Source organism: Brassica napus, chromosome A5 (genome assembly GCF_020379485.1).
Source record: "Brassica napus cultivar Da-Ae chromosome A5, Da-Ae, whole genome shotgun sequence".
Taxonomy (NCBI): domain Eukaryota; kingdom Viridiplantae; phylum Streptophyta; class Magnoliopsida; order Brassicales; family Brassicaceae; genus Brassica; species Brassica napus.
The window spans coordinates 7,002,789-7,115,781 of NC_063438.1; the positions used below are offsets into that span (position 1 = coordinate 7,002,789).

General features: G+C 34.5%; 12 protein-coding genes, 1 long non-coding RNA gene and 1 pseudogene across 20 annotated transcripts; 9 read left to right on the top strand and 5 right to left on the bottom strand.

Annotated features, from left to right (window-relative positions):
* Positions 1–1,635: 1,635 nt before the first annotated feature.
* LOC106451340 (acetolactate synthase small subunit 2, chloroplastic) lies at positions 1,636–5,952 on the bottom strand. 2 transcript variants are annotated; one of them, XM_022719321.2, is made up of 12 exons: positions 5,624–5,919; positions 5,304–5,517; positions 5,111–5,194; positions 4,965–5,033; positions 4,382–4,465; positions 4,045–4,197; positions 3,583–3,669; positions 3,118–3,222; positions 2,923–3,045; positions 2,653–2,805; positions 2,360–2,425; positions 1,636–1,956 (listed from the first exon to the last, which is right to left on the bottom strand). In XM_022719321.2, exons 1-12 carry the CDS (start codon positions 5,809–5,811, stop codon positions 1,867–1,869), a joined length of 1,416 nt encoding a protein of 471 aa, XP_022575042.2. In that variant the 5' UTR covers positions 5,812–5,919; the 3' UTR covers positions 1,636–1,866. The 2 variants fall into 2 exon arrangements, with proteins under 2 accessions (XP_022575042.2, XP_048636756.1); XM_048780799.1 differs by lacking the exon at positions 1,636–1,956 and having other exon boundaries at positions 2,297–2,425; positions 5,624–5,952.
* A 1,993-nt stretch (positions 5,953–7,945) lies between these two features.
* Positions 7,946–10,784, bottom strand: LOC106451338 (UDP-glycosyltransferase 74C1). The gene is made up of 3 exons (XM_013893258.3): positions 10,424–10,784; positions 9,500–9,860; positions 7,946–8,925 (listed from the first exon to the last, which is right to left on the bottom strand). Exons 1-3 carry the CDS (start codon positions 10,705–10,707, stop codon positions 8,200–8,202), a joined length of 1,371 nt encoding a protein of 456 aa, XP_013748712.2. The 5' UTR covers positions 10,708–10,784; the 3' UTR covers positions 7,946–8,199.
* Positions 10,785–12,369: 1,585 nt separating this feature from the next.
* On the bottom strand, positions 12,370–16,269 carry LOC106451337 (probable E3 ubiquitin-protein ligase ARI11). The gene is made up of 2 exons (XM_013893256.3): positions 14,464–16,269; positions 12,370–14,018 (listed from the first exon to the last, which is right to left on the bottom strand). Exons 1-2 carry the CDS (start codon positions 15,682–15,684, stop codon positions 13,707–13,709), a joined length of 1,533 nt encoding a protein of 510 aa, XP_013748710.2. The 5' UTR covers positions 15,685–16,269; the 3' UTR covers positions 12,370–13,706.
* A 909-nt stretch (positions 16,270–17,178) lies between these two features.
* Positions 17,179–21,053, top strand: LOC106451343 (eEF1A lysine and N-terminal methyltransferase). The gene is made up of 16 exons (XM_013893263.3): positions 17,179–17,635; positions 17,727–17,828; positions 17,909–17,975; positions 18,041–18,213; positions 18,284–18,532; positions 18,640–18,723; positions 18,813–18,860; positions 18,947–19,011; positions 19,114–19,162; positions 19,290–19,539; positions 19,619–19,743; positions 19,821–19,901; positions 19,979–20,053; positions 20,152–20,321; positions 20,408–20,558; positions 20,665–21,053. Exons 1-16 carry the CDS (start codon positions 17,252–17,254, stop codon positions 20,866–20,868), a joined length of 2,277 nt encoding a protein of 758 aa, XP_013748717.2. The 5' UTR covers positions 17,179–17,251; the 3' UTR covers positions 20,869–21,053.
* Positions 21,054–22,953: 1,900 nt separating this feature from the next.
* On the top strand, positions 22,954–24,910 carry LOC106454840 (transcription factor bHLH153-like). 2 transcript variants are annotated; one of them, XM_013896930.3, is made up of 6 exons: positions 22,954–23,222; positions 23,988–24,103; positions 24,200–24,265; positions 24,342–24,407; positions 24,489–24,533; positions 24,630–24,910. In XM_013896930.3, exons 2-6 carry the CDS (start codon positions 24,017–24,019, stop codon positions 24,753–24,755), a joined length of 390 nt encoding a protein of 129 aa, XP_013752384.1. In that variant the 5' UTR covers positions 22,954–23,222; positions 23,988–24,016; the 3' UTR covers positions 24,756–24,910. The 2 variants fall into 2 exon arrangements, with proteins under 2 accessions (XP_013752384.1, XP_048636757.1); XM_048780800.1 differs by having other exon boundaries at positions 22,972–23,222; positions 24,342–24,533.
* A 278-nt stretch (positions 24,911–25,188) lies between these two features.
* Positions 25,189–26,210, top strand: LOC106454841 (protein FAM136A-like). Its single transcript, XM_013896931.3, has 3 exons — positions 25,189–25,404; positions 25,657–25,794; positions 25,871–26,210. Exons 1-3 carry the CDS (start codon positions 25,270–25,272, stop codon positions 26,051–26,053), a joined length of 456 nt encoding a protein of 151 aa, XP_013752385.2. The 5' UTR covers positions 25,189–25,269; the 3' UTR covers positions 26,054–26,210.
* An 11,525-nt stretch (positions 26,211–37,735) lies between these two features.
* Positions 37,736–43,285, top strand: LOC106454842 (B3 domain-containing protein At2g31720). Of its 4 annotated transcripts, none has more exons than XM_048780802.1 (4): positions 41,733–41,820; positions 41,899–42,015; positions 42,764–42,983; positions 43,021–43,285. In XM_048780802.1, the coding sequence occupies exons 2-4, from the start codon at positions 41,916–41,918 to the stop codon at positions 43,121–43,123; spliced, it is 423 nt and encodes a 140-aa protein (XP_048636759.1). In that variant the 5' UTR covers positions 41,733–41,820; positions 41,899–41,915; the 3' UTR covers positions 43,124–43,285. The 4 variants fall into 4 exon arrangements, with proteins under 4 accessions (XP_048636758.1, XP_048636759.1, XP_048636760.1 ...); XM_013896932.3 differs by having other exon boundaries at positions 41,758–41,820; positions 41,913–42,015; XM_048780801.1 differs by lacking the exon at positions 43,021–43,285 and having other exon boundaries at positions 37,736–41,820; positions 41,913–42,015; positions 42,764–42,890.
* Positions 43,286–53,649: 10,364 nt separating this feature from the next.
* On the top strand, positions 53,650–54,488 carry LOC111216006. Its single transcript, XR_002664715.2, has 2 exons — positions 53,650–53,799; positions 53,878–54,488. It is a non-coding gene; the product is annotated as an uncharacterized LOC111216006 (long non-coding RNA).
* A 682-nt stretch (positions 54,489–55,170) lies between these two features.
* LOC106451344 lies at positions 55,171–57,502 on the top strand (annotated as a pseudogene).
* Positions 57,503–66,429: 8,927 nt separating this feature from the next.
* Positions 66,430–68,851, top strand: LOC106454843 (ras-related protein RABA5d). Its single transcript, XM_013896934.3, has 2 exons — positions 66,430–67,212; positions 68,195–68,851. Exons 1-2 carry the CDS (start codon positions 66,879–66,881, stop codon positions 68,518–68,520), a joined length of 660 nt encoding a protein of 219 aa, XP_013752388.1. The 5' UTR covers positions 66,430–66,878; the 3' UTR covers positions 68,521–68,851.
* LOC106451345 (importin beta-like SAD2) lies at positions 68,730–75,851 on the bottom strand. Its single transcript, XM_022719322.2, has 22 exons — positions 75,567–75,851; positions 75,327–75,462; positions 75,170–75,257; positions 74,780–74,929; positions 74,276–74,438; positions 73,935–74,119; positions 73,681–73,854; positions 73,199–73,344; positions 72,998–73,121; positions 72,735–72,915; positions 72,290–72,449; positions 72,136–72,177; positions 71,929–72,047; positions 71,636–71,834; positions 71,216–71,347; positions 71,018–71,121; positions 70,578–70,757; positions 70,211–70,350; positions 69,951–70,090; positions 69,709–69,869; positions 69,482–69,611; positions 68,730–69,382 (listed from the first exon to the last, which is right to left on the bottom strand). Exons 1-22 carry the CDS (start codon positions 75,657–75,659, stop codon positions 69,207–69,209), a joined length of 3,123 nt encoding a protein of 1,040 aa, XP_022575043.2. The 5' UTR covers positions 75,660–75,851; the 3' UTR covers positions 68,730–69,206.
* Positions 75,852–78,276: 2,425 nt separating this feature from the next.
* LOC106453598 (mitogen-activated protein kinase kinase kinase 20-like) lies at positions 78,277–80,251 on the top strand. Its single transcript, XM_013895830.2, has 2 exons — positions 78,277–78,296; positions 78,575–80,251. Exons 1-2 carry the CDS (start codon positions 78,277–78,279, stop codon positions 79,680–79,682), a joined length of 1,128 nt encoding a protein of 375 aa, XP_013751284.2. The 3' UTR covers positions 79,683–80,251.
* A 286-nt stretch (positions 80,252–80,537) lies between these two features.
* On the top strand, positions 80,538–82,732 carry LOC106419611 (mitogen-activated protein kinase kinase kinase 20-like). Its single transcript, XM_013860424.3, has one exon. It carries the CDS (start codon positions 81,385–81,387, stop codon positions 82,219–82,221), a length of 837 nt encoding a protein of 278 aa, XP_013715878.3. The 5' UTR covers positions 80,538–81,384; the 3' UTR covers positions 82,222–82,732.
* A 76-nt stretch (positions 82,733–82,808) lies between these two features.
* LOC106392395 (tRNA(His) guanylyltransferase 1-like) lies at positions 82,809–92,229 on the bottom strand. Of its 3 annotated transcripts, XM_048780805.1 has the most exons (13): positions 91,618–92,229; positions 91,239–91,370; positions 91,108–91,152; positions 90,817–90,986; positions 90,611–90,696; positions 90,417–90,524; positions 89,755–90,011; positions 89,399–89,530; positions 83,996–84,040; positions 83,729–83,898; positions 83,551–83,636; positions 83,363–83,470; positions 82,809–83,068 (listed from the first exon to the last, which is right to left on the bottom strand). In XM_048780805.1, exons 5-13 carry the CDS (start codon positions 90,659–90,661, stop codon positions 82,931–82,933), a joined length of 1,095 nt encoding a protein of 364 aa, XP_048636762.1. In that variant the 5' UTR covers positions 90,662–90,696; positions 90,817–90,986; positions 91,108–91,152; positions 91,239–91,370; positions 91,618–92,229; the 3' UTR covers positions 82,809–82,930. The 3 variants fall into 3 exon arrangements, with proteins under 3 accessions (XP_048636762.1, XP_048636763.1, XP_048636761.1); XM_048780806.1 differs by lacking the exon at positions 91,618–92,229 and having other exon boundaries at positions 90,790–90,986; positions 91,239–91,585; XM_048780804.1 differs by lacking the exon at positions 91,618–92,229 and having other exon boundaries at positions 91,239–91,584.
* Positions 92,230–112,993: the final 20,764 nt, after the last annotated feature.

The window sequence follows — 112,993 nt, forward strand, 5'->3', positions numbered from 1 at the left end:
CCACTTTACCCATATTAGTAGATTCAGAATCTACTCCCATTATAGCACTTATTATGGAGTTTCCTTCATCAATCATTACCAAACACTAAGGTTTGTGAAACTTTAGTTGTTGATCCCTTAACCACATCATTTAACCCTTGCGTATTTGAGAGTTCTTCTCGGTTTGAAGTGTTAGGTGATGTAAATGAAGTTGTGACAGAGCCATTTAGCTCGTTTAGCTTGACAAGAGGTGCGAGAGAGACGAAACTTCCTATCAAATACCAAAATATAGAATGGAAGACTATTCAAAAGAGAGAGAAACGTGGTCGTTGTAGCTGTGGTTCTTATCGCTAGATATTGTCTTTCATTGTTTTATTGGTTATTCTAATCTTTATCTTTATTGTTTCATAGGTTGGGATTCAATGATTCATGAAGCTTGTTTCATGCAAACTTTATCTTATCTTGTAATAGTTTATGTTTTTTTAATTTGAAAGCCTTTAATTTGTTCAAAAAAATCTATTTAGAGAAGTGGATAAAAAGGGCATGAGTTGTATGGACCTTTTGGACGTTAAAGTGATTGAATTACTTTTGTCACGATTTCGAAAACCAGTGAATTTGAGGATATTGTTGTCCCCGTCCAGGTGCAGTGGGCGACAATTTTTCCCCAACAAAAACAGAGCAAATCCAAATTATTTGATATTCAGTTTGTGCAAACGTTTTTTGTTTTGACCAATTGTATAAAAAAATTTGGTAAACCAAATTTGTATTAAGCTTCTATAATTAAAAAAGAGTAGTCACACGAATATACAATCTTTTTTTCTTTAGTTTTTAGAAATTAGAGGGGATAATATAGATTGTTATATACTTTTGAATTGTTGATGTGTAGGAGAGCTGCAGAGGATTACTAGCATACTATAGTTACATGAGGATTACTAGCATACCATAGTTACAGGATTTGTGAGTAATCTTGACAACCTACACTTGAAAACAACTACAACATAATAAGTATGTTTGGTTCACCATATTAATAAGAAGTTTTATATTAACATATTCTAATAGGGATGAGTGCATAGTCACGTAGGTGGAACAACGGCTGACAAAATGTTGACCGGTAGAAATTATCCGTTAGTGGAACATGCACGTAAATTTCAAAGGGATAGGGATAGAGACGGACATTTTTAGGTATAGTTTGGTTCAGTCAGCGCTTACTTAGTTTGACTTTGCTTCTTCAGAGCATCTCCAAAGGCACTCTATTTTTTCCTCTATAGTTTACACTAAAATAGAGTAACTCTATTATAGAGTTAAATTTGCTCCAATGGTTCACTCTATAATAGAGTTATTCTATAATAGAGTGAAATATAGAGTAATCCTATTTTTTTACTCCAAATATAGAGTGAAAAAACAAAAATACTCTATATTTCACTCTATTATAAAGTAACTCTATTATAGAGTGAACCATTGGAGCAAATTCAACTCTATAATAGAGTTACTCTATTTTAGAGTGAAATATAGAGGAAATTATAGAGTGTGATTGGAGATGGTCTCAGATTTTAACAAAGTCGGTCCATTTGTGCTCTAGATCTTTAATCTTTTTGTGTTCAGAAAAATAGTCTTTAGTCTTTTATAGATAAATCACATACCTATTGGGAGAAAGAAGACGAGCGAATATTGACACTTATTTCTCAAAGTAGATGAACTGAAAATGAAAGTCACTAAAATCCAAAATCTTCTAATTATAAAATAAACGAAGCACCAAACATATCTACAGTCTCTTTAGCTCGATCTTTGGGTTGGCTCATAAAACTAGTAGTGTAACTTTTATATTCAGAAGTCTTTTTTTTTATGTTCCATGGATACAGCTTTGTATCTAACTCTGCGATTGGATTATTAACTTGATAAAGGGAAGGAGTATCCACGAAGATAATTAGAGTCCACTCCAGATTCACGAGCCAATGCCACACGCCCGGTTCTTGCTACCTGTGATTCATTGTACATGAGAGAGAGAGAGAGAGAGATCAACACGAGGCAATTAAAGTAGCAATGACTGTTAAACTGATTCTTGTTCTAAGCACAACCAAATGAGGTAGATTACAACCGAACATGGTCCAGCTTCGGTTATCCATTTTACAAGACTTAGATTTCACTCCTCTGTTTCTAAGACAACAAACTGTTAAATGTTTCAACTTTATCCGAACAACTGAGTCAGCCTTCAACTTACAGCTCCGGATTTGATCTAGTACTACTATTAACTACTGCCAGTTTTCATTTGGATTTGTGGTTCAGAGACCATGCGAAGGATAACAACATCGATGGATCTAGTTAACGCTGAAACTTACAAGTTATAACATTGACTAAGAGAGAAATAGATTGCAAAACTAACCTCGCATATACCGTAAGGCTCCAACAACCTTTGCAATGCCACCATCTTGTCAAGATCACCAGTAAGCTATATCCACCACAAACAAATATCAGCAGCAAACCCAAAAAAAAAAACTAAGGGAGGAAGGGCTTAAAGATGGAAATTCTAAGTCTGCTTCATATATTTTGTCAAACAAGTTAAAATAGACATATGGAAAGATGTGAAACTTTTTAGATATCCATTGGTGTGATCTCTCATCTGATCTGCAACTACACATTAAACAGAAATCTAGTTTAAAGAGAAATGTATTTTACCTGCAAAGTAATTGTATGATCGGATACGTCAACAGTTTTTGCCCTGAAAACACTAGCAATGTCCAGGACATCTCTTCTTGCAGCAGCGTTCACAGCAATCTTAATCAGCATCAGTTCTCTCTCAGCAAATGGCAAATGAGTAAGATCACGCACCTGCAGTAAAATCCCCACAAAATTTAATAAATTCTTTGCTTTGGATAGTTATTGTACAGCATGCTCAGGATTCTGTTCACATTATGCTTGTACAAAATCAGGAACAATTGATTATACCTCATGCACATCTACGAGTTTATAAAGTTGCTGCACCAATTTGCTGACTGATTCATCTGTTGCAGGAACAACTGTTGTAATGCGTGAAATGCCCTCTGTTTCAGCATGTCCTACAGCCAAGCTCTAGACCAAAAAGAGGATCGGTCAGTGTTAAGTAAATTTCAAGAGTATGTGTAGGAGAGATAAGGACTATGCCTGAATATTGTATCCCCTTCGAGCGAAAACACCAGTTACAAGATTAAGGACTCCTGGAACATCGTTTACAAGCAAAGACAGAGTGTGTGACCGTAGTCCACTCGTCTGAAAGATGAGAAAAGAAGAATTATTATACAAGAAACAAAAATAACCTAGTTACACTGCCATCTACGCAAGTAAATAGAAACAATCTCTACAACCATCTTACATACTCCATGTATTTATGTAAGTAAATTGATCACACCTAACCATGTCTGCCTTAAAACATTGAAAATGACTCATTCATACGAAATTAATAGTAAGGATTGTTCAAACTCAAGAGTTCTAGACAACCTGGTCCTGTACTGCAAACCACATTCTTAACCCGCTACCATTTATGTTATATACATATATTTAGTAACATGGCGTGTATACCTATGGCAGTGTCTATAGAATCAATATAAATCTAGCAACAAACTCACTTACATCTTCGTCCGTGAGAAGTCCCCAGTGAGCGTCAAGGACATGATGTACCATTACGTCAGAAGTTGGCTCAACGGGATAAACATCTCCCTACACTTAAAAGAAAGACAACTATTAACACTGGAGGATTCTTGAAGGGCAATTTAATTTAGTTACGGCTACAAAAAAAAAAAAGCGATTGACTTGCAAGCCTGAGGAATTATTCTCCTTTGAGAGAAGCGCATTAGTTTGTTCTTTTTCAGCTGTATTTAAGCATATTTAGATCTGCAGACCATCAAATATTTTGCAATACTCCATTGCAGTGCCAAACAATCGTAGGCAGCCACCACAAAGGGGGGAAAAAAATAACTGCCCTCAATAGTTCCGTTGAACTTCATAAAAATGTCAAATCTAACCATACTCTGAAAGAAAAGTTAGGAGCGCCAAGCTCAAATTAAGCAATCTAAGTAGGAGAGAATCACGCACCCCTGCTGGTTTTTCATTTGGAGGGAGCACATCTCCTTTTTTGCTACCTCGAAGAACATTAACAGGTGCTTGCTCCTTGAGATCTGGATAGGACGCTGCTGAAAATCTCCAAAATGGAGCAGTAGCACCCATCTTTTCCCTTCTCAGTGCTATCTGTTATATAAAAAAAATTGTCATTCCATATTTCTTATATAAAGTGAAAGTACACAAGATCTGTCTTTATGACCAATGTCCACTGAAAGATGTAATTATTACATACATCCAGTAGAAAGCACAAACCGGATAATAATATGATATTCAGAAGCCTTATAGTCTAGTTACCCCAAAAATTCACTACCTTTCCCGTCCTGACAATCTCTCTGATCTGAAACTTCTTCAAATTTCTTTCCACAGCAATCATTTTCCCAGGATCTCCAGTTACCTGCACGATAGGATAAGAAATTAAGAGTGAAAATAAACTAAAATACGTAAATTACAGAAGGAGGTCACTACGGGCCGACTACAAGAAATTTTTTTGTATCCCACTCCCTCATAATCAAGGTAAAGAACAACATGTGTATGGTCTTGGTCTTTCTTCTCTAACAATCATAAGCAACACTTAGCACTCCCACAGAAATCAGAACAGACAATACAATTTAGAATTCAGATTAGTATCAAAATATGCTCAAATGAATATATTAAAGGAGACACACCATAAGTTTCTAACAAACCTAAATACACAAAACATAAATTGAATCTCTGTTCGGAAACAAAAGCCTGCATGTGGATTATCATAAGTTCAAAAAAAAAAGCAGCATAGATCAAATGATACACTAGAAGAAAAAAGATTTGTCTTCCAATAATTAGTAAGAGGATGAAAACAGATCCCAAAATCCATAGGCCCTAGTGTGAAACAAAGCACAAATCATAAGAAGACGTACCTCAATAGTCAATGCATGCTCCGAAATATCCACAACTCTTGCTCTGAATGTGTTAACTAGCCACATGATCTGTAAACTCATAGAAAATAAAAATCCACCTTTACACTGAACCAAAATCAACCAGCAAGTACACAGTAAACTCTAACCTCTGCCCTGGATTCCGGATGTGCATTCACTTTCACAAGCATCAGCTCACGCTCCACTTGCGGCTCACTCGAGATATCTTCCACCTACTTACCAATTCAAAGTCAATTAAGTATTTTGGAGATGCATGCAAAAATCGAAACTTTATAATGCAAAAACTGATGAGTGTGATCTAGAAGAAGAAAAAGTAACAACCTTTAGGACATTAACGAGCTTCTGGAGCTGCTCGATGACCTGCTGAAGAACCCTCTCCGTACCAGAGACAACAATAGTGAACAGAGCCTTGTCTCTATTCAAACCAACAGCAAGACTCTGGATATTGTACCCTCTCCTCGCAAAGACTCCTGCGATCCTATTAATCATCCCGCTTTCATCTCCAACGAACACTGAGATCGTGTGCTTCCTCACCCTGTTTCCAAAACCCACACAACACGGTTAAAGGTAAAAAGACAATATCACGTTACAAAAGACTTGTAATAAAAAGTTTTAATTAATGTAATGAATATCCACACTACTTCGAATTTGGAGTTGCGGAGGAAGAAGCGTCAGAGACGTTCCCGTTGACGCATTGAACGAGACTCTTTGTTCTCTTGCACATTTCATTGCCACGCGTCGTCGAGGGGAAGAGAGGGGGAGAAGGATCGGTGCATGCCGATCTCGAGGAGAAGAGAGAGAGGGAGGAGGTTGAGGAAACTGACGCCATTTGAAGAGAAGAGAAGAGAGACGAGGATTTGCTTACTGAAGACGAGAGGAGATTTGTAACTGAGACAGAATCATACCGTACGAGAAGGTTTTCGAGTGGGCGTCTGTCTATTCGTGGGTCATACATGAACGCTAAGTGGGCTTTAAAGCCCAAAAGGGCTGACGTGTCAACCTTATCTAAATGTTGAGAATATTCATTGATAGTTTTGGTAATTATGAGAAGTTTAGGTTTATTACAGTAAAAACTCTATAAGTTTATTATGGGGACTATATTATTTTATTAATTTATAGAGTTATTAGTTTATAAAAAAAACTTTTAGATTTATTATCTTAAAATGTATTTTTATAAAATAAAAAATATTGGTACATTAACAAAATTTTTAAAATGCGACTGTCATTTTTATTATGGTTTCAATTGGTGATCACATTTTATGAACAAAATAATGGTGAAATATTTAGGGAAATTGCTACAAATAGCATATTCATAGTACCATTTTTCATGTTTACACTAACCACTTTTACCTTCACTTTTAATAAAGGGTAAAAGACAATTATACCCTTAGAGTTAATTAATCTAGACTTAGGGTTTAGAGTTCAGGGGTAGGGTAGGGTTTTTGGAATGTGAAATTTAGGATTCTAATAAATATATAAATAAATACTTTAAAATATATATAAAATATTTTTAAAAAATAGTTTCAAACATAATTTTCATTTTTCAAAAAGAAATTTGAAAAAAAAATAATAATTTCAAAAAGAAAAAATTATTAAAAGTTCAAATTTGAAAAAGTATAATTCGAAAACATAAAAAAAAAATTACTTTTATTTTTTTATTTAAATAATAATTTATTATATATATAAATAACAAAGGCATAAGAGTCTTTTACCACTTAATGAAGAAAATATTTTTGAAAATGTCTCTTTAGTGGTGGTAAAAATGAAAAATAGTATCATGAAAGCGGGTAAACATGTAATTTTTCCAAATTTTTATTTTTCAATTTTTATACCAATCATGTTTAATTTTTTGTCAAATTACAGACACATGGGTCCCACTCTATTTTCCTCATCTCCTCAAGGATGAAAAAAATATGAAGAAAAAATTCTTCTTCCAATTTCGATGGGAATCAATTTGAACATAAATTTTTATATTTCTATTTTTTCATTTCCTTAATTGAATTTTTGTTCTTTATTTTATTTATTTTTCTATTCAATTAAACGGTCACCAATTGAAGCCTATATGATTTGGTGCATATAAAATATGTTTTATAGAATTTAAAAGTGGTTTTAGATATTTATTTAACAAAAATCATCAAAATATAATGAAATATTATGAAAATATAAAGATAATTCTATTTTGAATATAAAATAAATAATACAATGGTTTGTTTGTATTAATATAAAATGTACATATATTTAAATTACAAATTTATAATTTTAATGAGACTATATATTTATATGAAACAAAAATTTAAAATTATTATCACATTATCTTGTCGATTTATGTTATATTTTGAACACTAACTTGGGACCGATACCGTGTTTATTATTATAGAGTATATGAGATAGATAGCCAGGTAGGTAATGTACAAATTACACAAATTAAGCATTCGTGAAGGTGCTGCTCCTCTACATTTCTTTATGGATGTATCTGGTCTGGGTTGTAATTCACTCACTCCTTTAAGATGATCGTCTCACTGAATCATGATCTTAATGATTCTTCAGATGATTGAAAGAGTACAACATTCCATCCTAGTCATTATCAAACCGCACCCTTTTGTAATAAGTAATTGCCTTTTTTTTCTTTGTTCAAATGGCTTGTAATAAGATATGTACAGTAAACAAATATTTTTTTATCAATAATCTCAGACCAATGATCAATTGAATATTGATTAATACATAGTTGATCAAACACTGCTTAGCTAATGTATTTGAAAGGAAGAAGACCCCTTCCAAGAGGAGTAAAGTGTAGTCATCATTTGCTTGGTCCTTGATGATTCTTTAATTACCCAACCTCTTTCAACATATAATTTATTTTAAACAGATTGATTGAGGAGTGCTGGGATGCGGAAGCTGCTGTTAGGCCCACAATTTCTGACATCGTAGTTCGAGTGGACCGGATCTTTGTACACTGATCAAAATAAGGATGGTGGAAAGATACATTCAAGTTTCCTTGGTAAAAAGGCTGTCTCTTAACAATTCTTTATCACAATGTTTCTTATAATATGTAACTGACTAGAGACCAGCTCTCACATATAATATGAGTTTGTTTCTTAACTAAATAAAATGCTTTCTCAAGACATAGTACAAGAGACGAGGAGAACTTAATTTAACTCAGACAAATAAGTCACTATTACCACTCTGACAACACTCAGATCATCTCAGTTTCAAATTTTCAAGTCATCATAGCAACAAATTCATCAATTTTCTTGTCCGAACTACCTCCTTCTGAGATAGCCTCACGTGCCAACACCTTTAAATTCTCAACATTCTTCCTCATCACTTTCCCTTTCTCTCCTTCCATAACCTCAACAACGCATCTTGTAATCTCCTCCTTACTCACAAACCCTTCTTCATCAGTCTTAACTCTAACCCCAATTTTCCACACATCCTCTATAAACTTAGCGTTCGTTGGCTGATCCGTCCACTGAGGCATCCCTACCAATGGAACTCCTAAGCATAACGCCTCCAATGTTGAGTTCCATCCACAGTGTGTCACGAAACATCCTATTGAGTCATGTGCTAAAACCTCTAGCTGAGGAACCCACTTAGCCACTAGTCCAATGTCTTTCTCCATAGCTTCTTCCACAAAACCAGACGGTAACTTGCTTCTCTCAGAATCTCGAGCAGACCACAAGAAACTGTATCCGGTTTGTTTAATCGCCATTGCCGTTTCTTTCATCTGCTTCTCACTCAAAGCCACCAATGTCCCAAAGGCCACGTAAACCACCGACTTTGCTGGTTTATTCGCCAGCCAACTCAAAACAGACTCGTCAGGCTCAGTCTTGCTATCCCCTAGTTCGTAATCTTTGTCTTCCGGCAACCGGTTATCCAAGAACTTGGACGGAACCACCGGTCCAATGTTCTTCACCGGCCACTGGCCATCCATCCATTTCACTACCTGAGAAGTAAAAGACAAAGGTACACTTCTCAAAACTTACATATATGAAACCAAAAAAAAAAACTAAATAAAGGCTTTAAATGGTGACCAAGAGAAAAGAGAGAATAATAAATTATTTTTCATTCTTCAAAATTTAAACCATATATAAATAATACATTCTACTTATGATTTTTCATATGTTTTAGGGAATTATAGAACAAACGTATTCTTCATCAAAATTGAGAAATAATAATAAGTAAGATTTTATACTTTATTACTCAAAAATGAAGATTCTATACCTTTTCAATTTATTTATTTCCTTTTCAATTTACTAAATAAAGGCTTAGAATGGTGACCAACAGAATGAGAGAATAATAAATTATTTTCATTCTTCAAGATTTAAACCATATGTAAATAATACATTTTACAGATGATTTTTCCATATGTTTTTAATAGAGCAAGTATTCTTCATCAAATTTGAGAAATAATAATAAGATTTTATACCTTATTTCTCAAAAAAAAAAAAGATTGTATACCTTTTCAGTCATGTTATTTTGTTCCTTTTCAATACAGAGCTTAAGTTGTATAACCTTACCTTAGGTTCAAGTTGATCAAAAGTGTTGCAAAGAATGCAATCAGCGCGCCGCAAGTTAGAGAACTGGCTAACCACAACTTTGAATATCAGAGGGTAAGACCCCTTCTCGCAAGCGAAAGAAGGCAGATCATTTTGGCTTAACAATGGAAAACCCGGAAACGATGCAAGTATTGGGTCCTCGTGCCTATCATCAGGAACATCGTAGGTGCCTTCGTTGATGTGGTAGTAAATAAGACTAGCCAACCATGGTTGAGTAAAATAGGCCACTACGTATAGACCCAAGTCCTTGGCTACGTCCAGTGCAAAGGGCATGAATGGATCATAGATCAGAGCTTTTGGAGGGTTGCCCGATAACTTCTGCCTGCACAAATACATAAACGACACTAGTGTTGAATAACATTTTTCATGTAACAATCATAGAAACGCTGACGAATGGTTTTAATTTACATAACATCTTCTTTTTCAATGACTGTGGGCAGCCATGATTGCCCTATGATGAATATATTAATCTCTAAGTTGGTTATATCATATAAAGATCGGCTGTTTACATTCTTGGATTAACAAATAATGTTTCAGAATATCAAAAGTTCTTCGTTTAACAACTCAGTAAAGTCTGTAACCATAAGAAGTTGGTTTTATAGTAGATTAATAATGTTTTATTTAATTTATATTTATAATAATTTATAATACATTAGCGAAGTTACTTGAAAACGTAAAAAAAGCTTTGAGTGATGAAAAGTTTTGTGAGAACATTATTATGTGTTGGAGGGAGAGAAGATGAAGAGGATAAAGGATAAGTGTTATGTCTGGATAAAGGATAAGATGTTACCATTAGTTTTAGGTGACTTCAACGAAGTTGTTGACCAGTTAAAAAAGAGCAAGCAAACTTTCAAAATCTGCCAAAAGAAAGAGAACACTTTGTACCTGGAGATGAAATTGGTGAGGCTACGAGCAGTAGACTCATTAAAACGTGGAGGGTCTTTGATCTTGGCGTGTGGGTGTTCGTGTGGAAAGAAACCGTCGTGGATGGTGTGGACGGTGATGGAGTAGTCCTCAGAGGTGTACGGTTCACGGTGGATGTTGGAGGCAATGATCAGTGAGACGGTGAGTCCCTTTTTGGATAAGCGTTTGCCGAGTTGGATCATTGGATTAATGTGGCCTTGTAACGGATATGGGAAAAACAGTACGTGACCTTTTGCTTCACCCATATCTTTTTGTGTGTTTTTGTTTAAAACTTAAGAAACAGCAAGTGGGTATGTGTTCTAATTCTACTCTCTCCTATGTGGGTATTATAGTATTTATATGCAGCCGTGTCTCGTTATTTACAATGTTTGGTGAACTCATAAAAGTTATTGAATTTTGAATTTGAGCATCAAAATACTTAAATTTAACATAAATTGGTTTGATTTAAGTATTTGAATAGAAAATCAATATTTATTTTGAGTATTTTTGGTATTTTGAAGATTGTTTAATTATTTTAGATATTTACTTTTCACTGTTTGTATATATTTTCAAATATTTTGGATAACATCCAAATATTTTATATATTTTGGATATTTTTATGGATATTAACTTTCAAATTTGCTAATATATTCAACTATATAAATCTGATTCTGATATATTCGAATACTCTAAGAATTTTGATTCGGATCGGATTCGGTTCTCGTTCTCTAAATACCAAAATTTTGAATCTATTCGAATATTTAATCAGTTTCGGTTTAGGCTTGGTACTATTTTTCGGATCAGATTTGGTTCGATTTTTCCAGTTCGGATTTTTTGGCCAGCCCTAGAATTTTTCAGTATATCTTTACTTCCTTTTATTTTATTATTTTTTATTTAAAATGGCCGAGTGTAAATTTTGAAGGATCTTTCATTATATATGCATTATAAGAGTATTACTCTTTTTCTTGGAGAGTTGATTTCTCAGAAATGTATTCGGTTAAAATCAATCTGGTATGAAGTTTACAGAGTGACATGCAAGCTCCATAGAGATGGTAAAAAAGTTTGTCGATAAGCTAAGCTTGTATTAAAAACGTGTGGAAGGAAATTAGGTGGGTGGGTACCACAAAAAATACTATTATTTCCATCAGTTTCTCTCTTTTTTGTGTATCGCGTATTATCTTGATATTATTATAATATTAGTGATGATTAGTTCGACAGTGGCTTTAAAAATTTAGCTGTATATGTTTACCTGTAGATAAATCGGTTGTAGCTGTAAAGTTATTACTGTAGATTTTTTCTGCAGAGACTTTTGCTATAGTTAAATTTGTTGTAGCTATAAGTTGTAGGCTGTAGATATTTTAAAATAAAATATATGAAATATGTGTTGTATATATAAAATTATTATTTTATATCAATTAAAATAATTTATATTAATATTTTTTTAAATAAATTATCAAAATTTATTGTAATTTAAAATGTGATATGTAAATAATATTTATATTATTTAAATATCTTAATAATTTTAAAACACTCAAATTCAAAATTAAAATATTTATAAAAGTTTTTATTATGATTATATAATTTATTTGATATTACAGATTTTTTTTTCATTTACAGATTCTACAACCTATAAAAAGAAGATGTATAGTTTTTGCCTAAAATACATAAAAAAAAGTTTTGCTTTTTTTTTTTTGCTGTACCTTTAAAAATAAAGCTAAAGCATGATTGGTAAAACTAAATAAAAACTTGATGTATTTTAAAAGTTACCACATGATTGGTAAAATTTAGTGATTTAAAAATAAATAAAGTTAAAGTAGGGAGATAAAGTCCAACCAATCACCCCCATTATGTATTTATTTTTAAAAGACTTCAAAAAGCTATGGCCAGAATAGAGCTGGACACGGATCAGATATCCGGATTTTTAAAGGTATTTGTGATTTGCTTCGTATGTTACGGATATCTAACTTTTTGATTTTCTTTGCTTCGAAAAAATACGGATATCCATAAAAACAGATATCCGAAAAAATATATATTTACGGATATTTACGGATATTTACGGATATTTACGGATACTTACGGATATCTCATCCGCTTTGATTAATACAAATAATCTAAAAAATTCAATACAAATTTATTTTTTAATATATTTTTTGCATGATATATAAAAGAAAAACTAAAAGAAATAGTGAAACTACATATTTTTTAAATTTTAAACTTAGTTAACAATTATAATAACACAAAACTTAAGAAAAAAGTTATAATTGTTTTATAATTTTTTTCTCTTTTTTTTCATGTAATACTTTGTATAAGTAATAATGTAAATAAAATTTGTCAAATCATATGTTATAATAATTATTATGTAAACTTATACATTTAAAACATTAAGTATAATCAAGATGTACATGTATTTATATATTTCTGGATCGAAGCAGATATCCGCTTTCCAAAATTTTGATATTTGTGATTTGCTTTGATTTTAACGGATACTGATTTTTAGTATTTGCTTTACTTCGGAAGTCTACGAATATTCAAAAATTTCAGATCGAATCGAAACAAATAACAATTGAATCAAATTTAACGGATAAAATGTCCAGTCCTAGATCAGAAAGTTATGGACAAACAAGAAGAAGAATAAGATATGTAATGTTTAGTTTTATGTTTTTTATCAAAAAAAAAAATATGTTCTATGGATTCGTATGTTCTCTCTATTGCAATAGAACCGTGCTGCTGCGTATACTGTTTTCTAGTGCTTTCATTTCTAGCCGCGAGATTATATGTTTCCACATCGGAAAGACCATCATTCTCCTAGGCTTTGACTATATTTTGGAAGTAGGTTTTGATGACTTTAGTCAAATCTGTTGAACGAGAAAACTAAAGTAAAAAACAAGTATTGGATCTTTAAGTTCTCTGAGTTCCAATACTACTCTTCTTTGCTTGACAAGATTTTCTAGGCAGAGGACCTTTCCAAAGTGAAAACAGAAATGATTTTAGTGTTCTCTAAAATCTTACCCGAGGCAAAAGCAGACTTCAAACCTCAAAATAACAGTACAATTTCGTTTATGCTAATGAATAATTAGAAAAAAGGTTTAATACTGTTACAAACTCTAAAGCCCTTGGCAGGAAAAACATAAAAACAGAGAGTATTTTCCAGTTGTTTTGCATTCTTTTAGTAACTGAAACAGAGAACTTTCAATTCCCACTTGGATCTTCCTCTTACCGTTATCACCAACTTTTGTCTTTTGATATCAAATTTGGAGATCGGTTTTTATTTGCTATCATCAACAGCTACATCAGCAAGATCATTTTCTAAAGCTTTCACTAGATTTTCGAAGTAGGTTTTGGTTACTTTAGTCAAACCAATTAGTTTCTTGCGGAAATCATCGAAATCTGTAGATGGATCGTCAGTTTCATCAACAAAGTGTTGCAGCTCCTCCTCTGCACAATGATGAAGCCTCTCCAAACCAACTTCAGCCTCCCCTTGCAAATACTCAAAAAACTGTTTCTTGGTTCGTTCCTCCCGAGGAATGTAGTATCCATATGCATATGTCCATTTCAACACCCTCCTACACTCGATGATCTGCAGTCGTAAAATCAAACATATGAAAGACATTGATCTGTTAATGAAAAATATTGTAACAATAGTCTACTTAATAACTCCTATAATGATCCTTTTTTCCCAGTCTCTTACCAATAACTCTCTTTTAATTTTAGTAATTCATCTGCTTTCACAAGATTTATAAAAATATATTTGTGAAGCCAGTCTTTTTTTTATAATCCGGGATATTCGGCGGACCTAGATATAACTGACTAATCTCATAGATCTGGTAGGTTTCAAACCCGGGGTGCTTAGCACATGTACAAGTTCGCCGTACCATGCTTGGGTGGTTTCTGAAAACCAATTGTTAATCAAAATATATCATGTCTTATTCTATTCCAACATTCCATTCTACATAACTTCTTTTTTACGCTACCCAGTGTTATCAGTGGAAGTCATAGTTACTTGAATACATGTGTCCACTTACCTGAAGCCATGCATCTACGGTGAATTGGAGCTGAGTTTGTGAGAAGCATTGTTTGACACTAAGCTTCTCAAGCTGCACCGCTTGCAATTCCTTCAAATCTTCCATTGCATTTAGCCTAGAAGATTGATTGTTTGCCCATCTTACATAATAATGCATGTATCTGTCGATTGTCCTTTTCACCCTTTTCGCCCTTTTTCTCTTAATTTTTGTTTCATCATCACCCTCAAACTTGTGGCATGTGTGGCCACCATCATATGGACAAAGACAAATCCAACAAAAGCTATGATTACAAATTGAGCAGGTCATACGGTTACATCCCTGGTTCTTCTCGATATGACAGTTGCAGTTTGGACAAAGCTTCGTATTCGCAAGTATCCAAGTCGTGTTTTTGGATTCATTATCCTTGGTATTTTTAGTAATCCATTTTGACACCATGTCGCAATTCACAGGACGGTGAGCATCTTCACTACAATTCCAGCAAAAGTCATAAGAACATAAACAAGTAACATCATAATTTTCAGTTCCATTCCTGGTTCCAAAATCAACCGCGTATACGCATCCAGGTGATGGACACCATTTAATATTGTTTCTTCCCTCTTTGACATAAGATCTAAGAAAATATCTCCAGTACTTCTCCTTATCTTCTTCTATTGTTATCAACTTATCGATCATATCTTGACCAACCACAGCATAACAAGAAGGCTCAGGACATTTAATCATCAAACATCCCGGACCATTGTTGATTTTCTCAGTTATGTAACTGGTCCAACAAGTCTTGCAATAAGGGTGACCACAGGAAACCGTTGCGATTTCCTCGCGAAGATATGATTCAAAGCAAATTCCACATCCAATGTTCACGTCTTGGTCATTGAGATCTACCATATGCTCCTTCAACATACCAACGGTTTTACGAACTCTCTCTTCGCTAGTAAACCATTCATCTTCGACTTTACTAGAACTCCACTGATAGTGAAGAAGCAGAATGATTGCTTCGACTTGGTTTATTGAGAGAACCGTAGAAATTTGTTTGATGTCGGTCTTTTGATGCTCACGGATGTCTTCTTCTTTGAGAACTATGTAACTTATCTGATCTCGCTTCGATGTGGAATCATTGTGCATATCTTCTTCCATTCCATAATCGGCTTCGGATGTGTGGTCAATGTATAAGTTTTCTTCGCCTGATTCAATATTAAGCATGCCATCATCATCCGAATAATCCATGATCAATCAAAAGCTACTACTCCTAAAAATTTTCTCTTTCTCTTTTTTTTTGGAGGGGATAGGCTCAAAGAAATGCACTCTTGTAATAATTTTGTTGTTTTATAAGCTTTCGTATCCACAAAATTTGCAGAAAGAAAACTCATGATTTGTTTCTATTAAAAAATTAAGTTTTTAGTCTCCTTCCTTTGCTATAAAGATTTTTTTCTTAAAATGCGACAAAGTCAAAAAACATAGTGATACGCAAAGTTTTTGCAAATCCCTCGCTGATTTGCGCCGAGGATTTTTTTTTTCCTTTCAAATTTACGCGTGAATTGCAAAGGATACAAAGTCATCTGATATACTGCGGTCTAGAAGTGAAATTTTTGTTTTTGCTAAAAACTAAGTTGGAGGATTTGGACCTCGCTCATACGTGTTCTATATTATGTCTTGACCAGTAAAGCTATAAAATATATTCGTCATATTTGCCTCTAAATATAGTGTTGGCCGTCCCCGAACCAAATGCCTCATCAGCTTTTTTTTTTTGAGTCGGCCTTGATAGTATCTATCCAAGATGATTTATGAAGATTTATGCCTTACAGTTTTGTTTACATTTAATCAAGTTTTTCCAATCAATATGCATTAATAAATAAATATAAGTTATATTATTGGATTTGAATCTAAACTTTTTAATGTAAAAACGAAATGAATCTTTCAATTCTATTCATGTCAAACTCATGAGTAAATAACTCACGGGTCCGATTGAAAGATAATATAACCCATTCTTAGGGGACGACTGGTTTTCCCGCTACCACCCGCAAACGCAGCTTTTGCGGTTGGTAGCGGTTTGCAACAATCACTCAAATCGTTCTAAACCGCTTCAAACCGCTCCGAATCTCATAAATTCAAAAGCTGGCTCCAACTAGCGTTTGCGGTTGCGGGCGGTTGCGGGAGGGTAAAATTTTTTTCTTTTATTAAAAACAACATATATACAAAAGTAAAAATATTTAATAAAAAATTTAAAATTGAAATTATCAAAATATTAAAATATATCTATTATATTTTAATTAATATTATAAAATTTTATAATAAAATTTTTTTTAATAAATTTTCAAAAATTAAAATTATAACTTTTAAATATAAATTTTAAATTTATTATAATTTTATGATTTTTGATATTTTTATAATTATATTAAATGTAAATATTTTTTTATTTATTATTTGACTGTTATCGCGTAGCTAACCAGTCATAAGTCACCCGTAAACACACCAATTTTTAACCGTAATACCAATCATACAAATCTCTTAAAACCGCTAGAAACCGCAACCGCCCGCATTCACAAACTCTCTCAACCGCAACTACAACCACTGCGTTTGAACCAGTAACACCCTTAAACGTTCACGGTGGGTATAGCAAAATTAATTAAAGCCCAAGTTTTGGTTACTTTTCCGGTTCGGTTTGATTGATTCCTTAACCAAAAAGCTAAACCGTATCCCAGCTCCGCCACTGCGGTCAGGATTGCGGTCAGCGAGATAGACAGACAGACCCATTCGAGTAGGAACTAGGGTTTAGGGAGATTCAATCGCAGCCATGGGGAAGAAGAAAGGCGCCAGCAAAGCAGACGCAGCTGATGACTTCCTGCAAACCCTCGAAGACTTCACCAGCAAAGAGAATTGGGACAAGTTCTTCACTCTCCGAGGCAGCGACGACTCCTTCGAGTGGTACGCTGAGTGGCCTCAGCTCCGCGACTCGCTTCTGCCTCTCCTCCAAGACTCTTCGTCCTCTTCTGGGTCGCTTCAGATTCTGGTTCCGGGATGCGGAAACTCCCGCCTCTCCGAGCATTTGTACGACGCGGGGCTCCGTGACGTCACCAATGTGGACTTCTCCAAGGTTGTTATCTCCGATATGCTTCGCCGGAACATAAGGAGTAGGCCTGAGATGCGGTGGAGAGTTATGGACATTACAAAGATGCAGGTTTTGTGTGCTCTGTGTTGTATAGCTTCTCGTTGTTGTTGTTGTCTCTCATTAAAGCAAGCTTTTTTTTTTTGGCTTCTTGATTGCGTAGTTGGGTGATGAGTGTTTTGATACGGTGCTGGATAAAGGTGCTCTTGATGCTTTAATGGAGCCTGAAGTTGGTACGAAGCTAGGGAGTCAATACTTATCAGAGGTGTGTGTGGTTTAGTTCTTCTTATAGTTTTTTTCATCAAAGCAATTGAAAGTTGTGTGCTTTTATACATCTTTTCTCAGGCTAAGCGTGTTCTGAAACCTGGGGGCAAGTTTATCTGTTTAACGTTGGCAGAGTCTCATGTATTAGGTAATTGCACTAGACCCATTAGGTGAACTGTTTCTTGGGAATTGAAATTCTTAGTGTTTCTGCAGCGTTGCTTTTCTCAAGCTTTCGTTTTGGTTGGAAGATGACTGTTCACTCAATCTCTCAAAAACGATCCAGTCTTAAGACGTTTATGGTGGTGGCTGAGAAAGAAAAGTCCATTGTGTTGCATGAGATAACCTCTTCTTTCGATCTTTTATCTCTTGGCCGCAATGATGCTCAGGTAATACTTTTATGGAAACTTACCTTTGCTCTGCCCCAATGTAATACATGGTTTTGAATTATTATTCCAGGGTTCTGGTATGTGTGAAGCCCTTGAAAGTGAGAACCAGATACGTAGAGACTGCAACAATGGATCAGACGTGTTGTACTCTCATGAAGATTTGAAACTTGGTGTTAAAGGAGATTTAGCAGAGCTTACTGGAGGTCGTCGTGTTAAATTTTCTTTAGGAAGCAATTTCAGTTATAGGGCCGTGCTTCTTGATGCTCAGAAGCAGACCGAGCCGTTCGTGTATCATTGTGGTGTTTTCCTTGTCCCTAAGGTAACTTTTTGTCAACTTCATGAGTCTCTCTACAAGCTAAATTTGCAGAAACTTATATTAGTATAATTTCGTTTGAAATACTAAAAGGTGTGTTGAAAATTTTTCAGACTCGTGCTCATGAGTGGCTGTTCTGTTCAGAGGAAGGACAGTGGCAGGTTGTTGAGAGTTCTAGGGCCGCTCGTCTCATAATGGTAAAGCTCTATCTGATTAAGCCTATCTCGGTGATCTATACTAATATTCGGTTTGAGTATCTGACAAGATATTAATTTCATTGTGTAAGGTTTATCTGGATAGTAGTCATAATGGCGTCAGCATGGAGGATATCCAGGTACAATCTGCATACAAAGTTGCCTGATGCTTTATGTTATTTACTGACTTGGTTGATTATATATATTGTAATTTTTTTCCACTCAGAATGATTTATCTCCCATGGTGACACAACTAGCTCCTAGAAACGATGATGAAGCAGCTCGCATTCCGTATGTTCATTTTTCTTATTTCTGAATTTCAAAATCTCTCTCATATCATTCCCCTCAGTATCTTCTGTACTATTATTTGTTGAAATGAATTTGGTCCTGCAGGTATATGATGGCAAGTGATGGGATCAAAAAGCGTACTACTGTCCACGAGGTGTTATTTAACAATATATCACTTTAAAAGCTTCCATTTTAGTTTTGACAAAATTTGAATGAATTTCTGCTAGTTGGTATCTGGATCTTAGTTTTTGTTTCTTACAATTCTATCTGGGTTTATATAGGTGACGTCTTCCTTGACTGGGGAAGTTGTCGTTGAAGATGTGGTTTATGAAAGCACTCCTAGTAATACCGGAGGCTTATCTCCTTCTGCTGATTTGGCATTTAGACGTCTTGTATTCAAAAGAACCGAGTATTTAATACAGTCTGAAGCCTTGCTTGTAGAGGATGGCGAGGTTGTTGATCAATCTCAGACAGAGAAAACTAAAAATGCTTCCCAATCAAAACGGAAGGGAAATAAAAAACGAAACCAAGGTAAAAAAAGTCTCTACGTAATTATTGTGATACAGAACATTTCATGCTTTTTTTTTTTTAATGCTTGTACCCATTTCAGAAACGAGCGGACCCATTATGAAGGTCTCTCATGATTATTTGGCTAGCTCTTACCACGCTGGAATTATTTCTGGATTCACACTGGTATCTTCCTATCTGAAGAAGGCTGAATCGAGTGGAAATATGGTAAGCATTATTCACTTTGGCCACCTTGTTTTAGATCCTTAAGTGTACTGACCCTGCAATGTTATGATACTTTTCAGGTTAAGACTGTTATAATTGGTCTTGGAGCTGGGTTACTTCCCATGTTCCTCCATGGATGCTTGCCATTTTTCAGTATCGAGGTAATTTCTTTTTAAAAAGGGTTAATCACGTTGAGTATTTTCGTTTGCCACTTACGTGATGGTATCTCGTTTAATAGGCTGTTGAACTTGACCCGGTAATGCTTAGCGTTGGCAAGGATTACTTTTGTTTCACACAAACTGATCGCTTGAAGGTAAAATCCCTTTTCTTTTTATACAAAAGTTCCAATTTTGTTATCATATTTTAATTCAATTTATCATCATTCAACTTTTTCGCCCATTTTTATAATAGGTGCATATTGCTGATGGGATCAAATACATTAGAGACATAACAAACTCTGAATCTTCTTCCGAGAAAACGTCGGATGCTGTCTCTAAAACAGAGTCGGCTAGTTCCAATAATGCGGAAGGCAGCACTTGTCCTGACATCTTGATTATAGATGTTGATTCAGCAGATTCAAGGTATGCACTAAGGCCAACTACTATTACATTTCTATGACTTCTTGCATTGATCTTACCGTTTTTTCATGTTTGCTTTCTGTCTGTAGCGGTGGATTAACCTGTCCTGCATCTGAGTTTATTGAAGAGACATTTCTTCTCTCAGTTAAGCGTGCTCTCCCTCAGCATGGTCTTTTTGTAGTGAATTTGGTCTCCAGGTCACAATCTGTCAAAGATATGGTCGTATCAAGAATGAAAAAGGTAAAAACCAAGTGTGATTCGATCCTTGTGAATCTGCTGTTACGCTAGTAGTTGGTTTTGAGTCCGAATTTGTAACTGGTGTCTTTTGTTTTGGTGTGTTTACAAGGTTTTCGATCACTTGTTCAGCCTGCAACTAGAAGAGGAAGATGATGTAAACGTGGTGCTGTTTGGGCTCTGCTCTGAATCTGTAATCGGAGAGTGCGATATTCCAGAGTCTGCAGTTATACTTGAGGAACTGCTCAAGTGCCAGAGATCGGAAACGAAGCAAAGCATCATCGACTCTACAAACAAGTTGAAATGCTGGAAATGAATTAACATCATTTCAACTTGTTTGAAAACAATCATATGTCTTTAGCTGCTTTAAAAAGGATTCTTTCATGTTTTGACATGTTATACGTGCTGTTTGAAAAAAAATTGAGCTTACTGAAGATTATACTTATGTGATAGTTTCTTCCTTAAACGCAAGTGGAAAATGAAGCGTGGGGTTTAGTTTAACATAAGCTTCACTTTATCGTTAGACCAACCCACATATTGAGGCATTCAATTTGGATGATAGTGATGTTCGAATGTAACAAGTTAAAGACATCATCAATGTATCTTTGATTTATTGTTGCATTTTTGGAAACAATCCGTTTTTTTGCTAATGAAAGGTACCAACAATCCGCGTTGTTGCCTAACCAAATGGTTCGAACGGTGATATTGCGATTGGAGCGGCGCAAGCAAACACATTTGGTCTATCAACTTTTTTTTTCTTTAAAGATTTTGGTTTAGCAGTTTACAAAAAAAAATGAATAAATATGTAAACAAAAAATACGTAAATGAATAAAAATCTGGCCGCCGCGAAAGACGAGAAAAATAGAGACAAAGAAACGAACGCCGAAACCCCGTGGGTCCGAACGACGTCGTCGCTTGTAATAAGTTGTAATATTTTGCATGCAAGATATATTGTTGTTAGGTTAGGTCACATGTTTATGGCTTCCAATAGTAACCAGTTTCTCGTCGTCCCGCAGTTAACAGTAACAAAAATTTCTATATATACTCTATATCTATACATTTTTATAACTGTTAGAACCGCACCTCAATTAAACCGCTTGTCCCGCACCACTTAACCCGCAGTCACCATTCGGAGCCAATATATATAAAGAGAGAGCCTCCGGTGAAAGATATAACCTGTTATCATTGTAGACATTAATGTTAAGCATTTAAACTTGGGAAGAAACTAGAAAGGTAGCTTGCAAAAATCTAAGGTGACCTCTTCTTTTGTTTTTCTGCTGGATTTGTTATAAGAAGAGATTTAAATTAACTTTTCAGGTTTGCTTTAAGTTGATATTATGCTATTTTATTTGTTCATATTCTAAATGATCAGAACCTAGTTCAAGCTGATACAAACTCGATGATATTCGTTTCACAGTTTAGTATCTAGTTAGGTTGAATTGTTTATCTATAATTTAATGAGAGAAAAGACAAAAGACAGTTCATATTTAATTTAAATTTGCGACACTGTATAGCATGACGGTGTCTGTATGAATGTACTGGGAAATCAACCGAAAGGTACAATGCATTAAACCTCTCTCGTAGAAAATTCCAAGCATAAAGTTGTAAAGGAAGAGACAGATGCTGCAGAATTGGTCAAAATCTTTTTGACAAATCTAAATAAAAAACAATAAAATGTCACTTTCAAAATAATTACTAGTGTTTGTTGACAAAAAAAAAAAATTAGAGCTTTGTGTTATTATAATGAAAATAAAATGAAAGCGACATCAATCTGGGACTGGGGTAAAAGGACCCCCTGCTCTCTTCATTGGTTGAGTTGTACATTAGCTGTCAAATTATTACATTTCAATATACATTCGTTTTTTTTGGGACAAATCAATATACATTCGTTAACTCCAAATATATACATTTAGATGGATGGTACAACCACATTTTTGGAGTTACTTCCCAATTTCTATTGTAAGTAAATCATCATATAAATCTTAAAATTACTGAGTTGCTTCATTATACATATACTACATGTACTATGACTCCTGATCTTGGAGTTACTTCCCAATTTCTATTGTAAATAAATCATCATATAAATTTTAAAATTACTGAGTTGCTTCATTACGTTATGTATTATGATATCAGGAGTCACTGCCTATATCTTTACATTTCATCTACAATAAACCGGTATAATTACATTGAAAACTGAAACAAAGTTGTTAATTTATATATATAGTCCTGATAAATTTATGTAATATATATATAGATATACAGTATTTGTCTCACAAGAAAATCTAGGTTTAATGAGAATTAAATGAACAAAATGACGAAAAGAAAGAAACAAAATAAAGAAAAAGACATATGAAATGTAGTCCCCCTCTTCTCTTTGCTTTCTTAATTTCTTATATACACAAACAAAGTTCTCTCTCTCCCTCATGTCGAGTTTTCTGCGGTTGCCCTATCTCATGACCCTTTAGGTTAACGGCGTTTTCATCAAACCTCTGGTTTTCGTGGACTTTCTTTTCAAGATCAAAAGCCTTGTTTTTGCTTTTGGGTTATAAACCAAAAAAAGTGACAAAAGAAAAAACACATGGAAGCTTAGAAGAAGAAAGCTTTCAGAGTTTGTGAGGTTGTTGTTGGTTAGTTTGTTGTTTTCTAGCAAATGCTGAGTCTCTTCTCTCTGTAAGTTCTTTGATATCATCTTCCCATTAATTTCCTCTGTTTTTTTCCACATTTTGGTATTGTTTACCAACTTAAACTAGACTAATCTTAATCATATAGAGCAAGATGGATTAAAGATTTTTTTCTTCTCTTTTGTCGTTGGTGTTGTTATCATCTTCTTGTGGGGTTCGCTTAGCTTTGAATCTTGACTGTATTGATGTTTTCTTTTAATATCACCTTTAATGATTTAACCAGTTATACTCATTAAATGAACTTGTAAATGAGTTAATTTCGTGGTTTCTTGATTTAAGAAAATGTTGAATCTGAAAGTTGATTAAGAAAATGTATTGTCTATGATTGTGCATATAAAATATATTGTCTCCGTATGGAAGCAAAGTATGATATCATATTTTAAACATCTATGATTGTGCTACTAAACTCAAAAATAATATACTTCAAACTGATAAGATCTTAGGGGCTTAACCTCTGACAATTATCTACTTTCTTTGACTTTGGCTACTAATTTTATAATCCAAAGCCGTGTGTATTGGTTGCTCCAAACACTTTTGTAGTTCGAATTTCATTTTTAAAATTTACAACCAAGTCACCAGTTTGTTTGTCTGTCTGAGGGTACCTTCAAAAAGACAAGTTGTTTTTGAGTTGTAATATTATGTTGTTCAGCTGCAACTTGCTGTTTTTAGATGAGCCATGATATTAGCTTCTCCCAACATGGTCTTTATAAAAAGGCATCAAGTAAACAACCGATCTTTTTGTTTTGATGTCAAGGAATAAAATATTCTAGAGACTCGGCAGGGATGATGATGGAGAATAAGCGCAATGTATGCTCTCTTGAAGATAACAGCATTAAACGACACAAGTCTGATCTCTCTTTCTCTTCCAAGGTCTTATGATGATACTCTCGATCTTCATGCTAAATGACCTTACCACATTCGTGGACCAACATGCTAATGAGTAATGACCCGTCTGTGGTTTAACAGGAGAGGAAGGATAAGGTGGGAGAACGTATCTCAGCTCTTCAACAGCTAGTTTCCCCTTATGGAAAGGTACTAACTATTCCGTCTGAAATTTCCTTTTCAAGCGACATATTACATGATCAAGCCCCTCTCTCTTTCTCTGCAGACCGACACAGCATCAGTTCTTCTAGAGGCAATGCAATACATTCAGTTTCTTCAAGAACAAGTCAAGGTCTGCTCTGTTTCCTTCACGGTTTCGAATCTGAACTGCATTTGTCCATCTTCTGATCCAACAATGAGTTTTTCTGTACAGGTTCTAAGCGCTCCATATCTTCAAACAACCCCAATTACCACACACGTGAGCATAATCTTGACTCCTTTCTTTTACTAGGATTGCTATTCAACAACCTGTTGATATGGAACTCAACATCTCTTGCTTGTTTTTGTAAAACAGGAGGAGAAGCTGGGAGAGTACAGATTGAGAAGCAGAGGGTTATGTCTTGTCCCAATGGAGTACACAGTAGGTGTTGCTCAAACCAATGGTGCTGATATTTGGGCTCCTGTAAAGACTCCAGTCTAATTCGCCCATCTGATGATCTGTCTTTCTCAAGATTAAATGAAAGATAATAAAAAAAAAAATGTTAGGGGTCTGATGATGATGCCTATGTAACACATATATAAATTGATGTAAGACCCATGAAGTTGTCTCATAGTCAGTGATGTCTTTTTCTGTTATTCTTACTGCTTAATCTCTCAACTCTGTGGTGGCTTCATCCCATTACTTGAATTTGTATAAGTTGTCTACACTGATAGTGATTTGATTCTAATGAAAAATTTAAGTTCCTAAGGGAATTAGCTTAAGCTCCAGACTCCAGCGGCCTAATAACATACATACCACGCACGCTGAGATCATTACAGAACCAACTAATACATACGAACCGGTCAATGACGGATATAACATCCGGTTTACGTCGCTTAATGAAGCCAAGTGTTTGTGCGATTGAAAACCGGTTTATTAGAAATCCGGTCTAAAATAAAACCGTATCTCTTAAAAGAGCAGCTGCAGCGAAACCCTAAGCCCTGAGAGAGATTACATGACGATGGATCATATAGCTGCGGCGGAGGAGCAAATCGTATCGGAGAGGCTTAGAAGAAAGCTTGAAGAAGTTAATGTAGCAGCTCAATCTCAGCTTTCTCCTATCCAAGATCACATCAATTTCACCCTCCAGGTATCTTTCATTCACAACTTTAGGCTTATGGGCCTGAACATCTTTACTGGGTTTGATCCAATCTTTCTTCTTTAAACTCACTTCTCCAGAAGCTGTCACCTTTAACTTTTTTTAGCTTCGTCGAAAGTAAGCAACTTTTGTCTATTTGATTAGAGACTAAAGATAAAAAAAATTGTTATCTAAGTTGTGAAACAGCTTCTCTTTTGTTACATTGAGTTACATGAATCTGTTATTTCATTTTCATTGTTGCAGCAAGCCTATTTCAAATGTGCATATGAGTGCTTTGACAGAAGAAGACATCAAGAGGAGATTAGTAACTGCGTCGAGCACTGCAGTGTCCCTGTTGTCAAATCTCAGCAGCATTTCGAGAATGAAATGGCTCAGTTTCAGGTAGTATATCTCCCACTAAAAAGAGATAAAAGATGATGATGAAGAACTGATGGATTTTTGCATTTCTGTTGTATAGGAAAGACTGAACAGATCATTGGTGGTGTGTCAAGACAAATTTGAGGCTGCAAAGCTCCAGAAGATAAGGCCTGAAGCGGTTAACGAGATGGAGCGCTGCGTGCACAAAGTCATTGAAGAGAACCTCAACACATTACCTCACATTGTTCAGAGAATGAAGACAGCATTTAACATAGCTAACTAAAACCTCAACCACTTCTCCTCCCGGGGACATCTCAGAACAGTGGACTCCAGGACCTGAGTTGAATATTGCACACTTTAAAGACCTTTTGTGTTGTCTATTATATGATTTACAATTTTTTTTATTCTTCTTCTTATATAAATAAATTGATAGGTTTACATTTCGCACTGGATTGATAACTGTTTTTATTTGTTTTGTTCTTTTCGGCCTTGAATCACATCAGAAAAGACAGGTCTCAATCAAATACTGTATCCTCAAGCTTTGTATAGTAACAAAGCAATCACATGTTTCAAAGCCAACTGTATAGCCAATCTCTGTAGCCCATAGCCACAAGATCAGTTTAACAAAATAATAAAAACTCACATGGATTCCAATTACGGTGTAAAACAATTTGAAGCTATAGTCGGAAAGTGCAGTTAAGTGGATCACCAAATAACATAGTATGACAGTTAGACAAGAGTTTCAAAAAACATAACTAGAACAATCACTGCTCCATAGAGAATGAACAACTGAAACAAGAGGATGTACCACCATTGTATCTAAGATAAGATGAAAACCATGGTAGACAACTGAGAATATTCATTCCGAGAACCGAAAACCTTATAATAAAAACACAAAAACAATGGAAAGAGAAGGGCTCTAATCAAGACCACATGATATACAAGACAAGAACTTAAGAGCCAGTAGCCGCTCCAAAGTCCTAAAATCATTCCATAAGCTTCACGTCCTCAACATGGTTCAGAAACATGTGTACTTTAAAACGCTTCTCAAACGCTCCCATTCCCTGGATTTCAATTCTGGTTATAGATTCTTTGACCAAATTGTAGTAGTAAACACGGAAAGGGTCGGATGGAAAGAATTAAGCACTTGAATAACCATTACTCGGTGGTTGATGGGAAGTTGTTGTATAAAGGAAGGTTGGTTATTCCTCGCAGTTTGAAACACGTTCCGGTGATACTTACTGAAAGTCATGATTCTTTGGCTGGGGGACATTCTGGTGTATTTAAAACTCTCAAGCGGATTCAAGAAGGGTTTCATTGGACTCAGATGGTTAAGGATTATGTTTCAGCTTGTGATGTTTGCCAGTGCCAAAAATATTCGACTCTTTCACCTGCAGGATTATTGCAGCCTCTATCTATTCCAGAGCAAGTTCGGGAGGCTCTATCAATGGATTTTATAGAGGGCCTTCCTCTATCAGGAGGGGTGAACGTTATATTTGTAGTAGTCGTCAGGTTGAGTAAGTTTGCTCACTTTCTGAAGTTGAAGCACCCTTTCACCTCAGTAGACGTGGCTGAGCTGTTTGCTAAGGAGGTTATTCGACTTCACGGCTATCCTAAGTTGATTGTTTCGGATCGAGACTGGATTTTCTTGAGTTAATTTTGGAAAATTTTGTTTCGACTGAGTGGAACACAACTGAAGTATAGCACAACCTTTCACCCCAAACAGATGGTCAAACCGAAGTATTTAATAGGTGTTTGGAGACTTACTTGAGATGCTTTGCGTCAGCACATCCTAAGTGATATACCATGGATTTGATCTATTTTCATCCATGGTATATAAGTGTTTTACTATCTATATTATATATTCTATCCTATTAGGTATGTTTTCAGGTTCAGGAGTATCTTGAAGTAAAGTGATGATTATGGAGCATTTAGGAGCTTAAAAGAGATTTCATCCGAGCTGACCATTAGAGGTCGATATGCAGAAGAAGCAATCGATCGCTGCACATCCAATGCCGTCGATTGATACAGAAGAGAAGCCTCGACGATTGAAGATTATGATCTATCGATGTACATCCTGTATCATCGATCGATGTCGAGACGCGGAACACACGACTTGGTTCCAGCCGACTTTAAACCAAGGCTTCACCAAATTACAAGATTACCCCTGACGAGTTTTTAACCTAATAGTTATATACTTGCCTAAGTGTTAGGAGGAAGGAGAGCTTTTACCATCATTGTATTCTTACTTTCAGCAAAAGCGAGAGAAAGAGAGTTTTAGGAGAGAAGATCATAGAGAGATTTGTGATTGGAACTCCATTGATTCATCTATTCTATTCTATGCAGTTTTTATCTATATTTTGTGTCATGAATTGCTTAGCTATGTCTAAGTCATTTACTTGTTAGATTCAAGGTTCAAATAGGCTAGAGGGATTAGCCCCAACTATAGAATTACTTAGTTGTGATATTCATTGATTGATTATTCTTAATGCTTGTTCTAGCCTTGCTAACTAGAATATTGAGCCTAGAAATTTGCATGTGTCTAGCATCCTTGATCATCATGTCCTGAATCTAATCTGTCATGCTAGGACTGCTAGAGAGAGCTAACCGCTGATCTAGGAGACTAGTGAGCATTATCAACATGCGCCTAGGGCTTAACTAGAACCTATTTATCGATATTGTAATCTGACAATCGATCGATATTGCAAAAGATGTATCGATCGATATCCCTATAGGATCATCGATTGACACTTTCTTGTGATCAAAAGACGACAGTTGAGATCCAAGATCTAGTTAGTTAACCAGTGAAACATTGACATCGCTGATCACTGTGATTAAGGAGTTGAGCTCTAATATATCATGCATGCAACTGTTAGGCATCTATAGGATTATAATCTCCAACACCTGAATAGAAACCCTGCATCTAATATCTTCTAATAAAGTTACACCCCCAATCATCTTGTTAGTCGAACAATAGCCTTGCTCAATTAGGATTGCTATTTACTTTAAAACCATAAAACAACAAACACCTAGAATTAATAACCTGACTAGATTTAATAGGTTCCCTAGCTCCTTGTGGATTTGATCCCTAAATACTGCAACTGAACCTCTTATTTGAGAGAGTAATTCACTCTTTAGGGTAATTTGAGTGGTATCAATAAGTCATAGCCGAAGTACTTACCTTGGGTTGAACTCTGGTACAGCACCAATTTTGACACTTCCTTGGGGACTACTCCATTTCGGGTGGTGTATGGCGAAACTCTCCTCAGCTCTTACGTTATGAACCGAGATCTACTTCTAATTTTGAGCTGGAATTGATGGTTCGGGAAAGAGATGAGATGCTCGTTCAAATCAAGCATCATCTATCACTAGCCCAGGATCGCATGAAAACGAATGCAGACAAACATAGGAAGGAGCTCAGTTTTAACAAGGGTGACCTGGTCTTTCTCAAGCTGCGACCATACATGCAGCAATCTGTTGCTAAAAGGTGTATCAGAAGTTAGCAGCCAGATTTTATGGTCCCTTTGAAGTATTGGAGAAGGTGAGAGTTGTAGCATATCGTGTGTTGTTACCGGTGGATTCAAATATTCATAATGTGTTCCATGTGTCTCAGTTGAAACCAGTCATTGGATCACATCATTCAGTGTCGCCTTTACCTACATCATTCTCTGTTGCTGATTAAGTGGTCATTGAACCGGAATCAATTGTGGATACACGGTATGACGCACAAGGTCATTTGGAAGCATTAGTTTCTTGGAGTGGTATTCCAGATCATGAAAACTCTTGGGAGCGAGTGTCTGAGTTGCTGCAGCAATTTCCTCGTCTGAAGCTTGAGGACAAGCTTCTTTTCGTACCGGCGGGTATTGATAAGCTCTATGATAAGCCATTTAGAGCTTATGTGAGACAGAGGATGAAGAGAGCTGACGTGGAAGGGGCTTCTAAAGATCTCAACAAACAATGCTGATGTGGCGAGGAAAGAGGAAGAAGTTTGTTGCTTTGATTCTGTATCGAGTAATTCTACTCTGATCATTGGACTTGTAGAGATATTTCTAATAAAGACCAACTTTTTGACAATTTTTAGTTTTTTTTTAAAAAAATATATTACATTAAAGATCACTAATTTAACTGTTGGATTAATCAGCAATAATTAGTTGAAGTGTCCTGAATATTTCAATTTAAATTGGTCCTTCAAAATGCCTCATCACTCCTCCATAGCTAACTATTTAATATGCATATGAGACTGTAAGAAAACAACAGATAGGAGACACATCACATGACAAAAATAACGTAGGGTTCATAACCTGTTTAAATTTAGGATACTAAAAGTTGGAGAACCCATGCTATATGACTATCTTCGACTCATATCTTTTTTTTTTCAAGTTCACAACACTCTCAAGAGTAGAACAGTTGTTTTATATTGCAACATTACATGCCTTATAGCTTAGAATCCACATAATGTCTCCTGCTAAATTACATTTGTCGTTATTTAGTGTTACCGCCAATATACCCGTTCCTTTATTTATTTCAATGTATGAATATATACATCTATCATGATATGGTACACACAACTTTATTAGAAACTGCATGAGTAGATCCCTCCATGGTATTAAGTTGTAAATAGTCTAGCAACAAAATTATTAAAATAAGTTAAGGTTTGAGCATATATTAAAAGATCTTTAATAAGACTACTTATAGCAATTAAACATGTAAAAATAATTAAACATCTTTACAAAGCAGTGTAACATTCAGCAAAGACTAACTCCAGTAGCACAAAACCTTGGATATCATCAATTATTAATGCTTTATACACATAGCTTAAGAGGGTAGGAACAGAGCAGTTAAATATTAATTCGTAGCACCACAACACTCTCAACGAAAACTTAATTCTGAGACAAAACATTAGCTTGCATCAATTATGAATTGAATTGCATGGTGTTGAAGGACATGAACTTAATACTTAGCACTTAAGCCCAATAGCTCCATACTTATCATTTGCACCTCTTGCATATCTGTCACAGTTATAGCCTCTCTCTCTCTCTCTCTCTCTCTCTCTCTCTCTCTCTCTCTCTCCAGCCATAATCTACCTCAATATGATGACATGTTCGTGCATCTCATACCTATCACTCACCGACGGTCTCCAAGTGGACCATTCTTGCATCGATAATGCATCAAAAGATCAGGACTTTCCAAAACCATATACATATTTTAACTAATTAAAAACAAAGATAAGAACCACAAACCTCCCCATTAGGTAGGAATCACGAGCTTCATACTTGTGTCCATATTTGATGCAGTCTCTGTAGCTATACCGTTCCCCGATCCTCGATGCAGTCTCTATCAGGTTTGATGATAAGATCCTTGAGTTCCATGCCAAGACAAAAGTTTTCGTTTGGTGGCCTCCCATTGTTCGGACTACCTATCATTGTGGTTAGTCCCAGTCCTGCACTTTTTATATGTAGAAGAGTCCTTTCATCGAAGAAGCCAAATTAAAAATATCTTCGATGCGGTTTTAACATCAGAAACTAAAAAGGAACCATACGATGCTTTCTTGAATACCTTTCATAACTTTTGGCCTCAGATTTAGCTACACATAGATGTAACCTGGAAGTTAGATAGCAACACACCATCACAGTATGACGATGAACAAAGTGGATTCGGTGGTTGGATCCTGTAGCATCATCTTAGATGCACTAAGTTTCTCTGTGGAGATAATCTTTTTCGTCTCTCTTAATCCATGGACAAACACTACAAGAAAATGGTGATATTGCAACATATTTTCTGCAACGTTATCTTCTCTTGAAATTTGGTAACAAATTTTACCATGTTTTTGCAATGATAAATACATATCAACAATTAAATACAAATTCACCGCAAACCAACGATAAAAAAAATCATTACAAAATTACGTTACCAGTTTGCAAGTTTCTTACTACTTATAAAAAATTTCTTGCAAATTTCCAATGAAAACTTCAGAGAAAATGAGATGTGGCTTTTTGGAGAAAGGAAAGAAAGTACCATGTTTTAATATGTGACACGTTTATCACTGTATTTGCAACATCTTTATGTATTTTAGGATATTTATTTTCAATTTAAAAGTTAATATATATCCCCCTTAAAAGAATTTTTTACATATTATTTCATCAATATAATTTCGAACCAAAATTTATTAAATTTATACTGAATAACGAAAACTTAACTAAGTAAAGTAAACTAGATTTTCAATTGTTTAGTTATACTCATCTTATATTTCAAATTTCACTATATATTTTTGACAATTTGTTGAATTATAATTCTAAAATATCATTTTGTTATACGATGAAACCAACACGCTAATATATCTTTTTTGTAACTGATATATATCATTTTATTCATAGTTTGGTGTATATCTCCACGCCAGAACTTTTCTAAAATAGGATACCAGCATATACGTGAACTTAGGGATATGATTCTTGAGCAATTAAGATTTTCTCTTTTCTCGGTTCTTTATAAATATGATTTCTCAGTTTCTTGTCATACTTGTGGAGAATTAAGTTTCCATGTTCTGCTTCCTCTTCAACGAAAGAGAGATTGTGAAACTAGAATTACACATAGCGCATGCTAGTTAATTAACGAAGGTAACAAACAGAACCCTTACTTCAAAGTGTTTAATATTTGGTAATTTGGTGTATACTTTGTATTTGTTTTGTTCTCTGATATTCATTTAAAAATTTTACTATTACTTTTTTTTTTCAGATTCAGGATGAATCCTAGTCGATGTCCTAGAGGATGGAGAAAAACGGAGTCAAAGAATCAATATATATATGGGAGCCAAATCAACATATGTTTCCTGTGTTTCCAATCCATCAAAAGAAGAAAATATAACGATTAGAATTGTTTATTTTTCTTAGAAGCATGGTTTTTAATAATTGTTCAATATTGTTGTAACATTTGATTATTTAATAAAATTAGTTATTTGATTAATTCATATTTTTATTTTTATTATTTTAAATTTGAAATAACCATCACATTTAGAATATTGTGAAATAGCAAATATAAAACAAATACAATTTAACAAAGTTGCGTTAGAATTATATTGTCGTAGTATGTATTATGTATAGCAACAAACTGTGTGAGTTTAGAATTGCAAAGTATGTTGTAAAGATACAACAAATTTGCAAGACAAATGTTATTGCACTATTACGATGGATTTAGCAATAAATCATTCCATTGCAAAATTTGCAATATTTTTGCAACAAAGGGAATTTGCAACAATCAATCAGCAACACCGTATAATTCATTACGGTTTCATTGCAAATATACATTTGCAACAATATATCGACCTATTGCAATATTTATTATTTATTGCAATATCATTATTTTCTTGTAGTGAAAATCATTGAAGAATAAAGCAGATGAGGCCATTGTAGTTGGTCTCGCCGTTTTCTTAGCCATGGATGCGGTGAGTTTGGATGATCGGGTTTGTGGATTCGATGAGAAGCGAGTTATATATATAGGTGAAGTTAGGGTAATTGAAGAGTTTGGTCGCCATAAGATTTTTACAATAAAGAAGAGTGAGTGGGAGTGGGGGATGACTTGAGTTACTCCGGAGATCCGAAACGGCTGAGCTGAGAGAGTTTTGTTGAGGAAGATGAAGAGCAATGCATGTCTACGTTACTACAACTCAATGGTTTTGCTGGGCCATCATCTGGGCTTCGGCATAAGACAAAATGACATAAAAATTAAGCTGACATGTGACAATGATTGGCTCTGAATATTTTTGCTGATGTGGCATATCTAGAAATCCTCTAATTTAGTTTCTTTTATATAATAGAGATGTTTTTTAAAGAAAATATAGTTGAACATCAATCATTTTTGTATTTTGCAAAGTTTTATAAATAAATACATTGTTTTTTTTTTGTCATCAACAATACATACTCATACTGACTCTGTAAACCAAACCGGGTGATCTGCATCCATGTGAACGACAAAAGACTGTTGCTTTTTAGCAATGCGTGCTAGACTATCTGCCTTTGCGTCCGTGGTACATAGATAATCTCTGATCGGGTGAAGCTCTCTTTCAGGATCTTGATATCTTCCAAATAATTTGCAAAAGCTGGTCATTCTTCTGGTTCCGAAACCATCTTCACCAATTGAGAACAATCCTTTGCAAACGTAACCTGAAATTAATGTAAATTCCTCATACATTCCATTGCCCAGAGCAACGCTTCCATCTCCGCATGAAGAGGCGAGAGACTAGCCCTAACATTCCTTGCCCCTAACAATCCATCAAAACCTTCCAAAGTACTGAGCCAACCTTGTCCTGAAAAACTAACCCCTTCTTTCCACGAGCCATCTGTAAAACACCATCTTCCTGGGATCGACGGCAATATCACATCTATTGTTTGTGGTGTCGTCCTCTGGTCATTCACTACTTGTGCTTCAGCCCACATTGTTGATTCTGTTTCAGCCAATTTAAGTGTATCCATAGGATTCATATCCAAATAAATACATTGTTATGCTTTAATAATAACTACTCGATTAATTTTAGTAAATTGTATTTGTCAGATAATTTTAGTAAATTTTATCTGTATAAGATTCTTTTGGATGTTATGGTATTATGTTTTCTGATTTTTAATTATTAAATTAAGATTTCAAAATATTATATTACTCTGGATTCTTACAACCTAATTTGTTTTTTTTTTCAAAAAATTATATTTTAGGATCTATGATTTTATATTTACAAAATTTGGAATATTATCATTTTTAATTTTTAATATTTATTTTTCAATTGGTATACTTGGTCAAGAAATTTGGAAAATTCACAATTATTTTTGATTTTGGAAGGTTATATGATTTTTGAATTTGTTTGTTACTAAATAATTCATTATTTTATGAAAATATATTTGAATTATGGGTAAGATTTGTTTAAATATTTTTACAGAGATTTGGTTATAATTAAAATAAATATCACATTTATGAAAATTAATTTTTCATTGATATCTTTAATTAATTATTAGAATTTTAAATTTTTATAGTAACATATTTTGTAAGTAGTACATGAACTAAATGTTATTTATCTACTATTATATTTTGTATCTAATAATTTTTAGATAATATATTTCTTTTCTTTTAAAATAGACAAAAAGATAATGTATAGTTGTAAATAAAAGTTTAACATGCGTTAATAAATTGTTTTTTGCTTAAAAATAGTTTAATATGTTTTGTCAATGAATGATAAATTTATTTAGATGAAAGCCTGTTAAAAATAGGTTAATATACCAATTTAATATAATTTTTTCATATTTTGTTGATGGAACACCTCTATTTTAATACAATACTAGATCTTGATCCGCGCGACCGCGCGAGTATTTAATTTGTGTTCGTATTTAGTAATATATTTGTTAATGTAGTCATATTTGTAAATGTAAATGATATATTTGTACTGAATTTTATATTTATCATTTTAGAGTAAAATGTATCACCGATATTTGGTATTATATAAAAAAATATAACATTTATATAATTAGATCCATGTCTAAGAAATATAGCGAACAAATTTTTTAAATAGAAAATACAAAAATAGATAATTGGGAATTAGCATGCTATTTATAAATGATACGTTAGCTATAATATTTGTAAGTAAATAAAATTGTTGTTAAACTTCTATCAAATTTCGAACATATAAAAATTAAGATTTAAATTTGTAAGAAAATAAAATAAAATATAAATTTGATGTAACTGATAAAAAATTATAAATGGGCATAATTTTGTGTACATTTAAACCATGACTTTGCGAATGTTTGCTTTTACTTTTGTAAATATTTTTTTTGCCTAAGGTGATAGTATATATTTTAAAATTTTACATGTGTAAAATGATTATTTAATAATATTTATAAGCATGATAATTTTATAGTTTATATTTTTTTTTTAATTTTATTTTGTCTTGTAAACCGTCAATGGTTTTACCACCATTTTTAGAATATGATCCGTGCATCTGTACAAATGTTTTATTTTGTTTTTTTATTGTGGATCAAAATTTTACGATAATTTCTAATAAATTATTTTATATACAAGGTAAGTTGGTAAATAATTATAATGATGCATGTAATATATTTGTATTGGTAAGAAGAATAATTATTTTCAAAAACAAAATGAAGAGTAACGTGAATTGTGGGAGAGAATGAGACAAACCGTAACTTATATTTTTACATAGATATTTTGTGTATATTATTGATATTCATTGTTGTTTATAATGTTAATATGAAATAGATAAGTTAAAATATTTATATTAAATTGATTGTGAATTTAATTTAGGAAATGTTTTATTAATTTTGAAAAAGACATGAAAAACACAGAAGTAAGAGTAATTATTACTTCATTAATTTTAGAAAAGACAAAAATTACTTAAAAATAGGTTTATTTAATTATATCAATGGCATTAGGTTGTAAATATTGTGCAAAATTAAGGGTTAGTCTTAATTTGTACTTCTCTTTTAATAGATTAGATAAATTATAATCATAAATTTGTAAAATAACATTATTTTTTATGACAAAAATTTAATTAACATTAATTATAATTATATTATTAAGTTATGAAATTAATTAGTGCATTATTTATAGAATATTTAAAATGTTTGGTAAGATTCTGGTAGATTTTTTTCAACAGTTTTTTTAGAACTAAAAATAAAATTCAAATTTATTGTTAAAATTGATTTATTATTATTATCTTACTTATTATTAAGATTTAATATAAATAATTAAATATTTTACATTAAATAATTAGTTAAGTGGTCATACTTTGATTTGTCAATAGTAGATAAAAAAGACCCTAAATTAATAGAATAGATATAAATTATAATCGTAAATTTATAAAATTACATAATGTTTTTATGACAAAATTTATTTAACATTAATGATAATTATATCATTAAATTATGAAATTAATTAGTGCATTATTTATATAAACAAATTTAAAATGTTTGGTAAGATTTTGGTAGATTTTTTCTACAGTTTTTTAGAACTAAAAAAAAATTCAAATTTATTGTTAAAATTGATTTATTATTTATATCATACTGATTATTAAGATTTAATATAAATAATTAAATATGTTACATTAGATAATTAGTTAATGGTCCTACTTTGACTTATCAATAGTAGATAAAAAATAGGATCCTAAATTAATAGATTAGATTTTTCTTCTTTTAAAAAATTACTAATAATTAGACTGTGAGTGGTGACCGATCGAATTGCACTGTACTATCATTAATAGTTACAAAAAAATTACATATATATATATATCTATACATTTTTGTTAATATTAAAATCGTACCGCAATTGTTCTGCATGTTACCAAATTAATATGAAGATTGGCCAAAATATTTAGTCAACAAGATTTATTACTAAATGTCTTACCTAATTAAAATTTCTTCAGCTCTGTGCATATATATATGTATATATATATTGTTTAAGCTTTGTATTTTACAAATACCCAACAACAACTAGACTAACAAATTCACGAAACAATTCTTTGAGATAGTGAAACCATGAAATCAACACAAATAACTCTCGTTTGTATTATCCTGCTATGCCTCTTCTCTTTGCATCAATGTATATTATTTTCTTCACACACATATGTGTATATGTATATATCATGTATTTTTCTTTTTATCCGTCCTTAGTTTGATTTGTGCATTACCAATCAATGTGTAGGTGGGAGGATGGAGAGTAGAGACACAGGGAAATCAAGCAAAATATACATACCAAAGTGTTTCAAATCCAATTGTCACGGCTTTCCCCTTGTGAAAAATTGTTGGTGCTGCGTTAATGACGAGGATATTTGTTGGCAAGACAAAGAGATCTGCATGAGATTATGTTGAACCCTTCGTTGTTCTCTTAATTTCGCTTTCCATTATACCCAAAGCATTACAATAATGTCACTCAGTATTTTACTTCTCTTTACTGAGCATTCCTTGATTTAATAAAAAACTAATAATATTTATATGAATATATGATAATAATCTTGAGGATTTATATTTTGGGCAATGTGTATTCGATTGCATCAAAGATAGTTTTTTCAAATATATCTATCTGTCTATACTAATAAGGTAGAGTTTTATCTATTTTCATCCCTCCACATCATCAGTATCATAGGAGTTTTTGCTGACACGTCAGCTTATTTCTGAGCAAAGACATAACTTTCCCTACTTTACGACTGTTAGTGGATAATGGATTGTACAAGATTGGTTTAAAGCTCATTAATCAAATCCATCATCTCCTTCCTTTTGTTGCCTTGAGGTTGCCAAACACCATTATCTTGGCGAAACCGTTGCCATTACGGTTGTATGCCAGTTTCATGCGATTTACTCATTGTTCTTAATGATGAATATCAATAATAGAATCCCATGTGACATTAACAGGTTCGTCATCTTTGAAACGCTTCAGTAAGGGAGCAACAGGTATAGGCGTATGTTCCTTAAAAGTACTCTACAAACAGTGTCAACATGAATATTGTTAAAACTTCCATATTGATCATTAAAATCGCTGAAGACATGTTAAAATTTTAACAAAGACAGGACAACCTTTTTTGTGGTGACACATATCTCTGTGGAAGAACAAATACAGATTCCTGGTACATAATGACAGCATTGAAGGGTTTTACAGGAGAGGTGGCATCGTTTCTTGGCATTGATGTGAAAATTTCCTGCATCTAAACGGTATATAAATGTCTGATGTGATAAATTAAATTTTAAATCCAAAAGTAAAACATAAAATTGCAATAGATTATTGAATAAAAAATAAATAAATGTCAAATCACATCAACTAGTTTTGTTAATAGATTCATAATCTACATGATCATGTGATCTTTTTTTTTAATTTTTTTTTAAGAACTAAAAACATAAATTCTTAATTAAAATATATAAATGTATTCTAATAATGTAACTAAAAAACTCAAAAGTTACGTATTGATTCAACCACTGGTTTAACAGGTAGTCGGGTTATGAGTTTTAACAGTTTTTTGTGGATTTTATCGGGTTTTTAAATAATGGTTTTTTTCTTAAAATCTAAATTGAATTATATATCGGGTCACTGGGTTTACCTGTTCGACCGCAGATTCGGGTCGGATTTCAAAACAACGGCTGTAAGCATCCAAAAGATGAGAAATTTAATTTTTTATTTTAAAGTCAATTTTAATCGTATTTTTAATTTCACCTTTTAAAAAAATATTTTCATTTTTTTTTCTTAAACCCTTGAAAATATAAATACAACACGGATTGGACATAGACTTTAAGAACTCAACTCAACTCTAATTTGAAAACTATATATTTTTTGTTAATGGGAAAAAATAACCAACAGGAGTAAAATATACATATTGATCTGAAAAGGAAACAGAGGTTGTTATTACATATTTCAGATTAACTTCACTAAACAAAAAATAACAGAATTGTTAGTAAGTATACAACGCCACCCAAATTAATTAATATGATTGGTTCTCCAAGAATCTCCTAAGATTAATTTAATTACGTTGAAAATTATATATTTTTGTTAGCGATAATCATATGGAAAAAGATGCAACTTGTAATAGATATGAGATTGTCTTCACCTAAACACAAAGGACAAAGGAAACTAGACTTTATATAAGTCCGCTTAGGAAAAGGTCTTCTTTAGTCTATCAAAATCACTATATAAGCAAAGCATTGCTACTACTTAAATCCTCCCTCTCTCATATTGTTGTTAATAATTATCTCAGAGAGATTGCCAAAAGAGAATCCTAGTTTAGTTTTCGATGAAGATGGTGACAGATGGTGATGATGATCAACGCTCCGAGGAGGGTTCCAGAGGTGAGAAGAGATGTCTTGAACTTCTGGCGACGTCGCTTGGCTCTTACGGTGAGGAAGAAACAAGAAGTGTACGAGTAAGAGAAGAAGAGGATAGTGTATCTACGGAGCTTGATGAATGCAAGAATCAACAAAACCCTACTACTTATCTTCATGATTATGCTTCTTCTTCTTCTTCTTCTTCTTCTTCTTCTTCTTCTTCTTCTTGGAGTTTGTCCTCCGTGGAGTCCAAGAAGCGTCGTGTAGTGTATCAAGAACCCATCAACGCAGAGCCTCTTAGGGAAGTTAAGCCTTCGGTCAGAGGAAAAAAGCCGGTCAAACCAGAGAGAGGGGTTACACCGGAATGGCTGGTTAATCTGATGATAACAGAAAAGGGAGTGGGCGCGAAGCTGGTGATTGATAAGATGATTCAGACGAGTGATGTCAACCCAAACCAAGGACGTCTCTTGATTCCTTTTAAGCAGATAGTGGAGATGGACTTCTTGAACGAGGCAGAGTTGCACCTCATAGATGAACATCAAAGAGATAATAGTAGTAACAAAGGTGTTGCTGTGATCGTGGTCGCATCGGATGGTAGAAAACGGAATGCTAAACTAAGGAGATGGAATATGAACTGTCCCAATTACGCCTTATGTTCTGGATGGAACCACGTCGTCCGCGAGAACAATCTCGAGGACAAGGTAGGGCAGAGTTTTCGACTATGGTCATTCCACTCCCAAGATGGAACGAAGCTCTATCTTGCCTTCTTTCATCAGCCTCCAGCTTCGGATATGTCTCAAGCTATGCATGCAGCTTCATCTTCATCCATGGCTCTAGAAAGAGATTCAGGCCAATGCATACTCGACCTAAATGTACCATTTGTACAAGAGAGGCGTGATAGGAGGACTTCACTGGAATCAGTCACAGAGACGACGACGGTGGACCTCGTGCTCCGGCTGGGGCGGTCTGTGGACCTAAATATACCAATGGCCCCAGTGGGCACGGAGATGGCTCCTCTCGAAGCTGTACAAGATACCTCACTGGAATCAGTCACAGAGACGACGACGGTGGACCTCGTGCTCCGGCTGGGGCGGTCTGTGGACCTAAATATACCAATGGCCCCAGTGCGCACGGAGATGGCTCCTCTCGAAGCTGTACAAGAGACCTCACTGGAATCAGTCACAGAGACGACGACGGTGGACCTCGTGCTCCGGCTGGGGCGGTCTGTGGACCTAAATATACCAATGGCCCCAGTGCGCACGGAGATGGCTCCTCTCGAAGCTGTACAAGAGACCTCACTGGAATCAGTCACAGAGACGACAACGACGGTGGACCTCGTGCTCCGGCTGGGGCGGTCTGTGGACCTAAATATACCAATGGCCCCAGTGGGCACGGAGATGGCTCCTCTCGAAGCTGTACAAGATACCTCACTGGAATCAGTCACAGAGACGACGACGGTGGACCTCGTGCTCCGGCTGGGGCGGTCTGTGGACCTAAATATACCAATGGCCCCAGTGCGCACGGAGATGGCTCCTCTCGAAGCTGTACAAGAGACCTCACTGGAATCAGTCACAGAGACGACAACGACGGTGGACCTCGAGCTCAGGCTGTGATTTTGACCCGGGAAAAGGCGGGAATACTTTTGTTGACAAATTTATTAATCTTTGTGTTTGTTCACTGATATATTTAGGCAAGATAGTTTAGTTTCCAGTTTGATTCCAATTTTCTTTTTCGATTTTGGTTGAATTAAGATTTTTGTTTTTTTGGTTCAAGAGATATTAAAGTCTTTTTTTTTTTAACTATTAAAGTCTTTTTATGATCAAAAGAATATCAAAGTCTATATTTGTTTGTAAGCATAATATGTCAAGGAATATTTTTTTTAAATTTTTTAAATTTATTTTAGTATTAAAATACTAAAAGAGGTATCCATCTCCTTACCTGCATCTCATCTCTGTACCTTACACAAGTGTATGCAGGGGCGGAGGCAGAGAATGCTATTGTTGGGGGCAAAAATCCTCTCACCCTGAGGGCAGATACTCTCAAGAAGCGACGAAAAATCAGAGACATGCAGGTTTTAGAAAACGGCAGGCCAGTTTTTTTTTTGAATCGAACCGCATATAATAATTGGTTGAATGTACCGGTTTATTCCGGTTTGAAATGCGGTTTTAGTAATATACACTCACTCGAACAAACAAACAATAATCTAGACTTGCAAATTTTCATTGTACACCGACCGAGTTAACTCGGCAGATCAAAGGTAAGCTAATTTGTTGGAAACCATAGATTGCAGATTTTGTCTCGTCTTTGCGAATGATCCTGGTTTTGATGATGTTAGATTGTTGGTGATAGAGCATGGGAGGAGGGGTTCTGCAGAAGTTCCTAGTCGCATCAATGTTCATGGGGATGCTTCCTATTGCGATATTATACTGTTTCAACAATGATTTGCTTCCTGGTGAGTTTGACTTTTGAACGAGATGATATTTGAAATTATTGGTGATGCATCTATATATAGATTAGGAGGATCAGTTGTTAGAATTTTCCAGGTTTGCACTTGTATCATTGTGATTCTGAGTTTTTCTCTGGATCTTTCATTACTAAATAACTGAGGTTTTTAGTTGCAAGACAAATTTTTTTAAAAAGAGTTGATGATTTTCTACAAACCAGAGGGCATTCTTTTGCTAATTGCCTAATCTAATCCATCTAGTTTTGTTTTCGCATTTACTATCAGTCTGTCCTACTACAACCTATGGTCCTTAGATCTAATACAAATTCTGATCATAAGCTTAGTCTTGTTGATTAGTAGGTTTTACACTTGATTCATGAGAATAGCTGCTTGTTAGGATCTGATAGCAGATTAGAGAATTCCGGTTGTAAAATCTTTTAGCAACTGCAAACTTAATTTATGATTTTAACTTAGGTTTTAGGTACATGAATTTGAGATTGCTACAAGAGGATATGTAGCAATGTTTGTAACCTTGATTCTTGTAACAAAGGCATTCTAGTCTTTAAAGCTTAGTTTTTTTTTTTGAACAAAAAACGCTTAGTTCATGTGATCAAATTTGATTATCTACTGCCACAAGCTGGTTTCCCAGCATTAGATTTGTAATTATGTTTGTTATAGAAATCGTTTAACTTGCAACCATTGGTGTCTGAGAGCTTCTACCACCTCTTACACTGCTCTGTTTAAATATCTCTGACAGGTTCAGCAACACTGTCTCCTCATTCTCTAACACTACTGAGTGGATTTCTTGCGGTGGTGTCAGTCAATGTAGTGATTGTGTTCTACATCTGTGTGGCGCTTAAGGAACCTGTAGATAAACACAAGCCAGACGCTTCTTTTGTCGCAGATGCCAAAGGTAGTGTGAAGAAATTGACATCAGGAGTCTCCCCAAGTACTGATCCGGCGCTTAAAAAACAAGAGTAAGAGCTAAGCAATTCCCATTTTTTTGTTACAAGGAATAGTGCTAAGGTTGAATCAGAGAGACAGAGCTCAGGTTCTTGCAATGTATTGTTATAATTGTAGAAGTTCCTTTGTTCTGGTAGATCTTCCTTTGTTGTGACATTTGAGGGCTTTGGGGTTCGTTTGAGCAACAGAAACAGCAATGCTTATGTTGAACAGAGACAACAGCTATTGTTTTAGGGACACCATATGTCCATAGTTGCTGTTCCTTCATTGCAAAGATACTAAGTGAATTATCGGTGAAATCTGTTTAATTGTTTGATTTTGGCTTTAAGACACTTCGACGAAAGATATCTCCAAACATAGCAGTCAAAGCAACGTGGACATGATGGGAAGAAAAAGGCTCCAATGACATACATGGAAACGCTATTACCAAAGCTAATTATAATGTGCTGATTTGTAGATGCTTCCTGAGGCTCCTCAAAACAAAGCACAATTAAGGCTGGAATTGGCTGGGTATTTTAAAATATTGATGGATCCTGGAGAGGCAGCTAGATCATTAAAGGTTCAACATCCATTCAGCCTATTGAAATTCCCCTAGATGCATAGGGCATATACACTGTGAGAAGCAGTGAGTATCAAGTAACCTTCTGATGCGGAAGTATTATACACTTGACTCAACCAGCAAATCTCATTTCTAAGAGAGCAGAAAGCGGAGGCAAGAAACCATCACAATAATGTACATCAACAAACCATCAATAAAGGTTCATGTTCATAGCAAGAGTCGAGAGATGCTAAGGGTGAGGCAGAAATACTCTACTTCTCAAAATATATGGTCTCTTGGATTAATGTTGTGTAAATCTCTCCACTAATCCACTATATATTAAAAGAGAAGCATTACAACATATTTTTGTAGCCACATGTCATCACCACAATCATTCCTAGAATCCTTAGAAAAATATGTTGGTCCATGTAAATATATAATAAGCTTTTTATTAAACTAACCATAAATTAATCATAAATGTTCTTTATTGTTTCCTTAAATAAAAATCACGGAATTACCTAATGTGGCTAAAGTATATATGACAAATTAATGATTTTGAATAATAAAAGTTTGATAAAAATTAGTATATTCTCTATCATTTTTTTAAAAACTTTAACTTATTAAAATAAATTAAACAACTACATTAACTATATAATAAAAATTTAGATTTTTTCGTATATGTTATATTTTGAATTTTTAAAAACGAATATTCATGACTAAAGTTATTAAAAATCTCACATAGAAATTTTTGTGATCCATGATTTAAAATTTATGTTATAACAAGATATAAATGATTATGAAATTACATAAATAGGAAGTCTCATTTAATAAATATTATATATATGTATATTAATAGTTTTAAAAAATAAATTATATACCATATAAAATACATAAGTATTTTAATTTCGAATTTGTTTTGAATTTTTTTGATAAACATTTTGAACAATTATTGACAACTTAATATTTAGATTTTAAACTTTGCATTGAATGTTTTTAAAATTATAAATTATTAAAACTATTAAAAATCCCACAAATTTTGTACTGTTATCATTGATTTAAATTTTTTTATAAATAAATACAAATGATCAAAAATAATATGAGTACAAAATTTTTTTTAACAGATGTCAATATTAAAAAAGTACTATATATCTATGTTAATATCATTTAAACTTAATTTTATGCCATATAAAATAGAAAAAAATGTTTAGCTGGATTAATAAAATCTATTTAAGCATTTGTACCAATTTAATTATATACGTAATAGTTACTAAATTTTTAATTATTCAATATATATTTATTATTTTATAATATGTAAAAAATATATAATACTTGAAAATAATTTATATATAATATCCATTCCGCGTAAGGCGCGGATCTTAACCTAGTGTTATACTACTTGCTAAACTATTATATACATCTCTGAAAACTTTAGTATCATTATATTCTTGATGGCGGGAAAGTTCATGTGTCTGTAACCAATCTAAGTGTAGAACTACACTTCATAATCATTTACTAAATTCTACAAAAATCTGTAAAATAAAATACTGTAACTCTCTCTCTGTTACTTTTGACTCAAGACGTGCAAGCTGCAAATGCAAAATTGTCCGTTTATACAAATTAAGCTACAACAATTTTTAGTTTACACCTCATATGTGTATTTCACTAATTTAGGATCTAAGTATATATACATTCCTGATTCACCCGTTAGTATAACCAGATTGATTGATTTTGAATCTTGTTAGTAATAACTTTTGTTTAAATCTTAAAATTATAACTAGATTTTGATCTACGCGCCCGTGCGAATGTATTTTTTTTTTAAAATATGATACTATTTGTTTTTATGTCACTATTTAGGGTTGGACAAAAAACTCAAATTCGAAGATCGAACCGATCTCAATCCGAATAAGTAATACCAAATTCGAACCGAAATTGATTAAATATCCGAATTATTCAAAATTTTGGTATTTGAAGAACTGAAACCTAATCCGATCCAAAAATACGCGTGCTTATATAATAGCTCGTTTGACACCTTTTTGACTTACTCGATCAGGTGTGAGGAGTTTATATGCAGGGCTCTTTTCTCTCGTCAACCGTTTCTTACGTTTGTTGAAATTATCGAACAATGAATATGATTTTTAAAACACTCCGACCATTTACAGCTAATAAGCATTCTATACCAGTTTATTCGGTATATGGGTTTTCATTCTGTATGTTGGCCGTTATATTTGTTTTTCAAAAGTTCAACACTTTATTTATTAGTCATGCAATCATCACAAAATATTTCTCCATGCTCTAGTCTTATATACACGGTACCACACACATCACTTTTCGATAGATCACTTATCCCTCCACTATCTTATATATTAAAACAGAAGTCACAACATTGATTCATGTGTGATTTTTTTTTAAAATAGACCCTTACTAGAAATCAATTATCATTCATTTATTACTAATAATATGGATTAATAATATATCATTCCTAATATAATATCAACTCCTAAAAACCTGGATTGGTTAACAAACTCACATTGATTCATGTTTGATATTTTTATTTAGATCATCATTTAAATTTTTATTAAATGTATTTCCTTAATGCTAATATATAATCTTTTAACTACTTAAATCATAATATAATTTGATATCTTTTAATTTAAAATATAAATATAAATATATATATTTTTAAATGTGTTGAAAAACATTATAAAAATATCTTAATTATCAAAAATTGTATATAAATATTTTCACTAATTTTGTAATTAGTAATGAAATTAATATTATTATACATTAATATATATATATTCAGTTATCTTTTATAAATGAAAAAAATTATATCAAATTTTACTATTTTATAGTTATATCTATTATTTTAAAATAAAACATTGTATTTAACTAAATATGATAAAATTATTTTAAACTGATAAATTAATATATTTTATTTTCACTAACATTAAAAATTTATGCTAGAAATAGAATATGTTGGTAGAACGGGTTAACATTAGTAAATTAGATAATTCATGTATAAAATTAACTTATCTTAAACTTTTATATATATATATATAGTTATTATCTTAAATGAATAAACTTAAAAATATTGATAAAAGAAATCTAGCGCTTTGAATTACGGATCAGGATCATAATAATTGAATAAAAATTAATTTTAAAATATATATAATAAAAATACCAAAAATATGTGATGATTTGAAATAATCAATTAACTTACAGCATAAAAATTATCAAATTGTTATATCTAAAATAATTATATAAATATATTCTAATTATGTAAAATATATATATACATGAAAATTAATACCCGCACGGTTGTGCGGGTCCAAATCTAGTTTTTGTTAAAATACATTTAACTCTAAAATTGTTTCTATGTATGATCAAAAAGATAAATATAGGTCAATCATAGGTACACAAATCATTTTTTAAAAACTTTCAACATATACCACTTAAATTTTCTACATCTATATGATTGTATTTTCTATATAAATATATATCTAACATAGTAAACACCCATGTTCGGACCTACGCTAGGCGCTAGTCGGGCGGTAACCCCGGACCTAACGAGTTACCGAAAAATCGGGAAGTACTCGAGGATTACGCAAGGCCTAGTTTTAAATACAATTTAATATATTTATAATATATTTAGCTAATTTTAAATATGATGATATAAGTTCTTAGACATAATTATATAATTTTTTATACAATTTTAAACAGTATCTTTTTGATTCGTAAATGGTTGGGTTTGATAGCTTAATTATTTAGTAATGAATAATTACACAAAATCTGTCAATAATGAGTAAAAAGCAATCAACCGTGTTTTACCTTACACTCACGGAAAAAAAAACTTAGGCGGTCAACGCAGGATTAGGCGGAAATTAGGCGGTTAACGCGAAAATTAGACGGTCTTACGCGGGTCAACGCCTGGCTATACCGATTTGAGCATAATCGCTGCAGTCAACCTCCGAACAGCGCCTAGGCGGCTAGGCAGCCGCGTTTTCGAACAGGGTAAACACTAACATATATTCTGCTTTGGTTATTTAGTTATTGACAGAAAGTAATTAAAGCATATAATAAGTTGTCTCCGTAATAGCAACGTTGTTTCTTAATCGTATGCATCCATACTATGGAAATAATAAAAACCCAACAAACCAAAAAGTCCCAATAAAAACGATAAACCGAACTAGTTCTTGGAAACAACCTAGAAGAAGCCCCTAATGATGCCTTAATCAATATAATATCAGTTTGAAAACCGATCTATTAAGATGCTACATGCTCATACACAGTACATATGACCAGGCCCGACCCTGAATTGCCGTGAAATATAATAGACCGCAAGCAAAAAAAAATATTATTGGCTTTACTAGATAATAGTAAATAAAACTTTCATAAAAAATGGTTGATAATTTACATATTTTAAAATTGGCTGGAAGCATATGCTTGTATAGCTTGTAGTCAGGGAAGCAAATGTGATTTGTAATATCATTCTGACTTGTTGTCGTTTTGTCTTACAATTAAGGATAACTGTTGCATGGTGGAACTACAATGAATAAAGTAAGGTTATTGGAGATTTACAAGAAAACTGATATATTTATAATGATAAAAGGTTTGTTATTGAATTGCATATAAAAATGTTATAAGATGATGAAAATACAGACTTTATAACATCGATAACGACTGTGAAAACTAAAAACCGAGAAAATGATACTGAAAAGTATATTTGTGGACGGTGGGGTTTAGAGAAACTCAAGACCCCGAAAAATGGTAGAAAAGTCTCCAGGAGACTTTAAACCAAAATCGGCAACTATAGCAGTGCTAGGACATTTAAACCAAACTACCGAAGCTTTTTCCTCGAACTCCAGTTCACTACTCTAACCAACAGAAAATTTGAAACTACAACACAAACCCCAGGCTATTCTAATGGCTATTTAACATTGATGGACTCAAGGTCATAACGAGATTATCATTGAAAGTGATTGCAAGAAGGCAATTGATATCATTAATAATAAGAGTCTCCATTTTGCAATGTATAATTGGACACGTGAAATCAGAGGGTGGGCGCATAAATTTCAAGAAATCATGTTCCAATGGATCAAACGAGAAGGAAACAAACCTGCTGATAGACTTGCAAAAACCCTACTGCCTAATATGGCTTCATTTTGCTTTCATTTTTATGTCCCAAATTTACTCACTAATCTTCTTCATGATTATGGTCTTTCACGCTTAACATAAATGGAAATTGATGTTATAAAAAAAAGAACCAGTATCACAAAAGAGTCAAAAAAACAGCCAACCAAAGAAGAGAGTTTGGCTGTTGATAAAGTTATATTGTAATATATTTCAATTTGATTTTGTCGGTATAAAATTATTTTAGGGGAAAGAATTTAGATAGCAAAAAAAAGGTAGTATAATAAAATATTATACAAAAAAAAAATCCCTTATATATTAAAAGAGAAGCATTGTAATAAATGCATTCATACTATAATAGACACGTGGCAGACTCACAATGATTTGATAATAAATATGCTAACGTGTTCACACTATATTCATAAATGTGTTCACACTATGTATTTTGCATTTTTTAAATATAAAACTCACATTCATGATTCCAATAAAACTCTAAATTTTTTGGTTCGAATAAAAATAGATAACGAATAAAGTTGAGCAAAATATTCATAAATTTTGATTCGAGTCGTTATCTTTTTGGACTTGAATCAAAAAATATGGATATCCGTAACTCTACAAAAGAAATCAAATACTAAAATACAATATCCAAAAAGAAGCAAATCACAGATACCAATATTTTAAAGAAAATATATACATATATGTAAAGAATTATATACATATATGTAAAGAATTATATATATATATATATATATATATATATATATTTTATATATATTATACTTTATATCAGTTTTACAATATTTTTATGAATTAAATTTATTATATTAGGTACTAGAATTTTAAAAGTTAACTAATATTTTATTTTTGTAATAAAATGTTATTATTAAAATTTTCAATTATTTTTCAAATTTTATTTTGTTTACGGATCAAATCGGATATTCTTTAAAATTCTAAAACATTTCGAATATCCAAATCACCGAATATCTAAGTGGCTAAAGATTGAATCGACACGAATGCTTCCAAATACCCAGATATTCGATTTGTGCCCACCCCTATTTACGGATACAATTTTATTTTTTTTATATGAAAAAATGACTAATGTCAAGGCCTTTTTTATTTTTAATTAATTTTAATTTTATCTTTCATGTATTATTTTGAACAAAAATGTCATTTAATATTAATTAACAATATCTTTATATATTTGTCAACTATTTTTATATACTTTTTACATACACATACATTTGCACCTTGACGTGACCGCATTGTAACTAAGTATTCACCACAACTGAAGTATCTAATTTTTTTTTGAAGTTGAAATATTTTTTCTTAATGCTTCTTTCACTACCGATCAAATTGCAGTGAAATGATTTGTCTTAATAATTTTCTTTTCTTTTTTCTTAAACTATTATCTGTTTAGAAACTATTGGTTCGATATGACGACTATCTAAAATTCATAACATGAAATAGAGAAATAATATTAATTTTTGGTTTTTACCAAAAAAAACAAAAAAAAAACTCAAACATTTTAACCGAATAAACTAAAATGAATATTAATTTAAAATAATAATTATATTTTAGAAGATTAAAAACAAAACAAAAAAAAAACTGAAAACCGAACGAATATCCAGATTAAACATATTTAATGTCTTTTTATTAAAAATAACGAAATAATAATCACATTCCGCGCAAGGCGCGGGTTATTACCTAGTCTATAATTAAATGGTAATATCGTGGTGGCAAGAAGAGAAATTAAGAAAAAGTGCAAACCCATCAGTCATAGGTTCGGTTTTTGTGAGAAACTAGTAGAGATAGTAAACATGTTTATCCGTCCTGTCCCATCGAGATTGTACTTTCCCCTAGGTATTGAATTGTTGCTGCTTTCCAGTATTCCTTGGATATATTCTACATATCTCCCAATGTCTTCTCAATCTATTTGTTCTATGCGAATGAGAATACCATGCATACTCATAATTTGCAATGATTTCATACAGTTTTAATATATCCACTAGGTTTATCAACCACTTTGATATCGACCCACACGTCTGAATTTTGTCTATTCTCCCTATCTTGTGAACTGTATTCATCCTCATCAAACTCATCTTCTTCCAATTCATCATCGACATCCGGTATCTCATCTTGGATTTTCATCTTCTTCTGCGACTGACTAGAGGAGTCCTTGTTCTTTTGCGACTAAGTAGACAAGCCCTGAGTCGATGGCTTTCTTCTCCCTTCACGAATCACAGATTTCATAGGAACATACTTCTTATGACTACATGCCTGTGCGGACGAGGCACTACCACCATCTAAAGTGGATTGGAACATGGGTTTCCGCGAGGCTGTTCCAAAACTGGGTTGTTTGAGAGCCTTGCTTGTTTGGGTTGGTGGAGTGATTTCAACATCAGAATATTCTTTAGAATCGACAAGACTGATGAGCGTCTTTTTCTTCCTTGCGTCTTTCCATCATTAACATCATCAGCGACCTGATCAGCAACCTCAACAGCTGCAGCTAGTTTAGCAAAGATTTGTTGAGTCCCGAAGTCAAAAGTAGCTGGTGCCGAGTAGTTAGTATCCAAAGTGAACTAATCTTTTGAGTCGCTTCTTGATCCCATGGTCTCTAAAGTTTTGGTTAGGTTTTTGTTTTCGATAAGTCTAAGCTAAGTTATGGTTTCGTAACCTAAGCTAATTAGTAAGATTTTTAAAATTTATTAATCTGTTAATTAAGTTTTGTTAAAAATTGATACTTCAAATTTTAAACTTGCTTGAGGACAAGCAGCATAAACATTCTCAAACGACAAGCATCAAGATTCAAAAATAAAGCCTAATCTAAACATCAAACAACATATCTTGGATGATTTTTCACAAGCTTGGTGGTCTTAACTCGCTCAACAACATAAGACAAAACATAAGACACACACTGTTTTTTCACAAGCAATGTAAACAAGTAGAAAACAAGACAAGACACACACATGCAATCAAACCAATTTACTTGTATTAACTTCGAATCGAATTCACCCGCCAAGCTTATGAACCGTCATCCTTCATTTCTTACGATGATTTTTCACAAGCTTGGCAGGCATCCGTGCAGGTGTCACAGGTCCTCCTGAAAGGCTGCTCTCTCCCCTAGCGGCTTGAATTCGCAACACTAGTCAACACACGTAAACAATATGAGACAGAACACAAGTCATGTCTTAATTTCGCAGTAGATGTTGCCGTATAGCTTATGAACAATCACCCTTCATTCCTTAGAATGATTTTTCATCACCTATGCACCCAAAATCCACTAAACCATTCAGCACAAGACAATAAGACACAGTCACAATTTCAAACAACAAGTAACTAAATATCAAGCTAACTGAGACACAGACAATTGCAACTAAACATCATACTAACCTGAAAATGAAGAGTTTTGTACTTGTTCAGTGAAGAGGAGAAGAAGATGAACCAGTCCGCCTCCTTCTTCACCATCACTCCATCACCTCGAGACAGAACACAAACAAAGACAACACGACAAACATCAACATATCAGAGACCGAACACAACAAGCATCAACATATCAGAGACAAAACATTTGATATTAATCCAGTCTTAACACTTAAACAATATCAGAGACAAACAAATTAGTTCATGATATTTCCGTTCAAGCAATCGCAATAAGCTTATCTTAATAAGGAACAAAAACAACACACATGCAAAAGCATAAAATCGCTAAACTAGATAAGTACCTCCAGATCTTGTTGGTCTTATTACAAGGATCTAACAGATCTCTTTACTTATTCAGCTAACAACCTCAAAAATATATAATAGTTAGAGCAGAGATTTTAAGTCTAAATAAACTTCAAATTTTTGTCTGGAATACATAACTCTGTACATGCATGTCCGATCTGTGAAGTTTAGAAGCTCATGAGGAAGAATAGAAGACACATCGAAGAAGAAAAATCGACTATATTGGATCTTTGTTGGTTTAGCTCCTCTGCTGCAGCTCGAAGACGAAGTGGTGACCAGAAGCACTGTCGCCTGTCAGACATCGAACCGCCGTCGTCGGAGCTCCATTTTTTTCCACGGTGGAAATCACATCCACATTGCCTTTCACTCTCTCTCTATTGTTGTTTTTAGGTAAAGAAGGAAATGAACTGACTAGAACATGCGGGATCTGGAGAAACCTGTGGATGACTGTGGGCTTTCCCGCTTTAGGCCCGGTATCGCACAATCCTCTCCCTCTAGACCCGCTATTTTGCGGGTCATGAAATCGCAGGTCCATACCCGCCATGCAATAAACTTTTACGGCCAGGTTCGCGGTCCAGTCCATCGATTGCCATCTCTAGAAACAAGATTGCCATTTACTTAGCCATGTAACATAAGACCATGTTTCGACCTTTTATAGTTACAAGATTGGACTATTTGTCAATATCAATCCTCTAAAAATTATGTGGATCCCAGTCTAAACACCCAATATAATTAAAAAAAATCAATTAATAGTTGAAATAACTAAACTACTTCAATCTCCAAATTTTACTCTATATTCATTTTTAATTAATAAACTCTAAACAATAAACCGTAAATCCAAATCAAATATAAAAGAAAACAATGTTTTTTAGAATTTTTGTGTACTATTTTTAAACAAGAATATGATCTAGTGCTGTTATTAAGTATTTCTCAGTATATGACATGGTAATCTAGTATAAGCTTTTAACTTCTAAACAAAAACTTGGTATATGCTTTGGATAAAAGTTTGTTTGAACCACGCATTCGGATGGTACAAAGCGTTCTGTAGATCTTTAAAAGACCCAAATTCGAATTCGTTGCTAATCTAGATAAACACATCATGTGGTCATATGGACTTTCACATTCTCTCTCCGAAGAAAGGGATCAGAAAAATTTACAGTTAGACATACTTTATTTCTACCATATATCACTCTAACATACTTTCTCCATGTCAAGTACTTTCTTATGTGCTATTGTCTTATTTACCCTTGAAACTAGAAATCAATTAGTTACATTTTTCTTTTATTTATCTTTATCGTGAACCAACTACTCTTTTTCTCTTATCTCAATATCTAAAAATCAAGTAGTTATCTTTTTCTCTTCCAGTTTGACGATTTCTTCTTCATTCTCACCGCCGGAGAATAAAAATCATGGTGACTCCACGCTGTATTCTTCTACAAGTAAAGATCAGACAAATCTTAACTACGTTACCTTATTTTATAGATTGATCTAGACCCCTTTCCTTTTTTTTGTTATAGTGAAATAGCAAAAGCCGTCGTCTCCTCCAATTCGACGGAAACACAATCCGCCGTCAATTTTTCACCGGTATTAATTTCAACTGCCGTTAATTTCTCAAAAACCACAACGAATGGTATGACCTATCTTCTCTGATTATTCGTTGATAATCTCCTCAACCCATGATTAAAGCGTTAGTTGACACCTAAATCTTCCTATGTGTTGCAAAAACCTCCAACAGAAAGTCACCTCTTCACATTCTCCTATCCACGATTACCCAATCACGTCTCCCCCAACCATGCCTCGACCAGCCACTACTTTCCCAACCACATTTCACACAGCCACAGTTCACCCACACGCTAGACGCCTACTCTGGTTTCAACCCCTTCACCCAACCACATGTTTTCTGTCCACACTACCATCAACCATACTTCATCCCACCACGATTCACCAGACCACCTTCCAACGCACCAAGCTCCACCAGCCAAAATAAGACCAATCCAGCCTTACCACACGTTTCATGAACAATGTTTTTCCACAACAAGGAAAGATATACACATTTATGTCTTCTCTTTTTAGTAGATTTGTACTTGCTTTAACATTAGTCATCCGATTTGTTTTTACATCCTTTAATCTAACGGTCCAAAAAAAATCTCACTGTTGAATAAATCCACCAATTAATTGTAACAGAAAGAGACAAACTATTATTTACTTTTTGTGTAACCAGATTTTAAGTCTCGCTATAACTAGTTTGCGATAAGGGCAATTACAGAAGAGAAAAAACAAAAGCAAGTCAACAAGTACCCCTCAAGTGTAAAGTGTGTAAATATGTTAAAGGCCCAAGACAAAGTAAACTTAAAATCCCACTGCTTTTTTCTAAGGGTCTGACTGGTTCAAACGCAGCGGTTGCGGTTGCGGTTGCGGGAATTTGTGGATGCGGGCGGTTGCGGTTTCTAGCGGTTTTAACAGATTTGTACGACTGGTATTGCGGTTAAAAATTGGTGCGTTTGCGGGTAACTTATGAATGGTTAACTACCAAATGCGGTAACAATCAAATAATAAATTAACAATATTTACATTTAATATAATTATAAAAATATTAAAAATCATAAAATTATAATAAATATAAAATTTATATTTAGAAAGTTATAATTTTAATTTTTGAAAATTTATTGAAATTGTTTTTATTATAAAATTTTATAATATTAATTAAAATATAATAGATATATTTTAATATTTTCATAATTTCAATTTTAATTTTTTTTATTAAATATTTTTACTTTTGTATATATATTGTTTAAAAAAAAAAAAAAAATTTTATCCTCCCGCAACCGCCCGCAACCGCAAACGCTAGCTTGAGCCAGCTTTTGAATTTATGAGATTTGGAGCGGTTTGAAGCGGTTTAGAGCGATTTGAGTGATTGTTGCAAACCGCCGACAACCGCTACCAACTGCAAAAGCTGCGTTTGCGGGTGGTAGCGGGAAGACCAGTCGCCCCCTAAGTTTGTTTGAACAGGAAATAAGACTTAATTACCCCCTTCAGTTATTTTCAGCCGAATAAGAAGTTTCGGAAATCTTTTATCAATTTTTTTTCCGTTCCCACCTAAATCAGTTGACTACGTTACTTTATATCTAATCGGCACTCCAACTGTATATAATCTGAATTGTAATTGGTTTTCTAAAATTATACGTATACGAGGTTGGTAACTTTTGTGTTGATAACTTGGGATATTATATACTTCATAATTACTTTATTTCTCCTTATTTTACTCAATTTTGCAGTCACACACACATATGGTAACGCGTATAAACGACTGAACTAGGGAGAATCAAGAACTACAAGACGAAATTATAGAATTGAATACTAGAAGGCCGACCACATAAAATATTCTTATTTGTCACAAAACGATCGTAATTCGAATACTTTAAGCTAATTTTCTCAGTCAAATACACGCCAAAACATGTGAAACTCTCTACCAGTGATCGCTATAAGTAAGCCTGCACATACTTTTGTCTCTCTTGACACTAACCTGAAACTCTCTCTCTCTCTCTCTATAAGCTGTCTTCTAAAAATGGCGGCTAGATCTCTTGTCCAAAACCCTAATTTGAAACAAGTTCCACTTCCAAGATCAGACAAAAATCTAGAACACACTGTCTCTCTTCCTTATCTTGTCTCTCTCCACAATTCCAACACGCACACCTCCAGAAGACTTGTAGTTTCTTCTTCTACTTCTTCAGTATTAGCACCACACATTCCAACTTCTCGAGTTGTTTCTCCTCCTATATCTCGTGCTCAGGCACCGTGCTCCAGCGCAGAAGCGACTGTACCATTGTCTCGGGTTTGGAGAGAGATACAAGGATGTAACAACTGGCAAGATCTTATCGAACCTTTAAATCCTCTTCTCCAAAAAGAGATCACTCGCTACGGAAACTTAGTTTCCACTTGTTACAAAGCCTTTGATCTAAACCCTACTTCTAAACGTTACTTGAACTGCAAGTATGGCAAAAATACCTTGCTTAGAGAAACGGGAATCGACAAACCTGAGGAGTACCAAGTCACCAAATACATCTACGCAACGCCGGACATAAACATCAACATCCGTCCGATCCAGAACGAGGCCAATAAGGGAGCACGTTGGGTAGGTTACGTTGCAGTTTCATCTGATGACTCGGTAAAACGTTTAGGGAGGAGAGACGTCGTGGTTACCTTTCGTGGAACGGTGACTAACCCTGAATGGTTAACGAACTTCATGAGCTCTTTGGCTCCGGCTAGGCTCCATCCTCATAACACGCGGCCTGATGTGACATGTGAAGGTCGAGTCCGGGTTCTTGAGTTTATACACATCCGATGAGAGTGACAGCAGATTCGGACTAGAGAGCTGTAGACAACAGCTTCTGACCGAAATTTCAAGATTGATGAATAAGTACAAAGGAGAAGATATGAGTATCACACTCGCTGGACATAGCATGGGAAGCTCATTAGCTCATCTTCTTGCTTACGACATTGCGGAGCTCGGTTTAAACAAGAAGATAGGCGAGAGAGATATTCCCGTGACTGTGTTCTCTTTTGCCGGTCCTAGGGTTGGTAACTTGAAGTTCAAGAAACGTTGCGAGGAGCTAGGAGTGAAGGTTTTGAGGATCACTAACGTTAATGATCCGATCACAAAACTTCCTGGCTTTTTATTTAATGAGAATTTTAGGGTTTTAGGTGGTTTTTATGAGCTTCCATGGAGTTGTTCATGTTATGCTCATGTTGGGGTCGAACTAACACTAAATTTTTTTAATGTTCAAAACATGTCTTGCGTTCATGATCTCCAGACTTATATCGATCTTATTAATTGTCGGAGAATAAGCTCGAGATCAGCCGAGACCGATGGGGAAAAGAGCAGTGAAAATGTTGGCTTGAAATATTTGAAGCAAAAGGGTGAGAAGCTGATGTTCTTGAAGGGACAACGAATGATGCATTGGAGCAACTTCGTAAATCTACTTTCTTCTGTCTCTTATCATATGTTGTATTGTAAATTGTAATATATTCTAGGACTAAATGTTCCGATCTTTTTTTTTTAAGATTGAACAAATAGTTATTAGTTTATCTGTACAAAGTATATAAATGCTATTTTACTAATGGTTGTAAGAATCTCCTTAGATACTAAGAAATTGTAGGCTGTCTTTTTATTTTAGCAGTTATCTTTATGCATATAGCTAACTTGCACTTCTTCTATTTCACAAAAACTAAAAGTCATTTTAAACTTATTGTTAAGTTACAGAAATTTCTTTAGATCACAAAATGTCTAGACTGTTTTATGTTTGTTTTTTGCATTAACGTTAACAGATAACTAAATTGTACTCTTCTTCAATTACATAAAAAGTCTTTTAAAGTTGTTTTCTGTTAATAAAAAACAAAAGAGAATGTCGTTTTACATTTTTGCAGTATAGCCTTTCAATCATTATTATTATTTTCTCATTTATCAAAAAATCAATTTAGCATTTAATATTTAATACATTTAATAAGAGGTATATTTAATAATTATAAATTTAAATATTAAAATTTTCTTTAACTCAGATTATCAGTGTTATTCTTTGTGAAAATGTAGCATTATTAATTCTAAATATACAAATGTTTTTCTAGTTATCGTTATTGTTTCAAAGTTTCAAACGAAAATGGAGACAAATATTTATTTTGTGAATCTAACATATATGTGCAGTTACAATTTTCAGAACAGTGTGTATTTTAAATATAAAATATATGAACAAGTAATCATAAAATAAATTAGTTAATTTTGTTTTGATTGTCTCACTTTCTCTTCCTTCGTTTGCCTCGAGAGAGATGGCATATGACTTGACCAATCTTTTCCATTTTATCTTTGACGACACCGGTGTCTCACTTCTCCAAAATTATTTTGGTTATAATTTCTCAATAAATCTGTTACTGCCTGTAGTTTTTTTTCGCACATCGTCCTTTAACATAATTATATTTTTTTCATGCAAACTAGTTTTAATTAACTAGGCGACAAAAATTGACTAAATTATGTTTGTTGCAATGTGTGAATGACATATTTAATTTAAGTCGGTCATTTCACTTTATCCTCCTTAAGACACAATTATATGTTTTTGGTTAATTATTCTTAATTATATGTTTCATGCAAATAAGAATTGACTAATTAAAGTTTCCATCTAGTTGAAATTATACCATCTAATTTATATTTTAAGATGACTATATTATATAGTCTCCTCTTGTTCTTCCACATCCCGGTAACTTAGGTCAAATTTTGGCCAACGTTAGGGAATGTTCGCCTTCAGTTTCTTATGTGAAAACATAGGTTATATATTATTTTTATATATTGTGGTTTTTTTTTTTTTTTTTTGAAACACTATATATTGTGGTTAAATGATTCAAAGTAGATGATTTCTAAGAAAATAAATATGTGTGTAGCTAGTTCCGACAGAAGTCGTTAAAGTGAAACCATGAACCGAAGGTATCTATCTGGCTTCCTGCGAAAGAAAGCATTTTAGTCTAAAACAGCTTTACTGGATTCTAAATGGTGATGGGAAATGATACTTATCATTTAAGGGTAAATCTTAACAAAGCAACGGTAAAAGATGTTTGATCAATATATGCTAAAAGCAGTGGTGGTCCAGTCATTTACTTTTTTTTTTTTTTTTTGTAAATGTCCAGTCATTTACTTTGATGATAGAAGAGGTACCACGTTAAAACATAAAGTAAATTGAGAAATTGCATTCCATGTACACCACTAACTGAGTAATTTGCAAGGATGGAATTTAGCATTTCTCGCTGATGTGTTTTTTTTTATTGTCCGCATTACCCCTATTCACTGTACAAAACATTCTAAAAGCCTAACGTACATACAAAACACCTATATCTTTATCTTATGCGTGAAAAAAAATTATCGGAGAGAATTACTTCCTTTTTCACTATAATCGATACACTCCTTATTTCTAAAATAGCCATTACATCTCTCATCTTTCCCATTCTCATTGTTTACTCCGCCGGAACCTTTCTTACAAACTAATCGAATTCTCACCGGATTATCCAGGCTCTGTACAATTGTAAGTTTTCTCCCGTAAAATCTTCTGTTATTTTATCTCTCTCCTCTCTCCTAATTCTCTCCTCCTCTCTTTTACAGAACTTTCTTCTCCACCATTTGCATGTACTCTGATTTTCACCAGATATAGGACAAAGTTTATGTCTTTTGTTGCTTTAGATCGGAAGGGTCTATAATGGGAGGGTTCAAAGGCTTGCGAAGTTCCAGTTTCCAGCAAAGATCTCTATAAATATTGCAGAGAGGGCCAGACCAGTTTCAGCCAAGGTATGTGTTTATTTACTTATCTATGTGGCCGGATACGTGTTATAGTGACCGGTTTAAGATAAACATTATACGGCCAAGCAATATTAATAATTCAGTTCATTTACGTTCTGTTTTCAGGTCTATTACTGTTGGTGGCATTTTAGTTTCCAGCAAAGATCTTACAGATACTTTGAAGAGGACCAGGCCAAAATTTATATCAATAACAAGTTTTAGTTTAGCCGTTTTTATCTAAAGATATTCGTCTCAGGTGCTATCGGTTGTAAAGCATAAATTTGCAATTAATTAACTATGCTTTCAGTGTTATATCCGGCTAAAAATCTTTTTAATCATATGTGTTGAGGTTTGGTAAAGAGTTAATTTTGTGTTTAGCCGTACACAAATTTTATCATGTGTTGTGGTTGGTTATAGAGTTAATATTATGTTTAACCGACCATGTAGCCATGCTAATTTATGGAAGATATAAATGAGTCACATTATAACCATACTAACTTATATATCAACCATATAATTTGTACTTACGCCAACCCTACCCAAACTAAAAGCAAAGAAGATGAGTACGTGTTTATATATCTGTTAGCCGGCTAAACTAACAAATATACTGCCCGTAAAGATTTGATGCAAATACGTAAAATATATATTTGTTAGCCGACTAAACTAATTAATGTTAACGAATGTTAACCGGCTAAAATAACTAATATTAACGAATATTGGCCAGCTAAACTAACAAATACATAAACTTTAATAACCCATGTTAGCTGGCTAATTATTATTTATCTTTGCGGAGTTTTGCTAGTTAGTTATCGGCACTACACTCTTCTTGTTGCGCCGTTGCTGTGAAGATCCTGGTGTCGACGAGCTTGTTTTCGGGATGTTGGTTCTCCGGGACATATCCCTCTTAGATGTTGAAGCTCTTACTGGCCGGTATATTTTAGGGTTTGTGTGCGGTGCTGTAGCATGCGTGTGACGGCGAGGCAGCGGCTGAACTTGGTGGAAAAAGTTTGAGAGTCGGGTCTCTTGTAGATTCAGTGGTCGAGGCCGTAGAGCAACTACGGGGATGGCTCTTTTGGTGAAGACTAATCGTGGATGGATCGATGTACGGTTTCGAACACACCGGATGCCGTGAATTTGCGAGGCCATCGGATCCAATACCCCTTTGTGTTCGTCGGGACTGGGCCAATAGCTCATATGTCTTCTTTCCCTTGCTACAATCTCCTCTCTTTAGATCTTGGTCTAGATTTTGTTGTGTTTATGCTTGTTCGTTCTTGCTGAATCCGTTCGTTCAGGGTTCTAACGTTTTTCCGATACCGTATATTTTCTCCGACGTCCCTTTATCAGGGAAAAATTAATATAATTTTGTTACAATTAAAAAAGAAAGAAGGAGAGAGAGAGAATGATACAAGTGATAGGGTTACCAGTGTCTTTTTGCATCTACTGTTATTGGGCTCCACATGTTTTTTCCATTCTTGCAAATTTCATTATTATTGTATATTTTTTATGCAAATCGCTCAAGTAAATTAATACATCACTGATTGATTAACATGTTTTACCGCCTGAAATTGATAACTATACAAAAACTGGTGATTAAAAACATGTACCGATAGCTTTTAATTTTTTTTTATCCTTAGTGCATGCTAGGAGATGGGTTTCGTTCTTTTTACGAGAGCTATTTATTTTTTATTTTTTATTTTGTTCAAATTACGAGAGCTATTTATATTGAGATCAGTTGAAGATCAAGAATTCAAGATGATCCAAAAAGTTAAAAAATAAAGAATTTAATGATTTTAAAAAATACAAGATTATCTAAAAAAATTAGGTTTTATCCATCTTTCTAATTACCTAATTAATTAACTTCTTCTAACGATCAAACACGTTTTCTTCTTACTATTACAATCAGTGGAATTATAGTTCAACAGTTGTATCTTTATAACAATCAGATAAAACCAAATACTTTTAGTTTTTACTATTGTCATTTTTCTACTGATGTATATAGAATTTTATGCGATTTCCTCCTCTGTCTATCGTCTAGGTATGACGCATAAATTCTAAAATGGGAACTTGACCAATATATGTTAACTACTAAAAAGGAAACGTCGTACCATGCATTGTATATAGGATTCCTAAGGGCAACCACAATGGTGGGATTGTGTTTCTAGTCCCTTAGGATTTTTAATTAATTATTTATCTTAAGGGATCTATGCTAAGGGACTAAGTGGATTAATAGTGGGACTTTGATTGTCCCTTAGTTTATTATTTAATAATTTTTTTTATTTGAATAAGTGATAACATATGTAAACAAGTTTAAATAAAACTTATATGATAGAAGTTTAACATTAAAATTGAAATATTAAGAAAATTACAAAATTTTTTTAAAAAAAACAAAATCATAATTTAGAAAAACTAACAAACATTTATTCCAATACAAATAGAAACTTATAAACTATATGTTATTTGGATTAGATCCTCCGTCTCGGAGTATTCAGTGTCTGAATTGTTTCCAAAATTATTCTCCGACTGTGATGGTTGGCTATAGCTGTAGCGCCCCACAAAGCAAGATTCAGACGATAGCAAAAACATAACTAAACTACATCACAAAACAAAACGAGCAGGATCTTTTCCGACAACCACAAGAGACACAAACTATTTAGTTAATATCAAACTGTAAATATAGCAATCACTCAACCTATTTTGTTACAGGATCTCATCTCGAACCACAAAAGTTTTAAATGGAGGCTATTTTTAAGCTACGAATCACGCATATAAACTAAAGAAAACAATCACGCCGACGGAGACTCCAGAATCAAGCATATAATCTAAAGAAAACAATCTCAACCTACAAGGATACAAATCATACAATCGAACCATGTAAAGCAATAAACTTTATTCTATTGCAAACCCTAGAATCTATCCATTTCATCTAGGAGTTGAAGACCGTACCTTGCCAAGATTGGGACGATTCGCCGAGGATTTGGAGAGGAAAGAAGCTTGCGTACAGGACCGGAATCGAACGGCAGTGGTTTGAGATTTCGAAGCTGCGACCTCTCGATTGGAAGCTGCGACCTTTCGATTTGCAAAAACACGCCGACGGAGACTCCGGTTGAAGAGAGAAGACGCAGGTGGAGTGAGGAGATCAGGTACTCGCTTTCGTTTGGAAAGGATCGACCTTCGAATCGATGCTTCACTTCGTCGCCATCGAGCTCTCCTTTTTCGAATTTTGATTTCAATTTCCCAAAATGCGAATGACCCGAAACGACCGTCCCTTCTTCGTTTTCATCGCCTAATACCGTGATGCCACGTCTCCTACGGGACGACCCAGAGTGTCCCTTACTTACGGCCCGTCCCACCCATTTTAATTTCTTTTAGAATTATTTTCGATCCAATAAAGATTAAGGGACGGCCCAAGGCACGCCCGATGCAGATGCCCTAAGGGCAACATTATCGGTAAGGGTTATTAATTTTCTTTTTCTTTTTTTGTCCGATTAAAAAAATAGAAACGAACCAATCGCGGACCGCCACATATCAGTGAGACCCGCAAACAGTACAAGGACCAAACCAAAACACCTCTTATTTAGCAGATTTCTCCTCTCGGTTTTGGTGTTTTTGTAGATCCCTTCTCCTTAAGGATCAAACTTTGTGCTCCGATAATGTTGCCCTAAGTTTGATATTTGATAAAAAAGTGAACGTCCCCTAAAACATATGAAGCGTTGGACCGAAGGTTGCCTCTCTTTTTAATTCAGCAATCTTGGGTTTATCATATATTTAAAAACTAATAACAAATGTAAATACTATGGTGCATAATTTTTTCCCTATTATTTAAAAGCTAGTACTAAATAATTAGTAATTATTTATAAGCAAATATCCAAAATACCATTTTAAATTTTATCATAAAGTAGCATCCAAGATATAATACCAACATAGCATTTACTAAATAATAAAATGACTAAATTATTATAAATCCTAAACCTTACCCTAACCTCATCCGGTTACAAAATAAACTCTAATCACTAAACACTAAATCAATATATTATATAAAAGTCTTTTTGACATTTAATAAATGTAATTTTGTATTTTTTTTGTTGGCTAAATTTTAAACAAAAATTGTCTTAAAACTATTTAAAGATATTCTCTTTATTTATTACTAATAACTAAAAGCGTACAAGTGTAAAAGTAACATAGTATATTTATATAATATATAAATTAAGTATAAAATATATTTTAATATTATAAATCCAATAGTATAAATATATAATAAAAGTGATTAATACAATTGACGAGTCAAAACAATTAATAAAATGACAAATAAACTACAACGTTGTATTATGAAACAAAATTAATATGGTAAATATTAAAATATATAGAACCAATCATATATAACAAATACATATTTATATAGAAGTTTAACTAAACGCTCGTGCGGGCACAAATCAAACTCTAGCTTTGAAAAGTAATGAACATCCTACTATATAATAGCAACTAAATTGGGGCTTTTTAAGCTATGCCACATAGGCACAAATATTCTCATCCAACCAAAATGCCATGTCATTCTAGATTGGACTTGGATTTTTAAAAAATTAATCAGCTTTGCAGCCCTTTTGACCCATCATGCAGCTGTCTCGATCCCGTTTCGCAGCCCAGCCTATTTACCCAGCCCTTTGTCGATTCTATTTCATTCGCAGGCCCAGCCCATTTTTTATACAGATAGCAAGTTTATTGTTCCATATATGATTCTTAGTATTTGAATATAACATATAACATATAAATCTAATAATATTAAAATATATTTTGTTTTTGTTAAGGGTAGTAGAACATCTGACATGAAAACCGAAGAACTAAAATATAAAAAATGAAAATTATATGATATTCATAAAATTTTCCATCTGCTTTGTCTTAAAAAAAAATAATTACGTAACTAACATTGCATGATGTTACGTACAAACTTTTGTTAGCTTTTATTTTGTAGTTTTATGATAATTACAATAGTATACATAATGAGAATGAATAATATATATAGAAATTATGTCGTTAGTTATTGAAACTACTTTGAAAATTTAAAATATTTATTTTTTATTTTATACAATTTTAAATCTAAATCTCAAATCCCCACCCGTTAATTATAACCCTAAATAACCACATCACACTAAAATCTTTCATTTTACTAAATTTAATAAGTAAAATGACATTAATACCCTAAATATATTAAAAATTACATTGAAAGTGGAATAAGCTTACATTGAAAATGGGTGCCCTTTCATGCTTCTAAGGAATTTAAATCAAAAGAAAGGGTTATGCAATGGAACACGTCTGATTGTTCCTTACCTAGGTGAGTGTGTTATTAGAGGTGAAATAGTTACAGGCTCTCATATTGGATATAAAGTGGACCTTCCAAGAATCATACTATCGGAATCAGTAACTAAACATCCATTAACCCTTGAAAGGCGGCAATTTCCAATCAGGCTATGTTACGCAATGACAATTAATAAAAGTTAGGGTTAGAGTTTGAAATGTGTCTTATTGTATTTGCCACAACCCGTTTTCACCCATGGACAGCTCTATGTTGCTTTTTACCGAGTTATTACCCAGACAGGCCTCAAAATTATACAAGGAAAGGATCAAAAGATAGGAAGAGTTAAAAACATAGTCTACAAAAAAATATACAACGGTCTACCTCGCTCCCCTAAAAAAATATTATTTTGCAACACAATTCACAACACAATCCAAAAATACTAAATTCCTTTCTCTCTCCCCCAGAATCACGATCAGATGCTCACCCAGAGCAGATTCCCCGGAATCACGAACAAATTTCTATACCCTAAGATGCAAGTAACCAGTAAATTTGCCGACCAAAACTCTCCGAACTCAATAATGAATATGTACTAACAAAATTATTTTATAATAATAGGCCCGCTCGCAATAGAAAATGCCATCTCTACAAGACCATTCACAATATACTTCGCAGACATCGTCTACGTCTTATCTTATTTTTATTCCTTTTCGTTAGCTACCAAACTCTATTCCCTTTGGACAATTACTTATTTATACTGTCAAACTATTTAGTTTTGAACTGTGTGAACTGGATAACGTTCCCTTTAGATTGGATTGGATTGCGTTTACACAGGTAATAACATTTTATTAAATAATATTTGTTTTAAGCAATAAATATATAATACAATAATTTTTTGTAGATCCAAAATGGTACGTCTAACCATATGGGACAACGAGGCGGCTAATTTCAGGGAGTTAAATCGCATATCTACCAGGAAAAACCAAATCGTAATCATCACAAGTATCATTCCAAGGTTACATGAAAGTAATAAACTAAACAAAAAGTTAATGTCAAACTAAATACTTACAAATATTACACTTATACAGGAAAACTATCATTCACGACCACATCATGATCGCACTTTTACTTTGACACCGACATTGATATCATACAACGCTTCTAAAAGACGAATAAACTGCTATCCTAAGCCTGATAGCAAACGACACAACTCAATACTCAAAAATACTCTTTTCTCCTATGAAATTTGATTGCTCAACACAATATATTATTCAAACTTACTTTTGTTTAGAAAAGAAAAACTGATCACCGCGCATCACATTCAAATAAAAACTCCATGGTTAAATCTACAACACACAAAATTAACAAACACTTTCTTAAACTAAAAACTACTAATCAAAAATATAAATTTTCTTAATTTGAACATGTTATCCGCGCGTAGCGCGGACACCGAATCTAGTAATTATGTAATAAAAACCTGTCTCTATGTACATTCGTTTTTTTAATCTGTCTGGATTGTTCAACCCAATCGTATAAATATTAATTAGTCATCTTTATACTTTATGCTAACAATTGACAGCAGACCGTAAACACATTTTTATTTACATAGACAAAGCTCTCTCTAAAGCCTGACCCACTTTAACATCATTAATTATGGGCTTTGTTTGGGTAAACCGTAAACATAACATATTTGAACGCATTTTCTCTAATAATCTATATTTGTTAATAAGTTATAATTCCACCGAACTTCACGGCACATAATTAAAACAATAATGAGAAAATAATTTGAACCACTTCATGCGCAGTATGTCCTCCTTGGCCCTTGCCAGCTTGTCTCTTTCACACAAACCTCCGACTCTCTCTCTCTCCCTAAAACGTAAAACCAGTCGCATCTCTGTTTCTAGAAATCACGAACAAAGATGTCGTCGGATGATGAAGGAGGAGAGGAGTATCTCTTCAAGATTGTGATAATCGGCGACTCGGCCGTCGGGAAATCGAACCTTCTGTCTCGCTACGCACGTAACGAGTTCAACGCCCATTCTAAAGCCACGATCGGCGTCGAGTTTCAGACGCAGAGCATGGAAATCGAAGGCAAGGAGGTCAGAGCTCAGATTTGGGATACTGCTGGTCAAGAACGCTTCCGTGCCGTTACCTCCGCTTATTACCGCGGCGCTGTCGGAGCATTCGTTGTTTACGACATCAGCCGTCGTACCACCTTTGAGAGTGTCGGACGTTGGCTCGATGAGCTCAAGAGTAAGTCTCCGTTGCTAGCTAGATTCACTCTGCTGGTTGATTTTATATACATCTCTTTTCTTTGACTAATCTCTCTGAAATGATTCTGAATATTGTAAGGTTTAACTAATTAGGTCCTTATATCTGACGATAACTGAAACACTGCCGTATGTATATGTATTTTTATCATTACTTAAAGAAACATACTATTAACTGCAATGGCGATTCATACAAACTAATCTTCTAATTTTCAGTTAGTAGTATACTGTATTAAACCAATAACAATTCATAGAAGCTAAATCTTTTAATAAAAAATTGGGTCAAACAAAGGATTTTAATTCAACCCAACTTTTATTTGGTAGAATTTTCTTGACTTTCTTCTCCACATTTGGTGGATTTAGTTTATCTAACTAATGTATGGACTATTTTAGACTAAAGTTTTTATGAAGATATTTGTGTTTCTTAGCCCACAAGTAAAGTGGCCTAAGCTAGAACAACCACAGTTTACTTCTTGAATCTCTCTTTAGACAGCGAGAAAAAAAGAAGATCTTTGGATATTAGAAAATAAACAAGAGAGAGCTGGTAAATTTTTGTTTCACTTTCTATAAGAAGAAAGTAGGGTAATATAACTAATGAGTAGTTGGCATACTGGTTAAAACTTTTAGATCACCTAGTAGAAATTTAAGATATCGCAAGTGTAAGTCTAGTAGGGAGGCATATTATCTTCAAAGTAAATTTAATTTAACATGGTATAGATCTCGCGCTATAAAATGTATTTGATTTACGGAGTTAAAACCTCTTAATTAGTCGTTAAAAAAAGTAGCATAAAACAATGCCCAGTCTACTTACTTTAACTTCATCTTGATTCTCATTAGGTGGATGGACATATACTAGTCTTACATTTTCCTAAGTTTGAGTAAACAGGGTAAAGATTCATATGTTCAGTTTTGATTTGAATGGTTACTTTGGTAAAAGTTTGTTGTCTGTTTTTTGTTTTGTGCAGCACATTCGGATACAACGGTGGCGAGGATGCTGGTGGGAAACAAGTGCGACCTAGAAAGTATGAGAGCGGTGAGCGTGGAAGAAGGCAAGGCCCTGGCAGAAACTCAAGGATTATTCTTCATGGAAACATCAGCTCTCGATTCAACAAACGTTAAAACTGCTTTTGAGATGGTGATCCGAGACATCTACACCAATATTAGCCGGAAACAACTCAACTCCGACACATATAAAACTCAACTGGGTTCCAACAACCGAGTAAGTCTGGTGAAAGACGACAATAAGGGATCCAGTCAAGTGTTCGGTTTCTCTTGTTGTTCTTCCTCATGATCTCATCTCATTTTGGTTCTATCTATTTATTCATTTGTTACTACTCTCTACAAAGTAATTCATAATTTTCTTCTTTTGTTTATTTTATCTCTTGTAGAGAAGGCGACGACTTTTTACGATGACTAGATACTTTTTTTCCAGTTAATCAAGAAAAGTGAACACATTAATTGATTACTAAAAAGTAAAAACACATTAAAGAAACTTCCGACTGACAGAATAATTTTCACTTTATGAAAGAATGGTCGTACAACCTGTGTGATGACCTTTGCTGATCTCTGTATGAGATCAAAAGTTCAATATAATCTTTCCTAAAAATCTAATCCCAAAAAGACAAGACACAATGTGTGTGCAGCAGCAAGCATATGGATAAAAGAGTACACAAAAATCCCCCACGCAAGACAGAGACACAACGTAACACACCAAAACCTTCTCTTCAGACTATAAGAGACTCCATCATCATCTTCAATCAATCTTACCAAAACATGCAAACCTTCTGACCGTAACACACGGTTTCACAACGTAACACACCAAAACCTTCTCTTCAGACTATAAGCACAAAACATGCAAACTTCTAACTTGGAAGCACGAGGCAATGCTGAATGTATGTATGAACGAGAATCTCACCAAAATGAATTGCTTTGTGCTTATCAGACACACTACCGCTTCGATCATCCAAGCTTAAGAGATCATATAGCAGGAACAGGAGTAGCAGCAGCTTCTGCTGCCTTCTTTTGCTTCTCTTTCTCCATCTCCACTCTTCTCACCTCTGCGTGCTGTGCTATTCCGTTTGCGATCGCCTGATAATTGAAGTCCAGTGACTGGTTAAGGTTCTGAAACCTCTGCGCATCTGACGCCTGCATAACTGTTCAAAGGGCAAGGATGCGATTAAGCAAATATGTACACTGGTGATATAGTATTGTCTGCTCGAGAATGGTGATCAGAAGATTTTATATAGCAGTACCTCTGATTGCGTCGACAAAGAATACAAAGGCATCCACCTCATCGATGGGTGACTGGAACTCTTCTTCGTCGCTAAAGTCATCATCATCAGAATCATCGTCATCTTCATCATCATATCCGAAGGCCTTTGCCTATGAAATGGACAAGCGAGTAGGGAAACAATCAATTCCGAAAGAAAGAAAAAAATCATAGTTGGCAAGGGATGTCTAAACAAAGCATTTGACAAACCTGTGCAGCTAACTTCTTCAGTTTCTTGCTTTCTGCTTCATCTCCGTCCTCGGTATCATCCATCCCCATCTCCCCATCAGAACCATCATCATCATCGTCTTCATCACTCTCGAGTCCATTCAACTCATTCTCATAATCTACTTCTGTCTCCTTTGCTGCTTCTGCGATTAATACGGGAAAGGGAATAGTCGTAAATGTTACCAGACCAAGTGGAGAGAAAATGTATCATAAGCACAACATACCAGCTATCTGATTCTTATATGCAACTAGAAGATCAAGTGTTGCCCTGAAAACACGCTGCAGCGCTTCGTCGGGGAATTGACCACCCGGGAGAGCAAGTAATGAAGTCAAACCCAAGCAGCAAACCTTTTTATCGTGTTCCCTGGTATAAAAAGAACAACCACTTTATCAGCTAATCACAGTGAGAAAAATTAAAGTAACACCATTACATTTGTAAGTTTACCATAACAAGATAGGAGATAATAACAAGCATCAAAGATACCTTTTGAAATTTGCTGGCAGGCCACTCTTTCTTTTTTGTTGCAACATCTGGAACCAATGATCAAACACAGTAGAAGCAAGTCCTGTGTTATGCAACACACCAAGCGTCAAACCTGGATTGTAGTAAAGCATGTTTGCCACCTGCGAATATAAATCATAATTTTCTTTTAGAAAATGATCAAGATAGCAAAAATTTTAAATGCAATAATGGTGGTTCACTACAAACTAAAGCTCAACCCATCGTAACCATCAATTCAATGCAATCTCAACTGATTCATAATTTCATATTGTGACATTGTGATGATTAAAGAAATAAAATTGTAAGTTGGAATGACATCATGCTAACAAATTCTCCAGACAGTTCTTACCACTTGAATAAGAAGAGATTTTAGGTACGAAGTCTCCGCTCGTTGTAACCTATCAATCGTGAGCCGAAGATATGGTTCAACCCACTGATCCACCTGCCCTTTGCAATTCTGGAAAACAACTTCAATAAGCTTTGGAGCAGACTCAATATCACTGTCTTCTATGTTTCTGTCGGTCATAAGCTGTAGAAACAGAAAAGTGACACATAAATTAGTTATGCAGGCTAATGAGTGATTTGCTTGTGAATAGAGAAACATGAGAGGTGCTTATATATGTATAACATCTCGATACTACTGTAGGAAGATTTGTCATATTTAATGCTGAATATGTATTTTTGTGTTTGCCCAATATGCTAGAGGCCAAATACTTCCTACCAGTATAGGCATGGATAAAATGATAAAGTGAGAATCTATCATTCATAATTCCATAACCTTATACTTACAGTTGAAAGAACAGTAAATAGACTTTGCTGATAGTTGGGCTCCTTGCAAGTGAGGAAATGAGCAGTTCCCCTCGATATAAAGTTGTCCATTGGAACCAAAATATCTACATTTCCAAAAAAAATAGCTTAGTGTATGTAGCAAAAAAGATTGACATGAAGGTTAAACTATACAGAAAACAGATACGAGAGAAGCCATACTTGGAAAGAAATCAATTGCCCAATCGACCAAGGCTTCCACCATTAATGGCCAGAGACTCCACATGCCCAATGAAATGTTAGGTGAATAAAAGGTGATGTATGATGCAATCTCCAAAACTTCTTCGAATACGTCTGCCAAATCACATAGGAGGATGCTTTAGTACCAATAAAAAATAGCTGGAAAAGGAAATGAGTGATCTTGAGATCTGATATTACACACGTAGCAAAAGGCTCACAAAAAAAAAGTAATGGATAATATAAAACTATCTAGAAATGCATAGTAATGGAATGAATCAAAATGGCTAACAAATCAGTCCAAAAGTTCAGCATCCAGATACAATACAACTTAAGCTCGTCAACAAACTAAGGACCAGAGCTAAAATGAGAAAAGTAAAGAAATGATTTAAACATCAAATTTACCTTGGCCATCAGCGGTCAACATTTTCTGCATTATTGGAAGTATCGTTGGCTCTATCTCAACAAAAAGCTGAGGAAGACTGCTAACAGATTCAAGGATTGTACTTATGGCACGCAAACAACCGACTGCAGCTAAAGCTCCCACGTCATCTAGATCATCACTGGCTTCTGACGTGTTTAAGCACCTCCAAAATGCAGCCGCCTGAGAAAAAGGAGAGGCAGAAATACATATATCTCAAAGTTCAAACTACAAACGTTCAATAAATCTATACAAATGAGAGAGCTGATTTCCTTACCAGATTTTGGCATAATCCAAAAGCATAAGGAGCCATCTCCTCACCAAACTTATCGACAATGGTCTCCAACGTAAAAACAAGGTCTTCATTCTCTACCTCATTCATGAGTTTGAAAAATTCTGATAGGAGCAAGATCACCAGTAAGTGAAAGCATTAGTTTAATTCAACGATACTGACTATCTAGTTTTTAAAACCAAGGTTACCTACCATCAAGTAACTGAGGGAGGATTGGGCGTATCTCATTCAAATCTGCAAGTTTGACCAGACAGTTTTAATTAGACATATATAAACCAACACACAATCGAGAAGACAATGCACAAGTGCAAACAGATTGATTGATATGCAGGAGAAAATCACATACCATTGCAGGCCTCAACAAATGAACGTAATGCAAAAACTGAATCAACACGGACAGGGAGATCAGGATCACGCATTCCCGAAACAACACTGTGCAATGCTTTGCGAAAGTTGTTCTGATCTGAGAAGTTGATGTGGGCATACTGTCCAGCTACCCATGCAGCCTACATCCAAAAACTCAATCGTTAAACAGATCAAGGGGCTCCAAAAGAGTATACTATTACTATCTAATACTGGAAATAAAACAGGAAATACATCCTAATGTATCGACAACATCGCAACAGTCACCTAAATATCACAACAGTTTATCATTTTTCTTCTGTTGTTAAATATTTTTTTTAAGCAATACTGAGTTCTCAAACAAATTGAGAAATACAACAGAACCCCTATCATGGAAACCATGGATTGATGAGGTATCAATTACAAATTTAAGCCAAAACAATGAATACCTTTGCTCTAAGATGTCCAGCTGGACTACTGAATTCAGGAAAAATATGTTGTACCAACATATGCTCTAGTTCAGATTTATAGGGATCAGTTTGCTTCAGTTTATCACAAAGAGCTCCAACAGCAAGCATAGCGCCATCTTTTTGACGATATGGCTTATGTTGAGCAGGAGCTTCGTCATAACTACCAACAGTGGAAAAAACAAGTTCTCAACAGGACACAACTGAAAGAAGAAGATTGAAACGGAAGAGCTCAAATGGAATACCTCCTGAAGATCCCTACAACAAACTGAACAAACTTTGGGAGGTTATCTTTCCCACGTTTTCGAACCAATTCATTTACAAAATCCATAGACGCTGTTCGCGGACTGTACAGGTCTTCAATGATATCTGCAGTGCAGCCCAACAAATTTCATTAAATATAATATGTTTGACTTCTCAAGAAAGTCACTATTTTTAATACTTACTGTAACCCTTCCTCACGTATTCATGTGGGTCTTCCTCCCAAAGTTTTTGATCAGAGTCGTTAAAGCACATTAGAGGGAAAACAATCTCAAAAAGCAGAACATCCAGCCGAGGTAGCAGCAATTTGTACATGCTACTCTTTGAAATGCTGCAGATACAATGAATTACTGTCAGGACTTAAGAACTCCCTCAACGAGAAATGCCACATATGTAAAATACAGTAGTAGAGTTTTATTTATTTAAGCTGCAGGGAAGATGGCAAGATACATTATAATACATGCCAAGAGGCAGAATGTGTAAAATTACAACAAAAAACATATAAACATATAGAGTATTCTAATTAAAATCAATACCGTTCAATCCTTTACCAAAAATCAAATCTATAATGCCAGGGAAAGGAGAATTGACGTCAACCAAGTGGGGGCACACTGAATGTAGACAAGTATGCTAACAAACCTAGAGCACAAGGAACAGTAAGACAAACCTGTTACTTAAGTACTGAAGGAGAAGATTGGTAACTCTGTCGGGAAGATAACCTCCAACACGAATAGTATTCAGACAATTTAGGTGGCCTTCCAAAATTCTGCCGGCATAATTTTTTTGAAACATTTGGGCGAAAGGCTTGTTTTCTGGAGTTTGAAGTTTTGGGTCTCCAAACCTATGACAACGAATGCTCACCAAAATTTAATGGACCTTCCAAGAGTACTTTTGATTAATATATTAACTTCAGAGACATACCGACTATAGATCCTGTTTAAGATGTGCACTGTCCACTTCTTGACCTTCCACCAGCCCCAAGATTTTCTAAGTTCCGGATCCATAGGCTGACCTTCAACTGGAACAGGACGCTCCGAAACACTCAAGAACAGAACCATCCAGGCATTGAATACGTTAATATCAAATAATTGCTTTGGGAGCTCCAGCTGCCACATAAAAATAGTACAAAATGAATCATGTGATGAATCTTTGGAAAGAAACAATAACAGGGACGGCTTCAGTAAGCCTAGCGATCCCTTCTTTTATTTATTTATCGACTAGCAAATTTGCCAATTGCCAGTATGATCTCGTTACCGACTTACATATATTGATGACCAAAATATTTTGCATATCAGCTTCATTAACTCTGCTATCTCGAGTGAGGGATTTTCTATCTGGATAAGTCCATTAAAAATAGTCAAAAGTAGAGGAAATGTCTCCTCCACAATGCGGGAAACTGGTGTCCGCTCCTCGTCTGACTTGAACCTAGAAATCAAAATTACGAAACAGAATCAAAATAATGCAGCGCATCTAGATTTACTGCTAGGATGCTTAAAAAATGAGATTGTCATGTCGATTCGTAATGAACACTTTTCGTTCCTGGGCTGGAACTCATCTAAACTTCACAAGACATTCCGAATTTCGTTTGAAAGAGCAATTGGCATCATGTATTCTAATAGTACACTTTCTAAACATCATCTTAACATTCCTTGTACAAAACGATTGCCTCTTCCTGTAATTTTTTTCACTCAAGAGTGGTTACCAACTTAACACCTAAAGTTTTTACTCGTGTGCTACACTGAAACAGTCAAATTTGTGTTACTTACTCATATTTCCTGGAGAGTATCCGTAACACAAACAAAGCTCCATAAATTTGTTGATTTTGCAAGTTGTACTTCACCCAATCTAGAAGCCGTGGCCATTGCTCTGGGTAGTCAGCATATATGATTGTCTTGAGGGACTCTCCAAGTTGTGATCTGGATCATAAAATAAGGAAGAGAAACATAATTATGATTGAAGTTGAGAGAAAAAAAATCTAAATTCGGAAAATATCATCCACAATTCACTGTTTCAGGATATCTAGCAGTTAAGGATAATGCAAAAGACACATACAAACATGCATGATACATATATTAGCCTTCTGCAAAGTGGGGACTATCAGCTTGTAGACTATCTAGCATCTTTCCACCAATCAGACCTTGAGCAGACAAATTTACCTGAGTAAGGTCGGAACTTGGGTGACATAGACGAGGATGTTGTCCCTCACCAATTCTTTGTCGCTTTGCAATATCATCGGCTGCTCTCCTGCACCGTTAGATACACGAATCAACCTAACAGCTTCTGATAATCACAGAAAATAATATTATTATTTACCAGAATCATCAGGTGACCAGTTCTTAGCAATGAAGTTCTTGAACTGAATACTAGCAATCTGACGCACTGCCATGTCACAGTTCCCATCCACGGCTATCTGCAACAATCTCACCAAGTGCTGTGGCGTGTGCTGCAACTGTTAAGAGAAGAGAACAACGCATCAGAAACCAATGAATCTAATCTAGTATCGATTCAAAAACTAACAAACGTATATACATCTCTAGAGAATTCAAGTAAGACCTGATTGAGTTGCTGCTCAGAAGCTTTGCGTTCATCGGGATTGGGGCTGAGCGCGGCGGCTCGGAGGATCAAAGCGAGGCTTGGCAGATCCATCCTCCGGGGAGTTTGGAAATCGAGAAACCACTAGAGGAGCAGGTTGATTCGATTTGGAATGTTCCGTACAACAGACCTAGAGAGAGCTCTCAATTGAGTATGGGAGATTCAGTTGAGGTTTTAGAGCTACAACAATGGCGGAGAATGAGGAGGAAGAAGACGATGGTAGGCGAGGGGTTGAGAGGAAAAAATAGAGTATTTAAATGCCTAGGGTTGTTTAACTAACCTTCATTCGGTTGACCCGGGTTGTCTGTGGCCGGTTTATATCGTACCGGGTCTTCTCCAACTAAATTGATTACGTGTACGGGACAAATGAATAACGGACAAAGTTTTTGGTAATTTTGCAACAAACAAAAAAAAATCGAAAAGAATTGACATTTTTTCCTAATGTCGATGTATTCTTGAGAATTGCAATATTCGTATTTGTTTATGGTCAATACATATCCAGATGAGAATATCATTGAAACCAAATGGGGGTAATGATATTGTTTAGGCAAAGCGTTCTGCATATGTAATTTGTATTTTTAATTTTTATGAAACACTAACATCGTTTATAGTTTTCTGTCCAAGCGTGTGACGAGCACGACCATCTCGTTACTAATTAGCATGGATTCAAGTTTAGCACTTTCATTTTCTATAGATTTTATATTTTTTAGTTTTTAAGTGACTTTTGTATATTCAGGTCAATTAAATTTTAGCCAATTTTTTTTTGTCGATTGAGGATTTACATATATTATTTTATACATTTAGAACAAGTTAAAAACTAATGATTAGTGTTTCATAATAACATTACTAGGTAATAATCCGCGCCTTGCGCGGTGGATGTAATTATTAGTTTCGTTATTTTTAATAAAAAAGATATTAAATCTGTTTAATCTGGATATTGGTTAGGTTTTACGTTTTTGTTTTGTTTTTAATCTTCTAAAATATAACTATTATTTTAAATTATTATTCATTTTAGTTTATTCGGTTAAAATGTTTGATTTTTTGGTTTTTTCCAGGAAAAACCAAAAATTAATATTATTTGTTTATTTTCATATTATGAATTTTAGATAGTCGTCATGTCGAACCAATAGTTTCATATTATAGTTTTTAAACAGATAATAGTTTAAGAAAAATAAAAAAAATTATTAAAACAAATCATTTCACTACAATTTGGTCGGTGGTGAAAGAAGCATTAAGAAAAAATATTTCAACTTTCAAAAAAATTAGATACTTCAGTTGTGGTGAATACTTAGTTATAAGGTGCTCACATCAAGGTGCACATGTATGTTTAATACTTAGATAGAAGGTGCTCATATCAAGGTGCACATGTATGTTTATGTAAAAAGTATATAGAAATAGTTGAAAAATATATAAAGATATTGTTAATTAATATTAAATAATATTTTTGTTCAAAATAATACATGAAAGATAAAATTAATTTAAAATAAAAAAGACCTTGACATTAGTCATTTTTCATATAAAGAAAATAAAATTATATCCGTAAATTGGAGTTGCACATATCAAATATTTAGGTATTTGGAAGCATTCTTGTCGATTCAATCTTTAGCCACCTAGATATTCGGTGACTTGGATATCCGAAATGTTTTAGAATTTTAAAGAAAATCCGATTTGATTCGTAAATAAAAGAAAATTTTAAAAATAATATAATAATAACATTTTATTACAAAAATAAAACATTATATAACCTTTTAAATTCTAGTACCTAATATAATAAATTTAATTCATAAAAATATTGTAAAACTGATATAAAGTATAATATATATCACATATATATATAATTCTTTACATATATATATGTATATATATGCATATAACATATCGAATTAGATGTTCCTAAAAATATTGGTATTTGTGATTTGCTTTTTTTTTGATATTGTATTTTTGTATTTGATTTGTTTCGTAGAGTTTCAAATATCCAGATTTTTTGGTTCAAATCAAAACGGATAACAAATCAAATCAAAATTTATGAATATTTTAGTCAATTTTATCCGTAAACAATAAAAATAAAACATATATATATATATAGTTTGGCTTTTGATTCGTTATCTATTTTTATTCGAACCGAAAAATTCAGAGTTTTATTGGAACCATATATGTGAGTTTTATATTAAAAAAATACAAAATACATAGTGTGAACACATTTATGATTATAGTGTGAATGCGTTAACATATTTATTATCAAATCATTGTGAAGTTGCCACGTGTCTATTATAATGTGAATGCATTTATTACAATGCTTCTCTTTTAATATATAAGGGATATTTGTGTTTGAAAAGAGTTTATGTCAAAGCCTGTAGATAACGCATCCCACTTTTATTTGTTTATAAGACATCTAAAATGCTAGAAACGGCTAATTCTGAATCAGGAAATTTAAAAAAAAAAAAGCAAAATGTTACCATTAAATAGGATTTTTAAAAATCTTCACTGTGCTTGAATAACTGGTGATGTATTTGAATAATTATGGTCGTAGCCGTGGTGATGTATTTGAATACTTATGGTTGTAGCCGAAGCTTAAAGAATGATAATGTTTTTGAATAATCAGGTTTGTTATGATATAATCAAATAATCTAGCTAGTCCAATGGCCAAGACGGGCGTGAAGTGACTTTGCACATGGAACGTCTAAGCCAACGGTATAAAATCGAACCATCGAACCAATGGTAGTCTTGGTAGATGTTCTGTGTAACAACAGCGCGTTATTCAATCTCCAGAATCTAACCGTTTGATTAATAAGATCGAATCAATAAGATCGACGGTTGTTATTCAATTTAGTAGTGTATAGTATATACTTAAATCAAAATTTCCTTTTTATTATCCTAATCGTAATTACACAACTCTAAAAGTTTCTTTATCTCTCTCAACAAATCAAAGATTCAGACTCTAACTAGGTTTTAATTGCAGCGAAGTAAAGTACGAAATTTGTGAAGTCGTTAGGCAAAGGTTCGTTTGGTTCCGTCAATCTCATCAAGTTCACTAAACCCGACGGCTCGAAGCCATACTACCACGCCGTGAAAAGCTCAAACGCACAAGACTTCGAATCTCTCTACAACGAGTTTCAGATTCTGTCTAAACTTAGAGATTGTCCGAGAATTGTGCAAACATATGGTACATCTCTCGAGAGAGGTGTGAATGATAACGGAACAAGAGTTTATAACATGTCGATGGAGTACGCAGCTGGCGGAAGTTTAACTTCGTTCATGGAAACAAGGTCGTTGACGGATACGATGATCAGAGACTTCACTTGTATGATTCTTGAAGGACTTGTCTCTGTTCATGATCACGGATACGTCCACTGCGATCTCAAACCGGACAATCTTCTCTTGTTTCCACGTGATGATGTTGGTGTAACGAAAGAAGTTTCGTATGAGTTGAAGCTTTCAGACTTTGGGATGTCGACAGAAGCTGGAGAGGAGTCGGTGTTTTGGGAGTTTGATTCTCCATACTTGGGAACGCCTCTTTACATGTCTCCTGAGTCTGTTCACTACGGCGTCGCGGAGAAGTCGTTAGACTTGTGGTCGCTAGGTTGTGTTGTGTTGGAGATGTACACAGGAAAGTCTCCGTGGCCGTTCCAGGACTCGGACGAGCTTTTGCGTCATTTATTGGATGAGAAAGCGCCAGAGATTCCAGAGTCTCTTCCTTGGGAGGCAAGGCAGTTTCTGCAAACGTGTTTCGCAAGAGATCCTGTGGAGAGGGGAAGTGCTTCGGAGCTGTTGAAGCATCCGTTTCTTCTTCCGGAAGTTTCTGATGAGAAGAGAGTGATGGTTACAGGCGCCGGAAGTAGGATAAAGTCGGTGGCTGTAATGAAGTCTAGGGTTATAATGAAGAAGCCAATAAGAGTGAAAATTCTTCCACCAAAGACGCCACGGTTTAAGAAAGTTTTGAATAGACCCTTAAGGCTGAAGACTATACCTCCAAAACCCCCAGGATTCAATCTCGTGTTTGTTCAGTCGTTTTGTCTCAGTGTATCAGTGTGTTCTGTCGCTTTGTTACTTGGTGGTAGATGGTGTAGAGCAAATTAATACACAGTTGTGAGGATTGTACAGAGGAAACATCAAGGAGCAGTGGTTTAGTTCCTGTGTCAACATTGTCACTTGATAGAACCATCTCGTAACTTTTGTTTTGTTTTGTTCATCTCTTTGAAATCTGTCTGTTTGTACTTGTATAGATTCTATACGTAACTTTGTAACAACACTTGGAGAATTTATGTTAATTGATTTTTTCTCTTTTCATTGTCTTTGTGTCAAACAAGATAACAAACAAGTCTAGCTAAAAAGTGTGTCCATGTCTCCAAAGCTGAATTAAAGAAGCAGCTGTTCTATGAATAGCTCTAAGGATGTGTGGATGTTCTTCCTAGAAACAGCGTTCAATGATGTTGCAATTATCTACAACCACTTCTCCTTCCCGTTTCAACTTCTTCCCTGAAACTACTCCGTTCTTGACTGCTACAGCTTCCTGAAAATGAATATATTCATACATATGTTTAACAGATAAACTACAAAATGCTCTGCAGTAGATAACATATTTCAAACCATTCATATATATGCATGAATCCTGATAATAACCGAGAAGCAAACATTCAGGTTTGGTCTATGACTTAGCCACTTTATTCAAGTATATATTATTGAACTTTGATGAAGAATTGCCATTTTTTTCCTCCTATATTCTTGAAAATTGCAATATTCGTATTTGTTTATGGTCAATACATGACATATCACTGGAACGATATGTGTAATGATTTTGTTTAGGCAAAGCAAAAGCATCCCCTGTATTTATGTGGTTTGTATTTTTATGGAACACTTAATTTGTTTATGCTTTTCTATCCAAGTGTGATGCGGCGGTGACCATCTCATAATTTGCATGGATTCAAGTTTCGTACTTTCTTTTTCTATAGTTTTTATATGCAACTCTCTTTAAAAAAAATCTTATTTATTTACCTTATATTAGTAAGAGATATTTATGTATATTATATTTATTATAGAAACTTAGACTTGTTGTTATATAAAGGTTTCATATTTGTCTCTCTCTTTTTTGACAAAATTTTCGTATTTGTCTTTTAAAGTAATTTTTGTCTATTTCATATCGATTAAAATTTATAACACTGTGAGTTTGTATCTTCATAAAGAGAACAATGTGTTTGCATGACTGTTGTTGTAGCCGAAGATTCAAGAATGATGATGTGTGAATAGTTATGGTTGTAGCCGGAGATTAAATAATGATCATGTGTTTGTATAGTTGTGGCGGTGTGTTGATAATCCTATTTTCTATAATAAACTAGCAAAGTCCAATGACCAAAAACGGGAGTCAAGTGTTTTGAGCCAACGGTTAAGCTCTTACCAACTGTAACATCGGTGCGTTATTCAGTTTCTCATCTATAACCGTTTGGTTCAGATCGAACCAATGATAGATGATCCTCCGCGTAAGATCGACGGTCGTTATTCAATTTCATCATTCCTTTTTTGTTTCCCTGGCAATTGATTCAACGGTCCAGATCGGATCCTGGTGGATCCTCCGTGTAAGATCGACGGTCACTATTCAATTTCCTTTTTTGATTGTTCAGCAATTTCCTTTTTGATTTAGAAGTATCTAATATATATAGTTGAATAAAGTTTTATCATATCCCCTAATTATACAACTCTAGAAGTTTGCTTTCTCTCTCAAACAAATTAAAAAACTCAGACTCTAACTAGGGTTTTAGTTGCAGTGAAAAGTACATATTCTAGTATGATGGAGTTTGTGAAATCGTTGGGCAAAGGTTCGGGTGGTTCTGTCAATCTCATCAGAGTCACTACACCCGACGGCTCGAACCCGCACTACCACGCCGTGAAAAGCTCAAACTACTACGACTATCTCCACGACGAGTTTCAGATTCTATCTAAGCTCAGAGATTGTCCCGGAATCGTGCAAACCTTTGGAGCATCTCTGTCGAGAGGTTTCAATGTTCACGGGAGAAAAGTTTACAGCATGTCGATGGAGTACGCAGCTGGTGGAAATTTAACTTCTTTCATAGAAACAAGGTCGTTGACGGATACGATGATCAGAGACTTCACTCGTATGATTCTTCAAGGACTCGTCGCTGTTCATGATCTCGGATACGTCCACTGCGATCTCAAACCGGACAATCTTCTCGTGTTTCCACGTGATGTTAATGTTGGTGTGATGAACGAAGTTTCGTACGAGTTGAAGATTTCTGATTTTGGACTGTCGACAGAAGTTGGAGAAGACTCGAAGTTTTGGGAGTTTGATTCTCCCTACTTGGGAACGCCTCTTTACATGTCGCCCGAGTCTGTTCGTTACGGCGTGGCGAAGAAGTCGTTAGACTTGTGGTCGCTAGGTTGCGTTGTGTTGGAGATGCACACAGGAAAGCCTCCGTGGCCGTTCCAAGACTCGAAGGAGTTTTTGCGTCATTTGTTGGATGACAAGGCACCAGAGGTTCCAGAGTATGTTCCTTGGGAAGCACGGCAGTTTCTAGAGACGTGTTTCGCAAGGAATCCTGTGGAGAGAGGAAGCGCTTCGGGTCTGTTGAAGCATCCGTTTCTGATGAGAACAGATGGTCACTAAGAGTGAAGGACTTGGCTTGCGATAGACTGATTAGGATCGTTTACATTGTAATAGCTTATATAGCAAATTCTCATTGTAACAAATCTTTTGTGACATAAATAAAAATTCAGTTCATCATAACTCTAATGCTCAAGAGTTTAAACTCTATAAATCAATGAATCGAACTGAGTATTTTAAAGAGTAAGTTAAAACGGACTGAATGATTTAGACCACTTAGTGGTCCGGCATGGGGTGTTACAGTTATTCCACCAAAGCACACTTCAGTTTAAGAAAGTTGCGGATAGACCCTTGAGGCTGAAGACCATACCTCCAAAACCGCCAGTATGCAATGTCGTGTTTGTTCAGTCGTTTTGTCTCACTGGGTCAGTGTGTTCCGTCGTTTAGTTACTTGGTGGTAGATGGATCAGACCAAGATAATACACAGTTGTGGAGCAGCCAAGGCAAGCAAGACCAAGTTTGGTTCCTGTATTAGCATTGCCACTTGGTCGCTAAACCATCTCGTTTACTTTTGTTTTTTTAGTTCTCTTTGATGTATCTTCTCTGTTTATATAAGTTCTAATAGTAACTTGTAACAACACTTGGGGGAGAATTTATGTTAATGTGTTTTTCTCTTTATGTTACTCGTCTTTGTGTCAAACATGAAAACAAACAAGTCTAGCTAAAAAAGTGTTTCCATGTCTCCAACGCTTTGATTAAAGAAGCAGCTGTTTCATGAATAGCTAAGGATGTGTGGATGTTCTTCCCAGAAACCGCGTTCAATGATGTTGCAATGATCTACCACCACTTCTCCTTCCCGTTTCAGTTTCTTCCCTGAAACTACTACTCCATTCTCGACTGCAACAGCTTCCTGAAAACGATTATATTCAGACAGCTTATTAACAGATAAACTACAAAATGCTCTGTAATGGAAAACATTTTCCATACCACTCATATGCTCGAATAAGAAACGAGAAGCAAACATTCAGGTTTGGTGAATGATTTAGCCATTTAAAAGAGTCAATAAGCAAGGTTTGAGTAATTTAATTGGTTGTGAAAATAAGAAACAGAACCAGTTTGCCCCTTTCTTTAGCTAGTCCATTGTACATCTTCCTCCTATACAAAGCTTTAAGAGATTCGATAATAAAAAAGGCAAATACCAAACCTTTGAGCGCAAAACGGATGAACCCATTCGAAAGATTAGAGGTAATGTATTGTACTCAATTCCAAATTGACTGCTAAGCAGCTCGTTCTTTTCTCGTGTTTGGGTTCCCTGGAAAAGCCATTCACAAATAAGAAAAACCATTTTCAAGTCATGACAAAATGAAATCTTTCTCCACCATAACAATGTACCTTCAAGTAATCTTGGGATTGTGTTTTGGTTTTTCCAGACTTAACAAGCATCCAGAAACATGTATTATACTGATTATTGATATGGCCTGCCAGACAAACAAAAAAACATGAGAATACTCATATATAAAGGTTTCATTTCACACCCATACATAGATGATGAGACATTATATTTACTCACAGTCAACTTGTCTCCAAGCCAAGTAATCCAAAAGAATCTTGTACGTTGGGTAGCATACTGCTCGTCCATCAAACGATGGAGGGTACTTCAGTTCTTTGCGAGGGAAGAAATCTCCCCATTTGATCACATATGTGGATGTAAACAAGGATGCGATTGCAGATATTATCTTACTGCAATACAATATCAGGACATTAAGAAGTAGGAACCAAAAGAATCATGGAGATAGAGCCAAAACTGTAAAGAGAGCTAATAAAACTTAGTTTTAACCTGGATTGTCTTTGGTAGAGCTCAGATTCTCTCTTCAAAACAAAGCTGGAATCGATGATGTGTTAGAACTGAGATGTTTATTGATTAAGATCCACCCAACCACTCCTCTTAGACTCCACAAGTCGAAGTACTAAGCCAAATACAATCTCTCTCACAATCAAGGGCAAGCCCAAGACTCTCTAACTGACTGACTAACCTCTCTTACCTGGGTCCTCTTATATACCAAGGCCCAAGTACAATCCTCTTACTCTCTAATACTCGTAACAGAATAATCCACGTCATCAAACTCTAACGGCCAACACTCTGTTCTTCCTCCTCTCCTCTGTTCTCTCTTTATCTTCTTTTCCTCACATATACTCTCTGTAGCATATCAATACCCCCGTTCACGAGTTTCAGCTTGTCCTCAAGTGAAAATTTTGGAAACTGATGTTTCACTTCGCTAGCTCGCAACCAGGACATCTCATGATCCGGAAGATTACGCCATTTGATCAACACTTCTAAATGGCCTTCTTCATCATAACGAGTATCCTGAAGCTCCTCTGGTTCAATAACCAACTCATTATTATCATCCAACCGAGAAGGCAACTCCGAAACCACCGTTGTACTCCCAATCACCGGTTTAAGCTGTGAGATGTGAAAGACCGGATGAATCCGAGATGATTCCGGTAACTGAAGACGGTAAGCCACCTGTCCAACTCGCCCAATCACCTCAAAAGGACCGTAGTACCTCGCTGCCAACTTCTGGAACAAACGTCGAGCCACAGAATGCTGTCGATACGGCCGCAGTTTCAGAAAAACTGAAGCTCCCACCTCAAACTCCAAATCCCGACGATGTTTGTCAGCGTTGTTCTTCATCAGCTCTTGTGCCCGTAAGAGATTGTCCTTTATTGACCCCAACATCCTATCTCTTTCCCTTAATGCCGATTCGACTTCAAAATTCGCCGTCGATCCTGATTCATATGACAGCAAATGAGGAGGATCGCGACCATACACAAGCTTGAAAGGGGTACATTTTAATGCCGTGTGATACGCCGTATTATACCACAGCTCCGCCCATGGCAAAAATTTCGCCCACGTCTTAGGATGTGTGGAAGCAAAGCAACGCAAATAAGTTTCCAAACATCTATTCAGGACCTCAGATTGCCCGTCAGACTGCGGATGAAACGCTGTGCTGAACCGCAGCTTAGTCCCCGACAACCTGAAACACTCCTTCCAAAATTTGCTGAGAAAAATTCTGTCGCGATCCGAAATAATGGACTTTGGATAGCCATGTAGTCGGATAATCTCCTGAGTAAACTTGTTTGCCACGTCCACAGCGGTGAAAGGATGGCATAATGTCAAGAAATGGCCATACTTGCTGAGCCTGTCTACCACCACAAGAATCACATTAACCCCTTGTGAAGTAGGCAATCCTTCAATGAAGTCCATCGCTACATCCTCCCAAATCTGCACGGGTAACTCAATTGGCTGCAAGAGTCCAGCAGGAGAAAGAGTCGAAGATTTATGCGTTTGGCACACACGACAAGCCGCTACATACTCCTGCACTGTCTTACGCATTTTCGGCCAGTAAAACAGGTCCCGAACCCGTTGTAATGTTCGCAAAACCCCAGCATGCCCTCCCAAAACACTGTCATGACATTCTTGCATAATCAACTGAATGTACTTGGAATTGACAGGAATGACGAGTTTGTTTTTAAAGAACAAGCGCTCATTGACCAACGTAAACCCCGCTTTCACTTGCTCCTCAGCCTTGAATCTCCTTATCAACTTCTGAATAGTCTCATCCTTCTCAATCTCTTTATACAAGTCTTGCAATTCCAAAGAAGAAGGAACCGTTAATGCTAACAAGTCCAGAGTCAGCCTTTCCTCAGCAGTGTGATCAATCCTAGATAACCCATCTGCCACCTTATTCTCACTGCCAACCTTATACTCAATGTCAAACTCATACCCTAAGATTCTCGTAAGCCAACGCTGATAGTCAAGTGTTATCTCACGCTGCTCCAACAAGTATTTTAGGCTCTGTTGATCAGTCCGCACAATAAATCTTCTTCCCAAGAGATAATGTTTCCACTTCTGAATGGCCATCACAATTGCCATCAATTCTCTTTCATAGATTGGTTTCTGCTGTTCTTTATGAGTTAATCCCCTGCTGAAATACGCTATTGGGTGTTGATCCTGCATAAGAACTGCGCCCAACCCAAAGCCCGAAGCGTCTGATTCCACAATGAACAGCTTATTGAAATCCGGAAGTGCCAGTACAGGAGCTGAGATCATTGCCTGCTTCAACTTATCAAACGCCCGTTGAGAAAATTCTGACCACAAGAACTGCTCCTTCTTCAGTAATTCTGTCAACGGTTTAGCAATCGATCCATAGCTCTGAACAAACTTTCTGTAATAGCCAGTGAGACCCAAAAATCCTCGCAGCTCCTTGACTGACTTTGGATTATGCCATTGTTTCACTGCTATCACCTTTTGGGGATCAGTTGAAACTCCCTTGCTTGTAATCACATGCCCCAAATACTCCACCTTCTCTTCTGCAAACGCACACTTCTTCCTGTTCGCAAACAGACGTTGTTCCACGAAAATATCCAACACCAGCTCCAAATGCTTCACGTGATCCTCCACTGTTTTGCTGTAAATGAGGATATCATCAAAAAATACCAACACAAACCTCCGCAAATATTGTCGGAAAAGATCATTCATCAAGGCTTGGAATGTGGCCGGAGCATTGGTGAGACCGAAAGGCATCACTAAGAACTCAAAATGTCCATCATGCGTACGAAATGCAGTTTTCGCAATATCTTCTTCCTGCATTCGTATCTGATGATACCCAGCCCGCAAATCCAACTTTGAAAAGATCTTAGCTCCATGTAATTCATCCAACAGTTGATCAATCATTGGGATTGGATACTTGTCTGGAACTGTTGCACGGTTCAATGCACGATAATCCACACAGAATCGGTGTGAATTGTCTTTCTTCTTAACCAACAGAACCGGACTCGAATACGGACTCTGGCTCGGCCTTATCAACCCTTCCTCTAACATTTCTTTAACCATTCTCTCCATCACCTCTTTGTGTGCGTGCGGATACCTGTAAGGTCTCACGCTTATCGGTTTAGAGCTGTCCAACAACACAATTGCATGTTCTCGACCTCTGATTGGAGGCAACCCTACCGGTTTCTGAAATACCCCGTCATAGTGCTGCAACGTCTGAGCAATCGGTAATGGTAACTCCGTCACTGTCTCACCCTTTTCCTCCAATGATCGTACCTCCATCTCAACTCCTTTGTGACACACCATGTTATCTGATGTGAATGATTTGAGAGATACGGTTTGAGCATGAAGCGTTGGATCCCCTCTTAACGTCACCGGTGCTCCCTCATAGACAAAAGACCATTCATTCTGTTCCCAATCCACCATGCATTTGCCCAACGTTCTCAACCATTCGACTCCAAGGATAACGTCAACATTTCCCAACTCCAAAACCACAAAATCTGCTTCAAAGGACATAGATGGTAACCCCACCGTCACTTTCTGACACACTCCTGTCCCTTGAACTGAGATTCCCGTTCCAAGCAAGACGCGCAGATTCGTATTCTCTGTAACTTTAAGTTTTGTCTTCTGTACTGTCGAAGGTGAGATGAAGTTATGAGTCGCACCACTATCTATCATAACCACCACTGAATTCTTCTTAATTGCTCCCTTCAGCTTAGTTGTAGTAGAAGAAGACTGTCCCAAGAACGAGCTCAAGGAAAGTGCCATCATCGAAGCTTCAGTATCTTCTATCTCTTCCTCTACTTCAACTAGAGACTGATCCATTATTTCCATCTCCAGTCCATTTACGACTGTCAAGACCTGAAGCGTACGGTTGGGACACAAATGCTGCCTTGACCACTTATCATCACAGGAAAAACACAGTCCCAAGCGCTTTTTCTCTGCTATCTGAGCCTCAGTCAATCGTAATTGCGGTCTCTGTCCTCCTGCTTCAGTTGGCTTTGTCTGCGTCGGCTTAAAAGTCCAACCGGAACTACTCTTCCCAGAAGAAAAGGATTTCATAGACGTTGTTTTTGAATTGTCTTTCCTTTCTGCTTGTCTCTCTCTACACACCACCTTATATAAAACACTGTCTTCCATCTGATATGTTGTAGAGATCATTTCATCCAAGTCAACTGGTTTGCACATCGTTACCACTTCTCTCATTTCAGGTTTTAACCCATTCATGAATATCCCTTCGAGCTGCGTATCTGTCAGACCAGTTACCAACGTTGATAGATCTTCAAAGGCATGGATATACTGAGCCGCAGTACCAGTCTGTTTAACCGCAAAGAATGGCTGACTCGGATCCCTGAACTTCTCTTTGCTGAATCTTGCTATCAGTTTCTGCTTAAACTCCATCCAACTTCTGAACCCTCTGCGATGTGATTCACTGTTAAACCAGCTGAGTACATCTCCTGCTAGACTCACTGAGACTACGTCCAACTTAGCTCGGTCATCATAACCGCCAATCCTGAAAAAACGTTCTGCAAGAGCTAGCCATCCATACGCATCACAACCATCATACACAGGTAATTCTACTCGTTTCAACATCCTCTCACGGTTACCAACAATCGAAGTTCGATCTACCGCATCTTCATTCCTAGAGCTACGGCCAGGTTCCAAGTTTGTGTTATGTACCTGATAGTTAGGATGACGATACGGTTGAGGTGAATCACCGGAAACCTCGATCGTTTTAGAAAGCTTCTTCTCCAACCGCGAGCACATCTTCTCGTAACACGCTTCAATCCTTGATTCAATCGAGGCTTCGATTCGCGATTCCATCTCCTTCGCATTTTTCTCCAACTCGAAAAAAGATTCGGTGAATCGCCGATTCGTCTCGATCTGAACCGTCGACTGATCTCGCAACGTCGCCGCAAGCAAATCCAAGGTGATCGGAGGATCCGCCTGACCGTCGCCGATATCCTTCGTCCTCTTCGTCATCGTCGCGATGGTTCTCGATCCAGAGCGCTCACTCGCACCAATTTGTTAGAACTGAGATGTTTATTGATTAAGATCCACCCAACCACCCCTCTTAGACTCCACAAGTCGAAGTACTAAGCCAAATACAATCTCTCTCACAATCAAGGGCAAGCCCAAGACTCTCTAACTGACTGACTAACCTCTCTTACCTGGGTCCTCTTATATACCAAGGCCCAAGTACAATCCTCTTACTCTCTAATACTCGTAACAGAATAATCCACGTCATCAAACTCTAACGGCCAACACTCTGTTCTTCCTCCTCTCCTCTGTTCTCTCTTTCTCTTCTTTTCCTCACATATACTCTCTGTAGCATATCATGATGAACTTAATTAATAACTTAAATATGTAAAAGCTGATGTACAAGAGGCTGAGAGATGGAGGGGAGACCTGTACTCATCACTCACACCATAGCCAAAGTGAATATCCTCAAACTCCTGGAGAACAGCCACTGCACATGAATTCATAAGTTTCAGAGCTTGCTCATCATTTGGCTTCTCAAATTCATGAACGTCAGAAAACCTACCAAAACCCCAAGCCAAGCTCCACAAAATAAATTTTCAACATATAACGTTAGTTGATTAGTGATGAAAATGCAAGTTAGGATTCAAGAACTAGTTTGAGGCAAAAAAACATCAGCAAACTAAAGAGGCCAGCTAAAGAAGTAAACCAATTCATGACATAGCTGAATCCTAGGGAGCACAAGGACATGACTAGTTTAAGGCAAAAAAAAAAAAAAAGATTACCTGTGAAAGTGAGAGCCGTCAATCCTAACAACGACCCAAGTTAGAGGTAACAATTTGTTCTCGAACTGAAACGATCTAACGAAATCTGGTTCAACTCTGCCAATATCTTTCGAGAAGTGACCAAGATCATTATATAGGGACGGGTGCTCATTCCAAAAGCTTCTTGCAGCAATATTCTCTGAGTGTACCAACACAGCCTTTCTCCTCAATCTTTTTACAGGATTGCCATTCTCATCATGCTTTACAGTTTCTTCCACCTGAATGAAGTTAAATGGAAGTATCTCATATTCGAAATCTATAATAAGTCTGCGGTATAAGACGAATTTATGTGGAACATCAGGCAAGATGCAATGAAAAGAGAAGATCTAACTTGTCACAAAACACAATACAAAGAAGACAACACATATTTTCAGCTACATCAACATATTTTCAGCTACACATGACAATATTTTTTACAAGGGTTCAGACAATTAACATCTAAAATGAAAAACCTAAATGTACATGTGCGCCAATCATGTTGTTCAACAAACTGATCTTAGTAACCCTTCATAGAGAACTAACTTTCAATTGGAAGGTCTATATTCTAAATGACACATGACATATTAAAGCAAGCATAGAAGCGCTATATATATAATTTCTAACAGAAAATATAAACTTATCACCTTTTTCTTGAAGAGACATGATCCTTGTCGAAACAATTCAGGAAGCGTTTTGTAATTGATACCAAACTTGTGAAAGAGAAGCTCATTTTTCTGCTGCTTTTGTGTATCCTGCAGGTATCCAATGGAAATAGACAAACAATGAAATAACAATGCAAAGAAGGTAAAAAGAGCAATTTAAAGCACTAACAACACACCTTAAGAAGCTCTTGTGCTTCGCTTATGGTCATTCCACTTTTAACTAACATCCAAAAACAAGTTTCGTATTGATTATTGGCGTGGCCTGTAACGAATAAGAAACGGAACTTGTTAGACGTTACAGAAGACAATTGACGCAAATAAGTATCAAAATTATCATGAACGTGGTGTCAAGTACATTATTTCTGAGCTCAGTATGTCTTACAATCTTGTTGTCTCCACGCGAGATAAGCTTGAAGAACCTCTGGCGATGCACAACTTACGACTTTTGAGGTGAAAGAAGGAGTATATTCCAGTTTTCTTTGGGGAAAGAACTCTTTCCATTTTGTTACGTAGACTGCAGCAAAGAAGGAAGCTACCAACGACAAAATCTTACTGCGTATTAAACAAAAAACGGTAGTGTAAAGAGTAAGAGTCAATCAGAGAAATGCAAAGCACATATTATTCTGCAAAAGGTTTTTATTATATATCGATCAAGTTTTAGATGAATCAAGACCTGGCTCGTCTCTGGTAGAATCTTGATGTTTTCTTGAACACAAAGCTACGGAAGACAAGGAAAATAGTAGAGAATGAGTGAGAGTGTAAAAACCTAAGACAAATAAAGTCAAACAAAGTGAGCTTTGGAACCTGTATTCATCACTGTATCCATAAGCAAAGATGATATCAGGAAACTCTTCCAAAACCGCAGCTGAACATGAATTCAAAAGATTGAGGGCTGCTTCATCATTAGGCTTCTCAAACTCATGAACTTGGGAAAACCTATCAAAAGTTAAAAGTTTCCATGAAACACTATCGACTCATAAAGTGTTGAAACTAGAACAAATACAAGTAATGTCCACATTCAAATTGTGAAAGCTACAACAAATACATGTTCCCTATACAGTTCCAGAGAGACTAAAAATCAACAAGACCTAAAAAGAATACAACTTCTGAGTAGAACCAAAATCAATACTAACTTAAGAACAGAACATCCTACTTCCTTGAAAAAGCTCGAGAGAGACTTTACCTAGAAAAATCACGACCATCGATCCGAACAAGGATCAAATTAGGAAGCTGCTATAGGAAAAGTGGTGGTGCTAATAGTGACACGTCAGCAAGATTGAGTTGATATATAGCTGGAGAAAACAGAAGTTAGAATCATCGAAAATAGTCAAGAAAGTTTGTTATCTTCTTCATCTATGTTCTCTATATTTTCTTGGTGATTTTCTAGGAAAATCACCATTGATTCCTCATCTCAGATCTAGAGTGTTTCTACATGTATCTCTTGGCGAGTGAGAGTCGATTCTTTGTGTAAACATTGGATCGAATCAATACGAGTTACTGTTCATCTTCTTCTACTTTCCCTGTTACGTTTAACTGTATCAGAAGCATGACTTCATCTTCCAGTTCGAATGACTTGACATACTCGTACTTGCTATTCGCCATATCAAAACATTCTGCTTTCTACGCCTCTTCCTTCCACTGAGCTTCGACGCTTCCTTTCTCTTACTGGGCTGCTTCTTCTGTCTTTGGGCTTTTTGTCATTTACTGATTCCACTTAATTTAATTAGGGACTTTTAATTTCATGCTATAATTGTTTTTTAATTGCTTAAGTAGGTGAAATGGAAGTAAACTAAAAACCCTACAGTTAACTGAGCCTGACCAAAACGTTAGTGTATAAAAACTCAAACGCAAGCCAACGATAACACAAACAACTAAAGACAAAACAAAAGGTCCACACAACTAAAGAAACAAAATTAATCGTAGATTCTTCGACTAAATAAACTATATATATATATTTTTTTTTTTTGGTAAAAAATGTTAAGATTTCATTACCAGTTTTAAGTTTTTTACAGACATTGACAGAGTATACTAGTAGCAGATCAACATAAATAAAACTAACACAAACTCAAACCTAAGGAAACACATGAAATGACATCAAACACAACTGCAGAACACAAAGGATACAGTCGGGAGGGACAATCGCTTGCCGCAGAATCGACCCGCAGTTATAGCGAGAGCTGGACCCGGTAGAGTTAGGCGTACCCGGTGACCAGTTCTTAATGATCGGTGAAATGGAAGTAAACTAAAAACCCTACAGTTAACTGAGCCTGACCAAAACGTTAGTGTATAAAAACTCAAACGCAAGCCATCGATAACACAAACAACTAAAGAACTGGTCACTGGGTACGCCTAACTATATTTTTTTAGACTAATTTCATATACTTTATGTTCCATTAAGTTAATATTTTCAAAATAACAATAATACTCTTAAAATTCTAATTTTTAAATATAATAAAAAATGATAGGTTATTGTTAATATACTAATGGTAGGCTAATAGTTTTGTTTATAATTTTTTTTTTTGTAAATAAGTCTTCTTTAAAATATAAATTTATTTATTGTTAATATACTAAAATTAAAATAAAAACGAAAATAAATAATAAAAACACATTAAACTTTTACTGAAAGTATTAATTCGAAAGTTTTGCAATCTGATGCCCAGTAAAAAGAAAAAAAAAATCCTATTGAAAATAAAAGAAAACATATCTTGGGATTTTTTTAACTTGCGTTTTGGTATTCTTCTCCATCCCCTTCACGTGCAGTCATCACTACCCTGAAACTTCAAAGGTACAAAATATATATTAATTAATTTGTATATAATAGACTCATACACAGATTATAAGAATATGTTATGCTATAAAACCATATTCGTAAACTTGTTAAACCATAACAAACGTACAAACTCAATTCATATATAGCATAATCATATATACTTACTCTTACCAAGTTGCAGACAACTGTTTTTTTTTTTCTTAATTAAAAAAAAATCGATTTTCAAAATAGAAAACTGAATATTTTCAAATATTTTTTTCCTTATATTTCGGAACTGATTATTCCCTTATTCTTATCTGGAGAATACAGTTAATCTGTAGAAATCGGTTTCAACAGATTTTTTAGAATTTTAGTAATGTGTAGATTTTGATTTCTACACGTTTTAGATTTACAGTAAATCTGTAGAAGTCAGTTTTTACATGTTTTAAATTTATAGTAAATATGTAGAAGTCGGTTTCTACATGTTTTAGATCGGTAGGTTAAGCGCGGAATATGTATTCTAAACATTGTAGATTCAATGAAAATAGTGGATTTCGTTTTCTACTTCGTAGAATCTCAATTCTACTAAGTTTAGAACATAATTCGAAATTATGATTTAAATATTTTTAGAACTGAAAAAAATACTACTAAGTTCATATAGGTATTTTATCAGTAGTTACTATTTTTCCAAAAAAAATTTTGTTTGTAAAACTATTTATTTAATTTATTTTCAAAAATATTAAATGATATTATAGTCAAAAATGGTACAATATGAGATTAGACTAAAAAGCCATAGGGGGTGATCCGTTCAATTAAATATTAAATTAGATATTAATTTCCTTACGATTATACTTGTATTTTAAGTTTAGGTGATACCTATGTGTTAATCAAATTATTTGTATGAATTAAATCTTTGACTGCATAACCTATATTAAGTGTAATTTATAAAAAAAATCCACTTCATTTAAATTATTAAACCGGAAATTATAATGCAAGTGTATTTTATTGTCTTTTTCAACCTGAATTTTCTCTTTATTATCTATGTTTTTCGGTTTCTTATGATGTGTATCGGTGATTTAGACTTTTCAACCCCAAAAGTCTTGGATTATTTACAATGAATCTCTCACTGTTAAATTTTTATTTGCAATTCTTCATCTATCATACATCATGTTATATAATTAACATTTAAGCCTACAACTACATTTGATAATAACCACACTGAAAAGAAAAATATTTACATGTAATATATTTTTCAATCGTTCCTCTGTTATTTATGTTAATGACATAAATTGTTACAATACCCATTACACAAGATAAAATAAACAAAAACAATTACATTAATGAATAATATATGAATATGATCTATACTTTTAAACAAAGCAAACATATACTTTTATTATTAATAAAAAAAAATCAAAACCGGCCACTATATTTTATAATAAAAACTGAATCCACTTTCAAAATAGCATTTGTAGACCGATCGTTCATATTGATAGCATATTTTCAACATTGTGGTACCAAATTATAAATTAACAAATCATAACTGTTAGAGATTAAAGATTTAGTTGAAATATATTATTTTAAATTAATATCACAAATTTAATACAAAATTGTATTTGAGTTTAATATAATTAAAAAAATCAATTAGATACTTAGAAGGTTTATTTTAGTAAAAATGAAATATACATTTATATTTTAATAATTACAAAATTAATTAAATATTTAAAAGGTTTGTTTAAGTGAAAAACAACATATACATTTATATTATAAATAAAAAATAAAGTAATTAAATATTTGCCTTAATGAAACATATTATATATATATTTATATTTTAAATAAAAGGATATGAATGATTTTATTTAAATGTAATTCAGAGAAATAACGAAATATCTATTTGATATTTAGAATAGTTAAAATAATTCATTTAAGTAATTTTCCTAAGAGACGGTCCAACTTAAAAAATCACACACGAAATTAGGTTGTGATTTCTATTTTAATAGAAGAGATAATACAATTTTCTTAAAGATTAATGTCAAGTTAATAATATTTTTTTTGGGTAATATATTAGAATAGTTATAAGAATATGAAATGTGATTAGAATTCCAAATGGACAGGATTTTCATTTATGTGCTTTAGTATAATCGTATGCATGTGTTAAAAATAGTAATGACTTATTCTAGGGTTCACCCCCTAAGTGAACCTACAGGTTCACCAACCAATAAGATTGTGTTATTTTAAATTCAGTATCTTTAAAAAAAGGAAACAAAATATTATCGAATTATATTATATTTTTAAAATAAAAATTGTATTAATCACAAAAAGAAGATTTTTTAATCGCAAAAAAAAAAGAATTTGTTTTTCAAAAGTATTTTTAACGCTGCCAACAAATATTAAACCCTAAACCCTAAACCTTTAGGTAAACTCTAAACTCTTGAATAAACATAAATCTTAAAGTTTAAAATTTGATCCAAGAGTTTTGGATTTACCCAAGGGTTTAGGGTTTACCCACGGGTTTAGGGTTTAGCATTAGGATTTAGGGTTTAGTGTTTTGTTGATTGTGTTAAAAATATATTTTTTTTAATTCAAAAATTTAAAATTTATCAAAGGGTTTAGGGTTTACCAAAGGTTTAGGGTTTACCAAAGGTTTAGGGTTTAGATTTAGAGTTTAGTGTTTTGTTTATGGTATTAATTTTTTTTTGAAAACTTTTTTTTGCAACTACTATTATTTTTATTTATTTATACTTTTTTAATTTTAAAAATGTAATATAATTTGACAATATTTTGTTTCCTTTTTTAAAAGATATCAGATTTGAAATAACTAAATCTTATTGGTTGGTGAACCTATAGGTTCACCCTAGGGGGTGAACCCAAGAATAACTCAATAGTAATTGATTGGTTATCAGTTTATGCAAATATCTTGTTACGTGGTTGTTTTCTGATGTTTGAAAGGTTGTTTGTTACATGTTAATAGGTTACATTTTAAATATTCTTAAACACATTAAAATGAACTAAGATTCTGTAGATTTTGGAAATATTATTAAGGCAGTAATATTTATTTGAATTATCAAATATATATGGATTTAATAATTTCAATATAACTATTTTAAACAACTTTCTAGGAAATGGTCCATTTTTAAATATTACACATGAAAGAAGTCATGACTTCTCTTTTAATATAATAGATGTGATAGTCGATAAAATTTATCATATTTAACCTATTAAGCAGAATATAAAATCATGCACAAGTACAAAATTTATCATTATCAACAAATTTAACATATTTAGCATACACAAAAAAAAAAATATTTTACATGCATCTCCTCATTTTGTAAACTATATCTTATTAAAGTTTCAAATGATGTAATCTATATATCTTATTAAACTTTCAAATGATATTATAACAAATCAAATACATCTACTAAATATATATTTTACAATCAGGTGTATCGGTTCAACTGCGGGTCTAGATCGAGTCTGCAAATAATGCTTATATCTAATTCTTCTATAAACCATATATATACCCCAAAAATTAATGTTTGAAATTGCTATGGTATAAATGCATAGTTACACAATATTAAAAATTCAATATAATTATCAAAATCTCTTACTAATAATTTTTAAAAATATTTTACGAAAATGATTACAAAGAAAAATTCATACATAAAATTAAATTTCTAAAAAATGTAAAGTAAGATATATACCCGCCCTTTCAAATACGGGTTAGAATCTAGTGTAATGATTAAAACGATGTCATTTTATCGTTTAGAATTGCTAATATCCCGAGATTTTTGGATGCATTTTGATGATAATTATTCTAAAAAACTACAATTCCTATAGATCGAACCCTGGTTACATCCAAGCAACAAAGGTAATAGATATCATTGTGCTACTGCAACTATATTATTGGTAATGTAACAGATTATTAATGATTTTAACACATTTATGATCTTTTAAAATATAATAATAATTAATAACTCATAATTAAAAATTATATATATATATATACATTTTATCAAAATTGTGAAATAAAACATTAATTTATAAATAAAACATTAAATTGTATAAAACATATATACATTTTAACATTAGTTGTTAACTAAAAAATTAATTTTGATAATATGATATAGATATATAAATCAATGTATATATGTATACACATATTAATCAATGTGTATATATATATAGATAATTATATTTATATTTTTATTAATATGATATATATATATATATCAATGTTTCATGTTTATAATTTTAAAACTAATGTTTATAAAATAAATTTGTAATGCACATTTTGTATACATATATATTTTAACATTAACTGTGAAATAAAACATTTATTTTGATAAAATGTATATATGTATACAAAATCTAATATATAAGATGATGTAAAAATTATATTTAGTTTTTCATTAATATGATATAACTAGATGATGTCCTGCACCTTGTGCGGATATGATTTGATATATCTAACCAATTCTAGTTTTAACATAATTTTTATTAGTTTTATATATTATTTTTATATATTAAATTAAACTAAAGATATAATTTGATTTTATTACAATGCAATTTAAATAATGGCTTGGTACTTGCAATTTGTTTATTTATTCTATCACCAAACCATTTATAAAACCTTACAAATAATAATCACACTTGTAAGAAAAAGAATCACCATAATAACCTAATAATTTTTTATTAAGACTTTAAAATAATATAAAAGATAAATGTACAAAATAAAACCTTAATTACCACCTATAAGTGAAACCTATGAAAGCAAACCTCTTTTCATCAAATAATATATATGATTGAAAGATTTTATCTTTTTCGATGATTCATACGAACATTAGTTTATTTGAATTTTATATGAATTCCTTTTTATTAGAGTTAATAGAAAAAATTTACAATAATTAAAGCATATTTTAACTAAAAACGTATAAACTAAAGTAATAAATTAGACTTCTTCCATTCTTAAACATAACATTAGAAACATTTTGTGTTCCAAATTATATGCTTTTTTAATTTTCTATGTAAGATTTATTAACAGTTAATGTTATATGATCAATAGTATTATATATTTTATTTTATTATTGATCCAATTGTGGTTAGGCAAATAACTAATGATATTTTATTTATAAAATATAAAACTAAATATTTTCTTAATATATTTACATAATCTTAAACATCATCTATTAAAAACCGGAGGGTATACATCAATACAATACTAAAAGTTGGATATCCTCAATAGTTAGGTTATCCACGTAAGATAAAAAAATTGACCAATCAGAAATGAGCTTCCTGACATGTCACTGACAAGTCACCTTTTTCTTTTAGACGAGTAAATTAATCAATGAAAATTTGTTCTTCTCCGGTAACTTTGTTTTCGCCTGCAAAACTTAAGTACACCAGTTACAATATCTCTTTCTTTTTCACCTCCCTTTATATCCATCTATTATTGTTTAATTAAAGTGAGTAATCACATAATTACATTTATCTCTTCACTTTCCTCCCTCTCTCTTTTTTTCTACTTAAACGATTCTGATTTTATGAGGTACGGTCAACATTTGATTTCTTAAGAAATTACCAAAGATTGGATGAGATCTGCGCTGGAGCAACCAATACAATACTAAAAGTTGGATATCCTCAATAGTTAGGTTATCCACGTAAGATAGAAAATTGACCAATCAGAAATGAGCTTCCTGACATGTCACTGACAAGTCACCTTTTTCTCTCAGCCAAGTAAATTAATCACTGAAAATTTGTTCTTCCCCGGTAACTTTGTTTTCGCCTGCAAAACCTAAGTACACCAGTTACAATATCTCTTTCTTTTCCACCTCCCTTTATATCCATATATTATTGTTTAATTAAAGTGAGTAATCACATAATTACATTTACCTCTTCACTTTCCTCCCTCTCTCTTTTTTTCTACTTAAACGATTCTGATTTTGTGAAGTATGGTCAACATTTGATTTCTTAAGAAATTACCAAAGATTGGATGAGATCTGCGCTGGAGCAATGTTCGTTAGATGCAGGCCAGCGCCCCTGCTGATGTTTCAGAAACATCTCTTTCTTCCCTTCTTGACAACAAGTTTATAAGAAGCTTATCTGACGTTAGAGATGTGGATGAATGGATGAAGCTCTCAAGATAGTTACTATCAATTCGGATCCAACTGCGGCGGTTTGTCAGTTATCATGAAGATCAACCATTATTGCTTCACTGGTGGTGGATGCATATGATTACAATTATGATGAGATTGATGAAGAAGATGATGAGGGCGAGGGCTAAGGAAGAAGATAAGGGAAGAAGAGCATAAAAGGTACTGTGTGGTTTATATTCTAAACTAAAACCTTGGAATCTAACACTGGTGGTTAATTCTTTTTTTTTTCTGTTGCAGTCATCAGCTGTGCACAAGGTTTAACAAACACTTAGTTGAGACTTGAAACCGTAGGATCTCTTTCGTGTTGATCAAATGATCATGCAAGGTCTGTTGCTAACCTGAGCTTTTTGCGCATAAATGGCGTTGGAAAAGAAATAACCAACCCCTAACACATATAATCGACTCCACTATCGTTATAAAACCCCTTACGTATTATACTCCAAAACCAGACATCCTCCATCGTCGTTAACTCTCTGGCTTAGCCGTTTAGGAAATTAAAACATATTCCATAAAAAAAATTCCTTTCGCTGATTACTGTCTTAATGATTTCAGCTTCTGTCTCTTCTCATCAATACGGTACGGACTCTATTGGTTTGTTTGGTTATATATGGGGTTAAAAGGATAAGTTCAAGAAATATTCGGTGATGTATGATAATATTCATGGGGAGAAAGATTCAGTGAATACAAAACAAAGAAATGCTGCTCAAGTGTTGGGCATGCAATGGCACTGAAGATGTAAGATGTCTGCCCTGAAGTAGTCGCTGACGTAGTTGCTGAAGCAGACGTAGTTGCTGAAGCAGACGTCGTAGTGAGTGGTGAAGACCATGTGGAGTCAAGATGCTGAGGTGGAGTCGTGTAGACTTGGAGAGCAAGGGAGTATCTTGGAGATATGGAAAGAGGAATAAACTTGAGGAGCAAGTTTATGAGTTAAAGAAAGAGGAATAAGTGCATTCCAAGAAAAGGAAAGTTGCACTTATTGTTATGGAAGATGTCCATACATGTTGCCTTGGAGACTAGGGTTTCAAGAACATGGAGTTTATGATAAAATAGCTCTAAGGGTCGTGGGGAAAAGACACAGACACATAGGCTAATTTTAGAGAGAGAGAGAAAAGCTCTTGAGTGTGGTCTTGGTCGGACTGAAGCAGTTGCTGAAGTACTGACGGAAGAGAGACATAAGCTTTGTAGCTTAGGAATCATTCAGTAGCATGTGTTAGGGTGTTAACACTAGACGTGTAAAAGCTAAATTAAGCAGATATTGTAATATATTGTTTAAAAGAGATTCTAATAAAGCATAAGTATTTGCTTGTAGTGTTTTGTCTCTCGGTTTACTTTCTGCAGTACTACTGTGGTGTCTCCTTTTGCACCAACAATTGGTATCAGAGCGGGTCACCTAAGTTATTGGTGTGATCCTGAAGGCAAGAGGAAATAAAATAATGCAGAGTACATCAGGAAGTATTGTGTCTGAGTTTATGCTTGATCCTAAACAATATGGGCATTGGAAAGTGAAGATGAAGGCAAGCTTACAAAGTGTTGATATGGACGTTTGGGCATCAGTGGAAGATGGCTATGAAGTTCCCAAAGCAGTAGATAATGATGGTGATGTGGTCAACAAACCATTGGCTAAATGGACAAAGCGTGAGAAGGAGATGTCAAAGTATAATGCAAAAGCTTTGTGTGGTATTTTTACATCAGTCAAAAAGAAGCAACTCGATCTCATTCAAGGATGCAAGAATGCAAAAGAGGCGTGGGATATTCTGCAATTACACTTTGAAGGAACTGAGAAGGTTAAGAGTTCAAGGATGGACTTTTTCAAATCAAAATTTGAGAACTTGAAGATGGAAGAACATGAATCTGTATCAGATTTTAGTTCTCAACTCAGTGCGTTAGCACAAGAGGCTTGTGTTCTGGGCATGGACTACAAGGATAAGAAACTGGTGAAGAAGTTTTTAAGGTGTCTGCCAGAAAGATTTACAGCTTATAAGGCAGCAATGTTTGTGTCTCTTGACATAGATAAATTCAGCTTTCATGAAGTTGTGGGTATGTTAAAAGCTCATGAGATGGAACTTGATGGTGTGGGCAATCATAGTGAAGTTAACCTAGCAGTTGCTGAAACAACAAGTCAAAAATCAGAGGATGAAGAGGAGATGGTTAAGATGATTCGCATGCTTCACCAAGTACTATGGGAAGTGATACAGTGGCAAGGACAAGAAGAAGTTGCTGTGGAAAACAAAGGCAAGAAGATGGCAAGCCATGCAGTAATAAAGATGTGCAATGTTATAAATGCAGAGGATTTGGACACTTCAAAATAGAATGTCCAATGGCCAAGAGAAGAAGATTCAAAGGCTTTAGGTGGAGAAAAATTGGACACGGTGAGATGCAGAAAAAAGAGAGATCCTTCATAAGGGAAGATGATAATGAATCAGAAAAAGACGAAGGGTTCAACCTAGTTGCTTTTGGTGCACACAAAGATGAAGCAAGTACATCATCTGAATCAGATTCTGAATCTGAGGAGGGAAAATATGATGAAGGACAAGATGATGATCTCAAAGAGTGCTATCAACAAGTGTGTGGAACGTTATTAAAGCTTGGAAAAGAGAATATGGTGCTAGTAAAAGAGCAGAGATGTCTTGAAGCACTTATTGAAGTTCTACAGAAGGACTTGCAAGTAGAGAAAGAAGAAGCAAGACAAGCTCGTGTTAAACTTGATGAAACACAGAAAGGAAAAACAGAGAATGTATCCATGTCTGCAATGAAGCCAGTAGTTAAGATGTATGCAAGGACTACTTCATATGGAAAGACTGCAGTGAAGACTGCAACTGCAACGAGAACTGCTTCATCGTCTGCTACAAGGAAAATTCTAGAGGTAAAGAGTGTATCTCAGCGATCCTTCATACCTGTATGTCATCATTGTGGAGTTGTTGGGCATATTAGGCCAAAGTATCTCAGGCTATTGAGGGAGAAGCAACATATTGAGAGAGTATATGATATGAGGATTCATGGTCCAACATGTTATTCTTGTGGAGTTCAAGGACATATTCGACGTGATTGTTTCAAATTTGTTGATCAAAGAGGCACATCAAAAAGTGGAGCCAAAGAAGCTTATCAGGAAGTACGTCGGGATGTGCGACAAGGAGTACGGCATAAAGTTCTACATCACATAGCTGTGAGTAACAAGCCGAAGGTTGTACATCAGTGCACCAACATGAAGGTCAGGCAGGAGGTTCTGAAGTATGGTTGTGCAGCTGGTACAAGAAAGGAGATTGATCGATGCATCATCAACTGTGTCAGGCCAAGCAAGAAGCAACATCATATGTGCTGTTGGTTCTATGGGAAGGTTGGACACAAGAAGGTGGAGTGTTTTGCTCATGAGAAGAGCAGAAACATGGTCAAGAAGGTGAACAAGACGTTCACTAAGCCAAGGAGAGTTGAAAAGGTGTCTTTAGCCAAGAGTGGCTTACTTGATGAGATCAAGGATGAGACATCAGAATATGGATGCAGCTCTGTTAGGAGTGATCTTCAGGAAGATCAAGAAGCATCAAGCGTGGAGTCAGGACACAGAGTTGTCTGTGACATAAAGGGGAAGGAGATCGAAGTGCGTCAGGAAGTGGTGCGAGATGATCTTCAGGGGTGTGAAATCACTCCAAGATAATAGCAACGAGTGCAGAGGGCACTCGATGCGGATGGGGAAGGGCTCATGGTCAAGGAGACGACACATGAAGGAAGCCTGGTCCTCAACAGAAGCTGGTCGAAGGGTAGTTCGACAGGTGCGTCAGATCGTGATGCAGTACTTGTTATTTCGCTGCAACAGAAGCTCAATGGACTTTTCAGGCATTTTTACTTTAAACTTTTGTGCAGTGAAATATGCTGGTGTTGAAGCTTTAGATACACAAAAGCAATATTTTCTACGGAAAGACTATCAAGGCTCGAGTTCATTTATTTCTCTTTTTTTTTCTGTATTTGAGTGATGAATCTTTAATCAATAATATTTTATCGTTTTGAAAATTGAGAAATTGAATGTCAGTTTTACTATATTTTGGCAACATTAGCTTTTTATGATGTGAGGACATTAATTCACATACAATAATAAAATTATCATATATAATTTTAAATGACCATATACAATATTTAAAATTCTATTTGAAAAGCAAAATAAATGATCTAAACAAAAACACAATTTTAGCTATATTATTAAATATTTTATAATTTTTTACAAAGTATGTTAGATTTAAAAAATAAATAAAAACGTGTTACAAAAGTTCTCCCAAACAAAAAGTTTAGACTTTCACAGCAAAAAAACGATTAAAAGTTGATTTGGAGTAAGACGTAAAATTTTATTTTTAGTTTTAAAAACAAATATGGAAAACTAATTTTTCAAAAAAGCGATGTTTCTAATGAAAAATTACAAAATAAGATAAATAGAACACACAAATCTAAATTGTAAAAAATATTATAATGTACAATATGCACTACTAAATTTATACTCCCTCCATCTTTTAATATAACGTTTGAAAGTATGCACATAAATTAAAACAATACTAAATTCTTTAGCTCCCTCTGTTTTTCTAATAGATGACATTATAGGATTGTACACATCTATATATTATTATTATTATTATTATTATTATTATTATTATTATTATTATTATTATTATTATTATAATAAAGATATGTTGGATCCCTCTTGGTGAGGACACTGAAGACTAGTTGCAGTAAGTTGTTTGAGGGTTTGTCCGAGTCTTAAGGCACGATGAGTTGAGTTGTTAGAGTCAAATAAGATCTCTTGAGATCATGGAGTAGTTGCAGATTTTTAGGAGTTTAAGTTGAACATAAGGTCATATATAAGACCATCGTTTGTTTCTGTTTCATTGTACGATTTTCTCTACATTCTCAGTTTATAAAGTACTATTCAGCTTGATTTCTTGATCCTTAAGTAACAAGTGGTATCAGAGCCACTAAATCCAAACTGAATAGTAGAAAAGTGAGCAAGTGAATCAAAGAAAGAATGAGTGAGAAGGAGTTTAACATACCAAAGTTTGATGGAGATTATGAGCATTGGGCAATGCTCATGGAGAACCTGTTGAGATCCAAGGAGTGGTGGGATCTCGTTGAAACCGGAGTCATAGCTGCGAAGAGGAACGTAGTGCTAACTGGAGCTCAACGCACAGAACAAGCAGAACAGAAGCTCAAAGACCTGAAGGTGAAGAACTACCTGTTTGCCTCCATTGACAAAGCAATCCTGAAAACTATCGTGAAGAAGGATACCTCGAAGGACATCTGGGAGTCAATGAAAAACAAATATCAGGGGAACAAGAGAGTGCAGAGCTCTCAGTTACAGAGAATGCGGAGAAACTTTGAAGTTCTGGAGATGAAGGAAGAAGACACAATTACGGAGTACTTTTCCCGAGTGATGGTGGTGGCCAATGATATGAGAAACTTGGGAGAAGATGTACCTGATGCTAAGGTGGTGGAGAAGATACTTCGTACGTTGGTGGAGAAATTTACCTATGTCGTATGTGCCATAGAAGAATCAAAGGACATAACGGCGATGACGGTAGACGAGTTGCAAAGCTCATTGCTAGTTCATGAACAGAATCTGAGCAAACATATCAGAGAAGATCATGCTCTGAAAATGGAAGGAGGACGAGGAGGCTATGGATACCGAGGACGAGGTGGTTCTAGAGGAGGAAGAGGAGGACGAGGCAGAGGAAGCTTCAATAAAGACAATATTGAATGCTACAAGTGCCACAAGATGGGGCACTTTAAGAATGAATGTCCAGAATGGGATAGAAATGCCAACTATGCTGAGCTCGAGGAGGACGTGTTGTTGATGGCTCAGACAGATCTAGCTGGCAATGAGGAACACGTGTGGTATCTAGACTCGGGATGTAGTAACCACATGTGTGGTGTGAGGGAATGGTTTGTCAGCTTTGATGCCTCGTTCCATCAGAGCGTTAAGTTGGGAGACAACAGAAGGATGGAAGTTGAAGGAAAAGGAAATTTGAGGATAGAGATCGATGGCTGCGTACAGGTAATCACCTCTGTTTACTTTGTACCGGGACTCAAGAACAACCTCATGAGCGTGGGACAGTTGCAAGAAAAGGGTCTGAAGATTGTGATAGAAGAAGGTACGTGTGAAGTGTGGCACAAGCAACAAAGAAGACTGATCATGCGATCTCTCATGTCAAAAAACCGGATGTTTGTGATCTTGGCTAAGATTAGAGAGCCAAAGAAGGAGATGGACGTGAACAACCTGATGAGCTCAACAGAAGACACTGATGAAGTCTGGCACTGCAGGTTTGGGCATCTAAACCAGAACAGTCTTGCGACACTAGCCAACAAGGAGATGGTGACGGGTCTGCCGAAGATCAAAAACGCAGAAGCTGTATGTGAAACGTGCATGAAGGGGAAACAGATCCGCACCAACATTCCAAAAAGAAGTTTGTGGAAGGCAGGGAGAGTTCTGGAGCTGGTTCACACCGACATATGTGGGCCAATAACACCCATCTCTGAGAGTGGAAAGAGATACATCATCAACTTCATAGATGATTACAGTCGCAAGTGTTGGAGCTATTTCTTGGTGGAGAAGTCTGAAGCTTTCAAAACCTTCAGAGACTTCAAAGCAGCTTCAGAGAGAGAAAGCGGTGAGATGCTTGTATGCTTGAGGTCTGACAGAGGAGGTGAGTTCAACTCCAAAGCTTTCCAAGACTACTGTGTAGAGAAGGGGATCAAGCGCCAGCTCACAGCCGCTTACACGCCGCAGCAGAACGGCGTGGCAGAGAGGAAGAACCGAAGCATTATGAACATGGTTAGGTGTATGTTGTTTGGAATGGGAGTTCCACTGCGTTTCTGGCCAGAAGCTGCACAATATGCTGTCCATATTCTCAACCGAAGCCCCACTGCAATATTGGAGAACATTACACCTGCAGAGAAATGGGGTAAGAACAAACCTTCAGTAGATCATCTTCGAATCTTTGGCTGTGTTGCATTTGCGATGATACCATATGAGAGACGTGTCAAGCTTGATGAAAAGAGCATTAAGTGTGTGATGTTTGGCGTGAGAAAGGAGTCCAAAGCTTACCGTCTCTACGATCCGGTGCTTAAGAGAATCATTATCTCTAAAGATGTGAAGTTCGATGAGACTAAGAGATGGGACTGGGAGGAGGTTGTGGAAAACAACGAGTTCATCGAAGTAGCTGAGGAAGAAGTGGGAGAGAATCCTAATGCTACAGAAGCTGAAGAGGAACATGAAGAAGGAGACAATGAGCCTGAAGCTGAACCTGAAGCCGTCACAGTCACAAACCCAGTCGCAGCTCCCGCGCCAACACAAACCGCAACACCAAACACACATGAAGGAAGAGTGGGAAGAAGTAAGCAAAGGCCAGCGTGGATGAGTGACTATGATTGTGAGGGAATGGGAATGCAAATGGAGGAAGACAGTGAGGAAGTGCTTGCACTATACATATCAGGAGATGATCCTGAAACCTTTGAAGAAGCTAATCAACATGACAAGTGGAGGGTGGCTATGAAGAAGGAGATGAGTTCGATAGAAGAGAATGATACTTGGGAACTTGTCAGCTTACCAGAAGGAGGAAAGGTAATAGGAGTAAAGTGGGTTTTTAAAACAAAACTCAATGAGAAGGGAAAAGTTGACAAGTTCAAGGCAAGATTGGTTGCTAAGGGGTTTCACCAGACTCACGGTGTGGACTTTCATGAAGTCTTTGCTCCGGTGGCGAGATGGGACACGATCAGGTTGATTCTAGGAGTATCAGCTCAAAGAGGTTGGGAGGTGTATCAACTTGACGTGAAAAGCGCCTTCCTACATGGAGAATTGAGTGAAGACGTCTATGTGGAGCAACCAAAGGGCTTTGAATCAAGGGAGGACAGTGACAAGGTTTACAAGCTCAAGAAGGCACTCTATGGTCTGAGACAAGCACCAAGAGCATGGTACAGCAAAATTGAGGGATATTTCACAAGAGAAGGCTTCACCAAGTGCTTCTGCGAGCATACGTTGTTTGTGAAGGTAAAAGGAGATGATGTCCTGATAGTGAGTCTGTACGTCGACGATCTCATCTACGCAAGCAGCTCGGCTACTATGCTTGAGGACTTCAAGGTGTCTATGATGAGTGAGTTTTCTATGACTGATCTTGGAAGAATGAAGTACTTTCTTGGAGTATAAGTAACACAAGATGAAACTGGAATTTTCATCAGTCAAAAGAAGTATGCTAATGAAGTGTTGAGCCGTTTTGGGATGGAAGGATGCAATGCAGTGAGAATCCCTATGGTACCTGGTTGCAAGTTAACAAGAGAAGGAAGTGGAGCAATGGTGGATGCGACAATGTTCAAACAACTGGTTGGAAGCTTGAGGTACTTAACAGCCACAAGGCCAGACCTGATTTACTCGGTAAATCTTGTTAGCAGATACATGGAGGCTCCAACGGAGCAACATCTGCTAGCAGCTAAGAGGATAATGAGGTATGTGCAAGGTACTAAAGACTATGGAATACAGTATAAGCGTGGAGGAGAAGGAGAGCTGGTTGGATTTGTTGACAGCGACTATGCAGGGGATGAAGATGATAGAAAGAGTACTTCAGGCTACGTGTTCTTATATGGAGAAGGGGCAGTGTCGTGGGCAAGTAAGAAGCAGCCAATTGTGACTCTCTCAACAACTGAAGCTGAGTATGTCTCTGCAGCAAACGGAGCGTGTCAAGCAGTGTGGTTAAGAAATGTTCTTAAGAGTATTGGGAGTGATCAAAGGGAGAAGACGGTTCTGTTCTGCGACAATAGCTCAACCATCAAGTTATCAAAGAATGCAGTTCTACATGGGAGAAGTAAGCACATTCAAGTAAGGTACCATTTCATACGTGAGCTAGTAAGTGATGAAGTAATTGAGTTGGAGTATTGTTCCACACAAGATCAAGTTGCGGACATAATGACTAAGCCAGTTAAACGTGAAGTGTTCGAGAAGCTAAGGGGGTACATGGGAGTTCAGTTGAAGAATGAGTAAACTGGAAGATGGCATTTCCAGTTTAGGGGAGGAATTGAAGACTAGTTGCAGTAAGTTGTTTGAGGGTTTGTCCGAGTCTTAAGGCACGATGAGTTGAGTTGTTAGAGTCAAATAAGATCTCTTGAGATCATGGAGTAGTTGCAGATTTTTAGGAGTTTAAGTTGAACATAAGGTCATATATAAGACCATCGTTTGTTTCTGTTTCATTGTACGATTTTCTCTACATTCTCAGTTTATAAAGTACTATTCAGCTTGATTTCTTGATCCTTAAGTAACAGACACATAGGCAGCCACGTCATAAAGTCAAGTGTTATGAACGCAACACGTGGCAGACTCAGATTTATTTTCCCTGCGAATCGTAATCGGTTTTTAATTATGGGCTTTATATATTTCCCAAGATATTACCTGCCACGATTGATTAGTATCGAGGCCCTACATGATTTGTTAATTGGACTTTCAAATTATTAAACGAAGCCCAAAACATTAGTGCATTCAATTATCTTAGTTCACACCGACTCCCCACTCCTCATAAGATATCTCATTTAATGAATCCTCAACTTTATTTCTTTCAGTGAATCTAATTTACAACTATAAATATGTGAGTTTCTACCTTTGAATTCATCAATTCATTTTTTTTTCTCAAATCATAAACATTTTATAAAATTTCCCGAGATCGATTTGGCTAGTTACTACAAATAATTAGAGAGTTTTCACAGAGTAGATAATCGACAGAGAGAGAAACAGATCTAAGATTAACCTCAGTGGCAAGCTACTCGAGAACGGTGGGAAGGTTATACAAGAGCACCAGATGGTCCAGATCGACACACCTGATCGCACAACGGGAAACTGGAGACCAGCCTTGACCGACTTGGAAAACCTCTCCTTCCTCCTGCACCTCTCGCCGTCTTTGTCACTGCCGGTGACTCCATCGAAACCAAACAGATTCTTAACAACCACAATTACTTTCTTTTTTCCTGTTTTCTGGTGGTTCACGATTTGCATAATATGAGATTTTGTTTTGATTCAACGATTATTCTTTCATCTGTTTGTATTTCTTTTGTTTTGATCCAGCGGTGATTCTTACACAATGTTAATGGACGTATTAAACATGGGGGAGCTGAAAAGAAAGAAGGGATATAAAATAGGAGTAATCTTAACCATTGGATTCAACTCCACGTTAAAGAATCTTTAATTAATTAATCCGAAGCTTAAAATCACCATCAATGCTTACTAACATTTAGTTACGAAGACAAAAATATCAAAAGTTTCCCCAAGTAACGACTTTTCACAACGTTACTTTCATTAATCGTTAGATTTGGTCACATTCTCACGGGATTGGCATTTTTGAACATTTTTAATTGAAACTTCATAAAATACAATAAATACTATTTTTATTACACACAATTATAGAAATCTTAATGAAAACTTTTGTGTGTTCTTACATTTTTTATAGAATTTTAATTTTGAAACTTAAAATGTCAAATCAAATAGTTAATGAATTCATTTGCCGCGCGAAGCGCGGCCCGCCCCTAGTAAATTTTAAAATATTATTTTTATATTTTGTAAACAAAACATCATTAATTATTTAACTAACCACAATTCAATCAATAAGAAAATAGAATCTATAATATCATTAGTTATATAACATTAATTATTAATAAATTTTACATAGAAAATTAATAACATCATTTAGAAAAAACAATCTTCTAAAACATATATATATATATTTATATATAAAGTTGGCTTTTCCCTTCTTCTAACAAGTGGCAGAGGACTTTTGTGACACGTGTCATCCATGTTTTATTTTATTTTATTTTAGGTTCTTCTTCTATTAGATATTACAATTTGGTCAAATACTTTCTAATCGTGCACTATCTAATCATTTTTGCACTAACTATTATCGTATAAAGTTTCATAATCTATTTTATTGTTCATTAAAATTCAAGATAAATAAAGATATAAATAAAATAATAGAAATATATTTTACATATGTAATTTATTTACAACTAAAAATAACACAAATTTTTGTTATTTTATTATTTTATTATATTTTACTATTTTATATTATTTAATTTATAAATTATATATTTATTTAACTATTAAAAATATAAAATGACCAAACTAATAAAAAGAAAATAGAGTGCAATACATAATCTAAACATAAAACTTCCACAGTTAGAGAGAAAAAGCAAAATACCATAGTAACACTAAGTCAATAAAAGTTTAGAGCTGAAAAAAGATCAACAAAGAAAATTAACTTATCTCTTCTTACCATAGAATATCTTGGCTAGAATAAGCAGATGTCAGAAAAGGTAAAAAGATAAAATATAAGACAAAGTAATCCCCAGAACACAAATGATCGCTATCAGGTACGAGCGCCAGAAAACCGATAAGGCAGATCAAAGAAAGAATAATCATCGGAAGAACAAAATCACCACGAAACAAAAAGACACATGTCTAAAGCACCAGAAGCACAACCACCAGCTAAGAGATAATAAGCACCTCACAAACTAAACAAACACATACAATGCGCTCATGCCAACGAAGAGCCAAAAAACTCTGAATAGAAGAAACAAAAGCTCCAAAAGATTAACTCCGCACACCTACACTAAAGGATGCATGAGAAGAAGATAAACAACCTGAGTGAGGTGAGAATGGAAACCAATCACAAAGAAACCAAAGCTTAAGCTTGAGACCATAAACAACCTTCTAAGCGCACAAAGTATACACAGAGAAAAACACTATCCAAACCTAGAGTAGCAAATACGGCGAAAGGGAGAGCCACCAAAGACGTGATCAGCAATGAAAGGTGCAACAAGATGAGAGAACAAAGAGATAAAATGAGACAAAATGAAATCGACAAACCGTGGAGTCATCCTCGAGCTATGAAAAAGAGCATAGAAGTCAGATCACCAAAAACTAGATTTTGAAAACCAAGACGAGTAGAGACTATTGACGGTAAACCATCGACAAGAAAAAAACACTATGACAACTAAAATCTGACCCAATCCAACGAGAAGTAGTTTCTAACCTTAGCGAAAACCTAAGGAAAAAGAAGACCAATATTGACCGAAATAACTTACAACGTCGTAAGAAACAACCACACAACATTGAACTAATATGCATGATCAATAACAAATACAAGATAATTTCACAGAAAAAGAAAGTGAGGAAAAACAAGAGCACGGAGACGAGTCTTTTTCCAGTGATGGTGAGAAGCACTGCACACTGGAGAGGTAAACGAAATACATATATACTGACAACATAATCACATCATCCAAAAATCATATTTAAGAACAATAAAAAAATATTCCTCGCGAAGCGCGGACACCCTCCTAGTATCAACTAAAAATTATTTTTTTTTAATTACAACAAAAATAAATTGTGTTCTCTGAACTCATAACTTTCAATTAGTAAGTTGATAATAATAAAATCCATAACACTATATAATATTTCAGTTAGGACTGAAACTTATTATTTGGTTCTACGCCTGATCTGATGTCTGATCTGAATCCGTTTCAAAAATATGATATTCGGAGAGTTTGAATCTGGATCCAGATAGTGAAATGTTAGATCAGTCAAATCCTGATCTAGATATCTTGATTTTTAAGTCTGGATACCGGATCGGTATCTGACTTTTTATATATTTTAAAATTTATTAAGAGTTATAGTTGATATATGAATATTTATACATAAAATTAGTTTTATAATTTATATTAATTTTAAATCGTATATATATATTTTATAAAAAAATGTTAATATGTAAATTATTTTTAAAATTTAAATATTAAAAACATATTTTAAGAAATTTAATTTAATTTTATTTTTTAGGGATCTGAATCTGAATTCGGATATTCGCGGATAATAGAATATTAAGAAGATGAATCTAAAGGCATACATTCTAGCACGTGGTGTCAGAAAACAATCGTCTTTATCGTTCGCATAGATGCAGAGTTACCAGTTTGGATCTGTAGTATTTTTTCACAAATATGTATTGTTTGTTAAAACGAACCAAAATAAGCTAAATAAATTATAAATGAGTTTTCAAAAAACATAAATACAATTGGATAACTAATTAAACATAATTCCACTTTAAATTAGCAAAACTAAAAGGTATATTAAAATAATGAGCCAAGTTTTTCAATTAGTATATCGAAAAAAAAACAGTATGTAAGCTGAGCGAGCAAATATAAGAGGACCTCTTTTTCAAAAAAAAAAAATATTTATCTCCTATATATTATTTGAGAAGCATTGCAACATTTTTTTGTAGCCACATGTCATCACTAGAATGATTCTTAGAATCCTTAGAGAAATAGGTTGGTCCATCTAAATATATAATAAGCTTTTTATTAAACCACAATAAATACATTATTAAATGTGCTTCATTATTTCCTTAAATAAGATTACAGAATTGCCTAATGTGGCTAAAGTATATATGACAATTAATGATTTTGAATAATAAAGATTTGATAAAAATAAGTGTGTATTATAATTATATTTGTTTAATTTTAAGCTATTAAAATAAATTAAACAATCATAGTAACTATATAATAAAAATTTTAAAAAATATTTATATATTATATTTTGAATTTTTAAAAATGAGTATAAATTACTAAAACTGTTAAAAGTTTCACATTTTAATTTTGTGATCTAT

Coding starts and splice junctions, on each gene's coding strand:
- LOC106451340 (XM_048780799.1), bottom strand. CDS start 5,937: ATGTATGACCCACGAATAGACAGACGCCCACTCGAAAACCTTCTCGTA. Junction 4,198..4,381: donor AGATTGTCAGGACGGGAAAG/GTAGTGAATTTT, acceptor TTTATATAACAG/ATAGCACTGAGAAGGGAAAA. Junction 2,426..2,652: donor ATCATACAATTACTTTGCAG/GTAAAATACATT, acceptor TGGTGGATATAG/CTTACTGGTGATCTTGACAA.
- LOC106451338 (XM_013893258.3), bottom strand. CDS start 10,707: ATGGGTGAAGCAAAAGGTCACGTACTGTTTTTCCCATATCCGTTACAA. Junction 9,861..10,423: donor CTCACCAATTTCATCTCCAG/GTACAAAGTGTT, acceptor GTATTTGTGCAG/GCAGAAGTTATCGGGCAACC. Junction 8,926..9,499: donor TTGATCAACTTGAACCTAAG/GTAAGGTTATAC, acceptor TTTACTTCTCAG/GTAGTGAAATGGATGGATGG.
- LOC106451337 (XM_013893256.3), bottom strand. CDS start 15,684: ATGGATTATTCGGATGATGATGGCATGCTTAATATTGAATCAGGCGAA. Junction 14,019..14,463: donor CCGTAGATGCATGGCTTCAG/GTAAGTGGACAC, acceptor TTACGACTGCAG/ATCATCGAGTGTAGGAGGGT.
- LOC106451343 (XM_013893263.3), top strand. CDS start 17,252: ATGGGGAAGAAGAAAGGCGCCAGCAAAGCAGACGCAGCTGATGACTTC. Junction 17,829..17,908: donor GGAGTCAATACTTATCAGAG/GTGTGTGTGGTT, acceptor ATCTTTTCTCAG/GCTAAGCGTGTTCTGAAACC. Junction 19,902..19,978: donor TGCCATTTTTCAGTATCGAG/GTAATTTCTTTT, acceptor CTCGTTTAATAG/GCTGTTGAACTTGACCCGGT.
- LOC106454840 (XM_048780800.1), top strand. CDS start 24,017: ATGATGATGGAGAATAAGCGCAATGTATGCTCTCTTGAAGATAACAGC. Junction 24,104..24,199: donor ATCTCTCTTTCTCTTCCAAG/GTCTTATGATGA, acceptor GTGGTTTAACAG/GAGAGGAAGGATAAGGTGGG. Junction 24,266..24,341: donor TAGTTTCCCCTTATGGAAAG/GTACTAACTATT, acceptor CTTTCTCTGCAG/ACCGACACAGCATCAGTTCT.
- LOC106454841 (XM_013896931.3), top strand. CDS start 25,270: ATGACGATGGATCATATAGCTGCGGCGGAGGAGCAAATCGTATCGGAG. Junction 25,405..25,656: donor ACATCAATTTCACCCTCCAG/GTATCTTTCATT, acceptor TCATTGTTGCAG/CAAGCCTATTTCAAATGTGC. Junction 25,795..25,870: donor ATGAAATGGCTCAGTTTCAG/GTAGTATATCTC, acceptor TCTGTTGTATAG/GAAAGACTGAACAGATCATT.
- LOC106454842 (XM_048780801.1), top strand. CDS start 39,533: ATGAAGATGGTGACAGATGGTGATGATGATCAACGCTCCGAGGAGGGT.
- LOC106454843 (XM_013896934.3), top strand. CDS start 66,879: ATGTCGTCGGATGATGAAGGAGGAGAGGAGTATCTCTTCAAGATTGTG. Junction 67,213..68,194: donor TTGGCTCGATGAGCTCAAGA/GTAAGTCTCCGT, acceptor TGTTTTGTGCAG/CACATTCGGATACAACGGTG.
- LOC106451345 (XM_022719322.2), bottom strand. CDS start 75,659: ATGGATCTGCCAAGCCTCGCTTTGATCCTCCGAGCCGCCGCGCTCAGC. Junction 75,463..75,566: donor CTGAGCAGCAACTCAATCAG/GTCTTACTTGAA, acceptor TTCTCTTAACAG/TTGCAGCACACGCCACAGCA. Junction 70,091..70,210: donor CTGCCAGCAAATTTCAAAAG/GTATCTTTGATG, acceptor TTTTTATACCAG/GGAACACGATAAAAAGGTTT.
- LOC106453598 (XM_013895830.2), top strand. CDS start 78,277: ATGGAACGTCTAAGCCAACG. Junction 78,297..78,574: donor ATGGAACGTCTAAGCCAACG/GTATAAAATCGA, acceptor AGCGAAGTAAAG/TACGAAATTTGTGAAGTCGT.
- LOC106419611 (XM_013860424.3), top strand. CDS start 81,385: ATGATGGAGTTTGTGAAATCGTTGGGCAAAGGTTCGGGTGGTTCTGTC.
- LOC106392395 (XM_048780805.1), bottom strand. CDS start 90,661: ATGTTAGTTAAAAGTGGAATGACCATAAGCGAAGCACAAGAGCTTCTT. Junction 83,471..83,550: donor AATCCCAAGATTACTTGAAG/GTACATTGTTAT, acceptor TGGCTTTTCCAG/GGAACCCAAACACGAGAAAA. Junction 83,069..83,362: donor CATCCGTTTTGCGCTCAAAG/GTTTGGTATTTG, acceptor AATCGTTTTCAG/GAAGCTGTTGCAGTCGAGAA.